Source organism: Oryctolagus cuniculus, chromosome 7 (assembly GCF_051225735.1).
Source record: "Oryctolagus cuniculus isolate XC-2025 breed Fujian yellow rabbit chromosome 7, ASM5122573v1, whole genome shotgun sequence".
NCBI classification, from domain to species: domain Eukaryota; kingdom Metazoa; phylum Chordata; class Mammalia; order Lagomorpha; family Leporidae; genus Oryctolagus; species Oryctolagus cuniculus.
Genome location: NC_142873.1, coordinates 151,302,477 through 151,405,435, shown reverse-complemented (window position 1 = coordinate 151,405,435; position 102,959 = coordinate 151,302,477). Strand labels below are relative to the sequence as shown.

At 56.4% G+C, this 102,959-nt stretch overlaps 3 protein-coding genes and 2 long non-coding RNA genes across 13 annotated transcripts; 2 read left to right on the top strand and 3 right to left on the bottom strand.

Annotated features, from left to right (window-relative positions):
* The first annotated feature begins 13,240 nt into the window (after window positions 1-13,240).
* Window positions 13,241-22,707, top strand: PLA2G2F (phospholipase A2 group IIF). The gene is made up of 5 exons (XM_002716048.6): window positions 13,241-15,708; window positions 16,256-16,308; window positions 18,133-18,277; window positions 19,136-19,245; window positions 19,749-22,707. The coding sequence occupies exons 1-5, from the start codon at window positions 15,593-15,595 to the stop codon at window positions 19,958-19,960; spliced, it is 636 nt and encodes a 211-aa protein (XP_002716094.1). The 5' UTR covers window positions 13,241-15,592; the 3' UTR covers window positions 19,961-22,707.
* A 4,980-nt stretch (window positions 22,708-27,687) lies between these two features.
* PLA2G2C (phospholipase A2 group IIC) lies at window positions 27,688-48,513 on the bottom strand. Of its 4 annotated transcripts, XM_089299234.1 has the most exons (6): window positions 48,150-48,293; window positions 47,890-48,007; window positions 39,407-39,523; window positions 37,546-37,690; window positions 35,392-35,495; window positions 27,688-28,302 (listed from the first exon to the last, which is right to left on the bottom strand). In XM_089299234.1, exons 3-6 carry the CDS (start codon window positions 39,444-39,446, stop codon window positions 28,133-28,135), a joined length of 459 nt encoding a protein of 152 aa, XP_089155360.1. In that variant the 5' UTR covers window positions 39,447-39,523; window positions 47,890-48,007; window positions 48,150-48,293; the 3' UTR covers window positions 27,688-28,132. The 4 variants fall into 4 exon arrangements, with proteins under 4 accessions (XP_089155360.1, XP_089155362.1, XP_008263997.4 ...); XM_089299236.1 differs by lacking the exons at window positions 47,890-48,007; window positions 48,150-48,293 and adding an exon at window positions 48,447-48,513; XM_008265775.5 differs by lacking the exon at window positions 47,890-48,007 and having other exon boundaries at window positions 48,150-48,378.
* On the top strand, window positions 47,823-54,574 carry UBXN10 (UBX domain protein 10). Of its 6 annotated transcripts, none has more exons than XM_089299229.1 (3): window positions 48,936-49,089; window positions 51,443-51,614; window positions 51,717-54,574. In XM_089299229.1, exon 3 carries the CDS (start codon window positions 51,732-51,734, stop codon window positions 52,563-52,565), a length of 834 nt encoding a protein of 277 aa, XP_089155355.1. In that variant the 5' UTR covers window positions 48,936-49,089; window positions 51,443-51,614; window positions 51,717-51,731; the 3' UTR covers window positions 52,566-54,574. The 6 variants fall into 6 exon arrangements, with proteins under 6 accessions (XP_002716048.2, XP_089155359.1, XP_089155358.1 ...); XM_089299230.1 differs by having other exon boundaries at window positions 49,083-49,219; XM_002716002.6 differs by lacking the exons at window positions 48,936-49,089; window positions 51,443-51,614 and adding an exon at window positions 47,823-47,971.
* Window positions 54,575-54,718: 144 nt separating this feature from the next.
* On the bottom strand, window positions 54,719-68,505 carry LOC103350305 (uncharacterized). The gene is made up of 3 exons (XR_518319.5): window positions 68,149-68,505; window positions 65,757-65,860; window positions 54,719-64,666 (listed from the first exon to the last, which is right to left on the bottom strand). It is a non-coding gene; the product is annotated as an uncharacterized LOC103350305 (long non-coding RNA).
* An 18,021-nt stretch (window positions 68,506-86,526) lies between these two features.
* Window positions 86,527-101,371, bottom strand: LOC149125815 (uncharacterized). Its single transcript, XR_016210225.1, has 2 exons — window positions 95,969-101,371; window positions 86,527-87,057 (listed from the first exon to the last, which is right to left on the bottom strand). It is a non-coding gene; the product is annotated as an uncharacterized LOC149125815 (long non-coding RNA).
* Window positions 101,372-102,959: the final 1,588 nt, after the last annotated feature.

Here is a 102,959-nt window from a genome sequence, read left to right as displayed (position 1 = left end):
TCCATTGCCATCGGTCCACTTGTAGCATACGCAAGGGTACTTCAAAACATCATGGGAAATAGAATTAAAAGGTAAGTTTGTTTGAGTGCAAAATTTTTCCAAATCCATGCATAGTTCTTTCATAATATGCATTTTCCTGTGAACATTTTAAGAACTCCTTGTATGTGTGGATTTCAACATTTTCGTAGCACAATAAACATCTTTTAATTCCATTTTCCACGAATTTTGAAAGCCCTTGTGTCCATATGCATGCATGTTTGTCTGCTGTCTATCTCTGTATTTTCCCCTGACCACATTAGGAAATGTTTTATGTAGTATTTTTTTTTTGACAGGCAGAGTGGACAGTGAGAGAGAGAGAGACAGAGAGAAAGGTCTTCCTTTGCCGTTGGTTCACCCTCCAATGGCCGCCGCGGCCGGCGCGCTGCGGCCGGCGCACCGCGCTGATCCGATGGCAGGAGCCAGGAGCCAGGTGCTTTTCCTGGTCTCCCATGGGATGCAGGGCCCAAGCACCTGGGCCATCCTCCACTGCACTCCCTGGCCACAGCAGAGGGCTGGCCTGGAAGAGGGGCAACCGGGACAGAATCAGGTGCCCCGACCGGGACTAGAACCCGGTGTGCCGGCGCCGCTAGGCGGAGGATTAGCCTAGTGAGCCGCGGCGCCGGCCTTTATGTAGTATTTTTAAAAGCGATTATCTATCTATCTATCTATCTATCTATCTATCTATCTATCTATCTATTTAAAGGCAGAGTAACACAGAGAGAGGGAGGGAGGGAGGGAGAGAGAGAGAGAGAAAGAGAGAGAGAGAGAATCTTCTTCCATCTGCTGATTCACTCCCCAAATGGCCACAAGTTTCCCCTGAAGCCAGGAGCCTGGACCCTCATCTGGTTCTCCTACGTGGGTGGCAGGGCCCGAGCACTTGGACCATCTTCTTTTAGTTTCCCGGGTGCATTAGCAGGAAGCTGGATCAGAAGCAGAGCAGCAGGGACTTGAACCTCATGGGACACCGGCATCGCAGGCGGTGGCTTAACCCACTGCGCCACAGCCCCAGCCCCTCATAGCCTGTCTTTCATCACGGGTATAACCTGAACATATTTCTATTTCATTCAATGTTCTTCTGCAGCAAGATCATGAAAGGCACTTTATATTCCATGGTTTTCCCAATGAATCCCGACGTGACGGACAGACGGGCTGTTGACAATTTTTACTGTTCTAGATCTCAGTGCACGAGCTGAGTTGTTTCCTAACATGAACTTGTTGAGTCAAAGAATAATTGAGAGCAACTGATGTGTGCTGACACCTTAGCCCGCGGAAGATCTCGTGGGAAAACTAACGAGGCAGAGGATGCAGCCCAGCCCAGGCCAGGAGGAAGAGCTGATGGCATCGGCAATGTTCAGAGACGCCAGCCTTGGGGGCTCCATGGATGACCTTGAGCACGGAAGATGGGATTTGTTTCTTGAGGCTTGTACAGGACTGTTCAAGGCCAATGCCGAGACTGACCCTTTGCTGCCAGCCAGTCAGTCCACCGAGAAACCGCACCAGCAAGAGTCTCTGCTGGAAGTTGGTTCCCTCTCTCTCTCTCTCTCCCACTCTATTCTCCTTTTTAAATCCAATTTCCCCCTTGATTCCTTGAATCAGTCAAGCACCTGACCACCTCATCTGTGATGCAGCAATCCACAGGACAATATCAAACAGTATAGTCTAAAAAAAAAAAAAAAAAAAAAAAAAGGATGGCCGGCACTGTGGCTCACTAGGCTAATCCTCCGCCTTGCAGCGCCAGCACACCGGGTTCTAGTCCTGGTTGGGGTGCCAGATTCTGTCCCGATTGCCCCTCTTCCAGTCCAGCTCTCTGCTGTGGCCCGGGAGTGCAGTGGAGGATGGCCCAGGTCCTTGGGCCCTGTACCCGCTTGGGAGACCAGGAGAAGCACCTGGCTTCTGGCTTCAGATCAGCGTGGTGCGCCGGCCGCAGTGCGCCTGCCACAGTGGCCATTGGGGGGGTTAACCAACAGAAAAGGAAGACCTTTCTCTCTGTCTCTCTCTCTCTCACTGTCCACTCTGCCTGTAAAAAAAAAAAAAGGAAAGGAAAACCTCATTATTGAGGAGAGGGTGTTGTGGTGCAGTGAGTTAGGCCACTGCTTGGGACACTCGAATCCCATGTCAGGATGCCATGTGGAGTCCTGGGTACTCTGCTTCCTGCTAATGTACCTGCCGATGGCTCTAGGACATGGGTCCCTGCCTCCACGTGGGAGACCCAGCTGGAGTTCCAGGCTCCTAGCTTCCGCCTGACTCAGTGCTGGCTATTGTAGGCACTTGAGAAGTGACTCTGTAGTTAGAAGATCTCTCTCTCTCTCTCTAATAAATGAACACATAAATAAAGTCTTTTAGAACACAGCCTTGCTACTGAGTGTGATTGATGTGTATTTCATGGGTACAAGCCAAGGGGTTTGGCGATAACCATCCCCATTGCTGAGATCACGGACGCACCCCTCACCTGCAGAGTGCCCTCCACTGGGCGTGTTCTGAGCCACACCACCCTCACCTGCCCTCAGTAGCCACCCTGGACACTCTTATCAAGGGGTGTTTTACCCTGAGCACCGCCTTCTAGATCTCGGCTCCTGACAGGGGCACGTGGCCACCTCCAGGACCCCTGCCCTTCCTCTCTGGGACCACCTGGGCAGGAGCAAAAGCAGCCAGGGGCCGGTGTTGCGGCGTAGTGCACTGAGCCGCAGCCTTCAACGCCACCATCTCATGTGGGCGCTGGTTCCTGTCTTGGCTGCCCCACTTCCAACCCAGCTCCCTGCTGATGCACTTGGGAAAGCAACAGAGGACGGTCCAAGTGTTTGGGCCCCTGCATCCACGTGGGAGACCTGGATGAAGCTCCTGGCTCCTGGCTTCAGCCTGGCCCAGCCTCAGCCGTTGCCACCATTTGGGGAATGAACCAGCAGATAGAACATCTCTCTCTCTCTGTCTCTCTCTCTCTCTGTAACTCTGTCTTTCAAATAAATAAATTAATTAAAAAAAAAAAAAAAACTAATAAGATAAGCAGCCAGAAGCACAAACTCTTTGTTGATTCCAAGAGCCTTTTCCCTCACAGGAAAACAGGCATGGTGTTGACATTGCCAAGAGGCCATAAAACCCTAGCACCAAAAGAGGCCTTAAAAATCCTGGCCATGGCTGGGGGCCCCAAGGAACACCCAGCTGGCTGGGATCAGACCTCGTTCCTTCTCCTGCCAGCTGTGCGCTGCCGGGCACTCCACCCCACCCCCACCCTCGCCCCCAGCCCGGGTTTCTCCTTTGCACAACGAGGCCAGTGGTCCCTCCCTTCTCTGACTGCTCTGGGGCTTGCAGATGACACACACAAAGCACACGGCGTTACACCTCGCCCAGCGAGAGGACGCCACCGCAGCCACCGCAACACGGGTGCTGCCGCCCGACCCAGGGGTTAAAGAAAGATGGGACTCAAACCCTGACTGCCTGGGCCACAGGTGGCCTCCCCGCCGCCCAGCCGCTTAACCCGCGGCAGGCTGCTCCTTCCTCCAATGTGGAAGAAGGACGGGGATTAAAGGAGACGCTGCAGGAACCGGGCTCGGTCCACAGCTGGAGGCCACTAAATGCTGGCCGTGGTTGCTTCCACCACCGGCCCCATCTTCATCTTCATCGGCACAGCTTGTGAGAAGCACAATGGATCGCTGACCTCGGCTCTGCTCTGCTCTGCTCGGCTCGCCCTCCATACATCTGGCCTGGGCCTTTTTATATCTCCCATGCTCATTCTGAACATGTCCCAGCTTTTCTCTTCTCTTCTCTTCTCTCTCTCTTTCTCTCTTTTTTTTTTTTTTTTTTTTTTTTTTTTTGACAGGCAGAGTGGACAGTGAGAGAGAGAGACAGAGAGAAAGGTCTTCCTTTGCCGTTGGTTCACCCTCCAATGGCCACCACGGCCGGCGCACCGCACTGATCTGATGGCAGGAGCCAGGTGCTTATCCTGGTCTCCCATGGGATGCAGGGCCCAAGCACTTGGGCCATCCTCCACTGCACTCCCTGGCCACAGCAGAGAGCTGGCCTGAAAGAAGGGCAACTGGGACAGAATCAGGTGCCCCGACTGGGACTAGAACCCGGTGTGCCGGCGCCGCAAGGCAGAGGATTAGCCTAGTGAGCTGCGGCGCCGGCCTCTCTCTCTCTTTTTTAAAGATTCACTTTATTTATTTGGAAGACAGAGATACAGAACGAGAAGGGGGGGGGGAGAGAGAGAGAGAGAGAGAGGTCTTCCATCTGCTGGTTCACTCCCCAAATGGCCACAATGGCTGGGACTGGGCCAGGTTGAAGCCAGGAGCCAGGAGCTTCATCCGGGTCTCCCACGTGGGTGGCAGGGGCCCAAGCACTTGGACCATCTTCTGCTACTTTTCAGGCACATTTGCAGGGATCTGGGTCAGAAGTGGTGCAGCTGGGACTTGAACCCATATAGGTTGCTGGCTCTACAGGCAGAGGTTTAACCTACTACCCCACAGTGTCGGCCCCTTCTTCTCTTCTTAAACACAGAGAATATAGTTAACCATGTTCAGTGTCCTTTTTTTAAGATTTTATTAATTTATTTGAGAGGCAGAGTTACAGACAGAGAGAAGGAGAGGCAGAGGGAAAGGTCCTCTACCCACTGGTTCACTCCCCAGATGACCACAATGGCCGGAGCTGAGCAGATCCAAAGCCAGGAGCTTCTTCCAGGTCTCCCATGCAGGTGCAGGGGCCCAAAGACTTGGGCCATCTTCCACTGCTTTTCCAGGCCACAGCAGAGAGCTGGATCGGAAGAGGAGGAGCTGGGACTCGATCCGGCTACTATGCCACTCTCGGTGTGTACTAATTTGATCAGCTGTTTCATCTCTGGATCTTTTGTTATTGTCGGGGATTTTTTAGAATCATTTCCAGAAGTGAGACGCTGAGTCTGAAGACGGGGGGGCCTTTCCAGCCCTGCCTTCCTCTAAAGCCCCCGGATGCCCCGGCAGCGGAGCCTGAGCATCCACGCGGCTTGGTGGCTTCGTGAGATTTATCAGCAGGGCTCAGTGCTCTCACTTCCCGGGGGCCTGTGGGAGAAATCCTGGATGAGACTTCAGGGTCACGCCCCCCCACACCCCGCACTCCAGGCGGCAGGTGGGAGGGGCAGGAAGGACTCAGATGCTGGAAAACAAATTCCATTAGTGATGGTTCTCACTGGGGCCGGCACTGCGGTACAGGGGCTAGGGCTCCGGTTCAAGTCCCTGCTGCTCCACTTCCGATCCAACTCTCTGCTATGGCCTGGGAAAGCAGTGGAGGATGGCCCAAGTGCTTGGGCCCCTGCACCCATGTGGGAGACCAGGAGGAAGCTCCTGGCTCCTGACTTCAGATTGGCCCAGTTCCAGCTGTTATGGCCATCTGGGGAGTGAACCAGAGGAGAGAAGACCTCTCTCTCTCTCTGTCTCTCCCTCTCTCTGTCTGCAACTCTGCCTCTCAAATAAATACATAAATCTTAAAAAAAAAAAAAAAAAGAAGAAGAAGTGACTGTTGTCTCAGCCTCTGCCATCTGCTGGGACCGGCTGTTATCTCAGTTATCACGACGGCCGCACTGCTATCCCCATTTTGCCAATTAGGACACTGGACACTCGACCAGGGCCACATAGCAGAGTTCCGATCAGCTCACAGGTGGGCCAGAGCCTCCCCTTTTCCCATATAGGGATGGTTCCAAGCACCCCACTCACTGTACGTGTAAGCAGGCACTTACCTAATCCCCATTGTGGGCTGAGTCATTGTGCCCCGGAGCTCTGTTCTGCACACCTGCTCACCTTCCTGGCACCCACAGAGCTGAGTGGGGCTCACAGCTGCTGCCCCCAGCGTTGTTGCAGAAAAGAACAGGACCCCTTTTTCCTAAGAGCCCCACCTGTGGATGGAGGGCAGTGGCCAGTGGCCAGAGTCCTCCCTCCAGCCCCCTCTCCCTGCAAACTCCACTTCCCAGAAGAGTTCCACGCCCTGGATTCCACCCAGGGTCAGGGGCGGGCGGGGAAGCCCTTTTCCGCCAAGGGCCATTTGGAGATTTAAAACATCATTCGCAGGCCGTATAAAATTATCAACTAAAAAATTAGCCTGCCATAGATGGATTGCATTTCGAGTTTCACCTGTGGTTGCCTTGGCAGGGCCATACCAAACAATTTGGCGGGTCTGGTAGGACCCCCAGGCTGGACATTCCACACCCCTGATCCAGGACGGAGCAACCTGAGACGAGGCATAGAACCGCGCAGGTGTTCAGATCCAAAGAAAGCACCGGAGCTGGGCCTCCCAGGGTGGGGACGGGCGTGGCGGGAGAGACTGGGGATGGGACGGCAACGCCCTGCCCTCCTGCACCACGGCAGAGCCCAAGGAGATGAGCCAAACCCTAGGAAGGGCTCAAATGCTTGTCGGCTGTAGAATGCGTGGACAGGTGCAACAAGAACCCAACACCTGCAGGGAATATTGCAGACTTCCCTCTAGATTCCTGGGCATCCTAGACCACGAGCAGCCGAGGCTGTGTCGCAGAAGAGAGCCCAGCTTCGACACCACACAGCTCCCGCTGCACATTCTGGCCGCGTCGCTTCACCTCCTGGAGCCCTGGGTTTCCCATCTGGATAATAGGATCCATGAGGTGCCGCAGGCCTGTTGCCATGGATACAGGTACACTGATTGGCACATGGCACACTGTAGGTGGTCAGCAAACGCCTGACAACTGGCCACCCCCTGGCCTTGAGAAAGGGTCTCGGGCTCTGGCCGAGGCGAGGAGCAGGCAACCTGACCTCCCTCCGAACCCCGCCACCCAGCCTTGTGTCCAAACATCACACACGCAGCGGGATTTCCACTCTGACCTCTCAGTTCTCAAAGCCAGACCACAAGAAGGTGCTTTCCGCATCCCTTGAAATCCCCGCTTCGAGGTCACGGCCCTGGGTTCTTGCTTCTTTGGAGGTCTAACCCAGACCCCGGCTGTCTGCCCCAGAGCCTCACCAGGCTGGGAGGCAGCAGGGCCTGGCGGCCGGAAGGCAGTCTGAGGTTCACAGAGCCCTGCCCTGGGTCCCGACTCCCTCTCTGCTCCTGGTGGGCTTGTTGGGAGGACCCCAACATGCACAGTGCTGGCCGTGGGCCTCAAAGAAGAAGAGCCCAGCGAGGTGGGTTGGCGCTGTTAGAGCAGAGAGCCCACCTCTGAGAACCCACAGTGACCCGGCAAAGGATCGCCTTCCCCAGGTGTTCCCTGAGCACCCAGCCACACCCAGCACCGTGCTGAGGGTGCAGAGAGAAGAACAGGACAAGTCCCCGCCTGCTGGAGCAGACAGTGTCCCGTCCCGGGAGCCACCAGACACTTTGGCGCTGGTTGGAACCTGGGCTGCAGGCGGCCCCGTCTGCCTGTCCAGTGGGTGGGGGTGGGTCTCACTCTGATGTTCATGCAGTTGGTTTGCCCCTGTGTTAGAAGCCATCAAGAAGGTTGTCAGGTGGGCCAGCCCTCAGCCCTGGTAAACTCCCAGGCTTGGGTAGGGGCCCTGCAAGGCACGGGGGTCCAAGGCTACAGACATACCCGGGCTGCGGCTGCGGCTGGGGCGCGGCTCTGAACCTGCACGGTCAGGCAGCCTCACTGGGCCCTCTGTGCGTCTGCAGCTGGACTTGGCCCAGGCTGTGTGGGTGCCAGGGCCTCCAACAACAGCTGTGAGTGGACATCGGCAGGCGGGGGAGTGGGGGAGCGACGGAGCGACGGAGAGCTCCCCACACCCCCTGCGAACTCAGGCTTCACCTTTTTAAGGGGACCCGGTGGACACTGACTTCAGCAGACGGGACAGGAGGCCAGGGACGTTCCCTCCGCTTGATATGATCCCACTGGGACCCACAGGCGCGTGAGATCTGGGGCGGGGCGAGCCCAGTGGGACACAGCATTCACTCCACGGGAAATCGTGACACCCCCGCACATACGGTATTTTGTCCCGCTCAGTCTTCAAGCAGGATTGCCAGAGGGTGTTCAAAGAGTTCCCAGAAAGTGTTTACTGTGAAAAAAAATGGGCGTGGATTTCAAATGCTTCTGCACCAATGTGGAGCCCCCAATTCCACTTTTCCACGTGCTTCCTGAGGGCCCCTCGCCTGGCACGTGCTGGGCACCCTCTGTCCTGTGCACAGGCCACGCGCTGGGGCCCTGAAGGGTTCCCGACTCCTCAGACCACGATGCAGACTCGCCACAGGCTGGGCGGTGTGGGGGTGCCGCGGGCTCTGGCATGGGCCCTACTCAGTAGACCCGGTGTCCCTGTAGGAAGAGGTGACCAGGACGAGATCAGTGGAGAGGGGAGAAGCCCCACCCACGTCTTCACGTCACTCGTGTGCCCTCTGAGCTGTGAGAAAACATGCGGCTGTTGTCCTGGCCCGGGGTCTGTGCTCTGTGCCATGGCAGTGCTGGCCTACCAACGCAGATGTTGTGAGAGCCCAGAGCAAAGAATGAACACACGGGGAGGCTTCCTGGAGGAAGCGGCTGATAGGGCATTGGCTGTCTTCAGCTGCTGCCTCCCCGCACTGTAGGCAGTGGGGTCCCCAAGGGACCCAGACCTAGTCCAGGGCTGGCCTGAGCTCACAGGCCGAGGCCAGTGGCTTCCTGGCTCACCGCCTCAGTTTCTGCCTCCATAAAATGGGAATAATGATACCTCCCTCCTCCAGAGCTAATGATTAGGGATTGTTGGCAAAACAATCATTAGACAAACATCTATTACAAACAGCATTTGGTCTCTTTTAAAATCGGCCTTTCAGGGTAGAACTGATACAACATAATGTACCCATTTGAAGCTTGGTGAGTTTTGATGAATGGCTATATATATTGCTTTTCTCTATTTTTTAAAATTATTTATCTGAAAGGCAGAGAGAGAGAGAGAGATCTATCATCTGCTGGTTCATTCCCAAATGGCTGCAAGAGCCAGGGCTGGGCCAGGCTGAAGCCAGGACCAGAAACTCCATCCGGGTCTCCCACATGCGTGCAGGGGCCCAAGTGCTTGGGCCATCTTCCGCGGCTTTCCCAGGCCATCAGCAGGGAGCTGGATAGGAAGGGGAGCAGCCAGGACTCAAGCCGGACGGTTAATCTGCTGCACCATGACACCGGCCCACTGCTGTGGGGTCCTCCCACAGCCTCCTGGAAGCAGTCCCATCCGCACCCCCGGGGTCAGGGCAGCTGTGGCTGACAGCAGTTCCTACAGAGGGAATTGAACAACATGCAGGGGTTTGTGGCCGCATTCTTTGGTCGAGCCTATTGCTTCAGAGACTTGCCCGTGCTGTTGCGTGGTGCGTGGCGTTGCGGAGTAAGCGTCCTGTGGGATGGAGAGAGCAGAAAGTGTTGATCCTTTCTTCAGTGGTTGGACTCGGGATTGTTTATAGTTTGGGGCTACAATGACTCAGGCTGCTATAGACATTCGTGAATAAACTGGTCTTTGTATCAACCCACACTTCCTTTTCTCCTGGATAAATAACCAGGACCAGAATGGCTGCATCCGGGGGCAGGTGTCTGTCGATCTCTATGAGAAATTGCCAGATTGTCTTCCCACAGGGTTGCGCCATGTTTGCATTGTCATCAGAACGGATGAGGCCTCCAATTTCCGCAGAGCTTCCCCAATCCTCTTATCACCTTTCTTTGTTGAAGCCATCTAGTGGGTGTGAAGTGGTATCTCATTGTGCCTTGGATTTGCATTCTCCTAATCACAGATGAGGTTGAACATCATTTCAGGTGCTTGTTGATCATTATCCTTCTTCGGAGAAATGTCTATTTAAATCCTTTGCCTATATTGAACTACGTGTGTAGGTGTGTATGCATTTAAAAGGCAGAGAGAGAGGCAGGGAGAGAGAGAGGTTGCCCATCTGCTGGTTCACTCCCCAAATGCCCACAAAAGCCAGGGCTGGGCCAGGTGGAAGCTGGAGCAGGGAACTCAACCCAGGTCTCTCACGTGGGTGGCAGGGACCCAACTATTTGAGCCCTCACCTGCTGCCCCCCCCCATGGGTGCACAGTAGCAGGAAGCACAGCCAGGATTCAAACCCAGGAGCTTCAATACAGGATGTGGGCACCTTGACCATGATGCCAAATGCTGACTCCCTGCGTCGCCAGTTTTTAAATTGAATCGTTAGCTTGTTGCTGTTTAGTTGAACAGTTTGGTAATGTTTCTGGTTTCAAGTTCCCTCTCAGACATCTCATTCACAAATGACTCCGAGGGTTGTCTTTTAGCTTCCTTGATGGCATAGTTTGCAGCGCAAAATTCTTGGTTCTGTTGAAGTTCAAATCATCTTCGGTGTGTCTGCAGCCCGTGACTTCTGTGCACTGACAGCCGCCGTCCAACCCAGCGTCACAAAGACGTGCCCGTGTGTTTTCCTGTCGGTCTTAAGGCTTCCATTTAGGTCCTGATCTGTTTGGAGTTAACTTTTGTGTGTGGTGTAAGGAAGGGTCCAGCTTCACTCTGGATTCGTTCTGGACATGTGTTTATCCTGTTACCTCACCATCGGATGAGAGCACCGCCTTTTCCCAGTGAATTGTCTTAGCGCCCTTGTTCAACTGCGATCCTTTCTGGTTAGCTCTTCAGTAAAGTGAAGGCATGGACTGACATTCTTTCTTCTTTTGATCTCTCTCTCTCTCTCTCTCTCTCTCTCTCTCTCTCCATATCAAAGCCAATTGCCCTAATATTATTATTGAAGAAACAATTCTTCTTCTATAGACTTATCTTGGCATTTTTATCAGAAACAAATTCTCTAAACATGTTCAGGTCTGATTCGGATTCGTTTATCCCATTTCATTGGCCTTATTCTTCTGTCTTCATGCTAACAGCACAAGTGTTCAGGTTATAGGGTTTATAAGTCTTAAAATCAAGTAGTATTGCAACTTTATTCCTTTAATAGATTCTTTTAATTTCCATATGAATTTTAGGAATAGCTTGTCAATTTCTATAAAAAAAAGTCTGTTCGTTTTGATTGAGAGTACACTGACCCTATAGAGCACACAGAGAAACTAACTTCTTAATGATATTGAGTCTTTCGCTTCATTAATGTTGTATTTACCTCCATTTATTTTTGTCTGCCTTTATTTCTCTGAGCATCATTTTATAGTTTTCAGTATTTGAGTTCCCATTTCTTATCAGTTTTATCTCTAAATATTTCCTATTTGGGGGTATTATTGTAAAGTTTGTATATGTTTATTGTATGCATTTAAGAATGTTTAATAATTATTCTTTGTGAACATGTAGAAGGACTTGGGCCATTCTCCGCTGCTTTTCCCCGGCCATTAGCATGGAACTGGATTGGAAGTGGAGCAGCCGGGACAGGGACAGGTGTCCACGTGGAAGGCAGCAGCTCCACTCCCTATGCCACAACGCTGGCCCCACTGCTCCGCTTCTGATCCAGTTTACCGCTAGTACTCCTGGGAGAGTGTGGATGAGGGATCCAGTACTGGCTTCAGCCTGGCCCAGCCCTGTCTGTTGCAGCCATCTGAGGAGTGAACCAGCAGATGGAAGATCTCTCTCTCTAGAATGAGTTGGGAAATATTCCCTGCGTTTCAAATTTTCGGAGGAATTTGTGTCTAATTGGTATTTGGGGCCAACTTGGGCCCCCTCAGGCTCCAAACTCTGAGGCTGCAGCCCAGGCACTGCCTTTGGCGATAACGCCTCTCAGGAGGCGATCAAGTCATAGCCAGGGGGTCCTGCAGTGGAACCAGCGTCCTCACAATCAGGATGTCCACGCAGCTAGGAGAGAGCCATGAGGGCACAGCAAGACAGCACCACTCGCACTCCCAGGAGGGGCCTCGGGGTGGACCCAACCCTGCCGGCACCGTGACCTTGACCGTCCAGCCCCGGGACTGTGAGAATCGCGAGTAGACGCTCCCAGTCTGTGCTGTTTGTCACGGTGACGCTAGCAAACTGATACCATCGACCAGGCTTTCCCCTTAGGTGAGTGACCAAGCTCTCCAGTGCAGGCACCTGCTCCTTAAACTTGAACCATGGCTTCCGCTTCTTCCCTTGAGGAGTGGGCCCGTGCCTTCCAAGGAGGTGGATTACCTCATCTCAGTTACTGAGAACCAGGGCATTCACTGTAGCCCCGAAAGTTACAGCTACGGAAACAGACCACCAGCGATACCGCAGCCGAAAGATGGTCGCAACTAATACCGGGCAGTAGATCCTTCTGGATAATCCCATACCTGTGCACTCCCATACCCTCCTTTTATTTTAATTACTATTTCCCCATATAAACATAGTTGTGTGTGTGTGTGTGTGTGTGTGTTTGCAGCATCAAATATTCTTCGAAAACATGATTATGGATGCAGGGTTAATAACTTCCTTAACTAATGCCTACTTTAAGTTGCTTCTGTTTGGAGCTGGGGAGGGGGCGGGCATCAGAGAAATACCCCGACCAGTGCCGTCTCTGGTCTGCCTCTGTCTGGGAACAGCTCAGGTTTGCCTCTTGGTTTCCAGTCCCAGAAGCGGAATTACTGGGCCAACCAGTTTAGTGCTGACTCCATTGCTGAGCACATGTGCGTGGCAGAGGGAGGGCAGGGGAGTGGGATGAGCCCGTCCTCCCCTCCTAGATCTGGCCTCTCTGAAGACGGGGCCAGCCAGCATGTCCAGGGGGCATTGGCCATGGGAAAGCAGCAATGGTGCTGCTCAGAGACTCCTGGGGTCCCTGGCCCTCCCTGACTGGGGCCTTTTTCAAACTTTATTTTTAAAATTTTATTTTATTTTTTTAAGAAGAATTTATTTATTTATTTGAAAGGCAGAGTTACAGAGAGGGTGAGGCAGAGGCAGAGAGAGTGTTCATCTTCCGGTTCACTCCCCAGTGGAAGCAATGGCCAGGGCTGGGCCAGGCCAAAGCCAGGAGCTTCATCCGGGTCTCCCACATGGGTGCAGGGTCTCAAACACTTGGGCCATCCTCTGCAGCTTTACCAGGCCATTGGCATGGAGCTGGATCAGAAGTGGAGTGACCAGGACTAGAATCAGTGCCCATACGGGATGCCGGTGCTGCAAGTGGTGGCTTAGCCACAACATCACAGTGCTGGCCCTGACCATGGCCTTTTGGACATGGACCTAAGTGGCTCCCAGATCCTGCAGTTGGAGGCTTGTTCTTTAGTATACGGACTGTACTGGGCATTTCTTCATTTTTTTAAAAGATTTTTATTTATTTGAGAGGTAAAGTTACAGACAGTGAGAGAGAGAGACAGAGAGAAAGGTCTTCCTTCTGTTGGATCACTCTCCAAATGGCTGTAATGGCCGGAGCTGAGCCAATCCAAAGCCAGGAGCCAGGTGCCTCCTCCCGGTCTCCCATGTGGGTGCAGGGGCCCAAGCACTTGGGCCATCACCCACTGCTCTCCCAGGCCATAGCAGAGAGCTGGACTGGAAGAGGAGCAACTAGGACTAGAACCTGCGCCCACATGGGATGCCGGCACCGCAGGTAGAGGATTAACCTAGTGGGTCACGGCGCCGACCCCATGGGCATTTCTTCTTGATTCTTCCTTCTTTGGAGTGCGATTATATCACGAAGAGGTGTGTGCAAAAAAATAGAAGCAAAACCAGAAAGCAGGCTTTGCGCTGACAAGTGAGACCAGGGGCCTGGTCCTCCCGTACTCCCAGTCTGGTAAGGCAGTTGCAGCCCTTGCTCCATGGGGAAGCCCTGGGCTTCTGAAAACACAAAGGCCCCTGCTCTCCAGGGTCGCCCATCCGAGTGCAGAGTCAGACCCCGTGAGCCAAGGCACGCGCAGGTCTCCAGGAAGGAACGCGCCAGCAAGGGCAAATAAACACCTTCCCGTGTAAGGTGTGATGGGGATTCCAGGGTGACTTCCTGGAAGGAGAGGCCTGGATCCCAGGACAGGAAGTTGGGAAGAGGAAGGGTGGGGGCCGGGCAAGGGCTGGCTCACGGGTTTGAGAAGGCAGAAGGGGAAGTTGGCAAAGCTGGGGTGTCTTCTGCCCCGGTCAGCAGGTGTGGGACGTGAGCAGAGCAAGGTGAGTGTGAGCTGAGGGGTGCACCCGGAGTGTCAGTTTCCAAGAGCTCTCTCCCTCCCCCATCCCTCACCCCACTTCCATCTCAGAGCTCACTCCAAGCTGGAGGTCCAGCTCCGACTTTGTCCCAATCAGATCTTGTCTTTTTGTCTTTCTCTGCTTAAAAGGCAGAGAGCCAGGGAGAGACAGACAGACAGAGCGCCCATCCCCTGGTTCACTTTCCAAATGCCCGAAGCTGCAGCCAGGAGCGCAGCGTGGGTGCTTCCGTGTGGGATGCGTGAATCTTAACTGCCACGCCCAAGGCTGCGCCTCACCGTCAGACCTCCAGCCAAGCCCCTTTCCCGTGTCCCACGTGATGTCTGTTCTCGCTAGCACACTCGTCACTCGCGTGGCTGCGTCCTGTTCATTCCACAGCGGGGCACACAGAGGCCGGGGAAGGGCACAGGCCTGACAAGGCCCTGCTGCCACGAAGCAGGGACCCACCAGCACCTCCGCTCCAACATCCAGACCTGGCTCCTGGAACTCGTCCTGCCCCAGCCCCAGACAAGAGGCCAGTGGCACTGACTCCCAGGCCCACCAGGTCCTCCAGCAGAGGCAAGGGAGCCCACCCCAACCTCAGGAGACATTCGTGGTGACCACAACTCAGGGGGAGCTGGAAGAAGCCACTCAACACCCCGGGGTGCACGAGGAGGTCCCCACCCATAGGCTAGGCCATGCCGCAGCCCGGCTGGGACCCCTTCCTCCAGATGGAAGCCAGGGCCAGTTTGGGGGGGGGGGCTTCCTGCTGGTTGTGCATACCCAGGCCTCTCCACTCTTAACCTAGGTGGCCCCACAGACGTGGGCACCGACCTGCTTCCCCATGCATGCAGTCCCCTTCCGGACGTGGGTGCGGGGTCCTCCACAGACACGGGCATGTCCACACCGAGCCGCCTCCTGAATGCAGGGACATCTCCCTCCGCAAGTTGCCCTCAGCCTCCCCTGAGCCCCCTCTGCCCTGGCCTTCCCGGCTGGACTTCCATGTTCCTCTCTGTGTTGTCCAGCTTGGAGAGAACCCTGCTAAGTGGCTACAGCAGACCCCGCCCTCCATCCTCCATATCTGGTCTCCCCTGTGTCCCAAGTGACATCCGAGCGCCCTGGCCGCCCGCGCTGAGGCTCCTGTTAGGGCAGCGGGGACAGCAGCCCCTCTCCCTCCTGGTGTCTCCTCTCAGGCCTTCTCCGCCCCCTGGTGCTTGCGACCTGCAGGACTTGCTGCATTTGGGGTTGAGCCCGCTCTCTCCTCCCCCCTGCAATACCCCATCGTTGCTTTCCCAAGCATCACTAAATCATTACTTCGTCAGTGTCTCTCAGGAGAGGCCAACACCTGGCCAGAGGCATAAACCCCCAGTTGGGCAGACCGGAGCACACTGGGGGCGGGGACTCTGCAGCCAGCAGGGGCGGGGCTGTGTCGGGGGAGGAGCCTCCTTTTTCTAGGGCATATGTGTCACCTGCCCTCTGCCCAGGGCCATTGCCTGGGCACTACCCTGCCAGCGTGCGTGGCAGCGTGAAGCTGGGGCCTGCTCCCTGCCACCTTCAGAGCACCCCACACACTCTCAGAGACCTATGTCGCTGGCCCCCCAGAGCCCAGAGCATGGCAGATGGGGCGCAGGCCAACCACAAAGGGTTCAGGAAGAAGGTGCTGGTTAGACAGCCCTCTGGGCGGAGGGGCCCAAGCCCTGCGGCCGCTTCTCCTCCGAGAACCTCCAGGTAGGTGCCTGCTGTCCCGGGATGGGGTCCTGTGGGGAGAGGGGCAGGGGTGAAGGTGAGGTGCATTGAGACAGGTTTCTGCTTTTCTAGCCCGAGAAGAAGCTTAGGCATCATAGAATCAGCTCTTCTGAGACACCTATGGCCCAGAGAGGCCCAACGCTCTGCCTGCAGTCACTCAGCATTGATTGCGGAGCAGGGCAGCCCACCACCCAGGTCGCTAGGTTCTGGGTTCAAGACCCAGCACCAGGCTGGGTCATGTGGCTCTCTGTGCCAGGGTTCCCTGGCTAGTGGATGGCAGATTGGGGGTGGGGGGCAGTTGGGGAGGCTCTGATCTGAGACAGTGGAAGTAGGATAGGAGGGAAGGAGGTGCTGGGGCCTCCTGGCTCTGCCAGCCTGGGGTGTGTCCCTGCAGGAGCAGCAGGGCAGGTGCGGGATGCTAATCACAGGGCTGGGACAGCATCAACCAGGGCATCAGGGGACAGTAATGGGGCTGGGGCCACACAGGTGCAGGGGACAGACTGAGGCTCCCGGCTTCCTCCTCTCTCAGGTCCGGCCTGGGCATGAAGAGGTTCCTCACCATCAGCATCCTGGCCAGCAGCGGTGAGTCCAGGCTCAGCACAGACTTCCTCCTCCACAGCCCAGCCTCTCTCCTGCCACCTGGGCACCTGTGTTCCTGCCCACCCTGAGTAGCCCAGACCCCCTGGGCCAGTCTCGTCCTCTCCCTGGGCCTCCACTTCCCTGTCCTCCTTAACCCCGGGGGGTTGCTGATTCCTTGGTCACCTGCAAACACACCAGGGACCCTCAGTGGCATTTACGAGCCTCGAGGGAACAGGGTGCGGGGGCTGAGCAAGCATCGTAAAACGGTGTTGTTGGCTGGTGTTTGTGTACACAGAGTGTGTGGTGCTGTGTGTGTGTGTGCGTGAGACGGAGTTAATGAGTTTGTGTAGGGAGCTGCACGCGTCTGTGTGTAGGTGGCTATGACCATCTGGGAGTGTGTACCTGTGCAACACATACCAACAAAACAAATGTCAGAGTTGTGAGCCCACCCGTGGCCATGGCTGTGGCTGTGCACCCAGCTGGGCACATGGGGTGTGTGCAGAGAGGGAGACAGCGTGCGGGTACCAGAAGGCAGTGGATGGGCAAGGCTGGTGCTCAGGCCTCCGGGGACCTGGGGCAGCCGCCCCAGGGATGTTGGAAGCTCGGGATCTGAGTCTGGCATGAGCCCCTCTGTCCCCCAACACACGCCGGAGTGTTTCAGCCAGGGGGACTGTCACAGAATTGCTCTCTGGCTTTTCATGCAAACTGTGAGACACTGCAGGGACACAGCCCACTCCTAGGAGAAGAAACAGAGGCCAGAAGAGGGGCCCATGCATGACCTGAGGTGGTGAGCTCCCCGTCGCTGATAGGAGACAACAAGTCTCAAGAAGCAAGCAAGAGTGGCCTTGGGATGCTACTCAGCCTTGGGTGTCTGAGTCCCTCGGCTGCCTCCCGTCCACGGTACATCTGCTCATTCGGGCAGTGGAGATGTGGAGAGAGCTGGGGGCAGGGCACGGAGCTGCACGTCTCGCCCTGGGCCCATCTGACGGGGCGGTGCTGGCAGGGGCTGCCTGCGAGCTGAGTAGCCTCCTAGCTCGGGGCTACAAAAGCCAGGGCTCCCGTCCGGGCTCTGCCACTTCCAGCCTGCATGAGCTGGGTAAGCCGTCCCCAGTTCCGAGCCTCGGTTTCATCATCCATTCAATGGGACTAGCGCAGCTCTCCTGGTGGGTGTGGTGGCTCCACCCAGATACGGGTGTGAATGCCAGTGCCTTCCTTTTCACTGAGCCCAGGAGACACACGGAGAACACAGGGGCAGCTCAGAGAGCCCAGCGGACCCGGCAGGTGCCAGGAAGCGATTTTGCTGGGATAGGAAGTGTTCTTGCACTATTGCTTTACCTGTGTGTGTGCACATGTATGTGTGTGTGTGACACACGTGTGTGTCCGTTTTCCAACCCACAGCCAGTATTGGCTTGTAACATAGAGGCTTTTCTGTATCTTGATTAAGAGACCACAGCACTGAATTGTCTGCCTTAACCCTGCTTTGCACCAGCTCTGGACCATGGTGGGGCCCCTGAGTCCCTGAGGGGGCAGAGGCCAGGAAGCAGAGGGTGACCAGGTCCAAGTCCTGTGGTTCATGACAGCACTGGCATTTGCAAAGCCCCTTTCTGCACACCAGGTTCTTGGGCAGCCCCCTGGGAAGGGTGGGCAGACACACGGCCGAGGGCATCCGAATTCTGTCTCCATCATTTCTTGACCACCTGACCTTGGGCGAGTTACTAAGTGCTCCGTGCCTCAGTCTCCTCCCCTGGGAAATGGGGTGACAACAGCATTCGTAGAGTCGCAGTGAGCATCCAACGAGGGCCTCACACGCCCCTGGTTCTCTTGCAGTTCTGTCCACTGCCCACGGCAGCCTGCTGAACCTCAAGTCCATGGTGGAAACCATCACGGGCAGAAACGCCATCCTGTCCTTCGTGGGCTACGGCTGCTACTGTGGGCTGGGCGGCCGCGGGCAGCCCATGGACGAGGTGGACTGGTAGGTGCCGGAGATCTGGGATCCCGCTGCAGGCCAGGGACAGCAGGTGGGCAGACAGCTGAAGGTTAGAGCGACCTCTCCTCCACGGAGGACCGGACTTGATTGACAAGTTAGCGGCCAGGAGCCTGCCCTCTGACCATAGCCTCTCCACCTGTTCCGGCCACTTCCGGTTGTCCATCTCCAGGGTCCTGGCCTTGGGAGTATCTTACCCCCTCCTCTCTCCAGGAAGGGACCTTTGACCTGCCCCAAACATACAGGGCAGCGACAGTATGCAGCTGACTCTGCGATGGGGCAAGGGCTGTGAGGGCCACCCCCACCGGGCAGGGGGCTCTGAAGGGCAGGGCTGTGCTTCCTCCATCAGACTAGACTGCTGCTCCTGTCTCCCTAACCAGCCAGCACCAAGTCTGGCATTGCTGGGAGCTTGCTAGGTGCATGTAGACTGACTGCCTTGGCACCTGCAGAGGCGAGGGGACAGCCATGCTGCCTCCCTGCCTGTCCTCCCGCCAGCACCCACTGACCCTTCCCACCTCTGTCCCTCCCTGGCCGCCGGGCACATCCAGATGTGACCTCTGTGTGCAGCCAGTGCCCTTCTGACACTGACTTAGGCACAGAGCCCCCTTCCTACGCTGGCCCCTTGATTGACCACCTGATCCACCCCCGCCCCCCGGGCTACATCAGGGCTCCAGGGGGGCAGGCCGGGAGCCCCAAGGGTGAGAACAAAGAGCAAGGATCCAGGCAAGAACCCATGTGATCTCAGATGAGTAACTGCCTCTCTCTGAAGTCTGACGGCCAGGCAGTGAGGGACTGGGACTCCATCAGCTGGGGCCGCACCTGCCCGCTCACCTCTGCTGCCCCTAGGTGCTGCCACGCCCACGACTGCTGCTACCAGAAGGTCTTTGACCAAGGCTGCCGGCCCTACGTGGACCACTATGACTACACCATCGAGAACAGCACTGAGATCCTGTGTAGTGAGTGCCTCCCCCGCCCCCGCCACCCCCAGCCTGGCCAGAGAGCACAGGCTGCAGGCGCACGCCGGGCACTGCTTTAGTAGAAGTCTGTCCCAAATACCGCGTGCGACACACCCATGCTAAAATGCAGCTGGTAATATGAAGCTAATTAATATTAGCTTACAATTAAGAATTTGCATAAGCAGTTAGCGTCAGTACTGATTTCTCCCAGTCCTTTCTCCCCCCAGGGTGAGACAGAGGGAGGGGCCTGGGAGAGCAGAGAGACTGGCAGGGGGCGGGGTGAGTTGGGCAGACCCACCCCCTTTCTGCCTCAGTTTCCCTTACTGCCTCTCCAGTTTCAGGGTGCACAGTCAGCTTGCAGGGGTTGTCACAGCACAGAGGGGGTCCTGGGGGGTGTGGGTTGGCCCAGGGGGGCTCCCAGAGGGCAGGCACTGCTCCTCGTCCCCCCGTCTGGGGAGGTGGGGGTGGCCCTTTACCCACAGCCTCTGCCACCCGCCCCCCAGGCGAGCTCAACGAGACCGAGTGTGACAAGCAGACGTGCGAGTGTGACAAGAGCGTGGTTCTGTGCCTGCAGAAGCAGATCTACAGGGATCAGTACCGCGGCTACCTCAACATCTACTGCCAGGGCCGCACGCCCAGCTGCAGCATCTACGACCCGCCGCCCGAGGAGGTGGCCTGCGGGCTGGGCTTCCTGCCCACCCCTGCCCCGCCCTAGCCCCCTGGAGGGCTGAGAGAGAAGAGGGGCTGGCGGGCTGGCTGGAGACCGGATGGATGGAGCAGGTGGGGGTAGGGAGATCCTGGGCCCTGGCAGGACCACGGCTCCCCCAGTCCTGCGCTAGGCGTGGCCGTGCCCTTGTCTCTGTTTCTAGGCACGGTGAGAAGCGTGGGGCTTGGCCGGGGGTCTCTCCTGGGGGCTGGGGAAGGCGAGGCCAGAGAGAAGGGGCGGGGCTTCCGTTGTGGTGCCAGCTTGACTCCCTGGGGACTTCAGGTTCCAGCCCCTGAGCTGCCAGCTCAGGTGCCAAGCCTGGATGCCTCCTAGGGCCGAGAGCCCAGAGAGAGAGAGTGTGGGCATGGGCTGGGGCCCCGGGGACCCCGGGCTGACCCTCACCGTGGCTCAGGGTGACCTCTGCTTAGGGACTTCCTGCACAGTAGGTGGCCCCACCTGGCCTTGGCCGAGGTGGCACTGGAGGGCAGGACCCAGCAGCCTGTGTCCCAGCCCTGTTACCCAGAATGCCTCACAGCAGGCTCCCAGGCACTGAGAGGTCACGTGGCCAGGGACACTCCCACCCAAGCACGGCCCCCAGCCCTCGCAGGCCCCCCCATGTAACAGGTTCGCCCCACCCTGCTCTGCAACACCGCCTGGTTCCCGGGAACACCCCTGCCCTCCCCAGACCTTCTGGCCCTGGGGAATGGGCAGGGACCCCGTGTCCCTGCCAGGGGGAGGCCAGGCCAGCTCTAGACACCAGGAGTTCTATCCACTGGGAAGAGGCCAAGGGCTGGACCCACCTCAGTGAAGAGCGTCCCAAAGGGGGGAGGGGAGAGTCAAGGCTGGAGGCTGTGTGGAACATTCCAGAAGATAGCAGGGCCGGGTGGTGAAGCGGGAAAGGGGAGAAGTCGGGAGTGGGGGAGACCTGGCCAGGGCAGCCGTCTCGAGTAGCAGCAAGGGATGGCGGCAGGGGACGGCGTCTTGGGGGGCAGGGGCCAAGGGGCACGGCGGGCAGAGGTGGGGGTCCGGCCGCAGCAGGCCACTTCTCCACTCCACCAGGAGCCGCCGGGTCCGCAGTGCGCCTTCCTGTCCGCCCCGCCCACCCTGACTTCCCGGGCGGCCATGGCCTCCGTGCAGCCGGCCCCGGCCTTGCATCCGCCTCCGGCCTTCGGCCTTCGTCCCCTGCCAGCCCTGAGGACACTCTGATCCCACACCCCCTCCCCCACCCCCAGCCAGCCCCAGACCCTGAGAAAGGCCACCAGGAGGCTTGCCTGGTGGGGCCTTGCCTAGCAGTGCCCCCGCAGGCCATAGCCCCGGGGGCGGCGGGAGGACTGAGCAGGGTGGAGGCAGAGGTGGGATGGGCCCAGGAGCCCACAGGGCAGCTCTGGTACCGAGACAGGGGCCTTCAGCAGCCACCTCCTGCCGGCCCAGGTGTGAGGCCACAGTGGTCACCAGTGGGCCTGACCCGGCCTGCCGGGCCCTGGGATCTTCCTGGTCCTACCTCCCAGTACCCCAGTCCCCCGCTCCAGCTCACGCCATCTGAACCAAACCCCTCAAACCAGGGTGGAGCTGGCATGGGGTGCCCAGGCCCTCCTGCAGGGCCCAGGCTTCCGGCCGTGCCCTTCCCAAAGCCCAGGCCGGCACTAAGGCTCGGGGGCCCTGGGGGCCCTGCCCAGCCCCCTCGGCCCAGGCCATCACTCCAACTCGCCCTCCCTGGCCGGCTCCAGTGTCCCTGTGGCCACTCACACCCCTCCCAGCCTCCCGCGCTGGGGGAAGCAGGCTCCCTGATACCCAGTGGCCGGCAAGGTCCGGTCCCCTTTTGCTCCCAGCCTAGGGGCCATGGTCCTGCCCCAGTAGAGAGAGACTGAGGTGGGGCTGAGGCCACAGGCACCGGCGTCCACCTCTGAGTGGACAACTGGGGCCCAGAGAGGGAAAGCCACTCGCCGATGTCACGGCGCCGGGCAGGGTCCCCCACACCTCTGCCCCAGTGATGACCCAGGCAAGCCAGAGCAGTGGCAGGAGTGACCAAGTGACCAAGGCCCCAGCCCGCAGTGTGTGCTCTGCCTGCTCTGCCTGTAACGCACACTGAACCTCAGTTGTCCTGTCTGTGAAATGGGTCTATGTCTTAGGCCTGAAGTGTCATGGGCTTGTTATGAGAGCCACTGATAAGGAGTAGGGGTGAGGTTGTGAATGGGGGGGGGATTGGATGTCAGAGCCCTTAGGATTCAGTTTGCATGCAGGATGTGCATTCAATAATATAGACGTGGGGTGGGAGCCGTGGGAGAACTCAGCAGGCAGCCGGGCCCCGGGTCACAGCCCTGCCCCTTCTCAGTTGCGGGCAGAGACCAAGCAGCTGCTACCAAAACATGGATTTTCCCAGAGCCCCCCGGGGTGACCTGGGGAGGAGGAGCCCCACCCCGCCTTGAGTTGAGCCACTCTGCTCCCCCTGTAGTGAAGGGCGGGGCGGGAGGGAGCGCTGTGGCTGCACCGCGTGGGAAGTCGCCGGCCGTGTCGGGGCCCGGGGCAAGCTCGGGACGCTCTGCCTTGGTCCAGCTGCCCGGAGCGTGCACCTGACAGGCAGAGGTGACGCCTCAGTAGCTGGGTCCTTGTCACCCACGTGGGAGACAGGGAAGGAGCTCCTGGCTCCTGGCATCAGCCTGGCCCAGCCCTGGCTGTTACGGCCATTTGGGGAGTGAACCAGCAGATGGACGACCTCTCTCTCTCTCTCTCTCTCTCTCTCTACCTCTGTCTCTCTGCCTTTCAAATAAATTAAAAAAAAAAAAAAAAAAAGGAAAAAGATTTCAGCTCCCTGGCAGGACTCGCTCTGTGACCCTACTCTGAGAGCAAGCTGGGGCCTCCGTCCCGGGGCCTGCGGCCTGGGAGTGTGGCAGGCAGGGAACTCACCCCTTCACGAGCGGTGCCTGGGCACTAGGTGTGGGGCACTGGGTGTGGGGGACACTGGGAGTGAGGGACAGTGGGTGTGGGGGGACAGTGGGAGTGGGGGACAGTGGAGGTGGGGGACACTAGGTATAGGGGGACAGTGGGTGTGGGGGGACACTGGGTGTGGGGGACACTGGGTGTGGGGGCACAGTGGGAGTAGGGGACAGTGGGGGATCACTGGGTGTGGGGGGACAGTGGGTGTGGGGGACAGTGGGTGTGGGGGACAGTGGGGGATCACTGGGTGTGGGGGACAGTGGGTGTGGGGGACAGTGGGTGCGGGGGGTACTGGGTGGGGGATCAGTGGGTGGGGGGGACAATGGGTGTGGGGGGCACTGGGAGTGTGGCAGGCGAGGAACTCACCCCTTCATGAGCGGTGCCTGGGCACTGAGTGTGGGGGGACAGTGGGAGTGGGGGGCAGTGGGGGGATCACTGAGTGTGGGGGGACAGTGGGGGCATCACTGAGTGTGGGGGGACAGTGGGTGTGGGGGACAGTGGGGGATCACTGAGTGTGGGGGGACAGTGGGAGTGGGGGACAGTGGGGGGACCACTGGGTGTGGGGGGACAGTGGGAGTGGGGGACAGTGGGGGGACCACTGGGTGTGGGGGACAGTGGGAGTGGGGGACAGTGGGGGGATCACTGAGTGTGGGGGGACAGTGGGGGGATCACTGAGTGTGAGGGGACAGTGGGTGTGGGGGACAGTGGGGGGACCACTGAAGGGCACAGAGCATGGGGTGCCCCAACAGGGCTGTGGGGAGCTGGGAAGGCAGCTGAGGGCGGGGGGAGTTAGGAGCAGGAGTCCTGTGTTCGAGGTGGGACCCCCAGCGGTGGCAACCTGGAGGCCTTTGGTCCCTCGGGACCCCTGCTGAAGTCTGAAACCTGAGGGTCTTCCACACTAGGGCTTGAGGGCGCTGTCCGCTCCTCCCTGGCGGGGGTCCTCGGGCTCTGGGTGCATCCCAGTCTCTGGTGACTCCTGGCCCCTCCCTTCCCCTCTGCCAGTTCCCAGGCCCCTCCTTCAGGGCCTGGCTGTTGTCTTGAACGTGGGCGACACCTGGTGGACACTGTGTGTCAGCACAGGCTCTTTGCTCCACACCTGGCGGAGAAGGCCCAGGACGGAAATGGCCAGGGGTCACCTCCTGGCCTTAGAAGGAGCAGCCTGCCAAGCCATGGCACAGACTGTGGCACCTGGCTGGTCACTTGCAGGCCACGTGATCTCCGGCAAGTCCCATCATGCCCCAGTCTCATCCCTGCCCCTTCCCTCCGTGGGGTAAGGAATGAGTGTGCATGGGAGGGTCTCAGGACTCAAGGAAGTGGGGGAGGAGACGGCCCCCAACCCGGGGCCTGGGGAGCAGACACTGCCCTTGGCTCGCGTGTGGAGCAGCAGGGCCTCCGGTCAGGCCGGCAGGAGGAGGCGCGGCTGGGGGCCGTGGGGTGCCTGTGACCATGTCCCCAACATGGAAACCTGGCAGAAGCAGCTCTGTGGCTCGGGGGAAAATCTCCCTGCACGCAGGCATGAGGGGGAGCAGGAGAGAGATGAGGGAGGAGGGGCAGGAGGAGGAGATGGAGAGAGGGGCTCCCTGGGCAGGTGTCGCCCCCAAATCATAGCCAGGAGCCTTGCCCAGCCCTGGTCTCAGCAGGGCCTGCGAGCCGCCAGTCCTTGTCCAGGAAAGCAAAGCCAGAGACAAGCACCAAGGCGCCGGTGGGCAGAGGCGGGGTGCAGTCATCCCCCTGCTGCCGGGGCCCCGTATGCAAGATTCGCTGAGCACCTGCTGTGGGCTGAGCGCTGTGTGGGAGCTTCCCCGTGTCATCTCTTTGACCCTCTTACCCCAGTGAGCTTTGCCTCCCCGGGAAGCCAGGCCAACGACCACAGTCCTGCAGCACTGCCTCCGCAGAGAGCCGGGGACAGGAGACCAGAGTCAGGCCCGGCTCCCACTGCAGCCCCATCGTGCACCTGCTGGCCGCCCGCAACAAGTCGCTGGCCCTCGCTGGCCTGCCTTTGCCTCAGTGGCTCAGGGATGCGCAGGTCGGGGGACCTCCAGGTGGCCTGCAAGACAGCAGGTGAGAAAGAGCCTTGGCGAGGGGCAGGGGCGCCCAAGCACATGCTGCTCCGGGTGCTGGGGGAACTGAGGCCCGGAGAGACGAGATGCTCATGTGATGCCGTCCTGGCTCCTTCTGGCTTCACCGGGCCAGGCCTGCTCTCCAGTCCCTCCCCCGCCTCCCGGGCTCCCCAGCCCAGCCAGGACCAGAACCGAGGCTCCCTCCCTGGCAGCACTAAACCCCTGGGCGAAGCCCCCAGGTCACCCCAGCCCCAAGTCTCTCCAGTCCTGGATTTCTGAAGAAGGGACAAGCCTAGGGATGGCAGGGCCACAGGCATAGCACCTGGCCTGGGAGAGCAGTGGAAGATGGCCCACGTCATGGGCCCTGCACCTGCATGGGAGACCCGGAAGAAGCTCCTGGCTCCTGGCTTTGGATTGGCCTCACTCCAGCCATTGCAGCCATTTGGGGAGTGAACCAGCGGATGAAATACCTCTCTCTCTCTCTCTGCCTCTGCCTCTCTGTAACTCTGCCATTCAAATAAATTTAAAAAAAAAAAAAAAAAGATCAAGGCCATGCAGGTGGAGGGCGATGCGTCACTGGGAACCCTGCCGACCCCTCCTGCTCCCAGGACCAAGGGCAGCCTTCTCAGAAGGACCACCCACGGGCTTCTCCGGCACCCGACCGTCCCACCCTTGTCTCCCTTGCTCGCTCTCAACACCGCCCTCCATGTTCCATGGGCCCTACCCGGAGCTCCTCGCAAACTCCTTGACATTTCCAAGCTCTCTTGACCTCGAGTCACCCACAGAGAGGAAGAGAGTGGATGCCCAGGTGTGGCTATTCCAGTGGGGTGGGGGGGACTGTAGGCCAGGAGCATCAGTGGAAAGCACTGTGGGCCCTGGTGGTGAAGGCTGGAGCTAACCTGGGGGCCACCGGGTACCGGATACACCAGCAAGAGGTCAGCGTAAGCCCAGCAGGGGGCAGTGCTACAACGAGGCCGGGGGCCGGGGGTGGCGCTGGGCAGATACGGCCTCAGAGGGTGAGTAGGGAGGGGCAGGGTCACTTGAGACGGAGGGGCCGAGGGTGGATGAGGAAAAGCTGCAGGAACAGGTGCCGACGGCAGATGGCAGTGAACGTGATACGAAGCGGCCAGATTCTAGATTTGTTCCCTCCCCCCCAGCCCCGTTTTATTTTTTTCATGGAAACACTTGCCTGATGCACTTTATAAATACGGCATCTAGATATACTTTGAAGGTAGTGGCAACAGATGGGATGTGGGATGTGGGATGTGGGATTGGAGAAGAAGAATCTGACATTCAGGGTTTTGGCCTGGAGGGGCCAAGACGGGGAGAGGCGGGGTGGCTGCGGAGCCGGCCTTTGCCTGTGTGGAGCTGGCCTCCCTCCCTCTGTGCACCCCCTTCCCCAGGCCGTCCCAAGTTTTCTGCCTCTTCCAGGCCCCTTCCACGACCCTCCTGGGTGGTCCTGAAGCTGGCCCCAGTCCAGCATTTCCCAGTCTGCTCCGCAGGTGCCTCCTTCCCCCTCGTCTCGAGAGTTCCTGGAGTCTGCTACGCCTTTACTCCCCTGTGCCCAGCACAGGGCCAGGCCTGGAGTCTACTGAGATTCCCCGGGCAAGCTGACCTTCTCAGGAAGGCGCGTGGCTCTGGCTCAGGCAGCTCCCAGTGGCTGAGCCTGGACAGCATGCACAAAGTCACGTGGCAAGCCAGGGCGTGTGTCTGTCCAAGTCTCTCTCCTTGCAAAGCCAACCGGCTTCAGTCGTGGAGTTCTGCCCTAAGCATCCAGGCCAGCCACTTCCCAAAGGCCCTCTGGAGGCACCACAATTGGATCAAGTTTCCACCTTCCCAGTACCATTTCACATAGGGCTGTGGGGCTGCCCTCCTGCGCTGAAGGGGCGGGAGGTGGGGACAGACATTCAAGCCACACCACATCCCCGGGGAAACACAACACCATCCCTCTATGGGCCTGCCTTACAGCTGGGGCTCAGGGAGTGGAAGAGATGTCCCGGACCTCACGCGAGGACACCTGTGCCTCACACAGAGCCCAGCCTGGCCTCTCTCCCTCCACCGTGCTAGCCAGTGCTTCCCAGTCCCGGGCTGGTTTCTGCTGAGGTCAGGACCAAGGGAGGGAGATGCCCGCTGGCTCAGGCCTGGCCACCCCGGCTCCAGGCCTGTTTGTCTCCAACCACGCCCTTCACAGATGGCTCAGATGCGCCTCATGCTTGCCGACCTTGGGCTCCACGTCTGCAGTTGCAAATCCCTGCACATGTGTGGGTAGGGAACCAGCAGACTACAGGCCGTGTGACTGTGCACACTGAGTGGGCAGAGCCCAGCAGCCCTGGCTCCCAGACCCTCTGCACCCCCTTCTGCCTTCACCTTTGCCCCTGTCTCAGTCCTGACTCCAGGTACCGTAACTCCTAAGAGCTGCAACAGCTGTCAGGGTTCTCCGCAGCATCTTTACACCAATTCTGTCGGTTTTCTTTAACTCTGTGGATCCCCGCGGTCCAGCACATTGCAGCTGCTCAGCCAGGTGTGCAGAGGATTGAGAGAACAGCTCTCTGTCATTAATACATGAGTCTGACTCTCTCCTTCCATGCCTACGAGGGCAGGGAGAAGGGGCCATGCTACCACATTTTGGTGACCTCCAAAAGTCAGGCGCCATGCTGAGAGCATGGGACCCTCAATGAATATTAAAGACCTGTGACACCAGTTAGTTATCGTTGCACCACGAACCACACCAAAACTTGGTGGCTTAAACCCACAGCCTTTATTTAATAGGCTCACAGTCTGCACATCATCAGTTTAGGCTGGGCTCAGCCGGGCGGTTGTTCTGGTCTCGGCTGGGTTCTCTCACACATCCGCAGCTGTGGGCTGGCTCTGCGGCTGTCAGTTCAGCTCCCTCACACATCTATAGGCAGAGGCAGCTTGGTTCTCATCCTCCCAAGGCTACAACATGTAGACATTTGTGGGCCGTGTCCCTCGTAGAATGTCATAGAATGTGAGCTCCCTTAGGGCAGGCAGTTTTGTCCTTTCCATCTCTGATCTCCAGCTCAGGTGCTGAATGACAAGACAAACCCCAGGCCAGGGCACTCAGGGCTGAGCTGCAGGGACCGGAGCCTCTCCATGGCGATTTGAGACGCCTTCCCTGAACAGTGATGCTGGAGCAGACGCGGACACCCAGGGGGGCCCAGGCCCCCTAGCACTGGACCTTAGGCCTGCCACACTGTGGCCGGCTGGAGAAGGCCTGCTTGAAGGTTTTCTCGTAGGTGGGCAGGCTCTCCCTGAAGCAATACACAGAACGCTTGTCGCACTCACAGGCCTTCAGCCCGCAGAGGCAGCTGGCCCCAGGACCAAGGGTGCACCGACCTGTGGAGACACACAGGGTCACTGGGGCTCCCAGGCCACTCCCAGGGTTGGCTGCAAGGCTGGGGAGAGCAGGGAGCTTGCTACAGGGGAACAAGGGTTGAGGACACAAAAGAAAGAAACAGGGAGTCCTTTTCCTTGACCCCCAAGCCTCTCCTCACCCAGCTGCACCTGCTCAGCCCACAGATGCTGGGGTGAGGAGAAGCCTAGAAAGAAACAGAAAGAGGAGAGAAGAGTGGGTGGGCTTCAAGGAGGGGGCGTGAATTACTGCACACCCACGGTGCACTGGCCAGGGTGCTGGGACCTGTTTTCTCAGAGCTGACCTTGTAATTCTAACTGGCTGCTTGACCTCTCACTCGGATGTCTCTGGCATCTCTGATGTGAGCTGGTCAGAGGGAACCTCTCCACCAGATGAGGCCCCCACCTGCAGTTTTGCTTCCCACAGTTGCTGTTGCCCACAGTCCACTGTGGCCTAAAAATATTGATATTGGTCTTGATTTTTTCCAGTAACTGTCGCAATGGTTCTATTTTGTTACGGGATGTTGTTCCTCTGCCCCCTGCCTCATTCATAAAGGAAACTTTACCATAGAGATAAAGTTTCCTGTACATCCTAGATGGGGATGTGTAGGGACATGCATAAGCTTTGAGGGGACTTCAAGAGGTTCACGCTGGTGCCAAAGAATGCTGAAATCCATGCACAGTTATTTCATGGTACGCGTTTCCTATGAGCTTCCTGAAGACCCCTTATAGGAAAGATTTCAGAGTTTTGTGTGGCTCAGTGAGCTTACCTTTTTGTTCAATTTTCCCACAAACGGAAACACCCTTGTAGATAGGGTTTGGTTCTGTCTGCCGTCTCAGGCATCCGCTGAGGGTCTTGGACCGTGTCACCCATGGATGAAGGGGGATTGCGGTAGGGGTCCTCCCTCTGCCCACTGAGCCTGTCCTCCATCAGCTCTCAGCCAAGGCCACCATGACCAGCTCGAGCCAGACAGCGAGGAGCCTGGCTCGCTCCTCCCTTCATCCGCTCTGCCTCTCTCCCACATCCCCCAGGAAGTCCATGGGCTGCAGTGTCCACAAGCTATGTTTCTCTTCCTCCTTGACCTGCCGGAGTCTGCTTCTCCCCAGTGGGGTGTGAACTCTGCAAGGCTAGGACCTGGTCTCTGGCATGTTGCAGTCTCCCCGGCATTCAGAACAGGTGCTGGGGAACAGCCGCTGGACAACTGAAGGGCACCTCTCCGACCTTTGAAATCAAACGTCCACCTTTGGATGAGTCACCACTAGATGGGGCCTTTGGTGTAGTGCTGTGTGTGCTTGTGTGTGTGCATGCCTGTGTGAGCGTGTGTGTGCCTATATGTGCGTGTGTGTGTGCCTGTGTGTGCCTGTGTGTGCACATGCCTGTATGTGCCTGTGTGTGTGCATGCCTGTGTGTGCAAGCCTGTGTGTGCATGCCTGTGTGTCTGTGCATGTCTGTGTGTACCTGTGTGTGCGTGTGTGTGCAAGCCTGTGTGTGTCTGTGCATGTCTGTGTGTACCTGTGTGTGCGTGTGTGTGCATGCCTGTGTGTATGCTAATGTGAGAATGTGTGTGCCTGCATGTGCATGTATGTGCACGTGTGTGCCTGTGTGCACACAAGTGCCTGTGCGTGTGCATGCCCAGGTCTGTGTGTACACACGTGTGCCCGTGCATGTGTCATATGTACGTGTAGGGGGGCTGTGTAAGGTATAGCTTTCCTTTCTAAATAACCCCACACCAGTTCCACTCTTCTTAGAATCGGGTGTGGGGAAGGGAGGACTCTAACCCGTGCTTGTGGCAGCCCCGCACCCGCGCAGCATTCTAGGGCTGTGGGGAGGCTGCTGCTGGCGACAGGAGGGGTGGCCTGGCTGTGCCGGGGCCCAGGCACGGCTCCACAGACGCCACTGCCCTGGCCTGGGCAGGATGGGTGGCCCTGTCTGCCACTGGGCCCGACACCCGCTGGCTCGCTGCTATCCCTCTTGAAGGCACGTTCCTGCAGGAGGCTCCTCCCATACTGGTGGCTCCGTGGTGACGCCACCCCCCTACACACACTGACCCTAGACACTTCCCTCCCGTTCCTTCCCGTCCTTTCTCCTTAGCGTCCGCTCCTCTCCTCCTTGCCGTCTCTTCGTTCTCGCCCCACAGTCCTCTGCACGTCCTCCTTCTGTTCCTGCCCTTCCCCGCTTTGCTGTCTTCAGTTCTTCTGAGCCCTCCTCTGAGCCGTGTCTTCCCCTGGGCACTGTCCTCTCCGTGGCCTGTCGTGACCTGGAAGCGGAGGCGACCTCCACCCAAGAAATGCCCTCTTCGGAAGCCACCTTTCAAAAAACAAGCCCAGCGCCAGATCCTGCCTCCGCCTCCAAGGTGTGGATGGAGAAACTGAGGCATGAAGAGACGCACTGGCAGCTCTGAGTCCTAGTGCTCATTCCATGAGCTGCAGTAGCACAAGAGAGACGTGGAGATGCTGGCTGTGGCCAGCCCAGACCCTGCCAGGCTCCACGGGGCCTCCCCGAATCCTCCCTCTCTGGGATCTTGTTCGGTTCCAGGATTTTAAATGCTCTCAAGTCCTCAGTGCCATCCCAGCCCCTCTGTGCATCCCAGATTTCCATGCCCATGTCTGCTTGCCACCCACCCTGCGAGTCTGACCCATATCGTGTAGTAGTTGTTCGTTGCTCTAACAAGATACCTGAAGTTGGGTGATTTGTAAAGAGGCTTATTCAGCTCCCCGTTCTGCAGGCTGAAGGTACAGAGAGCATGGCTTTGGATATGGCCAGGGTCCCCCAGCTGTGTCAGCTCACAGAGACCTCACGTGGGAGGGTGGAAGGAGTCTCAGGGTGAGACACAGGGGGCCAGAGAGATGGGGAGAGGCGGTGGGCTCCTGGCTACCAGCCCCCTTGCAAGAGCTCTCTAGGGCCTGATGAGAGCCCCCTTCACCTTTCCCAAGGGCAGTGCGCCCCAGTGACCTAACTGCCTTCCCCCAGGTCCCACCACCTCTCAGCACCACCGCACTGCGGGGGAAGCCAGCGGGGACACTGCCAACCGCAGCTGAGCCCTGTTGTAGCTCAGACTCGACATGCCACAGCTGCGGCTGTGCACACCGCTCTCCCTCACTTCACAAGCTCAGCCTCTCTCCTTCCCTCCCCCCTCCACACAGCTGCACCTCTGCCTCCAAACATCCCAGCATCCGGCGCCCCTCCCCATGCCCTGGCCTGCGCCACGCCATGACACCACCCTGGCCCGCACCATGGCCACTCCTCCCCACAGCTCTGCAGCAGCCTTCAGGGGCCCTTGCCCTCTCCTCCCTGGCTCCCCCCCTCCTCTGCACAGCGGCCACAGCGATCTTACCAAAGCAAAACCAGCCCATCCCCTGCCTAACCCGTTGCAACGGCTCCTCTACCATGGAAGCGCCCACAGCCTCCCTTCGCTGCTTCCCAAGGCTCCTGCCGCACTGACTCTGAGGTCTTGGGGCAAAGGCCACCTCCTGGGAGAGGCCCTGCTGGACCACCTAGAGTAGGCGCCTTCCTCCTCCGGCCTCATCATTCCTGGCTCATCCCCTTGGTGGAGGCGCTTCGGAGCACCTGTGCATCCCGTAACCTGTCCACATCTGTGAGTGCACACGGTGTGGTCTCTCCCTCCAAGGGACACAAGTTCCCGGCCATGTCTTTCTCCTCACTGACGTCCAGCTCCAAGCGCTCACTCACTGCTTCGTCGTCAGCTGTCCATGTCGTGACCCGCTGCGCTTACTTGGTCTGCAGACGGGCAGAGCAAGGAGCCCACCACCTGGACCTGGGAAGCCAGCTTCCAGCTCCAGACGCACCATGGGATGCTTCAGGATCTCGGGCAGGGTGCTTCCCCCCGCCCCTCCAAGCCCAGAGCCTCAGTTTTCAAATGGAGATGATGGCCTGGGCATGGCCTATTTCATGAAGTTGTTGCGTTCATTCATTCAGCAAACAACGAGGCTCCCACAACGTGCCTGGCCACGTGTCAGGAGCTGAGGGTTCAGGTCTGAGCACGCTGAGTCCGCGTGGCCTCCGTCCAGGCATGGATTCCGTGAGCTCTGGGAGAGTGAGTGTCCCCCACGCACCCCAGAAAGACTCTCAGAGGAGTGATGCTCTGGCTGGGGAGACTGGATGCCAGAGGCAACCAGACGACTTACGGGAGTGGGGCCAGCGTTGTGGCACAGGGCACAGAACTGCTGCCAGCCACACAGACATCCCACATCGGAGCGCTTGTTCCAGTCCTGGCTGCCCCTCTTCTCATCCAGCTCCTGGCTAATGCTCCCGGGAAGGCAGCAGAGGAAGGGCCAAATGCTTGGGCCCCCGCCACCCACGTAGGAGACCAGAATGGAGCAGGAGACTGGCTTTGGCCTGGACCAGCCCTGGCTGATGTGTTCATTAGTGGGGTGAACATGTGGATGGAAGATCTCTCTCTCTGTCTCTCCCTTCCTTTCAAATAAATAAATACACATTTTTTAAAATATAAAAGATGACTTCAGGAAGACAAAGGTGAATTGTCAGCGAATGGACGGACTCAGAGTTTTGCGATGGGGCACTGGCAAACTCTACACTCCACCGGCTGCTTCTGCTGCCTTCCTCCTCTGGCGGAGGGAGGCGTCCGAGGCCTGGAGATGGGGTGACAGTGGCACACTTGGCTGGGACCCGATCTCCACCTCCCACACCCAGTTCCTCCCCCAGGACTCATGAGCAGCTGTGTGGGTGGAAGGGGGGTGTCACTGCCCAGCGATCTTAATGTCCTTTCTCCAGGCCAGGCACTTCCATCAGCCCACTCAGAGACAGGCAAGCACCTCCCAGGCGGCCCTCGGGCAGCTGGGCAGCCATCTGCCCCAGGCAAATTGGCCCCTGGGCTTGGGTTCCGGCCTTTCTTTGCCCTGGAGTCCCAGTGGCATTTAGGTGGACCGTGTTGTTTTCCTTCGTTCCCTCCTCTGCTCACCTAGCGCATCCCAGAACAGCGCTGGTTGCTGGTTGCCAGGCAACCTGGGCCTGGGCTTCAGAGCTGATTTGGGAACTTGGGGGAGGCTGGGGAGGCGGTTAACCCTCGCAAGGGCAGCTCTTTGATCCGAGGTGTAACTGAGCTCCTCCAAGAAGCCTCTGAACAATCAGGAAGAAAACGCCAGCGCTCTTCCCACAAAGGAAAGGGAAGGAAGGGCGTGGGCCAGGCGCCCACAGGGCGGCCCCTTAGCGGGGTTGCTTGAGTGCCTTCTTCCAGGAACATCCTGGGGTGCAGGTGACAAGCTCTCTTTACAGATGCAGAGACTAAGGCCATGCCAGCAGAGGGCGGGAGCTGAGATCCCATCCAGCTCTGCCTGACTCTGAGCCATCTAGATCATTCCACGGGACCAAACTCCATCTGCTTCTCTTTGCTGGCTCTGAGCCAGGGCGGGACGCGGTGGCCAGATGGCTGCAGGCCGGGAGGCTTGCGGTGGTGCGAGAGCCCCCCACAGGGCAGGCTGGTGTGAAGGCAGAGTGAGCCGGGTCTGAATCCCCACCCATCTCTCCCTGGCCTGGCCGTGTGACCTTGGCCAACTCACTCAACCTCTCTGAGCCTCAGGTGCCCCTGGGAGATTTGTCCTGAGGTCTCAAGGCACTGTGTATAAAGCATCTCTCATAGGAGAGATGAACCACAGCAGTTGCCATGGTAACCACTCCATGGATGAGGAAACCTAGGCCTGCCGATGTGTGCTCAAGACACGTGTCTTATTCTTGCCTGTTACTCGGATCAGACCCTGCCCCCCGAGCCTCAGTCTCCCCTTTATACACCAGGGGTTGGTGTGGAGCGTCCCTCAGGGTGCATTCAGCTCCGATGTTTCCAAGAGACCACAGACTCCAGGGCCTGTTCGGTGTCCCGGGATCTGAGAACAGAACGTTCCATGTAGGAGGGGATTGAGGCCCCCAGGGGCCCTGGCAGATGAGTGCAGGGAAGGAGTCAGCCCAATGCCCAGGCTCTCACAGGTGTGAGTAAGCACCCCTGGGGTGGGTATGCCCCGTGCAACCCCACAAGGCCAGGTGGGTCGTGAGCTGCAGTCAGTAAGGACATCCACGGGCTGGTGCTGTGGTGCAGCAGATTAAGCTAGTTCAAGTCTAGACTGCTCCACTTCCAATCCTGCTCCCTGCTAATGGCCTGGGAAAGCAGCAGAAGATGGCCCAAGAGCTTGGGCCCCTGCACCCACGTGAGAGACCTGGAAGAAGATCCTGGCTCCTGGTTGTGGCCTGGCCTAGACCTGGCCATTGTGGCCATTTGGGTGAATGAAACAGCAAATGGAAGATTTCTCCCTCCTCTCCCCTCCCCCACCCCCTGCCTCCGCCTCCACCTCCACCTCCACCTCCACCTCCACCTCCACCTCCACCTCTCCCTCTCTCTCTTTCTGTCTGTAACTCTGACTTTCAAATACACAAATAATAAAGGGCATCATGCCAGACAGAAGAGCCTCTCCATGGGCTACTGCCCAGCCCCTTCCAGGTGGCTTCATCCAGTCGCCCACACCTGCCGACCCCAGGACGTGCAGATGCCTGGGTCACTCCCTGCAGGGCGGGGGGGGGGTCACACTGTGCACCTGCTCCCCCGGCTCTCCCCTTCCTCCTCAAACAGCCTCAGTGGCACGCGAGCCCCCTGCCCCTCCCCTCCTAGTTACCTTTGTGTCCCCCACAACGCGGAACAGAGCACTTAGCTCTTACTAAATATTTGTTCAACGGAAAGACAGTTGTGTTGCTTTGTTAACGCGCCGCAGGAACAAGGAACAACATCCCCCAGGGCCACGGTTGCTGGGGTCGGCTGCATACCTCCGTGTCCTCCCCGATCGCCACTGAGTCCGTGCCACGTGCCAGGCGCCCAGCTCACAGGGGCTGCGGGCAGCTGGTGTGGGCAGAAGACACCGGGCGAGACCAGACAAGGGCCGCCCAAGGAGCTCTCATTCTTGGAATTGGCCCTCTGTGACTCAGAACCCTCGGGGAGGTGGTGGTGGGGGGGGTTAATCCCATTTTGTGAACAGTTCCCGGGCTAAGCAGCAGGTGAGTGTTAGGGGACAGCCCAAGTTCAGAGGTGCTTTCCCACATGCGAGGTTACTCACAGACCACGGAGCCGTTGACCACGTGGAACTGGTAGCCGCTCAGCACCGGCTGGCAGCCCAGTGCCTTCAGCTTCTCATAGCAGCAGTCGTGGGCCAGACAGCACCTGGGGCCAGGAGGGAGGGGGTGAGGGGCTGCGCCTGCGGGGACGCACCCTACCCCTGGGCGGGCGAGAAGGCACTGCCGGTGGGGTGGCTGAGACGGTCGCCCCTCCACAGCCACAGGGGAGGGAGGCTGGTTCCAGGACCCCCCAAAGTTATTAAAATCAGCAGGCGCTCAAGCCCCTTATATAAAATGGCACAGTATTTGCACGCAGCCCACGCATATCCTCCCGTTTATTTTAAATCCTCTCTGGATGACTTATCACACCTACTACGAGGGAACTTCAGGAAGTCTGTGGAACAATAGAACTAAAAGACAGGTTTGTTTCAGGGCAAAAATTGTGAAGTCCGTGCATAGTATTTTCATATACATGTTTTCTGTGAGCTCCTTGAAGACCTCACTGATGCATGGATTTCAACATTTTTTTTTTTTGCAACAAAAGCAGCTTATCTTTTAATTGCATTTTTCCAGGAATCTTTTGAAGTACCCTTGAGTGATGTGAATGCTACAGAAATCGCTCTTGCATTGTACCGTTTTGGGGAGAGTGACTGAAAAATGCTTGCCCATGTTCAGTACAGATGCAACTTTTTTCCAAATATTTTTAATCCGCTGAACGAGGGGTAGCAAAACAGAGGGCTGAAATGCCAGGAAAACCACTCCCATCTCTCTCTCTCTCACTCTCTCTCTCTCTCATTCCTACCCTTAGGCACACTCTTTGCCAGCTAGTATTTTTGGCCAACAGGGTTATGTTTCTGATCTGCCTTTGGACTTGGACAGGGGAGAGACTGAAAGAAGCAAATTTTGCTTAGCCCCCGACTTTGCCTCCTAGGAGCTGTGTGGGTTGGTGACTTGGTCTTGTATCCTCACAGTCCTCACCTGTGAAATGGAGGTGGGGACTGTGCCGTGCACACTCAGTGTGAGGCTTGGACTACAGCCGTGTGCAAATTGCCAGTGCCAGTGCCAAACACCTACCGGCGTCTTGCAAGCAGCAGCACCCTTCCAGGGCCCTGGGGACTTCCAGCTGGAACATTCCCTGATCCCATGACCCCAGGAGACCCGAGCATCAAGAACACTGTTAGTCCTTGCTGTGGGGACGGATTTATCCACGCTGGGTTGACTGCAGCCAGCAGCGTTTCTCTTTCTTATTTCTTCATCGCAAACAACACACAGACTGGCCTGTTTCTCCCTCCCTGGGCCCTGCCCAGACTGGAGCAGCCTCCGCTTCCCCCAGAAACTCACACTCCCCCAGCTCCATCCTTAAGAGGAGGCCTGGAAGCCAGGTTTGTGCCATGTGACTGTGCCCAGATGGACTTCTCCAAACTGGGCCACACTTGGACTCTCTGTCCTAGAATATGGTATTAGGACTGCGAGGCCTCAAAGCAGTCTTGCTGCACCTGCAACCCTCAAAGCCGGAGAGCCAAGAGAAAGCCCGTTTGCCATAAGGGTGAGAGATTTCTAGAGAGCTGGGCAGGACTGACCCACAGGGCCCAGCGCAAAATGAGAATGCGGAGCCCGCTAGTCAGGATCTCCATGTTGTGATGGCAGAGCAGTGGGCTCGGCATGCCGGGCCCCGGGCGACACCGCCGGTCACACAGTCAGAAGCTGGCACAACAGTAGGGTCACCTCTTGGGACACCTGTATCCCCTATAGGAGGGCCTGGGTTCAAGTCCCGGCTCTGCTGCCGATCCAACTTCCCACTGATATGCACCCTGGGGACAGCAGGTGACGCTGTAGTACTAGGGTCCCTGTCACCCACATGGATCAAGTTCTAGGCTCCTGGGTGCAGGACTCTCTCTCTCCCTCTCTCTCTTTCTCTCTCTCTCTCTTACAACTAAAATGAAAATAGTTAAAATTTTTCAAAAGAGGCTGGCCCCAGACCTAGGTTCCTCAAGACCACCCACCCAACCCCCTGCGAGGCCCCCTCCGTCTTTTCTTAGGCGAAGCAGCAGCAGCTTCTGTTACGGCCACGCAGGAGTGCTGACTCCCCTCTCCAGCTTCCACGTAGACTTCAACGCACGTCAAGTGCTGGCTGGCCCCGGGGCCTCTGCACCCACCTGTCGGTGTCATCCACGGGGGTCCCTTTGCCCCCCAGCCCGCAGTAGCAGCCGTAGCCGTAGTAGGAGAAGAAGGCGCTCCGCCCCGTGATGCGCTTGACCATCCTTTGAAACTGCCAGAAGCTGCTGTGTGCCGGCGCTGCCCCTGCCGACGAGCAAACAAGGAGGAGGGAGGGTGCAGTGAGCGGGGGCTGCAAATCGAGTGGGCGTGGTGGGGTCCTCAGCCCTGCCTGGGGTGGGGGAGGGGGAGAAGACAATGGGGCCAGGTGTTCCCTAGGGACACAGCCAGCTCCTGGCCAGCCCAGCACGAACACCCCACTGGATGCCAGCCACACAGTCTGCCCCCTGCAAGCAGGAAACCACCGGGCCGGACAGATGCCCCCAGGTCTGGGGCAACGTGAACAGGAGAAGTCCAAAGCCAGACGTGCCAGTCCCCACAGGCTCAACAATCCTGCGGGAAAAGCAAAATACTGGAGGCAGGAAGGTCACCCCCACCCCCCGTCTGTTTTTATTAAAACAGACAAATACACCTGGACACAGCAATCTTCCCTTCTCGGAAACGCTTACAAAAGTGGGCACGAGCAGAAGCACAAGGGCGTCGGCTGCAGCATAACTTGTGATAGCGGAAAACTGGAAAGCACCCACAGGGAAGAGCGGCAAGACCTTGAGTCTTGACAACGTGCCGAGGCAGCAGGGTTGGGAGGCAGGGACAGGCAAGGCTGTTTTGTGTACTTCTCTGCCGTCCGATTTTTTCATGATGCATATTTCTATTATGCGGGTTTAACCGTGTGAGTATAAAGCCTGAGGGGAATGGGTCCCCGACTCTCAGGAGCAGTGACATCTGGGTGCAGGGGCAGAATTGAGGGCCAGGAAGGTCAGGGAGGGGCTCTGTCTTCTCACTCTGTGCCCATGCATTGGCCCTTTTCACTACCAGCATATATGGGCTTTGCAATAAAACATGAACTTGGAGAAGAGAGAGGGCATTCGGGGACTTCTCCTGGTGTCTTCTGGTCTCACTGGGGTCTCACTTGTTGTCTTGAAGGGCAGTGGGGAGGGAGGAGGGGCCGTGAGCCCAAGGGTGGCCCCTGCTGCACACGTCAACCTCTGGGGCTGCGGAAGTGGCCCTTCCTGCGGCTGCGTGCCCCTGCACCGTGAGCTTGAGGACCGGGCATCCAGACCACTGACGAAGGGGGAAGGGAAGCCCATTTGGGGCAGTGTTGACTCACAAACCCAGAAGTTACAGCTCCACGGCCAAAGCAGACAGAATGAGGGGTGTGGGGAGCGCATTCCTCCGCTGATCCTGCACACCTGCCTGAGTCTCCCACGGACCCCAGGCTGTTTCCCACTCCCGTGCTCCTCCGCTGATCCTGCACACCTGCCTGAGTCTCCCACGGACCCCAGGCTGTTTCCCACTCCCGCAGAGGGACAGCAGCTGGGCTCCCAGCAGCAGCACCTTGCAATCACTGCTCATGTCCGAAGTCACCACGACAACGACTTCCCAATAAGAAGGAACTGTTCCCAGTGCAGCTAGATACACATCCGTGTTTCTGCACTGGAATTCACGTGACTTTAAAGAAAGGCACCGGGCAGCCCTCGAGGGTGGCAGGGCTGTCGTCACACAGCCCGCTTCGCAGAGAAGGCCAGGAGTCCGGCGGCCCTCGTGGTCTGTGGGACCGGCCCCCGTCCGGCAGAAGCAGGGGCACTTTGCCACACTGCTGATTCTCTTTCGAGTGGCTACACCTTCCCCGCACCCGATACCAGCCCTGGAGGCCCCCCGACCCCCCGACCCCCTGACCCCCTGACCCCCCGGCAGAGACAGGAGGACAGCTCCTGGTCCTCTCCCAGGTGACGTGCTACTTACAGCAGGACACAAAGATGGCGAGAACGGCGAGGAGCCTCATTCCCGAGGAGACGGGCGGGCGCTGAGGCGCCAGGGTCTTGCCGTGGTCTGAGCGTGAGCAGGCTCCCGGCTGAGCTCCTGTTTGGGCAGGCAAGGAGCAAAATGAGGCAAAGCCATTTGGGTGCGAAACCTCAACTGTCGTGCCCTCGGCAGGGGGCTCAACAAGAGCCTCTGCAAAGCTAACTGTCGGTGAACGTGATGTCCTTGCTGGTCTCTAGACCTAAATATAACACAAGAAGGGCTCCATTATTCGGACAGTGTAAGTTTTTTTTCTTTTAATTTCTTCTTGGGCAACTCTATCCCTTCATCTTTTTTTCACCCCCTTTCTGTCTGTCCCAGCCATAGACATTTACCCTGGGACCGGCGCTGTGGCACGGCAGGTTCAGCCACTGCCTGGTTCAAGTCTTGCCTGTTCCACCCTAGGAAAGCAGAAGATGGGCCCCTGCCACCCACGTGGGAGACCTGGATGGGGCTCCAGGCTCCTGGCTTCCGCCTGACCCAGCCCAGCTGTTCCAGCCACCTGAGGAGTGAACCAGCAGATGAGAGATCTCTCTCTCTCTCTCTACCTCCCTCCCTCTCTCCCTCCATTTCAAATAAATAAGTAAATCTTTTTAAAAAAATACATTTAAACCGCAGAATAAAACACAGCCCGGGAGAGCCCATGGCATTTGCACCGCAATCCCACAGATTTCCTTCCTGGTTCACGGTTCCTCTTACGCATCAACTCAGCCCCTGCAAGTGACGCTAAAAACGCCCACCAGCGCCGTCAAAACCATTGTAGGACATGCCGAGGGCTCCACGCACATCACGCTCGGCCATTCTCACTGCAACTTGAGTCTCTATGATCATTTTAGAGATGGGGAAACTGAGGCCAGACAGCTTGAGTAAATCCCGCAGTCACTCAGTTGTATGGGGGGGGGGGGCATTTGTCATACTGAAGGAACACTGCTTTATATGGTAAACTGCAGCTGCAGGAAAAAGCACCATTCTTGCGACTGTGGGACAGCAGAGGAGAAGGCGGGCTTGGGTCCCTGCCAGAGAGCCGTCACAGGCCCGGGCGCCAGCTTTCTTTACACACAAGTTACAGGCCCCATCACACATCAGGCAGAATCTGGTCACATCAGGGCTTGAACAGCTCAGCGGAGCCCAGAGAAACTGGCAGGTGCGGAGCCGCAGGTAGAGCTGCAGCCGGTGGCAAATCTGCTGGACCCTGGGTGAGTTAGCCCGGTGTCTTGGCTCTCTTCGCCACCTTTGGCAAAATTATGGGGAGCACTGCAGGCCTGGGTCCTGAGCAGGTCCGGCCCCGGCCGGCTTTCACTGCGGCTGCTGGGCAGGAGGCTGCAGGGAGGCCCCGGCCCCACAGGCTCGCTGCCCCATCATCTGCACGGATGCCGTCCACCATGAAGGGACTCACGTCTCTCAAACAAGCCGGGGACGGTGACGCCTCAGAGACAGCAAGAGAGGGGCAGGGTGCACAGGACTCCGGCCGAGGGAGGCTCCGAGCCGGCTGGGGAGCCAAGATGGGAGTTTGGGCCAGAGACAGACAAGAGAGCCCGGCCGCAGGGTCTGCCAGGTGCTCCCCTCCCCCACACTCGCTCCCTGCAGCTGGGACGGTGCGACCCAGACCACGAACCTTCCCTCGGAGCAGGGGCGGAGGGGTGGTGGCTGCAGCCCGCACATGCTTGAGGTGGGGCCGTCTCCTCACTCCGTCCATCCATCCTCAAAGCTCCTTCTGGCTCCAGGGCTCCCTGGAGCAGCAGCCACCTGTGTGTGTCAGCTTCTCCCTCAACCTCAGCCTCTCCCATGGGGTGTCAGTTTCTAGAGCCGTGCGTCAGTTCCTCTCTGTGCCAGCTGCTCTCTCTGTGAACTTCTCTCTCCAGGTCAGCTTCTCCACTATGTGCCAGCTCCTCTCTGTTAACTTCTCTCTCCAGGTCAGCTTCTCCATTATGTGCCAGCTCCTCTCTGTGCCAGCTGCTCTCTCTGTCAGCTTCTCTCTTCAGGTCAGCTTCTCCACCGTGTGCCAGCTCCTCTCTCTGCCAGCTGCGCTGTCAGCTTCTCTCTCCAGGTCAGCTTCTCCACTATGTGCCAGCTCCTCTCTGTGCCAGCTGCTCTCTCTGTGAGCTTCTCTCTCCAGGTTAGCTCCTCCACTATGTGTCAGCTCCTCTCTGTGCCAGCTGCTCTCTCTGTCAGCTTCTCTCTCCAGGTCAGCTCCTCCACTGTGTGCCAGCTCCTCTCTCTGCCAGCTGCTCTCTCTGTCAGCTTCTCTCTCCAGGTCAGCTCCTCCACCATGTGCCAGCTCCTCTCTCTGCCAGCTGCTCTCTCTGTCAGCTTCTCTCTCCAGGTCAGCTTCTCCACGATGTGTCAGCTCCTCTCTGTGCCAGCTGCTCTCTCTGTGAGCTTCTCTCTCCAGGTCAGCTCCTCCACTATGTGCCAGCTCCTCTCTGTGCCAGCTGCTCTCTCTGTGAGCTTCTCTCTCCAGGTCAGCTTCTCCACGATGTGTCAGCTCCTCTCTGTGCCAGCTGCTCTCTCTGTGAGCTTCTCTCTCCAGGTCAGCTCCTCCACTATGTGCCAGCTCCTCTGTGCCAACTTCTCTCTGTGAGTTTCTCTCTCCAGGTCAGCTTCTCCACTGTGTGCCAGCCCCTCCCTCTCCTCAGTCTCTCAGTGCTCACTTCCTGCATCTCCGGGCCTCCCAGCCACGCCTGTCTCTGTCTCTGTCTCCGTCTCCCAGTCTGTTCCCAGGGGCTCCGTGTGGAAGCCATTAGGGCCCCGAGTGCTTGTGAAAGTGAGTGCCCCTGAGTTCGGAAGCCTCCTGAGAGGGCAGCAGACACTTCCGGCAGGAGGTGGCGGGACTGTCACATTCCACGGCTCGGAGGGAAGTGGCCTGAGAAAGACCACACAGGGGCCGGCGCTGTGGCGCAGCCCGTAACGCCTCTGCCTGCAGTGCCAGCATCCCGTCTGGGCGCCGGTTCGTATCCGGCTGCCCCACTTCTGATCTGGCTCCTTGATAATGGCCAGGGAAAGCGGTGGAAGAGGCCCTAGTGCTTGTGGGAGACCGGGATGAAGCTCCGGCTCCTGGTTTTGGGCTGGCCCAGCCCTGGCTGTTGCAGCCATCTGGGGAGTGAACCAGCAGATAGAAGACTTCTCCCTCTGTCCTCCCTCTCACTGTGTAACTCTTTCAAATAAACAAAAAATCTTATAAAAGAAAGAAGTTCACACAGCCTCTGGGGTGGAGGCCTAGGGCGGACACTCGGGTCCCCAGCGCCGAGTCGCCATTCTTCCCTCCCTGGTCCCCGCCGGGACCTCTCGCTGCCTGCCGTGCGTTCCGAAGCTGTCGGCGCATCCTCACGGAGACCAGCCGCGATTCAGCAAGACGGCCGTGGTTTTCTCCACGTGCGTTAGTGCTTGGGGCTCATAGGACTGAGCTGAAATCAACCCAACAGCACAGGGCCAGAGGACCAGAGACCCAATCGGGGGGCGGGGTGTGGAAACGTGGCAGGGAGCGTGGGGTGGCCTCCCTGGTGCAGAGGGCAGCAAGGAGCCCCCGATGGAGCACGGGCTGGCTCTTCCCCTCCAGGAGAAAGAGCCAGCAAATTCTGTAAGGACGAGGCCACACCCACTCTGTCACCTCTTCATCTCCGGGCCCTCCCAGCGTAGAGCCTAGCATCAGTGGCAGTGGTGGGCCACCTACAGGTCACACTTCACTTTCCAACCCCGCACACAGTCCCTGGAAAAAAATGGAATTAAGAGATAAGTCGGCTTCAGTGCAAAAGAGTTTGAAATTCATGCATAGGAGGGGACTTCAAAAAGTTCCCAGAAAATGAGGACTATGAAAAAGCTAGGAATGGATTAAAAAAAAAAAAGAGCACCATAATAAACTCAGCTTTTCATCCTGTTCTTTCACAAAACTGCTGACAGATTTACTTTTGTATTTATTTATGCGAAAGGCAGAGTGACAGGGCAGAGACAGAGAAAGAGGGCTCCTCCATCCACTGATTCAGTCCCCCAACGTCCAGAACAGACAGGACCTCCTTCCTGGTCTCCCACGCGGGTGGCGGGGATCCAAGGGCTTGGAGCGTCACCTGCCGCCTTCCCAGGCGATTAGCAGGAAGCCGGATCAGAGCAGAGCATCTGGGATTCAAACGGGCTTTCTGCTCGGGGACACAGGCTTCACAAAGGGGCCTCAATCAGCTGGCCACAACTGCCCCTTTCTCCAAAGTTTCTGAAGCATCCACGTATGCGTCACCCACCCAAGGGCTGTGCGTATCCAAAACACAGCCCAGAAGACAAAGCGCAGATCGACTGAGGCAGCTCCCCGGGTTCCACAGCTCTTATTTTAGACACAGTTCTAACAGGCGGCTCGGCCCCTGCGCCTCCGGCCCAGCAGGTGAAGAGGCAGGGAGCTGGAGTGGCTTTCTTAGGAGGAAAAGTGAGGAATGACACAGAACACGAAGCAGCAAAGCTCGGAACCCGAGGCCGTGGAGTGCAGGGGCAGACGGCTCACCCACCTCCACAGGACTGCACCGGGAGCAGAATTGTGGTCGCGCAGACAAGGCTGCATTGTGCAAACCGTGGCAAAGGTGGGAGCAAGTCACTCGGGCTCTACATCAAAGAGCAGGGCTGGAGCTGCTCCGCTGGCTCCAGACAGAGCCATCTCAGCCATCGGAGCCTTGGCCGCCTCATCTGTGGGCCGCAGACCTGGCCCTGGCCCCCGAGGAGTGCTGGCAAGCATCCAGCAGCTCATGAAGATAAAACACTTCCTAACAGCAGTCGGGACCAATTACACTGGAAAGGGGCCAGCGCTGCGGCCCAGTGGGTTAAGCTGCTGCTTGCCCCGCCAGCATCCCACACCCCAGTGCCGGCTGAGTCCTGGCTTCCTGCTAATGCACCTGGGAAGGCTACAGGTGAGGGCCCACGACCTTGGGTTCCTGCCACCCACATAGGAGACCCGGATGGAGGTCCTGACTCCCAGCTTAGCCCAGCCCAGTCCTGGCTGTTGCAGCCATTTGAGGAGTAAACCAGCGTTTAGAAGATTCTCCTTCTCTCAATCTCTCTCTCTTTTTCTCTCTCTCCCTCCCTGCCTTTCAAATAAATAAATCTTTAAAAAGACTGAAAAGCAGACAATACATTTCAGAAATTTTCCAGTAATGGGTAGCAAATAACAAAAGACGGCGATGCTGCCAGGGGTAGGTTTCCTTACCCAGAAACCTCCTTCCTGTGGGTCCCCTCGGGAAGCACACTCACCCAGGAGGCGAGGCGGACAGTGCCAGTCTCTTGGCCTCGCTGGGTTCATCTCCTGTGTCAGGGTCATCCATGACCTCAACCCGACACATCCAATGGCTCAGGGACTGACAAAGCGGGAGGCTGGAGGTGCTCTTGGCACTACGGGTCACTGATGCTAACTGGGGCCAAATGCTCCTTGGAGACTCGCTGCCCAGCTACGGGAGCTCGGCTGGGTGTGGTCAAGCCAGCTGCCACTGGACGGTCACCAATTGGCAGCCTGCTGGGACCCCCCAGAAGGAAAGCCAGCAGTGGAATCAGCATCATCGTCACCACACATCTCATTCTCACTGGCTGAGTGCCAACCGTGATGCAGACATTAAGGGGCAAATCAGGGGATGCCTGTCCCTGAGGCGCTCACGACCAACCACAGGACAGGTGCCTGGAGCTGAACACACACGATGACCGTCAGCCCTCACGATGCACTCCCCAGCACTGGGCACTGTGCGGATCACTTTACACGATCTCTCCCTTCACACTCAACCCGTCCTCTCATTAGCTTCTCCATTCCACAGATGCGGAAATCGAAGTCCAGAGAAATCAGCTTAAATCAGCTGCCCAAGGCCCTCGGCTGGCAGGTGGCAGAGCCAGGATTCAAGTTCAAGCTTTGGTCCCCAGAGGCCAGGCCTGCCACCCTATGATTACAGCTTAAGAGACAGGAACAAGGGGTTCAAGGTGGGAATCTGGGGTACAGGGTGGGCTTCAGACCCGCCAGCTGGATGTGAGTTCTAAGACGGTTCTGCTGCTCATTCGCTGGGGGCCCGGGTGGGCAGGGGCTCGGCTTTGCTACGAATCCAGGCCCAGGAAGCCTCCACCGGGAGAGTCACCAGCAGTGCTGAGTACCGAGGGTGTGTGGCGCCAGCCTAAGCTCCACCCGCTGGACCAGAAGGAACCAGGATGAGCACAGGAGGTTTGCTGGGGTGGGGGGGATATGGTCAGGAGAGGCCTCGTGGAGGACGTGGCTTTTAAGGATCACTTTGGATTAACGTCAAGGATAAGGGACAGACATGAGCAGACATTGCAGCTGGAAAAGCCATGAGTCCCTTTGGGGAACAGTTTGGCTGGAGCCCAGAGAGAGAAAGAGAGAGAGATGGGGAGTAGAACGAGACACGGCTGTAAGGGAGAGCGAGGCCACCGTGCAGCAGACAGGGCGGTGACACACACATTGCGGCCACTGCGTGTGTGCCACAGACCAGCGCTGGAGGCTTTTTCTTTAAAGAAGGCCGGACGATAAAGGCTGCAGGGCTGCAGCAACAGCCAAGGTGGCCGTCCTTCCTCCTCTGCAGCCGCCCGCCGGGGCAGTGCTCTCCACCGACCTGGAGAGCAGAAGGCATCGCCTGCGGAACACCACACAGACTCGGCCCAGCCTCTGCCACTGTGCTGGGACACGCACACACACACACACACACACACACACACGCATGCACACACAGGGTGAGCAGCCAGTGTGAATCTCTAAACGATTGCATAATTCTTAGGTGATACTAAAATAGCTGGGGAAGAATCCACTTTCATCTTTTTCGGGTGGGCGCTGCAGGGCTGAAAAGCAGCGCTTAGATATTCCTGACAGCATCATTAACAAGAAATCAGCCGCCCGCACTAAGCTGCCAAACCACCAGCTCCCGCACCATCCTGGGGCCACAGAGCATCCTGAGGTCCCCAGTGGGGGAGGGGGGAGACAGCCCCAGCAGGAGGCCGCCCCAGGGTCACCAGCGCTACCCCAAGCCCAGAGCCGCTTCCCTGCGTTGGACAGAACCACCACCACGGAACCCATCCCGGCTGTTCCAGCCCCAAAAGAACTTCCCGATTGCTCAGTCACTTGGCACATGCTCACGTCCAGCCTGTGCCTGCGCCTCTAGCCTTGGCTGAAACTGTATTAAAAATAATCTGACTCGTGGCGCCTTATCAGCACACAGCCTATCTTCCCAGGCCAACTGCAAACACCTTGCAGGAAGACCAGCGGGATTGGGTGCCTACGGCAACCCTCTGTCTGGGGCAGACCAGAGAGCAAATATTTTGCCAACAAGGCCAGACAATAAAGGCCTAGTTTTTAATCTTCTAGTAACACAATTGCTAGATTAATTTGTCTGCATACTCCAGGAGTCCAGAACACAACCGGCACACAGCAGTCCTGTGAGGAGCCTGCTGGAAACGGTCTTAATTTCAGTTGAGAAGAAAGGCTTCATTCATTAGGCTGGGGTTGAAGAGGGGATGGGAATGAAGGGGAGGAGACTGGCGGGAGGGGGAGAGAACCTTCCAGGTGCTGATGTGAGGCTGTGGCACAGAGACGGCTCTGAGCACCAAGCAGGGGCGGTCAACCTTGCGCCCGCCCAGTGTGCAGCCCCTTCCCATGGCACAGGGAGGAGGGGGGACACCAGCAGGCAGCTTCGTAGGTTCCATGGCAAAGCTGGGCAAGTGGGTTTCTGTCTTCTCTCTGCACCGAGCACTGAGGTTCTTCTCCAAGACCGGGGACAGGAGGGAGACTTCAGGAAGGAGGTCAAGGTTTGACAGCTTTTGAGCCGAAAGGAGAGAGAACTAGATGGGGGTGTGGGTGTGGCGGGTATTGCCAGGCTTGCTGTGTAGGGCGGACAGTCCGGCTGGCCTGCAGATCACCCCCCCACCCTCGTCTACTGCACCAGCGTTAGTGACCAGTCAAGACTGGGACGCGAAGCTAGCAGGACAAGGGAAGGGGCAGGCTTGCCAAGAGGAGGGCTAAGGTGTGGACCACCAGACTCAACAGACCAGGCGGCTGGAAGTCCCAAAGATGGCTCAAGCGCATGAGTTGTAGTTTGGACACCAGGGGAGGTGTGGGTGCCACTGACCACAAGGTCCAGCATGTGGCCTCAGGGGAGGGGTGGGAGGCATGGGCTGAAAGGGGTACCCTAAATGCAGATGCTGCAGCCGGCAGGAATCAACCAGTCCCACAGCCTCATTTCAAAACTGGAGACCCTGAGATGGAATCCTACCCTACCCCTTGTCCAGAGCTGTCTTTTCCCCAAACCCACCCGCCCCAGGGGATGGAAATAGATGCAGGCCAAGGAGGACCAGGAGAGGTGCTGGCTGTGACAGGGAGCCTGCCTGTGGCCCTTGCAGATCCAGCTCCCCCCACCCGAGCCGGCCAAGGTTCCGGTCAGGCGCTCAGGCCGGAAGCACGTGCCCCCACCCACCCCGCAGCGGTTGCCCGGGAGACGGGACTGTTTACCAGCGGGACCCAGCGGGGCGCAGGCCAGCGGCGGATGGAGCAGTGAGGTGAGTGCGGGCCGCCTGCCCCTAGGGGTTCCTGGCCTGGAAGAGGAGAGGAGAGGCCAGTTCCGGAGTTCACAGGTGTCCCCAGGGGGCAGCCTCCCCAGACCCGGCCCCAGGAGTGTCCCAGGACACAGGACAGTGGCTGCGCCCCAAGGGCAAAGCAAGCTGGGCCGGAGCTCACCGTCGCCGAGATGGGATGCTGCCCGGGCGCTGCAGAAGCCGAGGGACCCCCGGGGCTGTTGGGCCATGCCCGCCCGGCGGGGCTGTCCAGATGGGGCCACAGACCCAGGGAGAGGAAGGGACGGCCCAGCTCCGGAAGCAGATGGCGCCGCCCCCAGACCTGCGCTCAGTCACCCAGGTCCCTGCCCACGTCCCCGAGTTTTCCTTGCCCCACCCCCAGCCATTCCTTCTGTTCCTGGAGCTTAGTCCCTTCTCTGGCTGCCGGTACTTGGGAAGATTTCTCTCGGCTGCCTCTTACCTTGGGACTGGCCCGTGCCCTCCCCAGCCCCTTGGTCACTTGTGGCTCAGTCTCTGCTAGCCCCAGCGCGGTTTCTTATTCGTCTGGGCTGGGTCCCAAAGTTTTCCCTGAGCTGGGTCAACACCACACCCTGTTGATTCCTCTGCGTGTTTTGGGGACGCGAGCGGGGCTGGTTGGCAGGGGGAAGGTATTAACAGATAAACATTTAAAAGACCAATTCGAATGTATGCATCTTGGTGTACCACAGCAGATGGCGTGTGGGTGGCTATATTTTTACTGCCTTTGCTGTAGGGTTCCTGTCGGGCTGCGAATGGAACAGGTTGATCTGACCCTGCTGTGGTGGCCGGGGGCAGCCTCGGGACGCTGACCCCTGGCTTCGGCTTCTGCCTTCGAGTTTGCTTTGTGGTTTTTGGTGATGGATCTTGAGGGTCGAGCACCTGCCCTTCGGGCAGCTTCCTGGATACAGTTCTCTGTGTTTGTTTGCTGCCTCCTAGCAAGCCCGTGGGGTGCAGCGATTGTGTCTGAGCAAACAGGCCACTTGCCTGTGCGGCGGGCGGTTGATGGATGTGCCGCCACCTACTCCGCCACCGCCACCAGGATCTTCTCGGATCGCTCTGTGTTTGAGCCTGTGCCAGGCCTGGAGGTGGTGAAGTGAGCGGAGTGGGGGTGGTGAGGGCGGCCGGCAGAGGTCGGGTGTGAGTATGAAGGCAGCGGTTGGCCTGGATCCCCAGGCACCTGTCCCCCACCACCACCTCCTTGGGGGGACAGTCGAGGTAACAGATGGTCCCTGGGGAGGAGGCAGGGGGTTGCGAAAGCAGGTTGGATGGAACTGTTTCACCTGAGGGACACATTGGTCTGTAAATAACAGTGAGTGGGTTCCTGGGAATTAGTCATAACTGAGCTTGCTCTCCGCGATGGCTCACAGCCATGTTCTCCTAGGACCAGGGTGGCTCGAACATGACTCCCCCTGAGCACGGATAATTATACAGGAGCGAGAGGTACAGGAGTGCATGCACACACTCAAGTGTTGCTGTTAAAAATAACCCGGCAGAGGGGCCTGTGCGAACGCATGGTGGAAGTTGTAAGGAAGAGGTTTCTAAGTTACCAAACTTACTGACAGTTAAGGCTTCCCGAGGCGGGTGTGGGTGTTGGGAGCCAAGCCTGTGATGGATCTGGAAAAGCTGTGGCAAATTAATGGCCACTGCAGCCTGCAGAAGGGGGGCTGCTTTACCAGAGAGCTGAGCCGAAGCCAACGGCTGCCTACAGTTACGGCTGCCTCCTGCCATCCGGGGCCAAAGTTGCAGAGCCACTTCACTGGATCCCCAGGGGAGGGGGCCGTCCCTCACAGCTGATGGGCAAAGGCATTGGGTTAACATGGAGCTGGGCAGGCTTGTTGGGTGCCAGAGCTTTGCTAAGGAGCAGGCTCCTCTACCACCAGCAGCCAGATTGGGTGTGAAAGACGAGGGAGAGGTGGGAAATGAGAGTAGGGAAGGAATCGGGTTGTGAGTAGACGCGAGTAAATGAGGGACCGAGGGGAGCTTTGTGCGTAGATTTGGAGCTGAGCAGGCGGGACACTGCGTGGTGATGGGTTTCGGTTTTGGTGGGGAGGATGAGGGTAGTCCCTAAAATTAGGCCACGGTGGTACCATGATGCCTAGTTCAGGGTTGTGTGATACCAGGATCTTGGCAGAGGGGGCTTGGAGGTAGAATAGAGAAGTGGGCCACTCGGAGATGGTTTCTCGCTGGGTGCAGAGGACGTAGGACTAAATGTACAAGTCCTGGGTTCTGTGTCCGGCTCTGCCACCTGCTAGCTGTGTGGTCCGCCGCCGGGCACCCTGCCCTCCTGGAGAGTCAGCCCGTGTCCAGATCCCTCCGCAGAGCTGGCTGGGACAGGGTTTGACAAATGCACAGCCCGTGGTCCAAATCTGGGCCCGGCACCTGGCTGTGTATGGCTCATGAGACAAGAATAGCTCTTACATTTTTAAATCCTTGGGGAGGGGGGAACAAAAGAACGATATTCTGTGACATAGGAAAATTACATGAAATTCAAATTTGGAGGCTATAAATGAAGTTTTAGGGAGACAGCCACACCCCGTTCTCTGTGCTGGGTACGGCTGCTGCGGCACCGCAGGGAGTGGGCAGGCCATGCGGCCTGCGCAGCCACACACAGCCAGGCTCCGGCTTGTGACACAGGCGCTTTGCTGGCCCCTGGACTAGAATCTGAGCGCAGGTGGCCAGACCCAGCAATGGAGGCTTCCTGCTCCGCTCCCCCCACCCCGCCGCCCCTTCCCACACTACCAGGGCGGTGAAGGGGTGCCCCCCACCCCGTTCTGTTCTGTGATTCGCGAGGCTGAGAGGAAGGACAGGAGGGAGGAGAATGAATTCGGGGCTGGCTGTGGAGAGCAGGAGAGACGGGAAGGGGAAACGGGGTGGCCGGGCAGGCCGACCCTCGCCAGGGAGGCTCTCCGGGGACTTGGTCCACCTGCCTCTGCGCTCTTGAGTGGTGCTCAAATGGGGGGCTGAACCCCATTTCCCTGTAGCTTCCCCAGGGACCATTGCTGAGCAGGCTTCCACGGCCACCCCCGAGGGAGGGAGGGTGGGGGGCTGCCCACGCTGGGAGCCTGCAGATTCCCTGGGGTGAGCCACGCGCCACCTGTCCAGGTCTTCCTCGTGCCCTCGCCCTCCCCACAACAGGCACACGTCTCCTCTGGCTCAGGGCTGGGCGCACACTGAAGTTGTGCTGGGACAGGCCACGGTCACTTCTTCAGCGGGCCATCCACGCTCGTCTCCACCTCCGGCGGCAGGGCTGGGCCTTGCACCCGAGACCATGGGGTTCCCAAAGCCAGAGGAATTGTGGGAAGAGTTGGCCAGCCCCTGCTCTGGCTGTAACGTGCCTTCCTTCTGAAGGCCCCGCCTCGTGAGAATAGCAGTACTGGTGCAGTACTTGATTTTCCTCCAAGCAGTGACTGCTCACCGACAACACCAACGTCTCTCCAGGTCTCTCCCCCGTCTTTCCCCACTGGAGTAATTTAAGATGCATGGCCATCGGCTCACTGATACAGTCCAAGTGCCTAGAATGAATGAATGAATTGCAGCTGGTGTCTCTCTCCAGATGCCAGAAATCCAGACAGAAGGCCCCCAGGCTGTGGCCCCTCCTTGCTTATTCCAGGTACCTGGGGAGTAACTGGCTTGGGTCCAGGAGTCCCCGGAAGGTGAAACCATGGCCTCCTCTGTTTTATTGTTGTTGTGTTTTTATTTCCTGCTCCCTTAGGGGCCTTGAGAAGCGATGGCCACAGAAGCCCCTGTGAACATCACAGCAGCTGAGCGCAGCACCATTGTCAGCCCCGCCGCGAACGGCCTCCTTTGGCAGCCAGACTCACTCCAGATGCACGTGGCAAGGCCCAAGTCCGCCAAGGGCCGCACACGGCCAAGTCTGCCCCGAGCCCAGGGCACGGAGGCGAGCTCTCACCGCGCCCCGGCTTCTCCACCTCCTGCCGTGCCCTGCGAGTCGCTGAGCAACCAGAAGCCAGGAACCTGTGCACCCAGGTCTCCAAACCAGGAAGCCCCCGTAGGACTCCCCGAGCAGCGGCAGCAGCTGCCTGCTGGGACTTCCTGCTCTCTCAACAGGTACCCGGTCCTTCCTTCCATCATGAGAAAGAACCTGGCGGCCGGGGCTGTGGACAGAGTGGCTGAAAAGGCCCGCTTGCTGCAGCTGGACAGCGTCCCGGCTCCTTACGCTCCAGAGGACTCCTACGCCGTGAAGACTCGCGAAGATTCCAGAGCCCTGGAGAGGAACTTCAGCGCCCAGCCCAAGACCCAGGCTTTCTGCAGGGCTGGGGACCTGGAGGAACCATCGGACCAAGAACCCAGGCTGCTGCTTGCCATCAGATCACCATCAGGCCAAAGGTTCATCCGTTATTTCCGGCCAACGGATGACTTACAGACCGTGGTGGCCGTGGCCGAGCGGAAGAACCAGGCCACCTACCGCCCCTGCAGCATCGAGACCGTGGAGGTGCCCAGGAGACGCTTCCCCGACCTCACCAAGTCCCTGCAGGAGTGCAGAATCCCCCACAAGTCAGTGCTGAGCATCTCCCGGGAAGAGGAGGAGGGCTGGCCCTGAGTCCGCAACAGCCAGCTGCGGCCTTGGGGCCCTGGGGCCCCGAGCAAGGGACGCGGCTGAGTGCTGGGACCTCCGCATCCGAGTGCCAGGCAGGCCTGGGGCCGCCGTGGTCCTGGTGATCCGTCTCCTCTGAGGCTATGGAGTCCACGCGTGTGCCGGGCTCACAGCTTGCTGGTGCCCTGGAGCGAACTGGCAGGGAATCCAGGCTGTTCCCGGAGACCCCTGTGGCTAGGACTCCTCTCCAGGGTGGCGAGTCTTGCTCAAACAGCTGCCCTTTCTGGTTGCCTTCACACAGAACTCTGCTTGTCCTGAAACCGCTGGTTCACCTTTCTGTATTTGGTGCAGGATTAAACACTTCCCGGAGAGGATCTGGTGTGGTCAGTAGCCAGGGTTTAGGCGAGGCCTACCTGGCATTCTAGTTCTCGCGTGCAGCCGGGAGCAGCAGGCTGTGGATCCTGTCTTTGGAGGCACCCCCTCTGCTGGGCTCGGTGGGGCCACGGATTCTTGGGAAGTTACTGTTTGGGAGAGGGGACCACACGGGGGCCGATGGGTCCTGCACACCTCTGGCTCCCTCAGTAGGTCAGCATTCCTAAGTTAGTCCCAGCGCTGGAAAGGGCGTGGCTTCCGGGGCCCCGGATCAGCGGGCTGCTGCTTTTCCGTAGAGAGGGACGGGGTCTGCAGATCCGGGAGCTGCTGTCTGCGTGCAGAATGCCTCCCAGACAGCAAAGCCAGCGCGCCCTGCTTCCCCTTGGCTTCTGTCAGCCATGCAGTCTTTTGTGTTTGAAATGCACACACCTGTCAATGTGTGCAAATGTGTGCCAGCAGCCCCCGCGGCTTATCTGGGCAGGGATAAGTCGCATCCGTGCCTTGCCTACGTCACACATGGCCGTCCTTTGGTGCGATGACAGCAGTGCCCCCAGTTGTCTGATTGCGAGTCTTCTGGAAGGGGGGGCACCTCACTTGGGTTCCTTCGCTGTACCCGTGCTGAGAGCAGGTGCCCATGCTCCTTGCACCTGCCTGCCTGAGCCCGAGCTGCTTCGAAGCCCACTGAGTCTTGTGTTCCCCACTCTGAAGCGGTGACGTGGACAACTCACCAAAGTTCTCTCGTCCTGTGAGTCCAGCCAGACTCCTGCGGCTCGCGTGGATCCCTGCCACAGCCAAATCACCGCCCAGAGTAGGGAACATGGAGATGGTCTGGCATCTGCCGTCCCCCGCCCTGCCCCGGGCGCAGCCATCACGAAGCCCTGAGTGCTGCCATGCGCCCCCCCTCCAGGCACCAGAGAAGGCAGGAGTCGGGGGTTCTGGAAGCGTGTGAGATGCGGCTGCTTGTGCACCGACGCGGCGGGCAGCGCAAATGCTGCCTCTGCACACCCGTGCTAGCGCCGCGACTGTGTGCCCTGCAGGAGGCTCCCCCGGTCCTGCCTGCACCCCACGCCACGTGGATCTCTGAGAACAGGCTGTTTCTGGACGTTTTGCCTGACTTCTCAATACTGGACTGGTTCGGTGAGCCTCTCCTTGGGCCAGAAAGGTCAGCCGGGCTGGCAGTGCCGCAGGCAGGCCAGAGCAGCCGGCGACCTCCTGCAGGTACTGAGCGTGCCAGCAGGGGCCGGTGGCTCGAGCCTGGGGCCCACAGACAGGAGTCTGCCTCCCACCGGGACTCGCACACGTGACTGCGCTCCTGATCGGGAGGTGCTGGGGGAGGGCCTCCCATGCTCACACCTACTCAGTGGTAAGAATAAATCCCACCCACCTGGGACCTGGCACTGTCTCCACAGCAGAAAGCTCCGGAGAACCTGAGGGAAAGGAAGCATGCGTGGAGACAGATCTGCCTTGGAGTTTGCGGCTCTTATTTAACTTAGAATTCGGGAGCGTTAAAAAAAATGGAAGGCGCAAGGCCTAACAGTGTTTCGGGGTGTATGATTATGGCTAGATTTGAACCCTCATCACCAACTTTTTTTGGGGGGGGATATAAGATGATGGTACTAACAATAAAATCCGATTTTCGTGAACCACGTCAGTGGAGAAGCACAGCTTGTATTTGGCCCAAGACTCCAGCTGCTGCCCCCTAGTGGGCAGAGGGGCACGGTTACGTGAGCCTCTGGGTGCTCCCTGGGAACGCGAGGCTATGGCTCTGGCTGCCACCAGGTCCCCCCTCCCAGGACACTCAGAGGCCCGCTGCAGAGGCCCCAGCTCCTGTCTGAGCATTTAGCTTTTCTCTTGGAGAAGCGGCTCCTGAGTGCTCACTCCCTCGCACTCTGATTCTGAGGATTGGCGAGACGGACCCTTACCAGAATGCAGAGTCCTTGGTGGCCCTGCACCTGGGGACACCAGTTAAGCACCTGGGCCCCTGCATGGGTCAGCCTCGCCTGTCTTGATGTCACAGACCTCAGTCATCCATCTCACCCGTGCTCTCTGAGGATCTGTTCCGTGCCACGCCTGGTGACAGGCACTGGGGCCCCAGCCGACAAGAGAAATGTTGGTGAGAACATATGGAGGCCCTGCTGGACTCTGAACTCAGAGCGGCCGGAGTGGGCGGCTGCCGCTGGAGCCATGCAGTACCCGGGGCGAGGATCGCTCTGTGCCACTGCTGTGTCTCGCCCCCCTCCCGCCCCCACCTTTACCAGTGATGGCGCCGGGAAGACTGCTCATTAGGACTGTGCACGTTGCATGGGCTGACACTTGATGGCAAGTTATTCTAGTACATTCCCTGACAAAGCCCAGTAAGTAAATCAGTCCTGGCAGCTGAAGGAACAGCAAGAGAAAATAAGTGACTCACGATTTAGAATCCAAAAAAAAAAAAAAAAGCACCAGCAGATGGCAGGTGTTTTTAACACAACAGTCCTGGCCTTGAATTCAAGTACCTGGGGACCCAGCCAGCATCCGTGAAGCCAGGGTATCTTGCTGAAGAGCTGGTCCCTGAGCCTGCCTGGGGGCCAGCGGCCACCCCAGAGCTCCCACGGAACACACTTCACAAGGAAACAAAGGCAAGGCTCAAGGGGCTCCAGCCCAGGTACTGACCTCAACGCCTGCAGGATTGCCAGCTTTGCCAAGGTTGGAGGAACGAAACTCCGCTCCGGTCCGTGCTCTTACCTGCCATTTTCAGTGGGTTCCTAGTGCTCAGTGAGGCCACCCAACCCCCAGGGGCCACACGGGGCACTCTGTCCAGGCTTGATGAAGGTCTTTTTTTTTTTTTTTTTGACAGGCAGAGTGGACAGTGAGAGAGAGAAAGGTCTTCCTTTGCCGTTGGTTTACCCTCCAATGGCCGCCGCGGCTGGCGTGCTGCGGCCGGTGCACCGCGCTGATCCGATGGCAGGAGCCAGGTATCTCCCCTGGTCTCCCATGGGGTGCAGGGCCCAAGCACTTGGGCCATCCTCCACTGCACTCCCTGGCCACAGCAGAGAGCTGGCCTGGAAGAGGGGCAACCGGGACAGAATCCAGCGCCCCGACCGGGACTAGAACCCGGTGTGCCGGCGCCGCTAGGTGGAGGATTAGCCTAGTGAGCCGCAGCGCCGGCGGGATGAAGGTCTTTATAATAAGTGGAGATACTGGAGTGTGGGTTTCCTGCCATCGGGGCGTGGCGTAGAGCGGCTTTTTACTTGGAAACAGGCTCTTTGCTTTCTCGAAACAGAACCATAGAGATGGCCCGATCCTTTTTCCTCTGGCACCAGCACTGGTGTGGACATCACTCTGACAGTTACGCAGGCAGATCCACTAAAGTGAAGAGAGCACAGTGGCTCTCAGGTACCCGAGTCCACCCACTCTGGCCACCAGCAACCAGGACCAACCAGACCCCACCGCGGGAGTCAGGAAAGGTCAGAGGCCACGGTGGGGGAATCAGCCATCAGTTGCCAACACGCGAGACTGTAACTCACATGACAAAAATAACACTGGGTGCTGTGTGGTGCTGTATTTTTTTTTCTATACTGGCAATGTGCCATTTTCCCTTTCCTGACATTCCTCAGGGCCCCTCTGCGTTCGCAGTTTGGGAAGCAGCGGCACCCCTGAGCTGTGGACTGGGAAGAGCAAGTCTTGAGGTATTTCTGGACACGGGTAGATCCTAACCCAAGAGGTTGAACAACCGATGTGACCGGCACCAAAGGGAGCTTGCTGGCCGTGTCACCTGAGGAGGTGCTGGCCCGATTCCGGGCATGCAAGGGCATTTCAAGAAGTTTATGCAAGATGGAATTCGAAGAGAAGTTTATTTTGTGCAAAGAGAATTGAAATCCATGCATTACTTTCTTCTACTACGCATTTTCCGGGAGCTTTGTGAAGGCTGCTCATACTCATGGATTTCTAAAATGTTTCGCACCAAAATAAAATCATCTTCCCGTTCCGTTTTCCATAAACTTTTTTTTTAAGTACCCTTGTACAATTTATTTCCTTCAGGAACAAAATGGAGGAAAATTCGGCAGGTTGGGATCGATCAGACAGAGTTAGCTTGACCAGTATTCCCAACACACATGATCTCTGCAGAGCAACAAGACAGGTGGCAGCCAGGGGCACCCCGGCCAGCAGCAGCAGCCGTAGGAAGGAGATGCATGAATGGTCTTGGACAGGGTATCCAGAGAAAAGCAGAGCTATTAATTGTTTTAATTAAGAGGAGCCACAGCTGAAAAGGTCACTGTTTCACGAGCTGTTGCGGTCGAAGTGGGCTAATTAGAACTAATTGTCATCTCGCTGTGGGGGTGCGGCCGCCGATCCCGCTGGCGTGGTGAGAAGCCCTGGTTCCGTGGCAGGAACTCGCCGTTCCTGTCCTGCCTCCTTCGCCCTCCCTTGGCCGCTGCCCTTCAGTCCACTTGCTCAAGCCCAGCCCCAGATCTGCAGGCAGAGGACAAACCAGGGCGGCATCCTGTGGCCTGATTAACCAAGCTCCCGGGGCAGGCAGGTGGCACAGCGGTGGGATGCGTGCACCCCGTACCGCAGCGCCTGCGCACAAGTCCTGGCTCCACTGCCGAGTCCAGCTTCCGGCTACTGTGCATCCCCCAGGAGGCAGCAGGTGATGGCTCACGTACTGTGGACCCTGCCAATTGTTGGAGACCCGGATGGAGTTCCTGTCTGCTGGCTTCAGCCTGGCCCAGCCCCTGGCCCGGCATGTGGGGAGGGAACAAACAATCAGAAGAAATCAGAAGACGCCTCTGTGTTTCAGTCTCTGCCTTTCTTTCTTTCTTTCTTTCTTTCTTTTTTTTTTTTTTTTTTGACAGGCAGAGTGGACAGTGAAAGAGAGAGACAGAGAGAAAGGTCTTCCTTTTGCCGTTGGTTCACCCTCCAATGGCAGCCACGGCTGGCGCGCTGTGGCCGGCACACCGCGCTGATCCAATGGCAGGAGCCAGGTACTTCTCCTGGTCTCCCATGGGGTGCAGGGCCCAAGCACTTGGGCCATCCTCCACTGCACTCCCTGGCCACAACAGAGAGCTGGCCTGGAAGAGGGGCAACCGGGACAGAATCCGGCGCCCCGACCGGGACTAGAACCCGGTGTGCCGGCGCCGCAAGGCGGAGGATTAGTCTAGTGGGCCACGGCGCCGGCCAAGTCTCTGCCTTTCAAAAAAAATTTCAGTTAACCTGCTACTTTCATAATCTCCATGCCCAGGTGATCTTTGCAACGACGGGGTCTGTACGGTGAGGCCTTGGTCTTTGGTGCCCAGGCTCCTGTCTGACATCTGCTCTCTGACGGGAGACTGGGGCGTGATCCAGGGTCCACTCTGGCTGGTGAGTACCTGGATGTCAGCCAGGCCTGCTCAGGGCCTCCCCATGGGTACCAGGAAGCACCTGACACCTGCAGACAGACTTGGCAGGGTGGCACCTCCCACGCACCTGGGCACAGGGCAGCACAGCGTGGGAGCTGTCTCTGCCCCCAGCCCCAGGGGTGCCGTGGGTGTCACCCCAGGCCAGATTTAAGCCCACCAGGCCCTGAGGACCCCGGATCTGGACACCTGGGCTCTCTGTGCAGGGGCCACAGCCTCAGCCTGCTCTTTCCCTGTTGAACCGAGTTCCCAGCTGGCCTTCCTCAAATTCGCAGGGGCTGCAACACATCCTTTCAACAAATAGTCTTTAGGAAGCCCCGGGATGCGAGGCACGTGCTGAGCTCCTCAGTGAACAGATCAGGCCCCAAATGGAGGGCACGTGCCGGTCAGGTGAGCAGAGGCCGAAAGCTCTGCACCACGCACAGTGCAGAGGGGAGGGGGGTCCCAGGCAGCCCGGGCAGGCGGAGGTTGGCAGAGGTGAGTCTGTGAAGGAGATGAGGGAGCCAGGGCATGGCTGGGGGCGGGGGGAAGGGAGTTCCTGGCCGATGGGACAAGGAAGTCCCCACGGTTAGCGTGGCCACGGTGAGGCTGGGGCAAGGGGCAGATGGCGCCGTCAGAGTTGGGGTAGGCAACAGGCACTGTGACACTGGGTCTCAGGAGAGCTGTACGGTGCTGAGTGGGGGTGAGGCGTGATGTCCGTGTCCAGATCAGCTCAGCGTGCAGGGTGGTCCAGGCGCAGAAAGCAGAAGGCCAAGTGGCGGTTTCTCGGTGGCACCAGGTGAGGGCTGGGGACCGGGACGGTGGCCACAGGTGTTGTGAGAAGTTCCCAGCTTCTGAGTGTGGAATCTGTTTACTTAAAAGGGATATTTGGGGGCCAGCGCTGTGGTGTAGCGGGTAAAGCCACCGCCTGCAGTGCCAGCATCCCATGTGGGCCCCGGTTCAAATCCAGGCTGCTCCACTTCCCATCCAGCTCTCTGCTATGGCCTGGGAAAGCAGTGGAAGATGGCCCAAGTCCTTGGGCCTCTGCACCCACGTGGGAGACCTGGAGGAGGCTTCTGGCTCCTGGCTCTGGATCGGTGCAGCTCTGGCCATTGTGGCCAATTGGGGAGTGAACCAGCGGATAGAAGACACCTCTCTCTCTCTCTCTCTCTCTCTCTCTGCCTCTGCCTCTCTGACGCTGTCTTTCAAATAAATAAGTAAATCTTTTAAATGGGGGGGGGACAGGATACTTAATTTCCATCTTGCTATACCTCATCGTCCCAAATTCTTTTTCGAGGCCGAAACAGCTCATTAGAATAGAATCCGTTACATTCTGCTCCCCAAACCAAACAAATGCCCTCCTTTCAGTAGAAAATTAGAGAAGATTAAAGAGGAAAATAAAACTGCTCCACGGCCCTTTCTGTTGGAGCGCACCGTTTGTTCACCTTTGCACAGGTGCTTTTGTTCTTACAGGGTTAAAGGTGCGTGTTGCACGTGGCTTCCTCACCAACAGTCACACGCACGCTCCCAGCGTTGTAATCCTGGCAAAGACAGGATTATATAGATTATCTGTGCCCTTCCTCAGCGTGTCTCCAATCTTGGTAATTGTTTGTAATATTTGTAATATTTCGGTATGGTGCCTCCCGGAATTATTCAATGACTTCCCTTTGATGGCACACGTCTACATGTTTCCAGGGTGTTGCTCAAGAAGTCAATGCTGGAATCCTCACTTGCGTAGCTTTTTGCGTCTTTTGAATTCTTTCCTTAGAGCACATGCCCAGGAATAGGATTGGAGGTCAAATCTATGAAAATTTTTATGCATTTTCCTTAGTACTTCAAAGGGCTATTTAGCAAGGCACATAACAATTTTGTTGTGGCATCTTCAATGCTAAGCTTGCTGCCTTTTATAATTTTCCCCCAATTTTGTTGATTGAAAATAGAAATTGAAATCTTTAAAAATTCTGCTTGTCATTCAGTACTTCTAAATACTAATGTTTTCCATGACTTTCAACACATTTTTAATGCTAGAATGAAAAACTGAAAACATATTTGTTGCCGTAACCTGGGACACTATTCTGATGAAAGCTGGGGACAGCTGGGCGGATTGAGAAAGAAATGTATTTGCTCTTATTATTCATATTCCTAGAAAGCATTACACTCTTCAAAATATAAATGGTCTTCTATGCATGTCAGATTTGAACCTCAATTTTTGTTGTCTATGTGAGGCAGGGAGAGGGTAGAGAGAGAGGTCCCATTCACTAGGTCACTCCCCGAATGCCTGCCGCAGCCAGGACTGGCCACGGCTGATGCTGGAGCCGGGAATTCAATCCAGGCCTCCCACGTGGACGGAGGGCTCCTGGTCACTCAAGCCATCACTGCTGCCTCCCGTAGTCCCCATTAGCAGGAAACAAGAGTCAGGAATTGGAGCAGGATATCGAACACAGGTTCTCCAGTGTGGACACAGCTGTGTCTTAACCACTGAGCTGAGTGCCTGTTCTTGTATAACTTTTCAATGGATCAAGTCCTATTTAAATGTCACTGCACTGAGCCAACACATTGGACATGCGCTTGCCCAACACAGGACCTGACGAGGACTCAGAGCGGGCGGGAAGAGCCCTGCGAGTTAGGGAATGGCAGGTGGGGTGAGTACGCGGACCCTTCAAAAAGTGTTGGTACAGGGGCCGGCGCTGTGGCACAGAGGGTTAACGCCCTGGCCTGAAGCGCCGGCATCCCATGTGGGTGCCGGTTCTAGTCCCGGCTGCTTCCCTTCCAATCTAGCTCTCTGCTATGGCCTGGGAGAGCTGTGGAAGATGGCCCAAGTCCTTGGGCCCCTGCACCCGTGTGGGAGACCCGGAAGAAACTCCTGGCTCCTGGATTCGGATTGGTGTAGCTCCAGCCGTTTCAGCCATCTACGGAGTGAACCAGCAGATGGAAGACCTCTCTCTCTGTTTCTACCTCTCTCTGTAACTCTGTCTTTCAAATAAATAAAATAAATCTTAAAAAAAAAAGAAAGTGTTGGTACAAAGTTTGGGTACATGGGGGTCGGCATTGTGGTGCCGTGGGTTAAGTCACCACCTACAACACTGGCTCCTGTAAGAGCACCTGTCCAAGTCCCAGCTGTTCCACTTCTGCTAATGTGCCCGGAAAGACAGTGGAAGATGGCCCAAGTCCTTGGGCCCCTGCATCAACATGAGAGACCCGGAAGAAGCTCCTGGCTCCTGGTTCCTGGCTTTGGATCAGCACAGCTCTGGCCATTGTAGCCAACTTGGGGGTAAACCAGCAGATCAAAGACTCTATCTCTCTCTCTCTGCCTCTGCCTCTCTGTAACTCTGCCTTTCAAATAAGTAAAATAAAATTTGGTACAAAAATACTTGGAAATCCATGCACCGTTTTTGTTTCATAACACACATTGTCCATGAACGTTTTGAAGACCCCTCACATTCATAGATTTCAAAATCTTCTGCACCAAAACAAACCTATCTCTGAATTCCATTTTCCACGAACCTTCTGAAATACCCTTGAATGCCTGGTGCGTCCTGTAGCAGCCTCTTATCTCACTTAGCAATAGCCACTGTCTTTTAACGCCTTTTAATCCAGGTTTCAAAGGACAGCGTGGAAAAGGCACAAGAGGCTGATGGAGGGAAAGACCCAGTCGGCTCCACCACCACCATTTGCATCTGTTGCCCTTTACACGGGCAAGGGCCGCGGACGAGACACTCCTGAGACATAGAGAAAGTGCTCTCGGACTGGGCCCAGGCTGGCCGGGCTGAGCTTGCCAAGGCATGCGGGACCAGCCTGCCAACCTGGCCAAACGCATCAGTCCCACCCTCCAGAAAGTCCAGGGAGTGAGCCACAGACCCCTGCAGCCGACAGAGAGACGGCTCGCTCGCAGTCACCCAGGCTGCCCCTCCCTTCCCGGCAGGAGCAGGGGATAAACTGGGGTGGGGGCTGGGAGTCTCAGACCCTTGGGGATACACCTTAGTGGGGCCGGGTCACCTGGGACTCGGCGTAGCCAGAGACGCCTCCCAGCGGCTTTTGAGTTGCAAGACTGCGTCCGGTAAGCACAAGCTGAATCATAGATCTTAAAAGTGGGCACCGGCATTGGGAACACCCTGCAGCCGTTAGAAATGATCTTCCCCAGAGCTCCTGAGTCAAAGGGTCTGGGGCTGGAGGCTGGGAACCTCTCCTTTATCGTTTTTAACAACCTATTTATTTATTTTTTGTGAAAGGCAGAATGCCTGAGAGGGAGGGAGGGGGGAGGGAGAGTGAGAGAGAGGCCCTCCGTCTGCTGGTTCACGCCACCAATGACTGCGGCAGCCAGGGCTGGGCCAGGCCAAAGCCAGGAGCCAGGAACTCCGTCTGGGTCTCCCACGTGGGTGGCAGGGGCCCAAGCACGTCTTTTGAATTCTCTCCTTGGAACAAATCTGCTGCTCTGTGCACTCAAAGAGCTCTGGGTCAGAAGCAGGGAAGCCAAGACCCCCAGCCGCGCCCCGGTAAGGGAGGCTGGCGAAGCAGCAGCTTAACCAGCTGTGTCAGGCGCTGGCCCCGTCTTCTCCCTGGGAACCCCGCGTTTAGAGACTCCCCAGCGAGTGCTCAGGAGAGCCAGGCTGGGGACTCCGGGGCTGGCCCATGTACCCCGGCTCCATTCCAAGGCTTGTGTCCCATCATTCTCTCAGTGTCACCTGGCCAGGCCCCACCCGCCCGGGGCCCCAACCCCAGCTCGTGTGGAGACGTCAGCACCAGCCTTCCCCACAGCTCTCTGCCAGAGTGACCCCTCCCTCCCTTGGGTTTCTGCAACTCATTCTCTCCCTCAAGTTTTTAATAAGGAAAAAACCACTCCTGTGGGGTAGAAATGGTGGGGGATTCGGAGTCAGAAGTCCCCCGGTGTGCACCTGGGTGGGTTACAATTTCCCCAAGGACCTGTCTCACCACCCACACAGTGAACCAACGACTTCACAAGGGCTTTGTTGCGCATCGTGGGCACAGGCAAGGTTTTGCCACCTGTACAATAGGAACAAATGGAAATTGTAGTTTAGCTACTCCCTGTCTCATGGTGCTGTCCTCCCTCTCTCTGTTCATGCCATAGACCATTCCTGACTGGGCCCTGCACATGCACGATGCAGCCACGCTCACTGCCCAGTGCAGGGCGGTGGCTGGGTGCACAGAGAGCTGTCACCTCTGTCTTGCGTTCGGCATGACTGTCTGCTCTCATCAGTGGTGCACCTCTAGGGCCTAAAACGCTGCCTGGCACAGAGCCAGCGCTGTGTGTGCCAATGAATACATTAAAGGGGAGGCTTCTGCAAAGCAACATGGGAGCTGAGGCTTACAGGGCCGGGCAGGAGAGGAGCAGCCTGGGGGAAAGCAGTGCCCTTGTCCCCAAGGCCGTGAGGTCCCTGCTAAGTGTCCCCCTCAGTCCCCAGCAACGGGCTCTACACACACACAGAATGTCAACCTTCCCAGAAGGAAACGGTTAGGGACCTCGTTTTAAAGAGCACAAAAGCAACCCAGCATCACAGGCATAACCCCCCACGTGGGTTATTGGGGTCACCCGGGCCCTGGGGCCGGTCCTCAGTGAGGTGACTCGTGGTGGGGCCAGTCCTGAGAGCTTGGCACGCAGCTCAGGCTCCCTGCAGGGCTCTGAGTGGCGCTGGCAAGCACAGATTAATTCAGTCCATCTGCTCTGGTTCTTGTCCACATATCCAGAGCGAGTGTCTGACTGCCTTAATCAAGGCAGCACATTGTGTGCCGCGAGGGGCTGTGCACACACGTGGGATCCTCTTCCCTAAGTAGTGCACTCGACGCAGGAGCAGAAGCCCAGTCTGCAGGTGCGACGGAAGCCGATGGCCCTCGTGAGGGGCCTCACATCGCAGAGTGACAGCTCCACAAGCTGGCCTCGGGGACCGGATCTCAGAGCGAGCTCTGAGCCCCGGGGACGTCGGGTGAATTGAGACCAGGGTGGTTCATACACACGCGTCTGGGACAGAGGCTGCTGGCAACCTTGAGGTTTTCAGTTCCACCACTCCATGACCCCCTGGGCTGGGTCTCTGTTGTGATGAGATTTTGCTAACAATGAAGACAACGGCAGAGCCACGAGCAGGAACAGGCTTCTTTCTGCAAAGCTCTCAACTCCGAAGTTCACGGCTATGGAGGCTCCGATGCAGCCAGCGACGCAGCCCTGCTGCACAATTCACACCAGGGCGCAGGTGCGTGAGTGAGGTTCCCCCGCAGCTCGACCACACTGCAGGGGCCCTGGCATGCAGAGAAGCCACCCCCCGCCTTCATTAATGCTGCTTCTGTGCCTGAAACGGCGCCTGGTCAGGATGGTGCTGCTGTACAAGGGGGTGGTGCAGAGGTTGCTGGACAAGTCCAAGGGCAAGTTCTCTGTAGTATTAGGAAAGGTCAGGTTCAAAGTTCACACAGAATCACCCTGCCACTACCCCAGCCAGCGGTGCCCCTCCCTCTCCCCAGCTACTGCTCAGTCTCTACCCTCGTTAACCAGGGTACTTTGTTTAATCGTCTGTTTTACCTGAAATTGTCTTCCTTGTGGACATTATCTGTTTATCGGCCGTTTCTCCAACCCCAGTACACTAAGGTCCAGGAGAGCCGGGGCCGTGCCTGTCTGTACCCTTGGCATCCAGTGCCAGGCTGAGCCACGTGTGCAGAAGCAATAATGCTCACGGGCTCCGGACACAGCCCTGGTGCGCTGGGTTTGGAGGACGGGAGCTCAGGAGCATTGTCTTAGAGGAAGTGTGATCCCCAGCTGCTGGCAGTGCCTTCTCCAAGCCAGCACCGCTGACCTAAGCTCGCCTGCTGGGAGACGAGAGAAGCCACAGGAAGCCGTGTAAGCTGCAAAGGCTGAGGGAGCTCTGTGGGCAGCACGGTCACGGTGGGTGATGAAGTGCACGCCCCCTGGGGCCAGGCCAGCACCCCAGGGCTCCACTCCTGGGCCAGGCCCCTGGTACTTCACCCGCTCTGTGCCTTCCTCTCCCAGTGCTCACGACGAGAGCAGTTATTGGCAGCTGAACCGACATTGGAACACAGCGCCTGGTGAGCACTCTCGTCAACCACTCGGCAAGGGAGCTTTTATGCCCAGTTTTTAAAACAAGGACGGAGGCACGTGCCGTGTGCTCAAGTGCCATCTTGGAGGAAGAGGACTCTCCTAGCCGCTGGCAGCTCACTAGGGGGCTGTGTGGGCACGGGGTCCACAGCCCTGTGTCCCTGGGTCCTCCTGGTCACTCCACAGCGCCACCTGGTGTGCATACAGGATGGACTCAGCCAGGTTCACATCCACTGTCCAGTCTGCACCTCAGAGGCAGACCCACCCTGGCTGCTCCTCAGAGCTGGGGCACACGTGGGTCTGATGGGCTGACACTGGGAAGAGGAACTCCCTGGCCGCCACCTCCTGCCCACCATGCAGGCTGCAGGTGAAAACCAATTCTTTTACCCTTTTCAAGCGATGTGTCCTACCCACCTGTCAGACCTCGAGAACACTGCTTGGAGGCCTGGCCTTGCCCTCGGGCTCCATCCTGGTCCAGGCTCCACCTTGGGGACTCTGATCCATCCCGAGAGAGCTCACTGTTCACTGGGGAGACAGGCAGGACATGAGCCAGTATGAGGGCAGGGACCAAGAGGAAGCCACACGGCGGAAGTCACCCTGTGTCCGAGCATCACGTGGTGAAACACGACTTTGCTGGGCAGAGAAGGGGGCAGTGGGAAGGGCGCGTCCTGGGCTTGGAGGCAGGTGAGGGAAACGCGGCTGGAACACGTCCTCCCGTGGGAGTGCTCGGTGTGGGGACTGCAGGGCCCAACCCGCTGTGTGAACTCCACCCTGCAGGCCATGGGAAGGCCAGTGGGGGTCCACGACAAGGCTGTGGCACGGCCCAGACCGGAAGTCGGCCTCAGGAGGAACGGCTGCCCAAGGGGCAGATGAGGGTGAGAGCGTCCGGAAGGGGAGGTCCCTCGGGGGCACCCAGGCAGAGGCGGCCGCAGTGTGCAGTACACACTCTGAGCCAGAAAGCAATCAGACGTGATGGGCTGGCGCGTGCGCATTTACAGGCGTGCTACAGTCAGTGCTGCTGCCTTCCCACAACCCACGCGGCCAGCAGGAGGCTGCGGTCCCGCCCCCACACTGTCACCTGAGTCTGACTGGCAGGTGAACAGCATGCCCGGGGGGGTGGGGACCCCTGCAGTGGCCAAGGGCAACTGTCCTGCCCCTGACCTCTGCCTGTTTCCCCACTCACATAAAGGAGCCATCTCCCCTCCATCCAGGTCTCCACATGGGTGGCAGGGCCCAAATACCGCCCAAGTGCATTAGCAAGGAGCTGGAACGGAAGTGGAGCAGCCAGGACTTGAACCAGGTCCCAGCACTGCAGCCAGAAGCTTATCTCCCTGTGCCATGACACCTGCCCCTGTTTTGTTGTTCTTTGAACCCAGGGATTTTTTTTAAGGCCTCTGTCGTATGCTGTCGGTCTATCAGAAATGCCTGTGACCACGCTGACCACGCAGCCGGGAACAGGGCTCCTGTTGGGAAGTGGAGGACCACAGTTCTTTGTTCCTCTATGAAAAGGCCAAGAGAAGTCTCACCACTGCTGTGGCCTTGGGCGCCCCCATGCGTCCTGAGCAGGAGGGGACCCCGGGGTCAGCGACCCTGCAGATGCGATGTGCCGGGGACAGAGTGGGCAGCAGGAGGGAGGTTCAGAGGCCCTTCTGGGGCCCCCGGGAAGGGTGGGAGATGCAGTTCCTCTCTGGTCTTGGGCAAGCAGGGTCAGAGACGTGGAGAACACTGCCTGTTTGGCCTCTGGCTCCGGCCCCTGGGGACAGTGGTCTCAGCAGGCCAAATAGGTCTCCAAGCCGCGTGGAGGACCAGCCCCAGGAGTTACTGTCAGTCCCTAGAACTGCCTAGAAGAAGGTTCAGATCTGGATTCCAGAGACACCTTCCCCTGAGGACAGCTGTTCTGCCTGCCCAGGGCCCTGGCGGAAGATGACCCAGAGCCGTGCAGCCAGGGGAAGACGCCGGCCTCTGTGCCAGGACACCTCACCCCCAGCTGCCCTGGCGTGGAAGCCCCTAGCTTTTTTTTTTTTTTTAAAGAAATGAAGATTTATTTATTCATTTGAAAGGCAGCGTGACAGAGAGAAAAGGAGAGACAGAGAAGAAAGAGATCCGTCCACAGGTTCACTCCCCAGAGGGCCGCAGTGGCTGGGGCTGAGCCAGGCCAAAGCCGGGAGCCTGGAGCTCCATCCGGGGCTCCCACGTGGGTGCAGGGATCCAAGCACTTGGGCCACCTTCCGCTGCTTTCCCAGACGCATCAGCAGGGAGCTGGATCGGAAGCGGAGCAGCCGAGCCTGGAACCCCAAGTCCAGTACGGGATGCCAGAGTCGCCAGCATCGCAGGCGGCGGCTTGGCCATCTGTGCCGCAGCGCTGGCCCCGGCCCGTAGCTATTTGGAGCCTCAACTGGCTGAGCTGAAAAAGTAGTAATGTTAACACCGGCTATGCCCCCTTTCCAGAAGCTTCGTGAGGAACAGAGAGAGAACGAGTTTGGAAAAGCACGTTGTGGACCAGAGCCTGTGCCCTTGCGGGGTCGGGAACCTCAGGGTCGCTGTGGCTGCCAGGGGCCGGGGCCTCCAGATGTGGCACCAAGGGCTCGTGGGACTCCACTGGTTTCCCAGCACCTCTGGCTGAGCCCCAAAGCCTCCTGCTCCTGCCGGGCTATCCCTGCGGGGGAGGCCTGTGTGTGGATCTCAGCTGCAGGTTCCCAGCCCTTCACCTCTGGCTGGGCAAAGCTTTGCAAGGTGAGCTCTCGAAAAACAAAAACACTCCCTACCCCCACCCCTGCCTGTGCCAAGAGATACCCAGTGTCCTCACCGTGCAGGGGAAGCCCAAATCCAGTCTGAAAAGAAGCAAGTGGCGTCCTCTCTCATGGCTCTCAGAGGAAGGTCAGAGCCACGGGGCCCTGAACCCCCGCCGAGGCCAAGGCCGGCCGTCTCAGAAGGCGCGGGCAGGGCAACCAGGTGGCCATCGGCCCAGATACAGAAAGACAACCTTGCCCCGGACTCTGCCTCCAGAAGGGAGGCACGTGGTGCCCTCGCGAAGCGGTTTCCTGGCTGAGCGCTGACCTATCTGGCCGTCCCTGGCCGCACAGGTAATTGTCCACCACGGGGGGCCTGCTCCTGGCCACCGTCCGCCCGCGGGTTGTCAGCCTGCTCATTGGCTTCCAGGAGCTCTGCTGAATCCGTGCCTGGGATCCGTCCCCGGCGTCCCTGGGTGAACTCCAGGGAACAGACGCCCCCAAAGGGCGTTCCCCCGCCCCACCACACAACCCAGCTCTGAACTTTGTTCTTGAAGCCCGTTTGTGACCACGTGGGAATGGAGGAGGGGGTGCAGGGGGAACAGGAGGGGAAGGCAGCAGGTCAACCCGATGGAGGAGGGTTCCCTCTGTCTCTCTCCTCTCTCTCTCCCCCTCCCTCCCCTCTTTTTCTTTCCTTTGTTCTTTTTTCTCTCTCCCTTCTTTCTCTCCCTCTCCCATTCTTCCCGCTCTTTCTCTTTCCATCTTTCTTTTCTTTTTCTTTCCTTCCTTCTTTCTCTCCTGCCCTCTCTCTTTCTTCCCCTCCCTCCCTTCCTTCCCCACCCCCTCCCCCATTTCTTTCAACCGAGTAAAGATCAAAGCAGAAGAGAACTTCCACGCAGAGCAGTGAGCTGGCCCAGATGTCCCCCTGGAGGAGAGAACAGGGAGCTGGCCCGGATGTCCCCCTGGAGGAGAGAACAGGGAACTCCCGTCTCTTGGCTGAGAAGCCCAGGATTCCATCCTAGAAGGAGGGGCACAGAGCAAAGTGACCCCAGAGAGCTCACAAATGCGGCCAAGCCCAGCCCTTCCACGCTTCACACGCAGTGACTGTGTTGGGGAGGAAGGAGCCGTGGGCTGCTCACAGAGGCATCTCTGCCTGCTGACTCTCCGCCCGCGCCATGAGGGCTGCTTGTCTTCCCCTCCAGGCCCCCGCGCGGCAGGGGAGCCTGCCTGTTTCACTTGCAGCTGTGTCCTGAGTGCCTTGGAAAGTGCCCGGCGCATGCAAAGAACTCAACAAGTATCTGTCGCAAAACGAATGCGCCGTGAGGCTGCCCCTTCCCCTTAACACAGCATGGACTCAGCTCCTGGCTCTGACCCGGGATGCCCTGGAGGGGCTCCGGCTCGGGCTAAGCACAGTTGAGGTCTTTCTTTCTTTCTTTCTTTCTTTCTTTCTTTCTTTCTTTCTTTCTTTCTTTCTTTCTTTCTTTCTTTCTTTCTTTCTTTCTTTCTTTCTTTCTTTCTTACAGGTAGAGTGGACAGTGAGAGAGAGAGACAGAGAGAAAGGTCTTCCTTTTGCTGTTGGTTCACCCTCCAACGGCAGCCACGGCTGGTGCGCTGTGGCCGGCGCACCACGCTGATCCGAAGCCAGGAGCCAGGTGCTTCTCCTGGTCTCCCATGGGGTGCAGGGCCCAAGCACTTGGGCCATCCTCCACTGCACTCCCTGGCCACAGCAGAGAGCTGGCCTGGAAGAGGGGCAACCGGGACAGGATCCGGCGCCCCAACCAGGACTAGAACCCGGTGTGCCGGCGCCGCTAGGCGGAGGATTAGCCTAGTGAGCCACGGCGCTGGCCACACTTGAGGTTTGATGATGGGGGCAGGATGCTGCTACCACGATTGGTGGGGGGGGCTGCTCACACAGCGTGGGATCCATCCTCATGGGACTTGGGGGGCAAATGAACATGTGCATTGATCAAAGGTCTTTCAGTGAAAGGAATTCAGTGGAGAAAGAAGAGCAGCAGCGTGGACCAGCCCCACGAGCGAGGCCCGCAGGGGACGGGAAGCGGCTGCGGCAGGTGTGGCAGCTCAGCTCAGCTCAGCTCAGGAAGGACGCTCCGGTCAGGACACTCGCTGCACCCTGATCACCCTCCAGGCTCTTGGTTAGGGCAGGGTGGGCTCAGCCCTCCTCCTCCCAGGATGAGGGCTCTGAAGGAAGAGGGTACAGCCGGGACATCTGGGTTAGGACAGCCATGAGCAACCAGACGGGGATTTACCCCCAGCACAGCCATTTGCTGTGAGTCAACATTTAGGGTTTTATTTGGAAGGCACGAAGCCAGCCATTGGATTTAACCTTTCCCTCCGCCCCGAAACTGACACTGAATAATGCAGTGTGCGTTTCCCCGTCACACGCACGGGCCACAGTGTACACGGCGGAGTTAGTGCCCCCGCACTCCCCAGAGAGCAGAACGCCAGTGTGCGGCCCCGCCCCCGTCTGCTGTCTGCCAGCCTGTGCACCTGGGGACCCGCCACTCAGGGCTGCAGGAGGTTCCCGAAAGCAGGAGAGGACGGAGGACTGAGATCCGAGCTTCAAACTTCTCCCAAGGGCAGAGCAGGGATGGGGGAAGCTAGGACTGGCAGCACACCCCGAGCCGCCGCCGCTTCTCCACGCTCTGGGCACAGCAGGCTCTCAGTGGCACCGCCTGCTCCACAACCCAGGCTTAGGCAGTCTCATCCTGCAGGGAGAATCAGGGCCCACTGGGGTTGCAGGGGTGGTGGGTCCTGCACCGTGTCTGAGAGAGGGCAGCCCACAACAGACGCCTTCGCTGAGACGTCACCCAGCGTGTGCACACCCCCAGCTGGGCAGGGGTCCGATGCCACTCAACTACAATCAGAAACCTTTCCAACCTCTGATGTGATCATGTGATCATGGCAAGAACACACAACCAGGGCTCAGACGGCGAGGGTCTGTCGCGTCCGTGCTGCTGTCAGCTGGCTGTGTGACACTGGGGACGTCCACTGCTTTCTCGGGGCTTGCTCTGGCCCCAGGCTCCTTTGGTGTCAAGTGTGTCCCTCTCCATGGTCCCCCACTAAAAACTGTAGAATAAAGTGGCGCAGGGGGCTTTTCCCTTCCTTCCACTAGGTGGCGTCGTGTGTCCAGCTGTGGCCGCCAGGCCGGGGGTGGGCACCCGGATGTCTGTGCATGGGTTCCACTTGGCTGAGCCCAGCCCAGGCGCTGGCGGCGGCAGCTCTCCGAGGACCAAACCATGATGGTGCAGTCCGGCTCTGCAGGTTGAACCAGGGCAGGACGGGAAATGGGCAGGCGCTGAGGCTTAAAGAGCAGTTTGGTTTTAAAAGGGCAAAGCTTGGTGAAGGCTGGACAGGTAGATCTGCTAACTTCTAGCTTTCTAAAAAATGGCTTTCCACTTCGGAACCGCTTGCCAAAGGTCTGAATTGCCATGAACAGTGACAATTGAGTGACTTTAAAGATTCCACTCCTGAACTCCCCCACCAATGCCTCTCCCACTGGTTTATTCTAATGCGGTGTTTTGGTTACAACAATAATTACTCTTTACATTTGACACAATGTCGGGTTGAAATGAATTCACTGGAAGTTCACTTGAAATCACCTTCCCGCGGTGCTTTGCCGGCTCATGAACACATTGTTCTCCAGCTGTGGGCACAGCGTGCGTGTCATCCTAGGGCCCCTCCATGTGCGTGTCATTGCAGAGTACATCCACACGCGTGTCATCCTAGAGTACCTCCGCACGCATGTCATCTTACAGAGCAGCTCGTTAAAGTCCTGCCCAACGTCGTACCCAGGGTCTAGCCGACATAGTTTCCAATGCTAAAACGTTCGGTACCCCACCTGTCAATCCTTCTAAGTGACATTCAGTGTAAAAGCAGAATGACAGCGGGCATTGCATTACCCAAGGTGACCCACTTAGTTCCCAGGAACGGCAAATGCCTGTGCAAGACCCCGAGGCGTCCACGTGTGTGACTCCGCTGCGCTCAGCTCCACCCTTGCCACTAGTTGCCCCTCCTGCCACCACTCCCCCGGGCATCTCTAGTTAGCGGTTTTGTTGTTTTTTTTGTTTTGTTTTGTTGTTTTTTTTTTTTTTTTTTTTTTGACAGGCAGAGTGGACAGTGAGAGAGAGAGACAGAGAGAAAGGTCTTCCTTTTGCCGTTGGTTCACCCTCCAATGGCCACCGTGGCCAGTGCACCGCGCTGATCCGATGGCAGGAGCCAGGTACTTACCCTGCTCTCCCATGGGGTGCAGGGCCCAAGGACTTGGGCCATCCTCCACTGCACTCCCTGGCCACAGCAGAGAGCTGGCCTGGAAGAGGGGCAACCGGGACAGAATCCGGCGCCCCGACCGGGACTAGAACCCGCTGTGCTGGCGCCGCAAGGCGGAGGATTAGCCTAGTGAGCCACAGCACCCTAGTTAGCGTTTTTGAAGCTTTCTGGTCACCTGGCTGGGGCAGGGGGTGGTGGGCACCTCACCCTAGAGAATGAATGGCAGAGGTTCCTAGGGCCACCTGCTGTCGGACAGCAGACACCAGGCTCCTTCAAAGAACCTGAGGAGTAGAGAGGGAGCCAGCCCCCGTTCTCAGTGCCAGGGCAGAATTAGAGACACTTTGCAAGTGTCATGATTTCTCCTCCCATCTCCTGTCCGGCGAGAAGAAACGGCACCGCCCAGCGCAATCACACAGGCTCACGCCTCCCAGCGGTTGCCCCAGCCCTTTTCCAGCTCACTGATGTCCCCGCATCCAGCGAATCCAGAGCAGCTCCTCTTCCTGGGCCGGTGCTGCCTGCACACACCCACAGACACAGACACACACAGACACACACACACACAGACACACACAGACACAGATGCACACACACAGACACACACAGACACACACCCACACACCCACAGACACAGACACACACAGACACACACACACAGAAACACACAGACACAGACACAGATGCACACACACACACACACAGACACACACAGACACACACCCACACACCCACAGACACAGACACATACAGACACACACACAGACACACACAGACACACACACAGACACACACACACAGACACACCCACCGACACACACACACAGACACACACACCCACAGACACACACACAGAGACACACACACACAGACACACACAGACACAGACACACAGACACAGACACACACACACACACACACACCCCGTGTCAGGCCGCCTCCCGCCGCCCAGTCTTCCAGGAGGGAGTGGCGAGACATTGGCTGACTCACGGGAAGAGGCCAGGGGGACATTGGAGACCGAACATTTCCTTGGTTACACAGAGTCTCAGAAATCACTTTACAGCACTACATTTTTGCTTTCATGTTTAATTAAAACAAAGACAAAATCGGGAGCAGGAATTTAGCCTGGTGGTTAGGAATGCCCACAGCCCGCACCAGGGATGGGCGCTGCACTTCTGAGGCCAGCTCGCTGCTAATGCTGACCGGGGCCATGGTGATGGCTCAGGTGGTTTGGTTAACCCGGCCCCCGTCATTTTGGATAGTGAGTGAGCCAATGAATTCAAGTTCTATCTGCCTATCACTGCCTTTGAGAGAGAGAGAGAGAGACAGAGAGAGAGAGAGGGAGAGGTCTTCCACCCACTGGCTTACTCTCCAAGGCCCACAGCAGCCAAGACTGGGCTAGGCCGAAACCAAGAGCCTAGAGCTCAGTCCAGGTCTCCCACATGGGTAACAGGGACCCAGCTACCTGGGCCGTCACCTGCTGCCTCCCATTAGCAGGAAACTGGAATCAGAAACAGAACCAGGACTTGAACCCGGGTGCTCTGATTCAGGTCGTGGTTTCTGGAGCAGCATCAAATGCCAGCCCACCTCCTCCCCCTACCCCCAGTGTTTTATAAATACAAAGTAACTACTGCTGTGGCTTTCAAGTTTGCTCAGAGCAGACCTGCAGATACCAATAATGAGCCATGGCAGGCCAGCAATTAAAACGCAGACTTTGCTTTCAAGCCATTACAGGTTAAGAGTGGGCGTGACTTGCTACAGTACCTCTGTGTAAGGGCAATGACTCCATCCTTCTCTGTGAGCATTCCTTGTAACCCCAGATGCCAGGATAAAAGAGACACCTTTTAATAAAGCTTTATCGCATCGTCATCTATTTATACCCTGCCCTGACTCAGAAAGGATTTGACGGAGCCAACAACAACAGTAAGAGAAGAAGCCGCCACCAGTGAGTAAGGATGAACTGCAGACACCGTGGGGCAGGTGCTGCTGCAATTTTGCAGAGCGCCCTCCAGGAGTGGTGTCATTAGGGAGGCAACAAGGGGTCGAGGTTGAAAACTTGGGCCCTGAAGTCAGGCAATTTGGCTGTGAACCTGACTCCATCTCGTACCAGCTGGGAGACACCGGAGAGTGACTTGGGCCCTTTGTGGCTCAGTTTATCATCTGCGGAATGGAGAGCTGAGCCAGCAACTACTGCAGAAGGCTGAGGGCTCATGGCAGGTGCTGCGAACAGTGCGGGAGGCACAGGAAGGGCTCACTGCAGGCAGAAGGTGGCAGAGACGTGAGGCACACACACGCACACCCGCACTTCTGCTCTCAATCGCAGGCCTTGCCAGGGGACCAGGTTGAGTCAAGGGGATCCGAGTTGGAGGTGACACGTGTCTTTTCTGGACACAGCACGCAGGAGCCCTTGCATGGCCTCCGTGGTGCTCCTGCCGGCCTCGGTGGCCCTGGAAGCCGAGTGCTGAGATGGTGGCGACACGAGTGCAGGAAGCTGCATCCCCGTGTCTCCAGAGTTGGGGAGGGGTGAGGCGGTCCCAGGAACGCACATCGGATTTTGCATTGACAAAACGTCTGTGCTGTCCTGGGCCACAGATGTCCAGATCTGCTTGCTCCTGCAGGGCTCGCCCTGGCTGAGCAGCACAGCTCCTGGACTGTTATCCTTAGCCCCTTGTTCATTCCACTGAAGAAGCAGGGGGTCGCCCAGCCAAGGGAAGACCCTCCACGGCAGCCCAGCCCTGGATTTGCCTCTGAAAGTGACACCATCCCAGTAATATTTGCCTTTTCTCGGATCCCTGTGAGCTCTTGTGATGAAAAATATAAAAAAAAAAAAACTCAGCCTCAGCTGAGTGCGGATGTAAGCAGCAGGGATAATGAACCATCGGGTGATGTGTGCTTCTGCCTCCTGTCAGTCTGGACTGTGGCCACTCGAGAACCTGCAGCAGGTGGTTGGGGGGAATGAGGCTTGGGGTTCTTTTCTCACCTAAGGGCAGCATACCCGGAATCCTAAATTTGAAAGTCGTTAGAGATGGGCCCAGGAGTGGGAGACACCCAGTGGCACTGAAATCCAGGAAGCAGGAGGAGCCGGGAGGCTCCAGGAAGAGGGACCAGGATGCTGGGCCCCTCGCCGCGAGGGCAGGGAGACCAGCAGGTGCCCAGGGCCGCTTTGGCCACCAATACCCCTCCCACCTTACCCTGTCCAATCTGTAATATCAGGGCCTCTCTTGAAAGGCCCTCAGCAGGACTCGTGCTATGTGTGAAACCACAAGGCTCCCCACCAAGTCAGCATCCTGAGCAACAGACGCGGGTTATTTCTTCCAACATGAGGCCAACTTACTGCCTCCCTCAGCCTCCCCACTCCAAAGGGTGGTGCACTGTGCCTCAGTTCCCTGCCAAGCCACGTCCTCGCATGGCCCCTAATCCACAGCCAAAAAACACAGCCACAAAACTCAATGCTCCTTCTGTGCTGATTTTTTTAAAAGATTTATTTATTTATTTGAAAGGCAGAGTTAGAGAGAGGAGAGGCAGAGATAGAGAGAAGTCTTCCATCTGCTGGTTCACTCCCCCAGATGTCTGCAACGGCTGAAACTGTGCCAATCTGAAGCCAGGAGTTTCTCCTGGGTCTCCTACGCAGGTGCAGGGACCCAAGGACTTGGGCCATCTTCTACTGCTCTCCCAGGCCATAGCAGAGAGATGTATCTGGAGTGGAGCAGCCAGGACTCGAACCAGTGTCCACATAGGGTGTCAGCTCTGCAGGCCGCAGCTTTACCCACTATGCCACAGTGCCAGCCCCCGATTTTTTTTTTTTCAGTAAAATCATTGCAATTCCTGCTGCCTTCTGCACAAAGAGGGTATGAAAATGAGCTCAGGTGCTACAGAATACCTTAAGCACCTCCCACAGGAAGTTACATAAGTGCCAAACATGGCTACCCGACACCTGCCACGCGCTACTGATGTCCAACCTAATGGTTCCACCCTGTCACCTCCCTGAGCCCGGGGGATTTTGTCTTTGCTTTCATTAAATGGCAGTTTCCCCAAAATTGAAGTAACTTTTGTGTACTGTGATATATTAGAAAAATGGGGAAATATAAAGAAGAAAAGAAGAAAACCACAGTCCCACCCCCAAGCGACCTCGTGGGTACAATGATCAGCTTTGGGCACTCCCTTCCAGTGTTTCCATCAGTACCTCGTTTTGGATTTCAGTCAGGGTCAAGGTCAGGCTCAACACGCCATTTTATGTGCTTCGTGAGCCTTAGATCATGAACATGGAGACTGTCAGCAAATACAATTGCTCACGGCCACAGGCACCCCTGTGCTGTCTCTTCAGCGCCGCCCTCGTGGCTGGATGCTGCAGGTGTCCCCGACATTTTCCGCGTATGGGTGACACTTCGTTGAGCTTCTTTGGCTTGGTTGAGTGTTCCTGATAATTTCTTAGGCTGCAGTCGCATGCATAAGCAGTTTGTGCGCCAGTGGGCTCCAGCAAATACTCCTCTTTTGCACAAAAAGGAAGAGCCGATCCTGCCGCAGCAGCCGAGGGCACGCATGGTCTGCGCTGAGTGGCAGCACTGCTCCCGGGAGTGCCTGGGAGCGGAAATGCGACGGCTCTCGTGGAAAACACAGAGGGAGAAGAACCCTGAAGGGTGCTCTTCAAGCAGGGTGAAGAGAGCCTCTTCACCAGAGAGCTACTTAACCAAGGCCACGCGCCGGGTTCCAAAGTTTCTTTGTATTCAGGGGAAAGACTGCCCACCCACACGCCTGCCTCGTCACCCCCGGGCTCTCTGCTGAGCACACGCTGCCTGCAGACTCCAGCCGCTGGGTGGGAGGGGCCCACAGAGCTCCCCCCATCTGCGTCCGCCCTCTCCGACACAGCTCCGGGAACCTCAGCTCTGCCTAAACAGTTGCCAAGGATACCCCGGCAGCGCCTGAACCCAGCCTCGATGAACCGAGAGGCCCCTGGTGGTTACATTTGTTTTTCCCTTTATTATGACAGGTTAATTCATATTTTTCAAACCCCAATCAGACAAAATGCATGAAAGCAATCCAGAATTGATGCTTTGTCTGCCTTCAGCTCCAAAGATCTGTTTGTCTCACCTAAGAATCTCTCGTTGAAAGAGGCCGTGCCGTCAATACCCACCCCAACAGTGATCCTGACAACAACAATAATTAAAGCAGCAAACCGTTCATTGCGTCCGCCGCTCCCTGTCGCGGAATGGCGCACAGAGGAGTGAGTCACAGCTGATGCGAGCCCGGGGTTAAAGCAGGAAAACTGTGAGGGTCTCACTATGAAACTGATTGATTAACAACAAGTGTTTTTAGGTGACTCCATGGGCCACGTGCTCTGCCAGGGTCCCCTCAAGGCCCCTGCTGGTGAGCTGTCCCTAGTCCCATTTCTCAAAGGAAGAAACTGAGGCCCACAGAGGTTGAGCGACGATGGACCCCGGTCAGGCACAGAGCTGGGGTTTGAACTGCGCGAAGTCCTGAGACTCGGGTGAACAGGGGCGTGGCTAGCTCACCTGCCCCAGGAATCTGCTAGCCCTGGTCCACACTGAGAAAAGGCCTCAAGCCTTCTGGGCGGAGCATCCCAGGGCCAGATCCTGCGAGAGGAGATGAGAAGCAAACAGCGCGTTTCCACTAGGAAGCAGGAGAAGCAGCCCGCCTTTGACGGGAAGAATTAGAAGTGACGGGGGATCTGCAAAGGAGCCAGGTGGTGACAGGTGGTGAGGACCGGCAGCGCTGGCGGTCGCACTTCCACTGACAGCGATGGCTGCGGAGAAAGTCGCTTCCCGCCATGGGCCTGGTGAGTGACCGAGCGTTGGCCCCACGGAAACCGGCAAGGGCCACCTGCAGCGTGAAGACGGAGCGGCTTCCTCCAGTGTTTGCGCCCTGACTCAGTGCCGTCAGCTCTTGCGGAGGCCCTGGGACGCTCGGCCAGGAGTCTGGATCCCAGGGTCAGCTCTTCCAGGGATGGGCTGGGACTTCTCTCCACCTCCGCGTGCAAGAGGAAGGACCGCGGCCCACCAAGGTCCCTCCCAGCTTTGCCCCGATGTGATCTCATCCACCCTGGCAAACGCTGATCGAACACACGCACTGCGTCCCAGTGGGGTCCCAAAGTTGTAGCGAGTGTGGAGTGTGAGGGGTGCCACAGGCACGTTCCAGGGGCGACGCGTCCCTGGGGAGGCTGGATCAGGGGCCTATGCGGGTGCATGAAGTCAGTGCTGTCCAGCTGGGTTTTGGGGGGAACATGGGGCGCTCGCTGGGGCGGCCGGGAGCGGCAGGTGCTGGGTAATGGCTCCCTGACGCTCCCTAACCTGCAGCCATCTGGGGACCAGACCCGCGGGCTGCTGGGTGCAAAGGACACAGGCCTGAGATTCATATGGGGCAGTGTGGCATGCAGCCTTGGGACGGAACCCAGGGTCCCTCTGTGTGGAGTGGCCCCAAGGACAGCAGGCCATGTGGGCTTCCTGGAGGGCAGGGCTGTCCCTCCGTCCTCCCTGGGAGCCGTGGGGCTGGGAGGTGGCAGGTTGCCGTGTAAGCCAAGGGAGCAGGGCCTCAAGTCCAGCCTCCAGCTTGGCCCACGTCGTCCACAGAAGTCTTTCGTGCAAGGGTGGGTGTTGCTTTGAAAGCTGGTGCGCTCAGTTCCCCCATGACTGTCAGGTCATGGGGACCTCCTCCCCCAAAGCCTGGAGCTCGAAGTGTCACAGGCAGGGTCCTCCCCGGCTTCCTGCTCTTGTCTCTGGCAGAGGCTTGGTCGTCTCCTGGGAAGACTCCCAATTCATGGCCTCTAGAGGACGGGTGAGGGCTGGAGCCCCTCCGGGCCTTGCTCTGGCTTTGCCCCTCCCCTCAGGCTGCCGTCTCCCCCAGGGCAATGCATGGAGCCCTGGACCACAGCTCACCTGTGTGGCCGGGAGGCCCACTCTGCAGCCCCTGCAGGCTCCAGATCAGCAGTCCCACCGCCCTCTGTGACGCCGCGACGTCACCGTTGGTGCCAGGCACTGCCTGTGGCTGAGACTGAGCACACGCTTGCCCGTCCTCACCCCCGCTCCACTCTCTCCGCCACTGCTGCTCCCAGCAGATAGCCCACCATAAACCCTTGTGTGTGTGTGTGTGTGTGTGTGTACGCACAAGAATGCTTCCAAAAGTTCATGGGAAAAAGTCAAAAGGTAAGCTTATTTGGGTGCAAAACTATGAAAGTCATACATAGTTTTTCATAATATGTATTTTCACAAGACCCCTTCAGATGCAAGGGTTTCAAACATTTTTTGCACAAAAATAAACTTAACTCTTTTTTTAAAAAAAAGAGGTATTTTATTTAATTGAAAGGCAGAGTGACAGAGAGAGAAGGAAAGAGGGAGAGAAAGGGATCTTCTATCCACCGCTTCACTCTGCAAGTGGCTGCAACGGCCTGGGCTGGGCCAGGCCAAAGCCAGCAGCCAGGAGCTTCTTCTGGGTCTCCCATGTGGGCGCAGGGCCCAAGCACTTGGGCCATTTTCTGCTGCCTTCCCATGCGCATTAGCAGGAAGCTGGATTGGAAGTGGAGCAGCCAGGACTTGAACAGGCAGAGGCTTTACCTGCTAGCCACAGTGCAGTCCCTAAACTTATCCTCTAATTCCACTTCCCACAGACTTTGTGTAGTACCTGTGTGTATGTGCACATGTGTGTGTGTGTGTACACGTGCACGGATGTGTATGTGTGTGTGTGCGCACACCACGGGGTGTGTATGGGGATGAAATAACTCAAGAGTCACGACTTACAGCTACTGTCTCAGAAGCCCCGTGCTCCCCAGGGGGCTCGCCGAGCAGAGCGCGCCCCTTGGACGGGTGAGACCCACACACAGTGGGCACAGAGAAGAGAACCCTGCTCTCGCACGCACACGGCACCCCTCTTGCTGGCACGGGCAATGTGACCCAGAACTGAGCGTGGATGACAGCGTCTGGTTTGTTCAGCAAAGCCCATTTCAAAGCAATTAAAGAGCATGCCACCTCCTGTCCAAGCTGCAAACAAAAGGCCAGGGAGGTTTTCCCCGTTTTTTAAGGGATCTGGGCTGTCAACGGCTCCATTAGCAGCTGATTAGATTCTAATTAGCACCTTAATGATGGCTTTGAAATTGAAACCAGGAAAGGGTGTGAACTGGGAGGTGAAGGTGAGGGCTAGGTGGACAGGACGGCAGGAGGTGCCAGTGGGCTTCTTAAGCCCAGGCAAGATTCCGCCTTTATTCTTGCAAGCGGGTTTCTTACAGCGAAGGGGTCGGTGCAACCCCTGGCTTAGATAGTCTGGGCCACACCCACAAAGGGCTGCTTGCTGAAGAATCACCTGGGGGAATAACTGGCAAATATTTCACAGGCAGGAAACAAGGGAGAAAGAGGAATTGGTGCTGCGGCTCCATCTGTCCTCCTGTGTCCCCCAGAATGACCTCTGACCCCGTGGAATCCGGGGACTTCAGGGAGCCAGGCGGGATCTCACAGCTGACCCTCATTCAAGCCAGCATCAGTGCTTGTAGCACCGCGAAGAGGCGTGCGGGGCTTCCGGCGCCCTGAGAAGCGCCTGGCTTCCGAGGTGGTTTTTTGTTTTTTTTTTGTTTTTTTTTTTTTGTTTTTTTCCAAGATTTATTTATTTACTTGAGAGGCAGAGTTACAGACAGAGACAGAGAGACAGAGAGAGAGGTCTTCATCTGCTGGTTCATTCCCCAAATGGCTGCAATGGCCAAAGCCGATCCAAAGCCAAGAGCCAGTAGCTTCTTTCAGGTCTCCCACATGGGTGCAGGGGCCCGAGTTCTTGCTTTTCCAGGCCATAAGCAGAGAGCTGGATTGGAAGTGGAGCACCTGAGACTCAAACCGGTGCCCATGTGGGATGCCGGCCTGCAGGCGGATGCTTAACCTATGCCACAGCGCCGGCTCTGCCCCTACAGGTGTTTCTGGGAACCTTGGTGGAGCAGACTGTGGGGCTGCAACGGAGCCAGAGACTCAGCCAAGTCTGAGCTGCAGGCCTGGGCATTTTAACCTTCAAACTCCAGCACCAAATTTCAACTGCTGAGTTGCTCTGTTTTGTTTTTCAAACAACAGCAAGCCCAGAGGAAACCTCTCCATTTCTTTCCTAAGCTCTCCCCTTCAAAACAAATTCTCCCTCTTTTCCTGTCTGCAGAAATCGTTAAGGGCATCTGAGAAGGCATTTTTTGGTGTGGCTGTTCGTATAAGCAAGGATTCTTCAAGCCATTGATTTCACTTGATTGATTTTAAAGGCAGAGAGAGACAGAGTGAGAGACAGGCAGACAGATGAGTAAGTTCATTCACTCTCCAATGTCCACAATGGCTGGGGCTGGGCCAGGCTGAAGCCAAGAGCCTAGAACTCAATCCGGGTCGCCCAAGTGGGTGACAGGAACCTAAGTACTTGAGTCATCACCTACTGGCCCCTAGGGTGTACACTGGCAGGAAACTGGGACTGGGGTGAGGCTGGGACCTGAACCCAGGCCCTCTTATATGGGATGCCAGCATCCCCTGTGGCTTCCTAACCACGAAGCCACGTGCCTGCCCTACGCAAGGATTTACCACAGAATTTCTCCGGATGGCCAACCCAGGGCCTTATCTTAGCACCCAAATATAATTCCACCTTGCTTCCAGAATTTTCTAAGCACAGAAAGTTGATCCAGAGTAGGTTCAATCTCTTTGATCACAGTGAATTCAATAGCATGGAAATTAACAGTTAGAACTGAAGCTCTTCAAAAGTTTTCTGAATTAAGGGCAATGTGTTGGGGGGGGGGGCGATCAGAGCTGTGGGTGTACCAATTCATCACAGACTTGCCCTGGTTTGTGTTGGAGACAAACCAAGGTCATTGCTCACACCATCTGGTTCAGCCGTGACAGTGTAGCACGGTCCCCTGATGTCACAACGGTGACGTCAAATCAAAGTTGGACCCCAACCCTCCCAAAGTCCTGGCATCAGAGTGCCCCGCCCCCAGCCCAGCCCTTGCAGCCAAGGACAGGGGCTTCTGGGTCAGGCAATGCTGATGTGGCCTTAGGAAGGGTTTTTCTTCTGTCCCCAACCATTCCCTGACTTGTGAATTGGGGATACCAACCTCCAGGCCCTGAGGATGTTACAGAGCCTGCGTCTGCGCAGTGCCGGGCACCCCCATGATGACGCATGCGCGTTTGTTCCCCTCTTGCCTCCCCACTATCAGCAGCTTCCTCTCCCAGAACGCTCTCTTCCTCTTCCTCACCTACGGGCACTTTGCCTCACCTGACCCTGACCTGTCAGAAGCTATTATTTTTTCATTCGTTGAGTTTGTAGATCGATTGCATCCCTAACACAGGACATTGGTAAAATTTCCATTTTTTTTACTCCATCCATAATAACTATACAGATTTATGGGGTGCGGTGTGCTATTTCGATACACGGACACAATGGGTGATGATGCATTCGGAGTAACTGGCATCTCCCTCACCTCTAACGCTTATCACTTCTTTCAATCGGGAACAGTAAAAATCCTCTCCCCCAGCTCTTGCGAAATCCACAATTCTGGTGAAGCCTGGTCAGCTGGCTCTGTGCTGCAGCGCCCCAGAACCTAACCCTCCTGTCGAATGGCAACGTGGTACCTGTGAGGATGTCTTGTCCAGATTCCCAGGGCTGCGATGCTCCCCTGGAAGTCTGGGCCATGGGAGCAGCGGAGCTGGGCGTCATGGGGCATCGAGGGAGTTTTCCTCCCTCCCGCGGCGCTTTCCAGGGGTCCTGCGCGCTGTCGCATCACCGAGCTTCGAGCAGTAGTTCCCATCTCTGCAACTCCTCCCGGCCTTCCTGCAGCAGCAGCTGAGACAGCGGCACCGCCCTTACTCAAGGGCAAACGTTGCTAATACGACTGCCAAGCTTTGATGGACCGACTTCCGCTGGGAGACGCTCGAAGGACGGCTCTGCCCCTCCTCCCTGCAAGCCGCGTCGCTTAACAAACACAAATGAGCTCTGCGGAGTTCTTGAGAAATGTGCGTTTAAAAATATTTTTAGTTATTCAAGAGGCAGAGAGACACAGTGACAGCTCACGTCTGCTGGTTCACTCCCTGCGTGCATGCAGCGAACGACTGGGACAGGCCACGCCAAAGCTGGCAGTCACGAGCTCCATCCTGGTCTCCCACGTGGCTGGCAGGGACCCAACAACTTGAGCCATCATTGCTGTGTCCCAGCATCTGCCTGGCAGGAAGCTGGCATCAAGAGCCAGAGCTGGGAACTGAACCCAGGTACTCCCATGGGAGACAAGAGTGTCTTAGTCATTCTCTTGTTTAAAAAGTTTACTTATTTATTTGTATTTATTTGAAAGGCAAAGCAAATGGCCAAAAGGCTGGGGAGAGAGGTCTTCCATCCAAGATTCTCTCCCCAAATGCCCTCAACACCCAAGACTGCACAGGGCCAAAGCTAGAAACCAGGAACTCCATCTGGGTCTCCCCAGTGTTTGGCAAGGACCCACGTGCTGGAACCATCAACCATCACCGGCTGCCTCCCAGGGTGCATCAGCAGGAGGCTGGATCAGAAGTGGTGTAGCTTGGACTTGACCCAGACACTCGGTTTTAGGATGCAGAAGCTTATCCCACTGCACCCCAACAGCCACTATTGCATTCTCTCTCTCTCTCTCTCTCTCTCTCTCTCAAGATTTATTTATTTACTTGAAAGGCAGAGCTACAGAAAGAGTGGGAGAGACAGAGAGAGATTTTCCATCTGTTGGTTCATTCCCCAGACAGCACAGCAGCCAGGGCCGGGCCAGGCAGGAGCCAGGTCTCCCCGTGGGCAGCAGGGGCCCAAACACTTGGGCCGTCACCGCAGTTGTTCCTAGGCCACTAGCAGGGAGCTGGATTGGAAGTGGAGCAGCAGCTGGAACACGAACCAGTGCCCGTACGGGATGCTGGCACTGCAGGCAGCAGCTTAACCGCCTTTGCCACAATGCCAGCCCCTGCACTATCTTTTAATTCTGCTTTTCCACAAACTTTCTGAAGCCCCCCCCCCCATAATGCAGTGCACTGGAAGAGGGCTGGGCTTGGGGCTTTCAGGCCACTGACCAGTCCCCGGGAGACTGGAGTGAGAGAGCATGGGGAAAGGAAGGGTTTGCCCAGGCCTTGACTGGATGCAAAATCTCCGTCATTCGCTTACCTTCTCTGCAACTCCAGGCTCCCATCTGTCCCAGAAAGGTGACGGTGCCTACTCGGTAGATCATTGCGGAATTACACAAAGGGGCAGGCATAACGTCCACGCTATGACGTAACTCTTCCCCGCCCCGCTGGAAAGCAGACACGAGACTGTCCACAGCAATTGGGGAAACATCGAGTTCGGGCCGTATGAGTTTATCCTTGCGGCGTGAAAGACAATGGCTTCCTTTCTGCTGGGAAAAGACTATGGCAACCCCTCCCCCGGCCCCTCCCTGTCTCTGTACCCTGACCTCCCACAGCGCAGGGGAGGGGACATGCCCACACTGGACAAACCCGCGGTGCTGTGCAGGATGGGTAGATGGCTTCAGCAGTGTCCGCCGCCATGGTGCTCTTGTGGGATGGCGGGGGGCAGAGAGCCCGAAGCAACAAACAAAACAAAACCCACACCAGGCTAGGAACCGGGATTTTACTGGGGAATCTGACACTGGCAAGTGGTTAAGGCCCTTCCGGTATGTTCGGGGTATCATAGTCTCATCCCTCACCCGTCACCTGGCACATACTGGACCCGACTCCCACCCTCAGGAAGATTCTATCGGGTTCAGAGACCGTGGACCAGGGCCGAGAGGGAGGGCTTAAGGTGCAGGCTGAGTATCCTTCACCGATTCTGGAATACTTTCATACACGTGACATCTGGGGATAGGACCCACATCTAAACCTTTATCTTTCCTGTGCACCTCATCACACACTTGTGGTACACCAGCAGTCTTGACTGCGACCTGTCACGTGAGGTCACACATGTTAGTTTCCACGTGTCATGTCAGTACTCAAAACATTCCCGATTTTGGAGGATTTGGGATTTTCGGGTTCGGGGTGCCCAGTGCGCAGCCTGAGTGTCCCGCACTGTGGCGGCGGGGAGAGAAGTCATCACTGTGTGTTCCCTCAGAAACACCTGCCGTCTGACCCTGTGCTTACCAACCTTGGGAGCTCAGCTTCCTTCCCCTCTCAAATGGGTGAGCCCAGCTCCCTGCGGTCTTGCCACAGGGCGGCACTGCCCTGGGCGGGAAGCAGAGACCCATGAAACAGAGCAGGGGGCACGGGGACAGGGCACTCAACAACGGGGAGCAACACGTGACAGCAGGCCCCTTGCCTGCCCCAGGATTCCTGCGTGGTTCACATGCATCTTTAACCCTTGCTAACCTCCATTTTGGTTTGAATTTTTTTTTTCATTTGATTTTTCATTATATTTCACTCCCATTTGAGATACAGAGAGTTCCCACTTCTGCTTCATTCCCCAAAGGTCTGCCAAGATCAGGACTGGACCTGGCCAAAGTCAGGAGCCAAGACTTCAATCCAGGCCTCCCACCTGAGTGGCAGGGAGCCAGTTACCTGGGGCAAACCTGCTGCCCTCCTAGGGTCTGCACTGGAAGCCAGAGTCTGGCCTTGAACCCAGGCCCTTGGATAGGGCACACAGGCAACTTCACCATTAAGCCAAGCACCCACCCCCACCCCCACCAACTGCCTTGAACTCACTGGAACTTGTCAACACTGCTTTATTTTAATTGCGTTTATTTTCCTGGTCATCTTTTACTTATGGTAAATGGTGCTTTCTATTTACTGTGGTGGTAACTTTGCCTTTAAAATGCATATATCTAGGGGCTGGCATGTGGCATAGCAGGCCTGCAACACGGGCATCCCATATAGACACCGGTTTGAGTCCCAGCTGCTCCACTTCCTTTCCAGCTCCCTGCTGATGGCCTGGGAAAGCAGTGGAAGATGGCCCAAGTCCTTGGGCCCCTGCACCCACATGGGAGACCTGGATGAAGCTTCAGTTTGGCCCAGCCCTGGCCATTGTGACCATTTAGGGAATGAGAATGAACCAGCAGATGAAAGATCTATATCTTTGCCTCTCCCTCTCTCCCTATAACTCTGTCTTTCAAACAAAAAAATGTATTTAAATAATAATGGGAGTCAATTTTAAATAAAATTGTTATGTGAAATAGCAGTACAGGGGACACAGACATGGCAGAAAACTGTGCAGATAGGCCACAAACAACTGAATTCTTTTTAAAGATTTGTTTATTTATTTGAAGGCAGAGTTACAGAGAGGCAGAGGCAAAGAGAGAGAGAGAGAGAGAGGTCTTCCATCCGCTGTTTCACTCCCCAGATGGCTGTCATGGCTGGAGCAGCGCCAATCCAAAGCCAGGAGCCAGGAGCTTCTTGTGGGTCTCCCACACGGGTGCAGGGACCCAAGGACTTGGGCCATCTTCCACTGCCTTCCAGGCCATAGCAGAGAGCTGGATTGGAAGAGGAGCAGCCGGGACTCAAACCAGCGCCCATACGGGATGCCAGCACTGCAGGCAGAGCCGACCCTGACAGCTGAATTTTGATGGGCACTGTTAAGAAGATGTGAGAACGCAGGCCAATTGCGTAACGCTTGCTGACCACGCGGCGGATGCGCAGCAGGTGCTGGCTGTCGCGTTAGGACTGTGAAATATCCGCTTTGGAGTTTCATTGCACAGCTCACTGCCAGCGTACCCAAGGGCTCCGACTTCTTTCTCATGGCGCTCTGGCAGACCCACAGCCTTTTTGCTAGTAGGGGAGGAGGGGAGAAAAGGAAACAGATCTCACATGATTGGAATCCACAGCCCCGGCCGCCCCAGCAGGCTGTATAACCTTGGAGAAGCCCGTGAGCCGGCCACGTTCCGAGCCTCTGGGAACACAGCCGCCTTTACTCAGCACGTCCTGCACGCCACGGGCCACCGAGGGCCCTCCACCAGCCCTGATGCTGAAATCCCACACCACACCCAGGAGATGTTGCTACCTTCCTCCCAGAGACGGAGAAACAGAACTCGGAGAAGTCGCGCGAGGTCCTTCAAGTCACACGGCCCAGGAATGGCCACGTCAGCATTCCAGCCCGGGCCGCCCGACTCGGCACCTGCCGCCCAGACTTCCTGTGAGGACTGGAAGCTGGAGTAAGGGGGAGGGGCCTTCTTCGTGCCAGGCGCTGGATAAATGGCTGTTCTCGGTAAGCTTAGAACATCCCCAGCACAGGCACCCGACGAATGCCACTTCTCTGAAACTGGGTTCAAGAGGTGACAGGAGGGAGCCGGGGCTGTGGCACAGTGGGTAAAGCTGCTGCCTGCAGTGCCGGCATCCCATATGGGTGCTAGTTCGAGTCCCGGCTGCTCCATTTCCAATCCAGCTCTCTGCTATGGCCTGGGAAAGCAGTAGAAGATGGCCCAAGTCCTTGGGCCCCTGCACCCTCATGGGAGACCCGGAAGAAGCTCCTGGCTCCTGGCTTCGGATTGGGGCAGCTCCAGTCATTGCTGCCAATTGGGGAGTGAACCAGTGGATGGAAGACCTCTATCTCTTTCTCTGCCTCTCCTCTCTCTGTGTAACTCTGATTTTCAAATAAATAAATAAATCTTAAAAAAAAAAATAAAAGAAGAAAGAGGTGGAGGAGGAGCATCCGCTACAAGGAGAAGTCAAGGCCGTGGACTCCAGCATTTGGCATCTGCAGAACTTCACTCCCCTGGCGACTTGCCAGGCCACTGCCGGCCATGCTTTCACGGTCAGTGCTCGGGGCTGGCAGGAGAGCAGGGACTGCCTCGCACAGCACAGGCTGCAGGGTGCTGAGCAGGCAGAGGCTGCGTGAGACCCAGCCAGCCCAGGCCAGGCTGCAGTCGGAGCCCCCCAACCCCAGCGCGCAGCTCCAAACCCAGACACAAGCGATCGCAGGTGCCACTCACTCTGTTGTCTGCACACGAGAAAAAGCAGCCAGGGCAGCAGAGAACTGGGGTTTCAGGGCGAGGGGGAGGGGCCGCTCCCATGCATCAGGTGGCTGTGCAGTCAACCACAGTGTGACAACTGCACGCCTGGGCTTCTTCACACGTCCCAGGAGGGAGACTGCTTGCAGCTTCCACGCGCTGGTCATTCTCTTGCCCTTTTCCCAGAAACTAAGCTGCGAACGGGAGAAAGGACGGGGCTCATTTAGAGGTGGCCCCAGGTGCTGGGGGCCCTGGAGAGGGCGGGAGGGAGAGTGCCCCGTTCTGCTCTGCTGGAACAGGTGATGGCAGGGGCATCTCCAGCGGAGAGGCAGCGGCCTGGCTGGAAGCCGGTGTCAGAGGGGCGGGGCAAAGGCGGTTCCACAGAAGCCGCCAGGAAAGGGCTCCAGGAATTGGGAAGCTGCTGGCTGTCGGCTGAGCTGGCCTGGGTGTGCCTCATGCAATGGAACCCACAGGGGCCGGAGAATGCTTCCGGGTCACCACTTTGCATTTTGCAAAGGGTTAACAGCGGCCGACTTTGTCCTTAAAATGCCTGCGCGGGCGGCCACCGTCTCAATCACCGCTCTTCGGGAGCTGACTCACCGGGCGGCGCTAATTTCGTATTTGCAGAAACCACTCTCCAACACATGATAGATCCTATTTATTCAACTGACCACCTACTCATCTGTCACACAGTCCCGCTGGCCAGAGGCTTGGCAAACACTAATGGTCCCCAGAGACTCGGAAAAGCGATATTTTTTTCAATTACAATCTGAAAATGGGAGCATTCAACATGTGTCTCCATCAGAAATTAATAGAGTGGCTGAGAACTGTTAAAAATGACTTTAGGGCTGGGGCAGGGGCGGGGAGGGGGGAGCAGTCTGTCTCCAGGTAGGCCGGTCCATCAGATGGCAATGCCAGCACCAGACAGGCCCACGCCAAACCGCCCCTCCCCCTCAGCAAGGCCAGAATCAAGCAACCCATCGCCCTCCCCCAAAAACACGCATGTGGGACCTCTGGATTCCGTGGGGTTTTCAGCAGCCCCGTGGCCTAGCGCGACCTTGAGGACCGACCGACGTGAGCAGCCGCCCGGGGTCTAGACCCTGCCTTCCCTTCCCGCAGACACGAGGAAGTGACTCCAGCAAAAGGGAAACGCACGTTATAAAAGGCAAATCCTACAGGAGTTGCTGCCTCTTACCTCTCCCTGCTCAAGCTCCTCCTCCTTGGTGTGATCACTCCCTTCCTCGGACTGCGAGTGAAATCACCATGAACCTGGCCAGATGAGTAAGCCCTCGAACTGGCAACCTTGCTCACCGAGACACAGAAAAGTACAAGGCTCTGCTGCCTCCCGAGCGGCCGCGGGTGGTGTCCAGCCTCCCAGACACCAGTGAGCCACGCTAACTCCATGGCCGCGGCTGACTGATCGCCATGGACATGACTCAGCGGATCGATCGCCGGGCAGACTCGGCAGGCAAAGCGCCGGGCAGAGGGATTGTGGTGCTCGCGAAGAACCGAGTGGCAGGCGACTGCAGGAGACAGGAGAACGACGGACGACCCCTGCGGTGGGGGCCTCCTGCTCCGGCCTGTCCACATCGCAAGGGTCTCCGTCCTTGCCGTCGTGGTCACAGGTCGGTTTGCGGCCCCAGCCGCCAAGGACCCTTTGCAGCATCAATTAATTCTATCTTCCCTGGGAAATTCACTCCTCTGTGGATTTCATTCAGTGTGGTTTGCTCGGGGCTGACCCCGCGCTGAGCTGCACAAAGGGTGCTGTGAATTAAGACTAGGCCTAAGCCACTTGGCACTTTTCATTCTTCCGGTAATAACCCTGGATCAAACTAGGCTGTCCCAGCCGGCTGGACTCAATTCCAGGGTTGTTGTTGGGGACCCTGGGGAAGCCGATGACCTCTTTCCCCCAGACCTCCGTCTTGAAAGATGTGATCCTGGAGCTGCAGCAACCATTCTGTCACTGTGAGGGCTAAGCTGCCTGAGAAAGAAGCCCACCCCAGAGGTGCAGAACCCTACCCTAACCCAACCAGTTCCACCCTCCGAGCTGCTAGATCAAGCCAGGCCTGAAGCAGGGTCTCTCCTGGACTTCCCAGGTAAGCTTATTTGGGATGGTGGTGGAGAGGACTAAGTATTCCTCATGCTACTGACTTCAGGGGTTACCATTCCTGCCCCAAACTAGTAACAGCCTCCCAGTGTCTCTAGCGTCAGTTGCTCAGCCTGGCACTCAAGGACGCCCAGAGGTGGCCTCCACTGGCTACCCCCTTCCCAGGGGTTTGAGTCACCACCTTAGATGAACTCTCTCCTGCCAAACACTGCCCCACGGGCATTCGCCTTTGCAAAGGCCTGGCTTCGGGCGCACCCGCCCCAGGCCCCAGCAAACCCCTCTGCATCTGCACCACACTCGTGGTCTTGATTTCTCTTTGATAACCTGTTAGCAGCTACCTGGCTACTCTTGTTCATTTCATTCATTTTTAGCGGGCACCGTGGGTGCCGGGAAAACGGGACACCTGTCCTCAATCAGCTTGCAGACCAGTAGGCCAGTCAACGACCTTGTGTAAAAGGTCACAGTGCCAAGAAAAACCCAAGTCAAGTACCAAGGGAAGGCCACTGGCCACCGTGACTGGAAGAGTGGCTGGGTGGGCAGTGGTGGGAACAGGGCTACAGAGGTCAGCAGGGCCATCTGTGTGGGCAGCAGAGGGCTGGGGACTGACCTCTACACCATGACCCTATCAGCAAAGGCTCTGGGAGATTTTTCAGCCGGAAGTAGCCTGCCCACCTTTGCAGTTTCAAAATCACTCTTGGGGCCGACGCTGTGGCGCAGTGGGTAAAGTCGCTGCCTACAGTGCCAGCATCCCATATGGGCACCAGTTAGAGTCCTGGCTGCTCCAATTTTTTTAAAGATTTTATTTATTTATTTGAGAGGTAGAGTTACAGTGAGAGGGAGAGACAGAAAAAGAGGTCTTCCTTCTGTTGGTTCACTCCCCAGATGGCCGCAACGGCCAGAGCTGCACCGATCCAAAGCCAGGAGCCAGGAGCTTCTTCCGGGTCTCCCACGTAGGTGCAGGGGCCCAAGCACTTGGGCCATCTTCTACTGCTTTCCCAGGCCACAGCAGAGAGCTGGATGGGAAGAGGAGCAGCCAGGACTAGAACTGGCGCCCACATGGGATGCCAGCGCTGCAGGCAGAGGATCAACCTGCTGCGCCATGGTGCCGGCCCCTATTCCACTTCCTTTCCAGCTCTCTGCTAAGGCCTGGGAAAGCAGTAGGAGATGGCCCAAGTCCTTTGTCCCCTGCACCTGTGTAGGAGACCCAGAAGAAGCTCCGGGATTCCAGCTTTGGATTGGTGCAGCTCCAGCCATTGTGGCCAATTACAGAGTGAACCAGAGGATGGAAGACCTTTCTCTCTCTGCTCCTGCTCTCCTTCTCTCTCTGTGTAATTCTGACTTTCAAATAAATAAATAAATAAATAAATCTTTTAAAAAAATCGCTCTTGGGTGAGTGTTCAGCTTACTGGTTAAAATGCCACTTGAGATGCCCACCCACACTCCATATCCCAGAGCGTGGGTTCAAATCCCGGTTCCACTTCCGGCTCCAGTTTCCTGCTGATGCACACCCTGGGAGGCAGCAGGTGATGGCTCAGGAACTTGGGTCCCTGCCACTCAGACGGGAGACCTGGATGGTGCTCCGGGCTCCTGCCTTGGCCTGGCCCAACCTAGTCATTGCAGGTTTATGGGGAGTGGACCAGCAGACGGAAGATCTTTCTGTCTTTGTCTCTGTCTCTCTCTTGGCCTTTCAAATAAGATGGAATTACACACACACACACACACACACACACACGTATATATATATATATATATTAAAGAGCATGCTTGTTGCCCGGTGGAAAATGGGTTAGAGGAGAGTTGAGAGAGGTATGTTTTACCGAGGTACAGGGCACAGGCGACAATGGCTTAACCTTGAGTGGTTATCAGTGGAGATGGTGAGAACCGGGTGGAGGCAGAAGCCAGATGACTTTGTGGGCGTTGTGGGGCGGGCAGGGGTGCGAGAAGCTCTCAGGGGTGATTCCTGGTTCCCTGGCCTCAACCACTCCATGAAGATGGGCGACACCGGAAGTGGAAGTAGGTGTTTACCTTGAAGTAGCTGTAGGATCAGTGCAGCAGGTAACATACGGTTGGATACGTGACTCAAGTTTGAAAGAACAGCGTGGACTCTGGACCCCAGGGTGGGCGTCAGAGACCTGCAGAGGACGCTGAGACCCACGTGTGGGGCGGCTCCCCCCAGAGCTCTGGCTCTCCGAGGCTGGCTGGCGCACCTGGTGGCTCTCCGAGGCTGGCTAATGCACCTGGAGAGAGGCACCGCAGGTATGAGGTGGGTCTCCCCAGCCCCCCCCCCCACACACACACCGCAGTCCTGTCTCATGTCCTGTCTCTTTAAAAAGTCAGCGCTTTGAACTTAGCAGGTGTGGAAGCGATATTTGAGAATTACACCCCCAAGTGGAGAAAGCAGTGGCCTGAGAATCAGAAGATGATCTGAAAGTTTGTGATTCTGCAACTTTAACTTAGCTTTCAATTTAACTCAGTCTGACGGGTTCTCGCTCATTCGATCAGTACTAAATGCAGCTGAGTCTGGAAGACAAGACCACGTCCCACCAGGAGCAGAAAACAGGCAGGGGAAGGGGGCAGAGCCAGGTAGCTCTCATCTAATTATCTTTTTAGAACGATTTATTTATTTGAAAAGCAGAGTGACAGGGAGAGAGAGAGGTGGAGTCAGAGAAAGAGAGATCTTCCATGTATTGGCTCACTCTCCAAAAGCCAGAAGCCAGAAACTCCATCTGGGTCGGGTAGCAGGAACCAAGTACTTGGGCCATCACTCACTACTTCCCAGGTGCACCTGCAGGGAACTGGGTGAGAAGTGGAGCAGCCAGGATTCAAACCGGTGCTCCCATAATGGGATGCCAGCGTGGTAAGCAGTGGCTTACCCCGCTAGGCCACAGTGCCAACCTCTTAATCATTTCATTCTCACGCCTATGAGTAACAGCCGGGGCAAGGGCAGATTTTTCACTGAGAGTTGACACTGAGGCCCGGAAAGCAGCAGCCACACCGCGGTGGGACCAGAACTCAGCCTCCGCGCTCCGTCTCCCAAACCTGCGCCTCTCCGCCTCCTGCACACATCGCCCTCCAACCCCTGCTCAGCACCTTCTACTCCTCAGTGGAAGGGAACCAACAGAGAAGTGGCCGATGACCCGGTGTCGGCCGATGACCCAGTGTCGAGACCAGAGCCGCGCATGGAGGATGCTCCAGTTCAGGAAAGGGCCGCTCAACACGACGCAGGCGCTGGGGCAGGCCGGGTGAGCTCGCTGCGCCCTGCAGTCAGGATAGGAGCTTAGGAGTCAGGGATGCGTGTCCGTGAGGCCAGGCAGCAGATCCCCCAAAGCCTCAGCTCCGACACGGAGACAAAGGGAAGCCTGGGAACAGCTCCTTTTCTGTGCCTCTAACCCATCCTTTGAGACTGTGCTCCGGCGAGGAGCGTGATTGGAGCAGGAGTGGCAGAAGCGCTTATATTTTTTATTTTAAAGATGTGTCTATCTCATTAAAAGTCAATTACAGGGCCGGCGCCGTGGCTCACTAGGCTAATCCTCCGTCTGCAGCGCCAGCACCCCGGGTTCTAGTCCCGGTTGGGGTGCTGAATTCTGTCCCGGTTGCTCCTCTTCCAGGCCAGCTCTCTGCTGTGGCCCAGGAAGGCAGTGGAGGATGGCCCAAGTCCTTGGGTCCCCGCACCCGCATGGGAGACCGGGAGGAATTACCCAGCTCCTGGCTTCAGATCAGTGCAGCACCAGCCGTAGCGGCCATTAGGGGAGTGAACCAACAAAAGGAAGACCTTTCTCCTGTCTCTCACTGTCTATAACTCTACCTGTAAAAAAAATTTTTTTTTAATTTGTTAAAAGTCAATGACAGAGAGAGAGAGGAAGAGACAGAGAAAGAGAGAGATTTTCCATCTGCTGGTTCCCTCCCTCAATAGCTGGGGCTGGGCCAGGCTGAAGCCAGAAGCCTGGAACTCCATCCGGGTCTCCCAAGTAGGTGACAGGAGCCCAAGCACTTGGGCCATCATCTGCTGCTTCCCAGATGCAACAGCAGGGAGCTAGATCAGAAGCGGAGCTGCTGGGACTCCAAGCAGGCACTCCTGTATGGGATGCAGGTGTCCAGGTGGCGGCTTAACGCACTGTCCCACTGCACCTGCCCACCCCAGCAGCCACATTCTTACTCGTGACAATAAGGGTCTGGAAAGCATGTGAGTAGGGTTCTAAATTTGATACTCACTGAAAAAAAATGACAGCAATCATGAGTAACATAAAACAGCCAATGGCTCTAATCCAGTAAAGGTAGTTATCTGAGACATCCCATTTAGTAGTCATTTAATTCCACTGTTTCTCCATCCTTCCCTCTCACTACTGTGAGATCCTTGGAAGAGGTCACATGTCATAGTCATTTTCTCACATCTCACGGGCTTGGCCCAGTGCTTTCTCCACATTAGCCATTGCATAAATGTGTTTTAAACCACAAGAAAACAGATATGAACCGATCGCACTGGGTCTACAATGGAACAAGGAGCGCTGGGAATAAGAAGGAAGCAGTGGGGGTGCCCTGAGCTGGGGCCAAAAGTGTTCCCCTTCAACATCAACGATTTCTGAACTCCCAGATGGATTCGTACATTGAGATGTGGTCCGGACCTGCCAGAGACCCACACTCAGAGCAGCCTCCCGGCTCCAGTCCCTTGGAAAGAGCCTTAAACATCTGTGCACTGCATAGCAAGGGCAATCCCAGCCTCTGCTTGCACAGAGCCAATCCTGTCCTCACCTCTTCCAGGGACTAATTGGATCCATTTGCAAGAAATCTGGCCAGAGGGAGTGGGGTGACCCAAGGCCAGGAAACAGAAAAGCTTGACCTCTTTCTTGATCAAAAGCCAGCTACAATTATGTAAGGCTCGGGCTTTCGTAAGAGCTCGCATTTATACCATGCTTAAAAGCTTGCCGAGGGCTGTCATTTTCCTGGTCTCATTCGATTTCCCCATGATAATCTTGTGTGAGTAAGAAGCACTTAGCCCAGTGCCTGCGAAGAGCGTGTTAACAGTCTCTGCAGGAAGAGGCCGGCCAGGGCCTGTCATCCCATTTCACAGATGAGAAAACCAGGCTCAGAGCAGTGAACGTGAGCTAAGCTTCCTCCAGGCTCCCGGTAAGGGGGCAGGGGAGGGCTCAGTATGCCCGTCTGTAAAAGGCGCTCATGGGATGGGGTGATTAGCTCTGAGGCCTGGTGTATTCCAAGGCCTTGGACAAGTTCCACAAGGCCACCTGCTGGCCCTCGGATGGCAGGGCTCACCGGCTACTCCAGGTGGCCCTGACCCAGGCTCCAGCACCAATGAGACTGCTGTACCTGCACAAGAGATGCCTCCGTTCCTGCCCGAGAGGGAGCCCAAACCTTGGACTTCTGGCCAAGACCAAGTTCTTGGGCTGCCCTTCAGGGTAGCAGGGGTGGTGAAATACTTAGGTAGAGGAGGCAAGACTCCTGGGAAGCCAGGAGGGCAGAACCTCTCACTTAAGGCTAACAATACCAGAAGGCCTATTTCAAGGGTGGTGTTGACACCAGGTTTATCTGGTCAAATACAAGGGGAAATGCAACTCCACACGTCTGGACTGCTCGCTGCATGCCACACGCCGTCCTAGCATAGATGACTTACATCTGTGAACAGCCTTGAACCTCGGGTTAACCACGGAGGAAACAGAAGCTCGAGGTCACCCCGGGAGTGAGTGGTGAAGCCAAGACATTGAGCCCCGGTCGTCTGGTGTGGGGAGCCATTGCACGGCGCCCTAAAGATGGCGCCGGCTCCTTTCCCCCCGGAAGGACTGGCGAGAAACAAACATCTCCTAATAAGGAGATGTTTGAGCTCCCTTCCGGCTTCCGCATTGCTGTACCTATCAATCCTTGCCACTTGGCTGCTTTTGATTGGTGTGCTGATGGCTATAAGAGGGATGGGAGAGGAAAGGAGGCGGAAGAAGAAGCTTGTTCAAGGTTCCTGAATAAACTGCTTGAAGAAGAGTTCGGGTCGTGTCTTCCTTGCTGGTCGAGGGACGCGACAACTGGTGGCCCGTACGGGGAACCATCTCAAACGCGAACTCAGAACTTCCTGCAGTCAGGGCAGCGCTGGTAAGTCCCCCAGGAAAATAAGGTGGGGATCCGCGATAAGAGCGGGCAGTCCTGCGACAATAGCGGGAGGATAGCTCTGCGATTAAAGCAGAGGAAGTTCTGTGACAAAAGCAGAAGGAGCTCTGACCCGTGGCCAGGGAAAGAGTAAAATTTTAGACGATGGGTAATTCACAGTCCCATCCAATTTTTCTGGCGCTGAATGCGCTGCTTTGAGAAAACGGTTTGAAACTTAAGCCTAGTACATTGCATAGGTTTTTACGTAACTGCGATACCATTGCACCCTGGTATGGGGTTTCGGGAAGCCTTACTATCCCTTCATGGGACAAACTAGGCAGGGATTTGGATTTTGCATTCGAAAAGGGTAATCTCGAAAGGGGAGTGAGACCAATATGGAAGTTAGTGCGAGCATGCCTCGAGGATGAGCAGTGTAGTGAAACTATTCTGAGCGGTCAAGCTGCCTTGGAGGAGCTTCAGGAAGAGCGCTCCGAGAGAGCTGCCAGTGAAAAAGGGAAAACTTTGAAGGAGAGTCAGAAAAGAACTAGGAAAAAACTGTACCCCGATCTTTCCGAGTTGCACAGCCCCTCCTTAGTAAGTAGTACTAGTGCAGAAAGTAGCTCAGAAAGCAGCAGTGAGTCTGAAGAGTGTGGTGATAACAAAGAGTCTGGTATAAAGCAAGTACGGGAATTGAATCAGCAAATGAGGATTTCCAAAAATTACAGCCACTGAGCCATTACCAGGTGCTCCAAATATATTTACGGATGGGTCAAAAACAGGCTGTGGGGTTTATATGGTAGAGGCTAATGACCCGGTATTTCATCAGTTTCAGCCAGGCTCACCTCAAGTTGTGGAATTAAAAATAGTTATTGAAGTCCTTAAGCAGTGCTCTTTTGCCTTTAACTTGTTGTCAGATTCCTTATATGTGGTGAACGCATTAAAGATATTGGAAACCGCAGGACCGATTAAACCTTCTAGCCCAATTGTATCCCTAATGTCAGGTGATTGCTCATTGTCTGGATGCATGGGCCGCCTGGGGGAAACCCCAGGTGCTAAAAACTGATAATGGCCTGGCCTATACATCTCAAACCTTTACCACCTTTTGCCAAAAAATGGAGGTTCAACTTGTCCATGGATTGCCATACAATCCTCAGGGCCAGGGCATAATTGAGCGAGCACACCGCACACTGAAAGAATATCTTTTAAAACAAAAAGGGGGACGTGACAGGCCAGGAGAAAGAGAGAGGAAAAATTCCACAGGTATCTTGACCTAGAGAAAAGTCTTAATTCGATAACCCTTTCCAACTTGATGGGTTTTTCTCTTTACAGTTAATAAAAACTTAAGCAATGGGCTCATACGCTGATAATTCTTTTCTGTGCTGCTGTAGCTAACTTATCTAATGAGAGTTTTCATGTGTCTTGAAGGTTTTGCATTTTTCTATTGCCAGTATGAGTCTTGATTGGAAAAACTGCACCATGAAGCTGTTTACGTTATATCTTTAATGTTTGAGTGAGTACCTAACTTTGATCAGATCTAGTCCACAGCCTTGGTTAAACGTACTAATTTTTGACTAAAATGGTTTGACTCTCTGATAGTTTAAATTCTAAACCGAGTCTTTCAACTTTGGGGCTTCCAGTCGGATCCCTGGAACTCTCAAAGGATGGGACTCTAAATTTGTTAAAGTAACAGCTGTTTGAGTCAATTCAAATTATACAAAGTGTATTAAAATGTAGTAAATGATGTCAAATCTATGTTGTATTCATGTTTTTGCTTTTCAGCTAAAGTAGTCTTATAAAAATGAGAGTAAATTCTGTGTATACAAGCCTTTATGTTGTTAACTCAAGTAAGCCAATACAGATTGGTTCAGAAAATTGGGTTAATGCAAACGCCCTTTGGTTCACTTGCTCAGTTTTACATTTCCATGTCTTTGATATGCTTTAAACTTGTTTCTCTTAAGGATGAAGATCTTTTCAAAGTTGTAAATATGCACTAGTGACTGTTGCTGCCCAAGTGGTGTTATCCTTATGTTACTTAAAAGCATGGAAATGTAATTTTGACTTTTAATTCAGATAATGGTGTGGTATTCATTAATAGCTCAGTGTTTTAAGTTATCCAGGCATCGGTGCTAAGTAAAATATGGAAAATGTATTATGTATACTTTTAACATCTTAAATTTGATAAGAGACTTTTAAGTTTGCCAGCATGTATTCTCATAGGTTGTCCATACATGATAATTCAAGACTGTAAAAGTAACTACAGGTATAAAGTTTCAGAAGGTGTGAGCAAGTCATGAAAAGTTGTAAAAAGTTTACGATTTTAAAACATTGTTTACAGAGTTTTCTATAAGTTAAATGTTAATGCCAAAATTACACCAACCTAAAGTTGAAGTCTGATCTTCTGTTATAACAATGGGATTTTTTAAAATGTGTACTAATGTTATTAATTATCTGGAAATGGTCTCAATTGTAAATCTTAAAATCTGTTGTTGCAAAAACTGTAACGTCTCTTTTTAACAGTGTCTGCTTAATCAGTTACTCTGCCATTTCTAAAGTTAGGTCGTGTAAGCTCTTTTTAACTCTGTTAAATAGTTCTGAGTTATGTGATAATTTCATGTGCTAACTCTTATGTTCAAGGTTTTTGTATTTCTGGTTTACCTAAAAATTCATGTTCTGCCAAGTAAATGTGTACTCTACTGTCTGTTAAGTTATGATTGATAAAAAGTATTAAGTCTTAAAAAGTTATGTTAAATATTATTATGATCAGATGTGGTCTAAAAGTGTTAAAATCGCCCTGACTAAATGTTAAGGAATTCTATTTTGACCAGATACTCTAAGTTCTCTTGGCACCTTTAACAGACTTTCTGAAAATCAAAGTTCTAAATTCTCTGGACTTTTGGTATCTCCAGAGGGCCCCTGGAGATGTCAAAAGATATATCTCTCATCTTGCAGAGATAATAACCAATCGGGCTGTTTAGATTAAAAGTGGTGCCAAGATGTGAAATGATGCTAAACTTCAGCTATAAACGTGTTTCTTTCTAGCTGCTCCAGTCTCTGGCTCAGAAGCCAGATCCTTTAAAGAAAGACTGACAAAGTCTAAGAAGCATCCATGGTCATGATTTGCATCACCTCAATGTCCAAACCTTAAGCTTTGGCAGATGGATGTTACCCATTTTTCTGAATTTGGTAAACTAAAATACATACATGTTTCTTTAGATACATGTTCAGGTTTTGTTTTTGCCACCCCACAATGCGGCGAGGCTGCCAAACATCTCTCATTGCCTTCAGGCCTTTGCTGTTCTAGGAACCCCTATACAGATAAAAACTGATAATGGCCCAGCGTATACTTCCAACTCTTTTAAGCACTTCTGTACTAACTTCCACATCTCTCATCACCGGGATTCCTTATAATCCCCAGGGACAAGGTATTGTGGAACGAGCACATGCCACATTAAAAAATTATTTACAAAAAATAAAAAAGGGGGAATACGGGACCATGGCATATTCCCCACAAAAATGGTTATCACATGCTCTTTTCATTTTAAATTTTCTAATACTGGATAATCAAGGGAAATCTGCAGCTCATCGTCACTTGCATCCTGAAACCAAAAGACAACAAGTCTATGTGAAGTGGAAAGACCCTCTAACTGCTCAATGGTATGGACCTGACCCTGTTTTAATATGGGGACGTGGACATGTTTCTATATTCTCGATGGTTACCTGAGCGACTGGTGCGGCAAACAATGTCACAAAGCAGCCCCTCGATCTTCATTATGATAACATTGCTGATTGGGATCGTTACTGCAGCCGTTATAACCGCCATTTCCATTGCAGCTGTGGGCGCTACAACAGCTGCTATAGTGCTCACAGGGACAGTTCAAACTGCTAATACCCTGAATAATTTGACGGCCTCCGTGGCTGCTGCTTTGGATACTCAGACATCCTTAAATGTACATATAAAGGGAGGCTTGATGATTGTTAATCAGCGTGTGGATTTGGTACAGGAGCAGGTGGATACTCTCTGGCAGCTTGCTCAGCTAGGATGTGAGTGGAAATTTTCAGGGTTGTGTGTGACCTCTGTTCAGTACGATAACATGACTCAGGCAGCAAATTACTCTAAACAGTTGTCTCAGATGCTCTTGCAGAATTGGTCCGCAGAATTTGAGCAACTGCGCCTTGCCGTGGTCACCATCAACTCCACATGTGTGGATGTCTCCTTCGCATCTGGATTGTCATCCTGGATCCGCACAGCCGTCTCCAACCTGAAGGAGTGGGTGGGACTTGGAGCTTTGACGGGTTGTTGTTACTTGTTGTGTTATTTTGCCTGTGGTGTTTGTGCAGGATGAGGACAGCTCATTGGCGGGAACTGGCCATGATAGCTCAAGCCTTTTATGCCCTTGAGGCTGGACAATCGCCGCAAGCATGGCTGGCCTTCCTTGAATGCTAGGCATGGGTGCAGGGTGCGAGGCAAAGCACTGCAGAGAGAACGAGCCATTACGTTCTCTGGAAGGCAAGTCTGTCTGCATGTGGGTTGGCATCCCAGATCCCACCCCCGCGAAAAGGATGCTGTTCCAGGTGGATGCCTGGCAGTGGGGGACAGACCCCTACCTTCTCCTGTAATCCTTAGATGCCTGGTTCTAAAACAAAAAGGGGGAACTGTGGGGAGCCATTGCACGGCGCCCTAAAGATGGCGCCGGCTCCTTTCCCCCCGGAAGGACTGGCGAGAAACAAACATCTCCTAATAAGGAGATGTTTGAGCTCCCTTCCGGCTTCCGCATTGCTGTACCTATCAATCCTTGCCACTTGGCTGCTTTTGATTGGTGTGCTGATGGCTATAAGAGGGATGGGAGAGGAAAGGAGGCGGAAGAAGAAGCTTGTTCAAGGTTCCTGAATAAACTGCTTGAAGAAGAGTTCGGGTCGTGTCTTCCTTGCTGGTCGAGGGACGCGACAGTCTGGCTCTTAGCTGCCTTTCCAAGGGCTGCCGTGGGGATGAGAGCTCCCCTTCGTCTTTCTGGCTGGCACTTTGGGATGGTCGTCATAGGGGCTACCTAGTTTTGGAAGTCAAAGACTAAGAAAGGCCAGCCAGGGGCAGCCTTGGGGATGGGGTGACAGAGGCTGCCCCGAGACTGAAGCAACCCCAGTGAGGGAGGGGCCCCATCAACTACCTGGGAAAACATGTTGGATCATGGGAAAAACTCACTCTAACCAAGAAGGGACTGCAGTTACAAGTATGCTTCTTTGGGTTGTACTATGCTCATCGGACTACCCCTGGCTGTCCTGCCCACTGCCACCTTGGTATCATGTCCAGTGAGTCTAATTCTGCTCGCTCTGTGTGTCCATTTTGGTGAATTCTTTCAACACCTGCGATGCTGGCCTCAGTTGGTCACTTCCCACAACAGAACGACTCCAGCCTTAAGACAGTAGGTACAGCACTCCCTCCCCCACTCGTCCGGTCCTTCACCCACTCGTGAACATCTACTGAGTGTTTACTGTATGCCAGGAACTGTGTCACGTGCTTAGCATTCAATAGTGTACCAGACAGACAGACACCTGCCCTCAATAACCTCATTCTGTTTGGGAGACAGATGTTAAATGAATAATTACAACTTACAAGGCGCTGTGAAAATGAACATGGCTACACTGGAGGGGATGCATGGAACAATGCAAGACTTTTTTAAAAGAAATGGCATCTCAGTTCAGTTCTGAGTCATCCAGGTGAGAATCGGGCTGGTGCATGTTCCAGGCAGGGGCCCGGCCACAGAGAAGTCCAAGCATCAGAAAGGAGCTTAGTGAGGACAACGTGGCTGGAGGTCAGAGGCCAGGGGAGAGAGGCAGAAAGGAGAGTAGAGACTCGGGCAGAAGCCCAGGCCTGCAGAGCCTGAGAGTCACAGCCAAGTTCAATGCACCATCAGCAGCTAGCTCTGCACATGCGTCAAGCTCCACCTGCCTCCTTTCAAAGACATCGGGTGAGGCAACCACCCTGTACAGAAAGAGCCGGAAACCTGAGAAAAGAATGCCTGCATCCACTTTGGCAAAGAAGTAACTCTCACCAGACTAAGTTTTCTTCTCCATAAAAGCAAATAATCCATGTGCAATCAATCCTTTGGGTATAAGTGGCCTTCCAAAAGGTCATGGAAATTATTATTATGAACAAACCAGGCACGAATTTCAAAAATCTTTTGAACTAACTTCAACTTATCTTCTAATTGATTTCCCATGAATCTTAAAACATAGACTTATTCATTTATTTGAAAGTCAAATAAAAAGAAGAGAAAGAGAGAGAGAGAGAGAGATCTTCCATCCTCTAGTTCACTCTTCAAATAGCCACAATAACCAAGGGTGACCCAAGCTGAAGCCAGGAGCCAGGAACTCCATTCTGGTCTCCCACATGAGGGACAAGAACCCACATACTTGGGCCATCCTCTGCTGCCTTCCCAGGCACATTAGCAGGAAGCTGGATTGGAAGCGAAGAAGCCAGGGCTCAAACTGTGGCTTCAGATGCAGGGTAAGGTCATTGCAGGTGGTAGGTTAAC

Coding starts and splice junctions, on each gene's coding strand:
- PLA2G2C (XM_008265775.5), bottom strand. CDS start 48,216: ATGGCCCAACAGCCCCGGGGGTCCCTCGGCTTCTGCAGCGCCCGGGCA. Junction 37,691..39,406: donor CGCCATCTTTGTGTCCTGCT/GTAAGTAGCACG, acceptor GCTCGTCGGCAG/GGGCAGCGCCGGCACACAGC. Junction 35,496..37,545: donor CCCGTGGATGACACCGACAG/GTGGGTGCAGAG, acceptor TCCTGGCCCCAG/GTGCTGTCTGGCCCACGACT.
- UBXN10 (XM_002716002.6), top strand. CDS start 51,732: ATGGCCACAGAAGCCCCTGTGAACATCACAGCAGCTGAGCGCAGCACC.
- PLA2G2F (XM_002716048.6), top strand. CDS start 15,593: ATGGCAGATGGGGCGCAGGCCAACCACAAAGGGTTCAGGAAGAAGGTG. Junction 15,709..16,255: donor TCTCCTCCGAGAACCTCCAG/GTAGGTGCCTGC, acceptor CTCCTCTCTCAG/GTCCGGCCTGGGCATGAAGA. Junction 19,246..19,748: donor CAGCACTGAGATCCTGTGTA/GTGAGTGCCTCC, acceptor CCCGCCCCCCAG/GCGAGCTCAACGAGACCGAG.